Source organism: Pisolithus orientalis, assembly GCF_024613125.1.
Source record: "Pisolithus orientalis strain OTSU chromosome Unknown F5J12scaffold_25, whole genome shotgun sequence".
Taxonomy (NCBI): Eukaryota; Fungi; Basidiomycota; class Agaricomycetes; order Boletales; family Pisolithaceae; genus Pisolithus; species Pisolithus orientalis.
Window position 1 is genome coordinate 218032 of NW_026260806.1, and position 119736 is coordinate 337767.

A 119736-nucleotide genomic window follows, 5' to 3' on the forward strand; every position below is an offset into this window, starting at 1 on the left:
ACCCCCTCCCCACCCACCTGCCTGAGGGCGGCCTTTCCTTTTAAGGAAGTTCCCACGGCATCGCCACCTGCCAATTTTTCGAACTAAGTGTAGCTATAATGTTGCAAATTTCTTGGGCACATGATAAGAACCTTATAATACATGTTAAGGGTGGCTGTTCACACCCATTATAAGCCATGCCAATGCCACCCATGTGTCATTGAAAGATTGCCAAAAATGGGTATGTGTACATAATATTTTACACATTTGCACTATATCTTAGATAAAATATCACATATTTGCTATAATCTAGCCAAACCTGACCATTATAATGGCAAGTGGTCCATTGCATGCTGCTTACAATGGGGGCACGTGACAATGGACCAAATAAATTTGCAACATAATGACATGAGGCTAAACAATAGCTGCCTTTTCTCGTTGAGTCCGGAAAGGGGTCCTGGTACGACGACCACTCGTTTAACTACAAGTGCTGGCTGCTTGCGTCTCCCGCAAACGTTTATGACTGGCCCAGACCGATCCCTAGACTTTCCTGTGGCGCACGTGGCGCAGGACTGATCCTGAAATCTCCATTGATGACACGCTGGCAATCAGGGCTGTAGTCTATCGGAGTTCCGGGGGGAGTCCAGCGGCTGTCTGATTTGGCGGAGCAGGCTGGAAAGACGCGCCTCGTCGGCCAAATAGGCAGGATGCCGGGCCGGGGGATGCCGAGAGAGCGGAGGCTGACGTCGTCCTTAATCGAGCGGACGCCACCCATAAATCAGATTCCAGCTCTTAACTAGTCTAGTTGGTAGATAATCCATCTCCATATAAACCCGACCGTCCTTCCCTTCCTTGCCTAGAAACATCTTGCATGGACACCTTTGCAGAGCCATACACCCGCGCAGGCGACGACATCTCTCTCGACGCAGTCCGCAAGCAGGTTTCTGCACTCGAAGACGCTCATCGCACACAGGGCACGCCTCTCTCCGGCCGAATCGTCCATGTATGCCACTACTTGCCAGTCGTGCCCTCTCTTGTCACTCGCACACCCGCCGGCGTCCTCTCGCCTCCACCCACTCCTCCTGTTCTACCGGGCGAGGTACCACCAAGCCCATCGGACGAGTCAGCAGCAGCCACCGCTGCCAATGGGGCCCATGGTGACTCCAACTCATTAGATCCGAAAAGGTGGAAACTCGCACCGCGCTATGGCCACGCTGCCATGTTCTCAGGTATCCGCTCCCTCTCAGCCACCCACGATCAGCTCATCGTCGGATGGACTGGTGATATCATGTCCGTCCCCAATGGGGCTACCTCCAACCCGGAGGAGAACGTGGCACCCTCGGGTGAACGCGTGCCTAGTGCTCAGGTGACTCAGGCAGACAGGGACGCCCTCGAAGCCGAGCTCGTCGGTTACGACGATGACGGTCAGGGCACCACCGGAGCACATAAGATCGATTACGTTCCCGTCTGGTTAGAGGACAAGGTCGCTCACGGCCACTACGATGGATATTGCAAGATGAGTGAGTCGTGTCGACACCAACTTGCCCTTTTTGTAGTTTCTCCTGTTTTTTGTTGCTGTTGATCGTATCTGCCACCGTGTCCTTCTCTTCCTATTACTCCCGACAAACGTGGCTGTTTCAGGGTTCAACTTGCCTTTTGGGTGTCGGACGCTGTCTTGCTTTGACATCCTTCGCGGATATCGAGAACGATTTGCATGCACGTTGATTACCGGGACATGATCGACCCATACAACGACGATGCTAACCACACATCTTCCAGCTCTCTGGCCTCTCTTCCACTACCTCCTCTGGCAAGATGTCGCTACCGAGTATGCGTCCGCTGACGCAAACTACGAACAATACGAGCAGGTTCGCACTGTCGTCTATACACTACTGAATACTGACTCTCAGCGATCTTTCTTGATGCTTCTCATGAAATAATCCACCTGATCGGATCTCATCAGGCTAATCAAGCCTTTGCATCCCGCCTCGCATCCGTGCTCAAACTTGGCGATGTTGTCTGGGTGCACGACTACCATCTTTTACTCGTTCCTCGTCTGTTGAGGGCAGCCGTGGGCGAGCGAGGTTCAGATGTCATCATCGGGTTGTTTGTCCACACCCCATTCCCGAGCTCTGAGGTATTCAGATGCCTGCCGCGTAAGCACCCTCACTGTCGCTTTTGTGTGGAATGGTCCAATCAGCTGATACCCACCCACAGGCAGAAATGAAATCCTTGAAGGAATGCTTGGCGCCAACCTCGTGTGTTTCCAGGTGTGTATTCTGATCCGGCTTGTCCATCATCTTGTATGTCTTACATTATATCCTCTAAAGACATACTCCTACTCCCGACACTTCCTCTCCACTTGTGTCCGCGTCTGCGGACACGAGACCACATCTCGCACGGTCGTCGCACCCACGATACCCACGAATAATCCGGCCGCATCGAACCTTAACGGCTCATGTTCTTCTCCATGCGCTAATGCTATCACCACCATCGCCACTACCGGGAAGACTGCAGGCCCAGTCGAGCTCGAACGGTCACCCACGAAACGCAACATTGGTGAGAAATATGTAGGCGTCGACGCCCAGGGTCACTTCGTCGCTGTCGGGCATTGTCCCGTCGGGATCGATGCGGAGAGAGTGAAGAGGGATACGTGAGTTTCTTTCTCCTAATTCCGGTCGACGATCGTATTCATTACGTGTGATTCGGATAGCCTGAGACCTGGTGTTCAGCCGAAGCTTGATGCGCTTAGAACCTTGTATAGAGATAAAAAGATCATAGTTGGAAGAGATAAGTTGGACGTCGTCAAAGGGGTCCTTCAGAAGGTGTGCCTCTACACTTTCCCCTGTTTTGGAGATACATCTGACGCGCCTCTATTGACGATCGCAGCTCCGTGCATTTGAGAAGCTCTTACACGATTATCCAGAGTGGAGAGGCGAGGTGGTACTTATTCAGGTGTGTAGTCATCCATGACCGCTTGGTCTTGCGTTTGGCCGACGGAACGACAAAACTGATTTGTATGCCGTGCCTGTACGCTTGTGTGTACGAGTATAGGTGACGTCCCCGGCTTTGACGGATTCGCCCAAGTTGGAAAGGCAAGTCTCCGAGCTCATCGCACACATCAACGGAGAATACGGAAGTCTCCATTTTATACCCGTTCACCACTAGTATGTCTCTTTTCTTTTCTGGCCTAGTCGTCCCACTCATAGCGCGGTGCTCTGCCGCATCTTCCTCTAGCCACCAAACACTTAAGAAAGATGAATTTTATGCGCTATTAGAAGCAGCTGACCTAGGCGTAATCACCCCCCTCCGAGATGGAATGAACACGACGTCCATGGAGTTTGTGATCGCACAGGAGATAACCAAGAAGTCGCCGTTGGTGTTGAGCGAATTTATGGGCATTAGCCAACATATGTCTGAGGCATTACTGGTTAACCCCTGGGATCTTGGTGTGCGTCTCCGTTACCTTTTGATTTTTGCTTTGGTTGATGTGCAGGACAGGACGTTGCCGCTGCCATGAACCGCGGTCTTCTCATGTCCGAAGAATCGAAGGCCTCGAGACATGCAGCACTCCATCGCGTCGTGACGACGCACACCTCTCACACCTGGGCGTCCGTCCTCGTGAAAATGTTACTCTCCCAGATCACTGGGCAGACTACGGCGAGGCGCACGCCGTACTTACCCAAGGATAGGCTGAAGGAGAGCTACGATCGGGCGAAGAAGAGGCTGTTTTTGTTTGATTATGACGTGGGTCCTTTCTCTGGTTGTTCTCTGCATGTACTGACGGACTGGATTTGGCGTGATGTGAACACAGGGGACATTGACCCCGATCGTCAAGACCCCCGCCATGGCCGTTCCCTCCAACGATGCCCTCCTTGCGCTGACAAAACTCACTTCCGACCCAGCTAACATCGTGTATATCGTCTCGGGGCGAGACCAAGCCTTCCTCGAACTCCACCTTGGCCACATCCAACACCTCGGTATGAGTGCCGAACACGGTGGCTTCGTACGCGAACCTCACGACAGCAATCGCAAGTGGATTAATTTCACGGAAAAGTTGGATATGGGATGGATGGAAGAGGTTTTGGAGATATTCAAGTATTACACGGAACGGACGACCGGAAGTCACATTGAGGTTAAGAAGTCTGCAATCGTGTGGCACTATAGAGCCAGCGATCCGGAGTGGGGGTAAGCGCCTTCTTTTGTTTTGTTTTTTCTGGTGTCTCTTTGTAACCGTTGTTGGGATAGGTTGTTCCAGTGCAGGCAGTGCCAAGACTTATTAGAGAATAACGTGGTTTCTAAGCGCCCGATCGAGGTGCTTGTTGGGAAAAAGAACCTCGAGGTCCGGCCGATCGCTGTCAACAAGGTAACGTGCTCCCTTGAATATCCTCTTGACCTGTGTTAATTTGAACGCGAAAACTCATCTACCTTCGATATGCTACCACAGGGCGAAATTGTCAAGCGTCTCTTATACACGAATCCGGATGCAGAGCTCGTCTTTTGTGCGGGTGATGACAAAGTAAGACTCCACTCCCACCCGTTGACGACACCGATGTTCACGCGTTTACATAGACCGACGAAGATATGTTCCGCGCACTCCATGTTTTCCCTTCCTCTCCCTCTGGGAGGACGACCATGGAAGCACCCCTCTCAGTAACACTCGCCAATAAATCCTCGTCGTCTTCCGGCTCGTCTCCCGCAGCACCGGATGTCGAACTTGCGATTCAGCCTGAAGATATTTTCACTACCTCCGTAGGACCCAGTTCGAAGCGGACGCTGGCAGGTTGGCATGTGACGACTCCTGAGGAGGTCGTCGATCATATGTTGTATATCCTCGGGGAGCGGGGTAATGGTGCTACTGGGAACAGCAGCTCGCCCGCGAACGCTGAGACGTCCTCGCTCTAAAGCGGGGGCGTGACGGCTGGCAGCGCCTGCAAGTGCTCGTGGTCGGGCTTTGGACAATACTATTATGTAGACAATGATGGCGATGGTGATCATAGAGCACAGTTGAAAGTGGGAGGCTGTCTAGAGAGGCGGGCGGTAAGTTCGTCTCTCTTAGCTTCGTCAATGGTGGGCTGTTTTCCGGCGGGTTGGTCATCTTTACTTTTCGCATTCTCTAAGTTAGTGAATCCTGCAAGATCAGGAATGACATGTCTATATACACCGTCTGCAATAGAGATTCCCTGTATTTTCTTCGATAGTGGGCGGCACTGAAGGGGTAAAGGTAATCAAATTTTGTTCTCATGCACGCCTACGTATCTCAGTTCCTAGGGATGAAGCCGAAGCACTGAGCTGCATATATACCACGGTAGTTGATCCCCACAAGGAACTTAGGAAACGAGATCATGATTCAAGGCATCCAGAGACAAAACTTGGACTTCAATCACCCACAAGTTAGCTGTATATAGGCGAAGGTGGTGGCGGTGGCTAGGCGCCAACTTTGAGCCACCCTAATCGTTCCCTCTCGACTCCAGAAACAGTGTTGGGATATAAGATTCGAGCAAACCTGCAGTGTTTTTGGAACGAATATGTCGCTTCCCGCTGATCCACCTAGGCGACATGTGCGTATCCTTGTTCAAATCTTTTCAGTGAACAGATCTAAGAAACGCAGGAAGCCGCTCAAGAAGACGTCGATAAGTTGCTGAGACTTGGTTCACGGTATTGCGTTGATTTTGCATGGCTCGTCGAACGAGACAAAACTCCATCTCGTTATGACGGTATTTCCATCACATATCGAGGGATACTGCGCCCCGAGGGCAGGAAGGTAGCGGTCAAGACACTCCCGCCATATGCATTTGGCGAAGAGGACCGCGGTCAAAAGGTTTGTAGTCAACGTATATCAACCGCTTTTCTTGAGTGTTATAGCAGTGGGCAGCGGGTGTTGCGGGAGGTATACGTCTTGTGCCAGCTCCGCCACAAAAATATTCTTCCGTTGTTGGGTATTACTACAACATTCGAGAAGTCTATTTCGATAGTGTCACCTTGGATGGATCGAAATGCACACGAATACGTGCAGGATCCCACCATTGATCCTCGCCCTTTGGTGAGCGCATGGAGCTTGAGTTACGCTTCTTCGATGTCGATCCAAGTCAGATTTTAGGGATAGCTAAAGGATTACGCTACCTCCATGATCATCAACCACCAGTATACCACGGCGACGTGAAGGGAGTGAGTAGCTTAGTCTGCCCTTCCTGTTTTCGGTTCATAATTCCACAGTAGCTGAATGTCCTAATATCTGATGAAGGACAGCCGCTTCTCACGGGTTTTAGTCTCTCCTTTCTTGTCAACTTTGCATTTGATCTACCAGTTGAGGTTCCCATTGGGGGTACCCCGCGATGGATGGCTCCGGAATGCTTTGGTATTGACTCGGATGCCAGCGGGGTGACTCCCAAGGCTGATGCGTGGGCGTTTGGGATGACTGCGCTGGTAAGTCTCTTGGTGCCCCCTTGTTGATACTGCCATCGATCGCCGTCTTCTGTACAGGAGCTTTTCACCAGGAGACTACCTTTTCATAGTCTCAATCAATTTCCTGCCGTGATGACCCGGATCACGAGAGGTCCGCCACCGGACCTCCCCGGAGCAGAGTGCACTTACTCTCGTCTCACAGAAAAATGGTGGCGGATATGTTCCTTGTGTTGGAAATATGATCCGTCTCAACGACCCACGATGTTGCGGATTGTGGAGATGATTGTAGATACCGAGAACGATACCAAGGGCCATACTGAGAGCCGTATGGAGGAGAGTCTCACTGAGAATCATGCTACTCTGCCCTCCCGTTCCCGTTCGTGGCTGTCCATAAGGTCATTGTTCCGAAGAAAGTAGTGAGTTACTTTGGCCGGACTTCTGTAGTTAGCATGTTTTATGTGTTCACGTCGGTGCGGCCCCCTTTTTGTTGGACAAGCAGGCTGTGGTGTCAGTTTCATGCACTAATCAATGAGTGGTAGGGCACCTGTGCAAATAGAGCCCAGCTGGCAATAATTTAGAGAGACAAGTGTGGCACCTACATCCTGTCACAGCACAATGTTACTGATCCATCCTTAGGGGCACCTCACTAGACATCTGGTCATAAATGTAAGTCACACTGAAAACTCTCACAGATGGCAGTTCCCAAATACGGATGCAGAGTTACTAAACACTTGATTTTTAGGCATTGCAGCAGTGCACATCACAATGTAGCAGAATACATGTGATCTTCACAAATGTACTTGGACACTGGAGGGAAAAAGAGTGCAGCATGATAGGCAACACAATACCACAGAAGACTACATATCACACCACCATGGGAGCCAACGACTACTCAACCATGCTGCATACGGGAGATGACCTCAAGGTAGTTGTACCTGTCGGCGTTGGAATGCTGAAGAAGGGAAGCTATATAGCAGGAATGAAAGGGGTGATTTACTCACATTTCCGTACTGCCTGCATGCGTCTACTGACATGATGTTTGAGCGACATCTTTGACGCTGGCCCCTCAAATAAAGCAGACTCTAATCGATCCTTCACTTCGGGATACTCACTCTGGAGGTCTTTTGCGGTCTCCTCATCTGTTCCTCTGCTCTCTGCTTGAGTCACGCCCTCGTACGTTATCCCCTTGCTCCTGCCCATGAACTTCACCAAGTCAGCTTATGTTCCATAATACATGTTTCATGAGCTGCCCACCGAACTTTCCTCAGGGCCTGTCGGTCCCATTGATCTGGCAGTTAAAGAGCGGTTAAAGAGGGTGATTGAGCAGGCGCAACAAAACATGACATCCGACTCACCCAACTATCATGCTCTTTGCATTTGTCTCCGATATATCAGCTCCTCGGGATACGACCTCCGATGTCGAACTTGATTGCGACATCTGACTCTTAAAGTACGGTGGCGACCCTGGTGAGATGTAGGTCTTTTAGAAACATGGCAAGACTCAACCCGTACCTGCTGGTCGAGAGGTCTTCTCGGAACTTATTGGCGAAGATTCGTCCTCGGCATTATTTGGCTCCAAACTAACCAAATTGCTCTCATCGGCTGTGGCCAGGGCAAATGGTGTGCACATGTCAAACTCAGTGCTGAGAGGGGACATATTAGTGTCAGTAGCGCAAGCTGGGGATTCCGAGGTAGTCTTCATCAAGTCGATGCTTTCTGACGCTTGGCCTGTCCAAATATCACTTCTCGCAACCTCGTGGTTCCTGTCAAGACAGCAGTAAAAATTCAGATGAGGGGCAATGGCACACAAAGTAAGCAGATACGCCGAGTTAGTATACCGATACGTTGGTGTACCGGAGAGCTTCTGACTCACTGTGGTTCCTGATGGCTCTCTGCCTCTTTTGAGATTGGACACGCAGAAGCGGAAACTTCAGGGGGTGTTAAGGAGGGACCAGCTTGACACTGCAAAAACGCGGTCAAAACACAGAAGCTTAGTGAGAGGGCCGAGTACAGACAATGGCAGCCTCGACTCCCTCTATGATATCCCTCATTGTGGGACGTGATGAAGGGTCGCTTCTCCAGCATGATGTGCAAATGTCCCACCATGCATCTGTCAGGCGGAATTGCGTTGACTCCTCAGCGGGCCGAGGTGGCAGTTCCCGCCTTACCAGCCTACCGAGTACATTTGTTTCATTATGGCAATCGGGGAAAGGTACTGCTCGAGTGAACAACTCCTGGGCATACAATGAGCGTTACGCGAAGGAACAAATCGGAAGGCGTACCAGAGCCGTCATCCCAAATGCCCACACGTCACTTTCCTTTGATGCGGGGCAGTCACCCAAAAGCTCAGGCGCCATCCAATGGCACGAGCCCCAACGGAAGCCATCGACAGCCATGTTGAAATTAGAGACATCTAGGGTTGAACAACCGAAGTCGCTCAGTAGCGCCCGGCGTTCATCGGACACGAGCACATTGAACTATTGAAGGATGGGTCAAATACAAAAATCATAGACAGAGCACGCTTACACCCTTCAGATCTCCATGAACTACTGAACCCAACTTATGACTGTGAAGATATTGCAATCCTGTTGCGATGTCTTTGAGCTAAACAAGTATGTCAATTAGTGTCAAGGTAAACAGTACACCGTTTTGACTCACAAGCGGCCGCGGATCATGTTCTGTGTTTTGGACATATGCGTGTGAGTTTCCCAATGACATCCATTCAGATATTATCGAAAAAGTGGAGTCAAATTCTGTAGAGATCCCGAGCATGGGAACAACATTCTCGTGACACAGCTTCGACCACAGGTGTACCTCTCGAAAGATACGCTAAACAGGGAATGTTCAGTTGGAGCTGTGAAGACTATCAGAGGAAGCACCTTCAAGTCAGCCTCGCTGCCCAATAGCGTGCAACGAAAGGCTTTGATCGCCACTCTGGTGTCGTAGGGAATCAAAGTACCTTGGTATACGACGGCGGTACCGCCGCGCAGAGGACTCGATCCCAAGTTACGACTGATTCGACCGTCGAGATTAATACTGTATCGGGATGCCTGTTCAGAGAGCCTGCGCAACATGGGGGATAGTTCCATTGTTTGTTGTTGATGTGGGACATCCGGTAGGTAACAATCCTGCTCAACGGAGGGTCGCTGCGACATCAAGATCGCCCCAGCTGGGTACTGCAAAACGGAGTCAAATCATGGAGAACTTGGTGAAAGCGTCGACTACGGACAATAGCAAACCTAACTTTCTCTATGATATCCTGCATTGTGGGGCGCGATGAAGGATCACGTCCCCAGCATGATGTGCAAATGCTCCACCATTCATCTGTCAGGCGGAATTGCGTTGACTCCTCGGAAGGGCGAGGCGGTAGCCTCCCCGCGAATAACATGTCGATCACATGTTTTATACTACCACAACCGTGGAAAGGTATCGCTCGAGTGAACAACTCCTACGTGTACGTTTAACGTTGCGCGAAGAGAAAAACTGGAAAGCGCACCAGAGCCGTCATTCCAAATGCCCACACTTCGGCTTCCATTGACGCAGGACAGTCATTTAGAACCTCCGGGGCCGCCCAACGGAACGAGATTTGTTGGATAGCATCGACGGACATGCTGAAGGTAGATGAGTGTAGCGTAGAAGCGCCAAAGTCGGTCAGTAATGCCCGGCGATCGCTAGATATCAGTACATTTGACTATCGAAGGATGGGTCAACTACAAGAACCTATAAAACATGCACGCTTACACCATTTAGATTTCCATGAACTATTGGACCCAGCTCATGATGATGAAGATAGTAGAGGCCACTTGCGATGTCTTCAAGCTAAACAAGTCTGTCAAGTAGTGTGAAGATGACAACATACGCTTTGACGCACAAGCGGCCGCGGATCATTCTCTGTATTTTGGACATAAGAGTGTGCGTTCCCCAATGGCATCCATTCAGATATTATCGAAAGTGTGGAATCAAATTCTGTAGAGATCCCGAGCATACGAACAATGTTCTCGTGATGCAGCTTGGACCATGTATGCACCTCACGAAATAGACGCTGAATAGGAAAACTCAGCTCGAGCTGTGACGAGCATCGAGAATCCTGCAAGTACCTTCAATTCAGCCTCGCTCTCCGACAGCGTGTAACGAAAGGCTTTGATTGCCACTTGGGTACCGTCTCGAAGCAAAGTACCGTGGTATATAGTGGCACTACCGCCACGCAGGACACCCCCCTCCCAGGTGCGACGTATTTCACCGTCGAGATTAATACTGTATCTGGATGCCCGTTCAGAGAGATACTGTAGTATGCGGGATCTTGGTGACGCGTGGTATCTGCTAAGTGACGATGACTGTTCCATCGGTGACGGCCAGGGTTGCGTACGAAGTCTGGCGGTCGGCAGGGGGAAGAGGAAGCTGGTGTGACATTAGGGTCACTACTCAAAGTTGGTGCCTACGCCGCCACCGCCGCCTACGGCCATAGCTAATTTGTGGTCCATATGTTTCGAACGCTTTGTTTCTTGGAGAGAAACTACGTACAGTGAAGGAAGAAAAACAGAGACACCGCGGGTTCTAGATAATATATACCGGGGCGAGGAGCTTAACGGATGGAACTGTTGGGTGCCGAGCAGGTCAATTCTTCGTAGCTTTGCCAAATGACAATGTCCTGCCTGCAGGCGATTAGACCTGAGAGAGGGCGAGGCGGGTGGGTGCGAAAAACGAGAGGAGATCTGCGCGACAGCTGGAGGCGCAGAATCTGCAATTCGCGAAGTGTGCAGAAGACAAGAGACGTGTCTTACTCACGCATGGACTCAATTCTATGCAACGCTCCGTAACTCCGCTTACATAGAAAACTAGCAGTCTTGCTGTGGGCGAGTAGGTGGCGACGGCAGCGCAGGCGCCAACTTCGAGCCACCCTTTACTAGTAGTCACTTCGTTCCACCAGCGAGGAGTCAGTGAGGCTGGAATGCTGTGCCCATAGACCTATGGAAAAGGTCACTGTTGACAACACTGAAGTTCCCGGGACGCTGTAAGGAGGCATATCGCTTATTCAGATGGACGAAGACCCGGATAAGCACATGTACGGTCACACAGATCAACATACAGCTTCCCCCGAGCTCAGTTCATTGCTCAGAGGGGCTCTCTCTCACCCCTTCAACGCCTCTTCGAAGGACTGCGGTCCCAGGTAGATCAAGAGGAGTTCCATGGCGTCCGGACTACACCACCCTGTCTCCCCCGTGGAGAGGTGATACATACATGATAATACGCCTCTCTCGGCTTCGTCGCCGTGGGCTACTTCCGGCGCGTTGATTACTGTATAGTAGGATTCTAGCACTTTCGCATTCCCTAAGTTAGTGAATCCTGCAAAATCAGGAATGACAAGTCTATATACATGGCTTGCAATTTCGGAGATTCCTCGTACTTTCTTCAACGCGTCATAAGGACTTTGCAACACTCGACAAGTGTAAGATGATCGGGTTAGCCGGTCTCAATTACTTACATGTGTATCTCAGTTTCTGGGGGTGAAAGCGAAGCACTAAGTTGTATATGTACCACGCAGTCAATATCCTCGGGGGACTTGAGAGAGAGAGGGAAGATTGTAATTCAAAGCACCCAGAGACAAACCTAGACTTCAATCATCTGCGGGATAGGGTCAATGAAGATGAGAACAAGGATACCATGTAACATATAGTCAATCTATAGCAGCTGTGGTTGAACTTGTGGTTTAGCTAGTTGAGACGACCACTGCTCCGAGGTAGTCTCCCCTAGGTAAACCAAAGACCCAACAGGAGACACTCATTCCCTCTCGATCGTTCCGAGGGAACTCACGATCACTAGTGAGGACAAGGTCAGTACCGCTCGCCAAATATGCCTTCTTCATAAGCCTTGATTTCTGCCAACCATATCAGCCCGACAAAAAAACTCAGATCAGCCGGAACTACTCGCGCAATGCAACATGTTTGGAGTGGAAACGACACATGGCCAAATTGCCTAACATTGCCCATAGTCCAGCGACTTTCGCAGCCTGGGGACCTCGTCCTCCGATTTCGCGGGCTACGGAGTACAATTCTCCCTCCTCGTCGAGGCCCCAAAGGGGTTGAACGGCATCATGCAAGTGACTTGGTAGCAACTGGAGATACGCAATACGCCCATCCGCGTAGCTATTTGGCATGCAAGATTAGGCGGCTCCAGAATCAAAGACGTTTACCCACCCAGTGGCCAAGATGACTACATCCGCTTCAAGGGTTGAACCGTCCTCAAATAACAATCCGTTCGGTGTGAACCTAGTAATACTCCCGTTGCTTTTTAGCTTGATTTTCCCGTCGATGATCTGTTGCGATGCCCCAACGTCTTTTCTCGTGCTCTCGGTTAGCCCGTCGAGAAGTTTGAACGACTTAAGAAAGAGAAGAAAGAAGAAGAAGAAAACACGAGAGCAAGACGTACCAAAGTGAAAACCCCCACCCTTTTTCCAAATTAGCGGGAAAGGACCAGAGTCGTCATCTCCCACGTTCAACTTGAATCCCACTTTGCGGAGGCCATCCAAGATGTCTCTACATACAGACATTTATATAAAATGAGGGGACCAATTCCGTCGCATGTAATCGCACCTGTCGGCCTCAGCTAAGTCTTTCACCACTCGTTGGTGCACGAGTTTAAGAAGGAAGGTCGGAAATGATGCGCTTATGCGATCGGCAATGTCTGTAGGGGGACCACTCTCGAGGTAAAGCCCTTCGTAGAGACATAATTAAGATTAGGTGTCCTGAGGCACACGATCTGGGCCTTACCACCTGTCAGTCTTGGAATCCCCTCTTTCGCTGACATTACGAAGGTTGAACTTCGCTGGACCATTGTAACGTCTAGTGGTAGACTGTCTGGGTGTTTGTTAAGAGAAGAGGTAGACAAGACTTGCCGATTCCATGGGCAACGTATTCGCCACAGATGTCGTGGGCTATATGCAGGATGTTGGCAGTGACTAACACTGTACGCGTAATGGTGTACCTGATGTGCATGCACCAACGACTACCACCTTTTTCCCTAGGTGATCCGTTGCCCGCTTGTGTTGACTCGAGTGCAGAATCTGGCCCTTAAACTCCGCCTTAGAGCAATCGTAAGCGGTATCTAGGGTTGCTAACCTAGTAGTTACAACTTACTTGACAAGTAATGTTGGGTATGTTGGGCAGACCACTTCCGAAGCCCAAAGCAAAAACGACGTGATTGACATGGAAAATACGTTCCCTTTCCATCATCGCGGACGACCTTGACTGACCACTTCTTTCCTTGCACGCCCGGTTCGACCGAGGTAACCTTGGCAGACGTCCACACATTTAGTTCAAGAGACTGAGCATAGGTCTCGAGCCAGTCCCCGAGTTTAGCTGCAGGTGAGTAAACCGGCCACAAGGAAGGGAATCTGAGACGATCAAAATTTGCTTAACGATAACAGGTACAAGGGGCTTACGGCATGTAGGGGAAATGGTCATACCCTAGGCTAACCTTCAGCAGTGGCACTGGGCGTTGACATATCACTGTCCACTTACATACAGTGTCATGCAAAAGAGCCGCGTATCGGTTCCTCCAATTATCCCCTATGTGTCTGTTTCGTTCGACCACGAGAGCTTTGGTACCAAGCGCTCTCAAACGCGCGGCAACAGTCAATCCGCTCTGCCCGCCCCCTATAATAACGACACGAGGTTCCTCATCGAGGAATTCACGTTCTCTCTCCCTTGATTCAGTCCACTTTTTATGGTATGGTTCGTGGTTTCTCAGGGCTCCAATCTTCTCAGGGAAACCTCTAAGGATCCTCAGGGTTCGTGAACACGGTATGCGCCTTCCACGAACCATCTGCCAAGGGAACAAGTCGGAAAATACCCGACGCATACCCCACCATGGTCTCGAAGTTGAAGAAGGCTTGAATACATACGATGTCATCGTAGGGCACATATAGTCGTATAAGGTCACTGCGAATCCTGAATGCAGAGGGTTGAAACTTCGGCAGCTGATCAGCAATGAACTGTTGGATGGTGTCTCTTCCCTCATACGTATGGAAGTCCCAGGTGAGAGCCAGCATGTCACGCCAGAAGGCATCCTCGAGAAGCAGACTTGCAATTCGTATACAATTACCGGAACCCATAGCATCCGCAAAGCCTAGGAACCATTCTTTAGCAACGGCTTGAGCGTCAAGGTTACGGTCGACCGTGCTTCCAAGTTTCTGGAGGGTGGGAAGCGACCTAACGGGGGCTGCAAGTGCGGGCATACTCCACTGTTGAGTAGTATGGGGCGAAAATGTGGGGTGCGAAGATAGCTTGAAGCGCTTTCTGATGAAGGAAGAATCCGTACTTATAAGAGGTAGTGACACAGCATCGGAAGAAGCTGGTACATCGTGTCTTCTTGGAAAGAATTGATACCCAACCAACCTCCTATCGCCGCCTTGGGCTGCAACCAGCTGAATTGCGATACGACGGTCACAGCTCTGCAACATGAGTGTACTGTTAGTATATAATGGGACGAGAGCCACGCCCCGATGACGCACACACCATCCAACAAGTACTTGAAATGGAGCAGCGGCTCCAACGTCATTGAGTTTAATATAGGTTCATCTCCTGCAAGCAGGTCTTAAGGACCAAGATTCTGATTGCGTAGCCGCAACCGATGGCTATTTGCTCTTAGTGAGTGCCGAGGGATGCGTAAGTCAAGAGCTACCCAGAATTGTCACAAAAAGACTGTGTTCTTGCTTGTTCTGGTTGGCATTCACTGACTTCGGCACGCGTGTACGCTTGGGGGATAGGTATGCTGTTTGATAGACTGGTCACATTCTGTCGAACGCCACAGCCTAGGAGCGCCATATCGCCACTCGGAAACACATCAAAAACCTGCGTACCAAATCACGGGCGGAATGTGATGCTTGTATGATCGAGAATGGCGTCACCCTGCGGAAAATAGCTCTGGAGTCTGACACCTCACTTTCCGTCGACGCATGACCTATGTATAAAGAGGACAGAATACCATTACTTACTAGCTTTAGGATAGTGAGTTGAAGTACCAGTTGCACCCATCAACTTCCTTCTGTTTAGGTTTGGCCCGGCTATACCTCATATCGGACGCCTGGCATGTCCGGAGAAAGGCCGAAACTCGGATGCTCCCTCCCTACTCGACATGTTCAATCGGCATGGAAAAACAGCCAGGCGGCCCAGCACGGGAGTCAGGGCCGTAGAGGTAGTAGTAGGGACGGATGCCTTCTCCGGGCGCACTCGTCTTTGTAAACATATACGAGCGCCGTCGTGGGAATCCGCGCCGACTTCCGCGAAAACTACCAAACCGTCTATCGACAGCCCAAGTCCAGTCATCAGACTCCAGTGAGCTTGGTCAAACCATATTACGATGTCTCTCAGCACAACAAATCGTATTCTCGGCCCAAACGCTGCACTCTTTGTTCGTGCGCACTCGACGTCTCCCTATGGCCGGTCCCACATTCGCAAGAAACATCCGCGATCACTACCTGCACCTGTTGTCCCCCACTTCCCGCAGCAAGTGATACGCGCTGACGGATCAACATTCACACACTGGACCACCTCTCCGCGTTCGCGCATCGTTCTCACACGAGACACTACGAACCACCCTCTTTGGAACGCCACAGAACGCCTGTGTGGAGGCTCTGCTGCGCTTACACAGGACGAGGAGGATGAGGGTACTGGGCGTATGGGCAGATGGAGGAAGAGGTTCGGTGATGACGTCGCCACTGACCAGTGGTCCGTACTGCAAGAAGGTGTCCAGTCAGTGGCGGAACCACCAGTCTCGAAGCAGCCTGCCGCTGCGAAAACGCCGAGGAAGAAATAGTAAGTGGCGTTAAGCCTTCCGGTGAGAGGTCTTCACGTGCTTCTCAGCATGTCATTCTAACCTGTGATTGCTAGAATGTTCTTTTGGACTGCTTAGCGGTGACCTTCGGTGCATCTGAATCCGTACTTGTATGTAAAATACAGTCAATCTAATATGCCAAATAAAATGCAAAGTTCGGTACACCGCATTCACCACACAAATGGCACGGTATACGGCGTCAAGATAAGTACATATTGTAGTCAAAGTCTAAATCCGATGAAAAGTCCTATATATACAAATATTATGAGCGGTACGCAGTCAAATAATACATGCATTACTGTAACCAATGGTCAATTGTTGTAATATGTAAACGAAGTCCTTGACTCGGCACGAGTTTTAGATGAGACTTGGTGTGAAGAGTCTCGTAGTCTCATCCTTGAATCTGGTTCTTTTTGGCGGGTGGCCGCCCGAGTCGCCGAACTGCATGGGCCGCTTCGAGCTTGATGAATTGGGTAGTGTATAGTTTGCTGGAACCACTAACATAACCGCGATCAGCGGAAGTACATAGTATTGTGATTCGATATGAAACGTACCTGTAAGTTCTGGTGGGCGGCGGCAAATACGAAGCCGAGACGCTTCGTCCGAGTGCATAATCGCCTGGTAGAGTGAGTTGATGTCCGCTGTACTCAAGTCACGGATTCCTTTATTGCCGCGCTTGCGAACCCCAGCCGGCCAATTGACGAGTACAAACCCGTGCTCCTCTAGGTCTTTCTCAAGGGTATACCAAGGCAAGTGCTCACATGGTAAATCGAGTTCCCCTGAGCAAATCACAAGTCACGTGTGAGAAACGAACGCTAGTTTCATGGATACTGACTTACGGAGCATCTCAAGGAACTTATCTTTAATTGTTTCAATCATATCTAACTCCGTAAGTCTCGAAGGGTCAGGGAGGGATTCTCTCAGTAAACCGCCTGCTGGAAGCTTTTCCGTTGGGCTCCTGGCCAATCACGTGTGGTTTAGTTGCATGTCGTGACACGAGTTAAAGGGTCATAACTCACCCGAGATATGGCGTGTTATCCCCATCGGGATTACGGAAACAAGTGGAGGTATCTAACCCGAGGAAATCTACGTATTGGAGCTGGAGTGGAGTGCGTTAGGGAGAGAATAGTATCACAGATACGATAAACTGACCAGTATGTGGAACTGCTGAGTCAATCGCGACTGCATTTCATTTTTGGAAAGAGTTTTGTTGTGCGTGATGCTCGTGAATGCCTCCATTCCCGCGGGTTCCGGGAGGGAGGTTTCAGAGCGACATGCGGTAGGGCCAGAGACGGGGAGATTAGACCGATGGATGGATGGAAACTTGTCTGCCGCGTGCATGTCATCATCAACAAGGTGCTTCGTACTCTTATGGTCTAGCGAAGACCGGAGGAGCAGGTCAGGTAAGCGCTGAGCGTCATCAGCACCGTTTGTGGGGAAGGTCGGCTGCGGTTCGCCAGAACCTGTCACATCGACTTTCAAAGTCGGCGAAGCGGTGGTACAGGACCTTTCAAAGAGAACCCGACACCTCGGACAGCCAGGAAGACTGACATCTCTGCTGCGCAGGAACATGGCCACAGCAACGTAAACAATGAGACACCACTGCCGGGGGTCACTTCCAAACTGAGATAGGACAGTTCTGTCGGATTCGCTTATGCGAAGTCGATGGCAGAGCTCGATGCCTGCTGCAGATAATCGTGGAAGGCGTCCAGGCATATAAAGGAACTCGGTGAACTCGCTCGCATAGTCGAGATAGTGGGTGTGCCACCGCTCGTCATGTCGGTCCTGGCGAGTGGACTCTTCAAAACCAGAACGACAACAAGCGGACATCCATGCAATGATGCCTAGCATGATCCAGGGATCGTTTGCATCCTCCAAAACATTATCCGGAAGTTGGACAGGCCACGAAGTGTTTAGCTGCGTATCCGCAGGAAGTATGCAGGACATCTGTGCAGCAGAGAAACGCAAGTCTTTCGGATACTCGTTGATGTGCGGAGCAAACGTGAGGTCTATCTGACCGCGCTTTAACACGGGGTTTAGCGTTCTTTCCACTAGTCGCTTGCCCGTTTGGCTTATACGCTTCGAAGAGATGGCGAGCAGCTCGGCATTATCCCGTCGTGTGGTGCGGATAGCGTGGTAGCACATGATATTCCACAACTGGGAATCCGGGCGCACCACTCCATCAATAGCTAGATCCTCATGGTAGCGTGACTGGACCCTGAGGAGCGGTCAGTGAAACCAAAACTGGGGTTTCAAGGCGAACCTACAAGGTCCGGCAACGCATGCATGACTCATCATCGATTCCTTCCAATGACGGAGGGATACCTTCCAACCAAACCAACATATCAAACCACGTGCGAAGAGCGTCCCGACGCGTTCGGAGGCATATACATCCATCCCTTTCGGAGTTCATCAGTACTTTCTCCCAAGCCCCGGTTTGAGCAGGAAACGCAACCCAGCAGCTGCCGATCATGGAGCTCAAAATAGAGGACATTCTGGAAATCCGGAATGTGGGTGGGGTGTAACCGTGCTCGATGGTCAGCTCTGCCATGCCTTTGGAGCTCGAGAGTAACCAGACAATCGCAGCAAAGCGTTGTTCAAGTGTAGCATTGCGTACTCTTTCGTTCCTGCTACCGGAAGGTCCAGTCGCAGGAGGATACCGCTGCTGAGAGATCCGACGACGCAAGGCCGATTGCGCACGATCCCAATCAAGTTCACGAAGGTTGGCACTCCACCACAACATTGTTCCGGGCTGGCGTTTTCGAAGCCAATCTTCATCACCGTCGGCCCAAAGCCAGAAGTCTTCGTCTGAATCCCCCTCGATTATCCGGCACCACAGGTCTTGTAATCTTGAACACACATAAGTGACTCCGAAACTGAAGGGGTGGGCCCATTTCATAATGACTTCTAAGATGAGAAGCATCCTCCAGTCTTTCTTTTCGAGGAGCTCTTGTCTAGATAACCGGGCAACACGTTCATCGTCTGCTAAGATGCTCCTGCATTGCGGACTGCCGCCATTACATCAACACGAACATTAGTAAATGGCCCACAGCCCTGCAGGTGGAACCGACGACACACCCGGTCGGATCTTCCGATTTATCAATGTCTCCCTCGACAGCACCGAAATCTGCATTGCCGGCTGGACGCGAGTGTTGGGAAGGCGTATGATGCTCTACAGTAGAACTCGGCGCAGTGGGAATATCGATAGCGGACTGAAGCGGTAATGCCGAATACGGAAGCCCAGCGAGACTGCAACCGCCACCACCCAGACCAGGCTGCTGTGGAGACAGAAGGTGGTTGGGAGACATGTGGAGCGAAGATGCCGCTCTGGTGTAACGGCTGGGTGCGAAAGGCAGTTGGTGTGAAGGGAATGTACAGGAAAAAGAGACGAATGATTTTTATGCAGTGGGTAAGCGCTTATCATCGGGCCGCTCGAGCGAATGCGCCAAGTTGGAAATTTAGGGGGGAAGTCGGGCCGATTGATACTATTATGTAACGGATAGTCGGATATCCTGGGACCTGCATGTGATGCTGTTCGAATTATTAGGGAATCACAACATAGCACTCACAGCAACCTAGTATTAAAAGATCCCAGTCATTGGGTGGAAGCGAGAAGACGAAGGGGTGCGGGCGCCGAAGTAGACTGGTACTTCGTCTTGACCGCAACCGGCTTGTAGCACCGGCCACACTAGTATAAACGCTATATCAGTGAGGGTCGAGGTAGGGTCAGAGTGCGAAGGCCCGCACACACCTGTTGACTGTCGAGGGACCAACGCTGACTACGTTGCAACCCCCGTGCCTTGTCGCGTTCAGTAAGTTGACTGGCAGTCTGGCAGCCTACCCTTTCAGCATTCAAGTGACCAGCGAGATGTCGGACCGAAGGCATCATGGTCGCTAAGGAAATACAGCGCGCGAGAGGTATGGAATATCGTCCCGAAGACGGAGATGGAGATGGGGGTATCCACGCACAGGATGAACAAGCAGTTGCCGTAGTGATTAGAATGCAATCCCAATCCCTAAGCTCAAGGTTCGGCGCTCAGATTGAATGTTCACAGGGAAGATGCGAGAGGGTAAATAATTGCCGTAAAAAGACGGATAAGTACTGTGCAGCCGATCGATGCCATGATCACATCCGAGTGCAGTACACGTGTTCTCGGGAGGACCATGGCCAGGGTCATGAGGAGGGTGTAGAAACGTCATCGGCTTGCCTCTTGGACGGTGGCAACGAAAGAGGGTTTGGGGTTGAAACGTTGACAATCGGCGGAGCAAGGCCCGCTCGCTCCTGTCAGCAAAGTACACTCACTTCCAGTGCGACACCATAAACATTTTTATTTGTTTTTATCCGTTGCACCGTTCCCGCTGGCTGTGCCTGGAGCCGCATCAGGAGCACAACGAATGCAACGGTCGCAGTCATTCTTCTCCTGATAGGCCCAGTGCTACCCCCACGAACGTCAGAATGATCGCGAGGGGCTCGAGACGCTGAGACTGTAACTTGGGGGCTGCTTGGATTTCTGGACTTCAGAAGCAGCTGAATGTAATGAATGATCGATCTTGAAGAACTCGGCGCTCGTACCGTGGCTGGCTGTGAAGCTAATAGCAGCCGCCGAGGACGCCATGAGCTTGTATCGTACAAATGAGAGCATCTTGCCTCGTAGTCGTGGATGGAGCACCTGAAGTAGTAATAGTTGAGCGAACTGCATAGACTACGATCAGCCGCTGGACTGCTGAGTGCCATAGGACTTTTGCACCCCACCAACGTCGGTGACCTGCGGTGAGGAATCGGCTAAACACCCGCCTTGCCATGCGAATAACACCGTTGCTCCAAATATCTTTCCTTTGTCTTTTGTCTGCCTCTATTACCTTCGCTCAGGTCCAGCAGTCCCTCTCGCTCAACTCGCTGTCGACTTTCTCAGGTTCCTCGATATCCAACCCAGCCACCTTCGGCTTGCCCGCCTCATCTTCCCTGACGGTTTCAGTCGCGATATGTTCCTCACAAGCCACTTCCGGACGTTTCTTCCTGACGAATGGCTCAGACGTCTTTGAGATACAGTTAAACACAGGTTTTGGCAGCTGGACAGGGCAGGCCTTTAATAATGCGTCTCTGCTTGTCGAAGGATGTTGGTCAGAGTATCCTTCGAGGTTGCCGTCTCTGACAACGGTGCATTTGTTCGCGACCTGCGCCCTTATTATTCGTAACTGACACTATGATAGGTACGGTGCACGAGATTCTCGACGTACTACCCCTCTTCGGTGATTCCACAGCCAATCAAGCAATCCTCTTCTCACCTCCGTTCGCCTTCGAGGCAACCCCGCAGCCGACATATCCCAATTATACTCTACCCCTTGCCAACTCTTCTCTACCTGACGCTCCACCCTCCCCAACGTTTGACCTTGTGATTGCACCCTTATCTGCCCAATTAACCTCGCTGCCGCAAACGGGCTGTAGTTTAGCCAACGCGACTTCAACTGGGACTGTCGAACTGAATAATACCTGGCTAAGGGGATCGGGTGATTGGAGATCACAATGGTTCGTTGATGGCCTTTCACCGGACACCAACTACACTGCGTACGTGATACAGGACGACGTCAAGGTCAGTGGACCTATCTACTTTGTCACCAAGTCTTGTACGTCGCATTTCATCTTGGTGGCGATCCAACGTAACCTCCACATGTAGCTAGCTTCCCGTGTCCTCTCGTCTACTCTCTGCCCTACTGTCCTTCCACAGCATATGCTGTCCCCTTACCTCCGCCACAAAGTCCTGCACTCGCATATGATGCTGCTAGCCTCCCCACTAATATCAGCGATCCCCTCCTCCAATACATGACCAACTTCACCACAATGCTCCTGACCTTCGGCTGTGGGCGTGACCTCTATTCTCCCCTGCAAACATGCTCAGACTGCCGGCGCGAGTACCGATCCTGGTTATGCGATGTGTCCTTCCCACGATGCTCCGAACCATCCCTTACGTCATCTGACTCCTCTGGAAGCAACGCACAAGCGCCGCTCTCAGCATTGCAGCCCCAGCCCAGTGGGGCCACACCGAGAAACCCCTTCTTCCCTGTCGTCAACTATTCTTACACATCTCTTCTACCCTGTCTGGAAGTTTGCCATGCTGTCGATCGGGCTTGCCCTTATTTCCTGGGAATCAGCTGTCCAGTCCCACAGTTTAACGCAGATGCCAGCTATGGTGTTGGGTTCATCGACAGCGGTGAATCTGGAGTGGTTGGCCATGGGACTACTGGCGCGGCTCAGGATAGATGGGGTAATTTATGGTGTAATGGCAATTAGAACCAGCCTTGATATCTCCTGAGGTGAATTGAGTTCCACTTCTGCCCTTGCTATGTCAATGAAGAGATGCAAGTACTGCAATCCGCAAAATCAATGTGGTTCTGTCTGACCCGTGTTTGGCCCAGCGGATGGATACTGCTGTCTAAGCTCCTGTCGACGCTTTTGGCAACCCTCCCAGAAGTCCACCCGGTCATGGGTATATTTTTTTACTTTCATCACTCTTCTAACATACGGATCAGCGTCCTAATAGGGTTGTCATGTAACCACTTGACTAATCAACAGCAGTCATAATGACCAATGACCTTCACAACGACAACGGCGAAGATGACTTCTTCTACCGCTCCCACTATGCATGACGGCGACAACCGCAGCCACCACCACTACAACCGTGCCCACATAAACGACTACAATAACTCCAAGCAACGACGGTAACGCAAACCACCACCTCGATAACCTCCACAAACTCCACACCTCCGCCACAGAACAAGAGGAAACACGACGAGTGCGACATTGGTTGGTTATCTGGCGGCTGACCATCCTCCCTACTCCCTGGCTTGGACGCAGCACGAGCAAACCTCGAGGAATATCGCAAGCTGTCATGATACAATCACTCAAAATTAGAGCCGTATGCTCTAGTCAGCAAGTCCCATTGCAAATTTATTATCTTTATCTTCAACAACACTCACTAATCTCGTCATGTAGACATGCCGTCAATGGTACCTATCTATGTTGTGCTTCAGAAAATGGTACCATGAAGGGGACAGTAGTTTGCACACTAATGAGGATTACAGTAATTCGATAAAGTGCCCGATGGGAGGGAGTAGGTAATTTACTTGCGTTTCCATGATTTTTGGATGCTTTGCCAGAAACGCTGGAACTTCGTCATCCTCAACGCTTGTCCCCGGATCAAAATAGATTCCAGTTGAGCTTGTAATTCGTCACATTCTCTCCGCAGGTCTTCTGCGATTCGCGGGTCTGCTCCCTTGGCCTCTGCTTGAAGTCTTCGAAGCAACTCCTTGCGCCTACGTGTGAGTTCTTCCAAAGAAGAACACAACTCCCGCCCAGCCGCAGTTTCCCGCAACTCCATCTCCAAATCCGAAATTTCCACTTGCAACTGGACTCCCTTTCGTGTTGTCTCCTGTTGCCGAAGTACAACGGATTGAATTAGTTGAATGGCTGATTCTCGAGTGTTCCCGTACTCGAATGTCTTCGACCCTCTCGATATCATCGCCTTCCAGTAAGTGACTTTGAGCTCTTCCAGCCTTGCCTCACCAACATGATATTCCACTTCATCCCACATTGTAGTGACTAGGACAACCTTGGACATGGCACATTTCCCGCACAACTTTTCAAAGACTCGAAGGTTCTTTAGTGGGGATCCAGCCATGCGATTATCTGATATGCGATGAAACCAAAGAAGGGCCGAAAGGATGGTCCCGGTCTGGTACCTTGACAGATTCTTGGAATTCAAACCACACATAACAAGAATACAGGAGTTGCTTACTCCTCGTTCAGCCAGTTGGAAATGATTTCCAGGATTTCCCAATCGGATCTCTCCGTATCATCAAACCCCGGAGTGTCTACCAGAACCACACTGGATCCTTTGAGCGTACATCTGGTGGCTTTGACCTCCCTTGTACAGGAAGTTGAACCATGCCCCACACCCTCTCCCATCCCCTCCGTGACGACTTTGTCTATAAACTACGCCTAGTTAGCTTACGTCAAATATATATGCTATGAGGAACTCACCGAACTTTTCCCAGAACCGGTTGGCCCCATTATTCTGGTAGTTAAAGAGCGAGTGAGAAGGTGTGACAATACGTGACATCTCACTCACACAATTATAATGTCCTTGTGCGTACTTCCTCAACTCCTTGGGACTCATTTTCCAATGTCAGGAGAGAGGGTAACATCTGACTCTTGATGCTCAACGGCCCTGTTGAAGATTCGGTCTCATAGAAACATGGTGAAGACTAACTCGCACCTGTTGGTGGAGCTGGTGGTATACACTTATCATTTGGATCTGGCATGAGAGGCTGGGCAACGAGACATGTGTCAGTGCTTGGAGGGGACATGCTAGTCTCTGTAGCAGAAGCTGGGTAGTCCAGAGCAGTCTTCATCAAGGCAATGCTTTCTAACACTTGGTCTGTCACGATATCACTTCCAACGACTCCCAGGTTCCCGTTAAGAGGGGAAGTGAGAATTTAGATGAACGGCAATGACAGAGGATCATAAAGCAGACAGATACGTAGTGTTAGTCTAGTGAAACGTCGATGTACCAGAGCTTCTGACTCACCATGGGATCGGGTGACTTTTTGCGACTGGAGAGGCAGAGGCGGAAGCAGAAGCAGAAGCAGAAGCTTCAGGTATCATTAAGGGGAGCCCAGCTTGGGACTGCAAAAACGCGCTCAAAATGCGGAGAACTTAGCGAGAGGAAAGAGTACAGACGGTGGTAGCCTTGAGTTTCTCTACGACATCCGTTATAGTGGGACGTGATGAAGGATCAGGTCTCCAACATGCCATGCAAATCTCCCACCATGCATCTGACAGGCGAAATTGTGTGGACTCCTCAGCAGGGCGAGCTGGCAGATTCTTCTCCACTATCCTACGCATGACACTTGCGCAGTTTCGACAATCATGGAAAGGTGTAGATCGGGTGAATAATTCCTAGCGGCACAATAACATCAGAAAGGGGAACAAGCCAGATGCGTACCAGAATAGTCATTCCATATGCCCACATATCACTTTCCTTGGATGCTACACAGTCATTTATAAGCTCTGGAGCCATCCAAGGAAACGAGCCTCCGCGGGTGGCCTCAGTGGTCATGTTGAAGGTGGACACATTTAGGGTGGAAAGACCGAAGTCACTCAGTAGCGCCCGGCGATCACTGGACACCAGCACATTTGGCTATGGAAGGATGAACCAAGTACAACAGTTATAAACCAAGCATGCTTACACCCTTCAGATCTCCATGGATCACTGGACCCAACTCATGACTATGAAGATAGTACAGCCCGTTCGCGATGTCTCGAAGCTACACGAGTATGTCAAGTGGTCTGAAAATAGCAGATACACCCTCACCAGGGGCCGCGGATCATTTTCTGCGTTTTGGATATACGTGCGCGCGTCTCCCATTGGCATCCAATCAGATACTATAGAAAGTGTGGAGTCAAATTCTGTAGAGATCCCAAGCATGGGAACAATGTTCTCGTGACGCAGCTTCGACCATGTATGCACCTCTCGAAATAGGCGCTTGAATGAGAAAGACTCAGCTCGGGTAAGAACGACCAACGGGAATCCTGCCAGTACCTTCAAATCAGCCTCGCTCCCTGACCGTGTGCAATAGAAGATTTTGATTGCCACTTCGGTACCTTCCGGCTTCAATGTACCGTGGTGTACACAAGCAGTACCGCCGCGCAGAGGATTCCTTCCCAAGGTGCGAGTGACTCGGCCGTTGAGATTAACACTGTATCGGGATGCCCGTTCAGAGAGCTCGTGCAGCACGGGGAATAGTTCCATTTCTTGTTGTAAGTAAAGATGCTGCTTGATCGGTAACGCCTGTTGAGCAAGAGTTACGTGCGCTAAGTGCGGCCTACCAAGCCACGGTGAGCTGCACATGGGCAGGGGCATGCAATTCGTGGCACCTCACTGCGCTACACGCGCTCACATGATGCAGACGCCAGTTTTACTTTCATGTCTTCAACCTTGCTACATCGTATACCCGATGAACTCAGGAAAGCTCATAGCTCAAATCTTGTGAGTGATGGTTGTGAACGTAGCATCACGAAGGCGACATGGCAGATGAAAAGTGGGGACTGCAAACATACGTCACAACCCGACTAACACACACCGATCGTGAGACGTATCAGACGTACGTATGTTCTTCTGATACCTACAGTCGATGCATGAACAGACATAGCTGAAGATGACTGTAATGGACGGTCGCTGAAGAACGATTTTCTCCGGACTGAGTCTTACCGAGTCTCAGAATTTTGCACCTGGAGTTTCGCTGTTGAACGTTGAACGTTAACGTCGATGACCGCGGTAAGGAATCGGCCAAACACCCGCCTTGCCATATCGAATAACAACACGTCTTTCCCTCGTTTTTGGTCAGGCCTCTGTTGTCTTTGCTCAGGCTCAGCCATCCCTCTCGCTGAACTCTCTGTTGACCTTTTCAGGTTCCTTGATATCCAACCCGTCCACTATATCCGTGGAATCTTCCCTGACGGTTTCAGTGGCAATATACTTCTCACAAGTTTCCAAAACCACTCTCTAATTGTATCCCATAGACGTTTGAGCCATTCATCGGGAAGAAGCATTTGAAGGAATATAGACGGGATCAGCCTCGACTAAGGCATCTCTATCGGTCGAAGGTATTGGTCAGATTTGTGATCTTCGATAGCGGTGCACTCATTCATAACTACGCTGCTTGTTACCCGTAACTAACTGGCATCGTAGAGGACGGTACATGAGGATTGTATATGCCTGCTCCTCCGTTCGCTTTCGAGATGACGTCGGAGTCAACATATCCCAATTATACTCTTCCTCTTGCCAACTCTTCTCTACCTGACGCTCCACCCTCCCCAATGTTTGACCTTGTCTTTGCACCCTTACCTGTCCAATTAACCTCGCTGCCGCAGACAGGCTGTAGTTTAGCCAATGTGTCCTCAACTGGGACTGTCGAACTGAATAATACCTGGCTAAGGGGATCGGGCGATTGGAGATCACAGTGGTTCGTTGACGGTCTCTCACCGGACACCAACTACACTGCGTGCGTGATACAGGACGAGGTCAAGGTCAGTGGACCTATCTATTTTGTCACAAAGTCTTGTACGTCGCATTTCATCTCGGTGTCGTTCCAACGTAACCTCCACATGTAGCTAGTTTCCCGTGTCCTCTCGTATACTCTCTGCCCTACTGTCCTTCCACAGCGTATGCTGTCCCCTTACCTCCGCCACAAAGTCCCGCGGTCGCATATGATACTACTAGCCTCTCCACTAATATCAGCGACCCCCTTCTCCAATACATGACCAACTTCACCACAATGCTCCTGACCTTCGGCTGTGGGCGTGACCTCTATTCTCCCCTGCAAACATGCTCAGACTGCCGGCGCGAGTACCGATTCCTTGCTATGCGATATATCCTTCTCACGATGTTTCCGAACCATCCCCTTACGTCATCTGACTCCTCTGGAAGCAACGCACAAGCGCCGCTCTCAGCATTAGCAGCCCCAGCCCAGTGAGGCCACGCCAAGAAAGCCCCTCCTTCGCTGTCGTCAACTATACTTACACATCTCTTCTACCCTGTCTGGAAGTTTGCCATGCTGTCGATCGGGCTTGCCCTTATTTCCTAGGGAATCAGCTGTCTAGTCCCGCAGTTTAACGCAGATGCCAGCTACGGTGTTGGGTCCATTGACAGCGATGAGCCTGGAGTGGTAGGCCACGGGACTACTGACATGGCGCAAGATAGATGGGGTAATGTATGGTGTAACGGCAGTTAGAAGTGGTCTCTCATTGTACAGTTTGACGCACACCGGGCGTCATTTCCACGAACGTCACGAACCCAGCAGTTTTCCCCCAATGCCAATACTTTTCTAAGATGCTGCCGGGTACGATTTCCTCGCGGTTTCTTCAGTCTCAAGTTACCCGGGCGCATTCTATCTCCTGGCATACTATTGCTCAGTACACGACTTAGCCCGCTCGGTTCGAGTCCTCGGCGTACTACAAACGAGCTTCCAGTTCAAAAGCTGGGTTTCCGACCTGGGAACGGTAGTGATTGCGAGGTTGTGCTCTCAATCAAGCAATCAACCGTATACACGCTATTTATTCATGATGAGTGACTGAACTTGTGCACAGGACCATGTGGGCAATGTGTAGGACAATGCGCGCCCTCGAATTCAGTGGATGTCTGCTATGGGGACGTTTTACCCTCGAAGGAGTAGTGGTGCTAGCATGTCAGAAGCGAACTAACGTATGTAGGTTATGGCGTACTACTGATAACAAGATTTTTGTACAGAACGCCGCATTCAGGCAACAGCGAACAAGATTGGCATTCTTGCTTCAAGTATCTACTCACGAGTATGAGCCGATGATTCTCCTCACCAGTGGAAGCATCGCCTTGATCAAGTAAATCACCAAGCCTACAGGAGACCCTTGTGGAAGTCTAACAAGTCGAAGTGAGGAAAATCTGCAACAGAGGATCATTTCACCAATGGTTGTTATTGATTCCTGCATCGTGGAATCAGTAACTTCAAGCGATAGGACTGGAAACTGTAGAATTCCACAGGGAATGGCCCATGGATCGGACCCGCCGCCGAGGCACTGGGAAGTCCTTGCTTTGGACCTTGTGGCAGTGGGTAAAATCATATACATAAGTGACGAAGTAGGATATCGTTTCTACAATGACTTGGAATTGGGTTGGGAAACGCATGAATACGCAGAGATAAATACACCAAGGACGTAGACGGGCGTGAACTAGTAAGTGTCCTACTAGAGAGTGGCACTGCTCCTCCTACCAAATTGCTAGACTACGAGCCCCCGTTACATTTTGGTGAAGCCATTGTGGATGGGATTTGATGGGACCAACTCCACCGAAGAGCATATGCTCGAATGACATTTCATCCTTCTTTATATCAATCCATCACCAAGATCTTTCATAGAATGCGACGATTTGAAGTCAGTGGATGGAACGGAGTAACATATAGCACTTGACATACAAGGTCAGAATCACAGGCGAGAAAGCAAAATAAATGTTATGAGTCCACCTATCGCATCACCTATGTCTTTCGACCGTTCGCTCTTATTTCCCCATTCCTGTAAGACACCCAGAAGTCTATACTGCAGGAAGGAGAGGGAAAAATTAACTCACTTCTCCATGCTGCGCGAATGGTTTTGTTTAGGCGTGGCCCAAGCGGCATCCTTAACACTCGCGCGTCAGTCAGAACAGAGTCCAGTTGGGCCTTCAGTTGAGCATATTCTTTCCCGAGGTCTTCCGGCGGTCTTCTGGTCTGCTCCCTTGGTCTCATCTCGGATTCTTCGAAGCACCTCCATCCTCCTCTGTGCGAGGTCATCAAGAGGATGCATTACCCGATAGGCAGCAGTCTCCTGCAACTCCAACTTCCTATACATAATCTCCTCTTGCAGCTGGACTGTTTCTTGCGCCTACCCCCACTGGACAATGGAATTAAGTAACTGCACGGCTGATTCTTGAGTGTTCATATGCCGGAACGTCGTAGACCCTTGGGATATCATCGTCTTCCAATAAATGTCCTTGAGCATCGCCAGCCTCTCCTCGCCAACCTCGTGGTCCACTTCATCCCACATTGTAGTGACCAGGACGATCATTAGGCATGGCGTTCTTCCCGCATAACTTTTGGAAGACTCTCAAGTTCTTGAGCGAGCTTCCAGCCATGTGACTATCTATTATGCGATGAAAGTAAAGGATGGCCGAAAGCATGATCCCATGCTCGTATCTTAGCGGATCCTGGGAATTCATAGCGGACTATAACAGGAGTATAGGGAATGCTTACCCTGCGATCAGCCATTGGGCAATCATATTCAGGGTCATCAAGTCGGATCTCTGTATATCATCGAACCCGGGAAACTCTACCAGAACCACGCTGGAACGTTCAACCGTACATCTGGTGACCTTGATCTCGCTTGTCGAAGAACATAAATGATGTCCGATGCCCTTGTCCATACTCCCCAGGGCTTTTGCTACGAACTACGCCTAGTCGGCTTATGTTAAATACATATTCCATGGGAAGCTCACCGAACTTTTCCCGGAACCAGCTGGTCCCATTAACCTGATGGGTAGAGAGAATGGCTGAGAAGTTGCTATAAAACATGACATCTTACTCACCCGACTATGGTGTCCATCGTACCTATTTCCCGTATATCAACCGACTGAGATCCTTCTCCCAATGTCGAGGCTAACAATGACATCTGACTCTAGAAACGCGGGGGTAATCCTGGTGAGAAAAGGATCTTCCTGGATAAGGGCCAGGACCCTGTTACCTCTACAGCACATGTTAGCTGAGTATCTTCCTTGGTGTTGTTTCGCTTCGGCTTGACAGAATCATTCTTCTTGGCTGTGGGTGGAGCAGGTGGTACATACTTATCACGCAGATCTAAAGTCACTGTAAGCACTTACTCTGCAGGGTGCCAGAGTTACTTGTAAGAGACACGGATGGAGACATGTTGGTGTCAGCAGCTAGGTCTTGCAGTGCAGTCTTCATCAAACCGAGGCTTTCTGATGCCTGGCCGATCACAGAGTCACTTCTCGCGGCCTCGGAGCCCAGCGCCTCCCTATCAGGAAGGGGTGGTGGAAGGGTTTGTCCTCCGATGTTGAACTTAGCGGTGACAGATGATTCTTAAATCGCAACGGAAACCGTGGTGAGATTTAGCTTTGTTGCAATCATGATCAAGACACGACCCGCACCTGCTGGTTGAGGCATCTTCGCAGTAGCTGTCGGCTGAGAATTGTCTTTGACGTTGTTTCCCTTCGGGTTGACGGAATCGTTGTCATCATCTATGGGAGGAGCTGGCAGCGCACATTTATTGTTCAGATCCGACATAGGTAACTGCACTCACTCTGGCGGATAGTGGTAACACATGTGAGAAATCCAGTGCTGGATAGGGGATTGTTGGTGTCAGCAGTAGAAGCTGCGTATTCCGGGGCAGTCTTCATTAAGGCGGAGCTTTCTAACGCTCGGCCTGTCGTGGTATAGCTCACAGCGACACCGGAGGTACTATTAAAAAGAGTAGAGAAAGCATGATTGAACAGCAATAACGCAGGAGGTTGAAGCAACGTACACCGAGTTAGTATATTGACATGCCTCGTTTGAGATTGGATGCGCAGAAGTGGAAGCTTTGTGTGGTAAAGTTAAGGCGGGGCTAGCTTGGGACTGCAAGAGACGGCATCAAAACTCAGAGAACTAAGCGAAGGAGTTGGTACGGACGATGCCAGCCTTGACCTTCTTTGCGATATCCTTCATTGTGGGACGCAATGAAGGATCACTTTGCCAGCATGACATGCAAATCTCCCACCACGTGTCAGTCAGGCGGAATTGTGTTGACTCCTCAGCAGGTCGAGGAGGTAGTTTCCTCTTCATTAACATGCCGAGCACATTTGCTGAACTGCGACAATTTGGAAAAGGTACTGCTCGAGTGAACAGTTCCTAGGCATATAATGAGCATTGTGCAAAGGGGACAAATCAGAAGGCAGTACCAGAGCCGTCATTCCATATGACCACACATCACTTTCCATCGATGCAGGGCACTCATCTAGAAGCTCCGGGGCCATCCAGTGACACGAGCCTCCACGTTTGATGTCGACAGTCATGGTGAAGGTGGATGTGCTCAGGGTTGCAAGACCGAAGTCACTCAGTAGCGCCTGGTGATCGCTGGACACTAGCACGTTTAACTATCGAAGGATGGGTCAACTGCCAGTGTATAATATATGAATCAAGAACGCTTACACCCTTCAGGTCTCCATAGGACTATTGGACCCAACTCGTGATTATGCAGATAGTCCAGTCCGCTTGCGATATCTTCAAGCTAAACAGGTATGACGGGTACATAGTGCGAATATAATTGACACTCTATTGACTCACCAGCGGCCGTGGATCATTTGTTGTGTCCTGGATGTAAGCATGCGCGTCCCCCAATGGCATCCATTCAGATATTATCGAAACTGTGGAGTCAAATTCTGTAGAAATCCCGAGCATGCGAACGACGTTCTCGTGACGCAGCTTCGATCATACATGCACTTCTCGAAATATATGCTAAATGGGAAAGCCTCAGCACGACCTGCGACAACCTGCGAAATCTCGCCAATACCTTCAAGTCAGCCTCGCTCGACCGTGTGCAACGGAAGGTTTTGATTGCCACTTCGGTTCCATCTGGAATCAAAGTACCACGGTATACGAGGGCAGAACCACCGGGAAGAACTCTTCCCGAGTTGCGACTGATTCGATTGGTGAGATCGATACTGTATCTAGATGCTCGATCAGCGAGCTCCTGTAGCTCGGAAGGCCGCTCCATCTCTTGTTGTTGATGCGCGCCGTCTGGTAAGTAACAATGCTGTTCCATCGGTGATGGTCATTGAACAAGAGAGTGGGGTATACACAGTGGCAACGATGCAGCGAACATGGGCAACATGTGTGTAGGCGCTTGCTTATCCCCGTTGCATGATATATGTAAATGCCTTACCCACTACCCAAGAAACTCGAGCAACGGCAAATTCACTTAGTGCTGGTGGCAGCTGGTGGACCGCACTCTTGACTAGTAACTGGCAGTCTGCTCCTGTGAATACATATAAGTGAAAGTCTCGGGCGACAAACATGAGGGTGCATCGAACCTCGCAGCTTGAAACGACGGCACAGGTTCATCGTCAGTAAAACGCATTAGAACTCAATCAAACACCCAATTGAGACGCATTGACGTATCAGATGTATATATTTTTCTCATACGTGCAACCGGGACGTGAACGAATAAAACAAACACTCTTTGAACGTCTGAGACAATTTTGAAAAGAAGCATGGTACCAATTGGATGTCAACGAACGCGATCAATCCTCGGTCACTATGCATGTATCACACGCGCACATCTTACGACGAGTGGACCCTCAGAGAAACAATGTTCCCGAAATTCAACCGATGTTCAGTCGCAGGGCACAAAACGGCGCAAGATTATCCGTGGAAGTACATATGAACTTGCTTGTCGGTTCTTATTGAATCCTCTATCATTCCCGACCACGTCCTTCCACAGATCCTCTCCCTCTCGTGAATACGCGGGTGACGGAACAGAAGCCGGAGACTTCGGCTTTCGGATGGCTGTCTGGGTCACGACACTGTGCGGAACACTCTACGCTTGAAGCAGTCATGTTAGCGTAAGAGCATGGGGAGGCCCATGCATATGGCATACTGCTCACAACAAGACGTTGTACGGAACGTCGCAAACAAGAAACGGCGAACAAAGCTGGCGTTTTTGTTTTGAAGTGTCTACTCTTGGGAATTGGTCACTGTGAGCCGATGACTGTTGTCACTAGCCGGAGTGTCGCCTTGGTCAAATAAATCACCAAGCCTGCGGAACGAAAATCCACATCAGAGGATCATTTTACCAGCGGTCATCGGGATCGGCGCCGAAGAAGCCATCGAGACATTTTACCTATGATAGCGGGAAGCCTTGCTTTGGGCGCTGACACGCTGCAACCGCAACGATTGGCAGGAGTACTGTTAGTGGGTCAATTCATATACATACATATATGACAACTGTGCTAAGTGGGATTTGAACATTCTGAAGTCGTTATAATGACTTGGAACTGGGTTGGAAAATACTTAAAAACTTCCAGGGAAAGTGACAGTTCAGGTGCTTCAGCTCACGAATTACGTATGTAAGTAAGGTTACTACGCGATAGTGCAACGCAAGGACCATCGGCTCCATTACCGTAACAACACAGAATTGAATTTTTGAGACACAATGGCAGCCATGTGTCTTGGTATCATCAGTCGGGCCATAAAGCTCATCTTTTTTTTTTTGGTACCCTAATATCGCGCAGTTCATGAAGTTGAATTTTCAGGAGTTTACTAACATGGCCAGGGCCAAATAACATCCGCAGCGACACTCCTAATGTCGCTGGAACCATGGAAACTTGTCATTTAAAATCTACTCATCCATGCTGCGATACAGGCGACGGTACTAAAGAAGAGCACCTGCAGGGAGTTGGCTTACTGAAAGAAAGCAAGAAAATGTACTCGACATGGGGTAAACTACTCACCTGTCCATGATTACCGGATGCTCTTCCTGAAGCGCCGCTTGAGTTCTATCAAAGTCCATGCTCGCGCCTGGGTCAGAGTAGATTCCAGCTGCGCTTTTACCTCGGCATATTCTTTCCCGAGGTCTTCCGCGGTCTTCTGGTTCGCTCCCTCGGTCTCTGCTTGAATTGCTCGACGCAGTTCCAGCTCCCTCTCTGCGAGTTCTTCCAAATGAAAGCACAACTCCCACCCAGCAGCAGTTTCCGATAACCCCGACTTTATAGAATCTGAAATCTCCAGCTGCAACCGCACCTGGGCCGCTTCCTTTTCCCAACGTACAGTGGATCCAAGTAATTAATTGTATGGCTGATTCTTGGTTGTTCAGGTGCTTGAACGTCGTAGCTCCTCGCAACCTCATCGCCTTCCAATAACCATTTTTGAGTTCTCTCAGCCTCTCCTCACCAACTTCATGTTCTACTTGGTCCCACATTGTAGTAACCAGGATAACCCTGGATAAGTCGTGTCTCCCGCATAGCTCTTGGGAGACTTGTAGGTCCTTCAGTGGGGTCCCAACCAGTATGGTTGTCTGATATGCGGTGAAAGTAAAGAATAGCTGAAAGCATGGGCTTTTCCGCGTATCTTAATGGGTTTGCGAAATTCATCGTAAACATCATAGGAATATAGGAAATACTTACTCTTTCCCCAACCACTCCGAAATCATTGCCAAAATCTCCAAGTCGGATTTCCCCGTATCACCGAACCCAGGAGTGTCTACCAGCACCACACTGGATCCTTCGAACATAAATCTGGTGATCTTGATCTCATCAGTAAGAGCCAAACCCTCGCCCGCCCTCCCATTGACATGTTCTATGAACTACATCAAGTCGGTTTATGTTATGTAAATATACACATTTCATGAGGAGCTCACCGAACTTTTCCCAGAAGCGACCGGTCCTATTAACCTGTCAGGTAAAGATGGTGACTAAGAAGATGCTACGAAACATGACATCTGACTCACGCAATTATAATGTCCTTTGTATTTGCTTCCGATATACCAGCTTCCGGGGACATGTCACCGGTCGTCGAACCTGATGCCTGATGAGATTGAGGAAAATATGGCCAATAACCAACTCGCACTGGCTGGCCGATACACCTCCTACTCTCCTGGTGGAAGCGTCTCCAAAAACCTATTTGCAGAGGATTGTCCTCGACGATCAGGTTGACACAATCGTTCTCCTCAGCTATGGGCGAAGCAGGTTGTGCACACTTATCGTTCTGATCACATATGAACGAAGGCACTTACTCTTTTGGGTGGTGGGAGCTCTGAAAAACTCAATGCTGGAAGGGGACATGTTGGTGTCAGCAGCAGAAGCCGGGTATTCTAGAATGGTCTCCATCAATGCGGTGGTTTTTGATGCGTGGTCTGTCACAAGGATCGCTACTAGCGACCTCTGGGTTCCTATCAAGAGGAATGGCGAAAGTTTAAATGAGCGGCGATGACACAGGGGCATAAGGGGGCAGATACGTAGAGTTAGTTTACCGATGCGTCGCCACGCCAGGGATTCTGGACTCACTGTGGTATCAGGTGACGTTCTGCTTCCTTTGGGGTGGAAGCTTCAAGTAGCAGTAAGGGAGACCTAGCTTGGCACTGCAAAAACGCAGTCAAAACAAAGAGACGTTCGCAAAGGAATTGAGTACAGACGACGGCAGCCTTGACTTTCTCTAACACGTCCTTCATTGTGGGACGTGACGAAGGATCACGTCCCCAGCATGAGGTGCAAATCTCCCACCACGCGTCTGTCAGGCGAAATTGCGTTAGCTCCTCGCCAGGATGGGGTGGTAATTCGTAGTTTATTATCCTGACGAACACAGTTCCTGGATTGCGGCAATCGGAAAAAGGGTACTGCTCGAGTGAACAACTCCTAGGAATAGAATAAATGCTGTTCGAAAGAACAAACCAAGAGGATCACCAGAGTCGTCATCCCGAATGCCCACACGTCGCTTTTTATTGACGCAGGGCAGTCATCTAGAAGCTCTGGGGCCATCCAATGGCACGAGCCTCCGCGGATGGCATCGACAGTCATGTTGAAGGTAGAGACGTTTAGGGTTGCAAGGCCGAAGTCAGTCAGCAGCGCCCGGCGATCACTGGACACCAGTACATTCGGCTAAGGAAGCAGATGTCAACTAGAGGTAAAGGTAACCGTAAACCGAGCACACTTACGCCTTTCAGATCTCCATGGATTACTGGGCCCAAATCATGACTATGAAGATAGTACAGTCCGCTCGCAATGTCTTCGAGCTATAAAAAAAAAGTATGTCAAGCAGCGTGCAAAGTGAATAACACACACTTCGTCTCACAAGCGGCCGTGGATCATTCTCTGTAGCTTGGACATAAGTGTACGCGTTTCCCAGTGACATCCATTCAGATACTATCGAAACTGTGCAATCCAAATTCTGTACAGATCCCGAGCATGCGGACGATGTTTTCGTGGCGCAACTTTGACCATGTATGCACCTCTCGAAAGATATGCTAAATGGGAACGACTCAGCTCGAAGCGTGATGAGGCCATCGGAAATCCTGCACCTTCAATTCATCGTCATTCCCAGACGCTGTGCTATGGAAGGTTTTGATCGCCACTTCGGTTCCATCCGGGAACAGTGTACCGTGGTATACACAAGCAGTACCACCGCGCAGAGGATTCCTCCCCATGGAGCGACTGACTCGACCGCCGAGATTGATACTGAATCTAGATGCCCGATCAGAGAGCTTCTAGTAGCTCCATCATTGCTTTTTGATGCGTGGTATCTGGCAAGGAACAATCCCGCTCCATCGATGACGGTCGCTGAGCAAGAATGAGTTACACGCTAGGTCTGCACAGGAACGTTGAGTTTATGCCGTAAAGATAGCGGTGCCTTGGCTACCGCCGATGGCAGTGGACAAGGTCGCATTCCCTGAGTGCTGTTGGTGGAATGATCTAATTAGACAATGTTGTTTAGTCTCTGGAGTGAATTGTTGGTCCAATGAGCTACACAACCGTAGGTGATAGGGCACTGTGAAGGTCTCGGGTGACGTACTCAGACAACGTCGAGACTCGAAAATGGTCCCAATTTGCAACGACAGCCTGAGATCCGATACTGTCGTACATCGCAGCTGCTAAAAGCCGTAAGCTCGATTTGCTGATGGATGGCTCTCCTCGCATCTTCAGGCGAAGCAGATTCGGTGACGATGCTGGGGAAAAGTTAGCACCAAAGACCAGCGCACAAACGTGGTATATATACCCGCAACCCTTGGAGACCCCAGTTGGAGTGACGAGTACTTCGGCGAAGAGAACCTCTCCAGCTATTAATCCCCGAAAGAAAACACCCATCAATATCCTCTCAAATCATTCCAACCATCCAACCCGAACACCAGCGAAAAAATTGCAAGGGGCCACCGCCGCCACCACCAACTGCCACTCCTGGATCCAATCATCTTCATCAACTCAGACTCGATTCGCAGGCCAACGACTACAGATGCCTTTCTCTCGAAGAAACGAGCAGGCGTGGAGCGGATGCGTGTGCGTAGCATTGCCTCATCTCTCCCCCTCCTTCGCATAACGAAAAAAATGTCTAATCTAGGATTCCCCAACCTACCTCCCCTCATTAATCCCATTGGATCGCGGTACTTGACATCGTAACTGAGATTGCCGACATTAGTGAAGGGCATTCATGAGCAAACGGATCCGATGGTCTGCGGTCATGACTACGAAAGCGGGACCGCGACCTGGAACAACGAGTGTGACCTCGGTATCACGACGACGCAGATCGTCTACGAGGTGACCTCGATCGATTACGACTGCGAGAGTGCTTACGCCACTGCGTCCAACGTCAACACCGACTTCTACGTTGCGACATGCATCAACCATCAGCCTCTCCATTTCGTTGCTCTTCGGGCTCTCAATGGTCAGTGCGACGGCCACGACCTTGTGATAAGGAAGATATCAGAAACATTAGAAAACTGTTCCGGTGCAGCACAGGTACAGTATCTATTTGAATCCCATGCCCAAGGTCACGAGAAGGAGGGTTCGGTGTTGAAATTTTGAAACGTCACGTTGACAATCAGTACTTGGAACAAGTTGATCATTCGTATCAGCAAAGTACACAATTCCAGTCTCGCACCATAATAAACATTTACTTACTGACTTGTTTAGTTGAGCGAACTACGATTGACTACGACTAGTCGCTGGAGTTTGGACTGAGATATCATAGGAACCTTGCACCCCACCAACGTCGGTGGCCGCGATGAGGAATCGGCTAAACACCAGCGTTGAACAACACCACTCCAGAGTCCAAACATCTTTCCTTAGCCTGGTCCAGCAATCCTTCCTCTTAACTCCCTGTCGACCTTCTCAGGTTCCTTGATATCCAAACCAGCCACCTTTGGTTTACGCGCTTCTTCCCGCCTAACGGTTTCAGTCGCAATATGTTTCCCAGCCACCTCCGAACGCTTCTTCCTGACGAATGGCTCAGATGTTCTTGAGAGACAGCTAGAGAGTGGTTTGGGAAGCTAGACGGGGCCAGCTTTTAGTCATGCATCTTTGTTGGTCGAAAGTACTGGTCAGTATCGCCGTCTCCGATGACGGTGCACCCATTCACGACGACGCTGCTTGTTATTCGTAACTGACGCCATCGTAGCTACGATGCCCGAGAGTTTTAACGCTCCACCTCTCTTTGGCGATTCCACAACCAATCAAGCAATCCTCTTCTCACCTCCATTCGCTTTCATGACGAAGTCGGAGCCGACATACCCCAACTATACTCGTCCCCTTGCCGACTTGTCTCTACCTGACGCTCCACCCTCCCCAAGGTCTGACCTCGTGATTACACCCTTATCTGCCTGGCTAACCTCGTTGTCGCAGACGGGCTGTAGTTTAGCCGATGTATCTTCAACTAGAATGTCGGTTTCTAGCACGACTATGGCCTCTGCATGCATCCATGGCCAACGGGTTCAATAATTTTCATACATTACCTCTCCGCATGAGACACCTCACTATCAACGGTCCCAATAACGCATCTTCAAATCTGACATGCCGAGTAGTACAACATACCTAATCAAAATCCAACATACGTGCATCGTCTAAAGTGTAAATAACTCTGACGAGTTCGACGACATCCCCCCTATGCAACCAGGGCCGTTCGCCTGTCACTTGAAAAATTACAGACACCGATCACATCCAACGTTGGCGATTGTGTCTCACAATACAACTGCACTCAAGTACCTACTACATCAATTTCTTCCTGCAAGCAAGGTCGGTGCCGCACCTGGCGGCATGTCCAGAATCCTGCCAGTACCTTCAATTCAGCCTCTCGCGACAGTCTGCTATGAAAGGCTTTAATTGCCACTTCGAGACCGCCTGGGATCAAGATACCATGGTATACACTGGTGGTGCCGCCGCACGGAGGATTGCTTCCTAAGGTGTGACTGATTCTACTGTTGAGAGTGGTACTGTGTGATCAGAGAGCTCGTACAGCAGAGAAGAGAGCTCCATCTGGAGAACTCAGCGACGTGTCCAAGTACAGACGACGGCAGCCTTGACTTTCTCTATGATATCCTTCATTGTGGGACGCGATAAAGAACCATGTCCCCTGCACGATGTGCAATCTCCCACCACACATCTGTCCAGAGGAATTGTTGGTTCGTCAGTAGAGCGGGGTGACAGTTTCCCCTGCAATGATCTCCCGAATTATGTCGACGATCACGGGAGGGCACTGCTCAAGTGAACAGACCCTAGCCATATGATGAATGTTTCGTGCAGTTTGCTGATGCTAGATGAGGGGGTCACTTCGTTGTCCTATATTCCTACCGAAGTTGCCATCTCAATTTCCAAGCCAATCCTGCTCATCATCTGCCTAGTCGTCAGCGCGCCTGTACAAACTTTGATTCCTAAGACGAGGTGATGTCCTTCTCCATATGCTTTAACTGAACACATTAGAATGCACCTCTGACGTCTAATAACGACTCAGAGGTACGTCTCACGACGGCTGCAGTGTGTTGGGTTGTAACGTATGCTTGTCAGATTTAACATGTTGCCTTCATGACACTACTTCACATGTAACATTATTCCAGGATCTGAGCAATAAGTGTGCCCGAGTTGCATCGGGTATACGATGTGGCAAGGTTGACGACATTGCGTGCACGCACTGAGTCGCATGTCCCACACGCGCGGCATGCATGTCGTGCTACCGCAGCTAATACTTAACATGAGTAGGCAGCACCTAGCGTGTGTAACTCTCTTGCTCGATGACTGTCACCGATGGAGCAGCCTATCCTTCCTTACAACAAGCGGTGGAACTATCCCCCGTGTTGCACAAGCTTTCTGAACGGGCATCCCGATACAGCATCAATCTCAACGGTCGGATCAATCGCACCTTGGGAAGGCTCCCTCAGCGCGGTAGTACTGCCATCGTATACCAAGGTACTTTGATTCCCGACGGCACCGAAGTAGCAATCAAAACCTTCCGTTGCACACTGTCGGGGAGTGAGGCTGACTTGAAGGTACCGGCAGAATTCTTGATGTTCGTCACAGCTCGATCTGAGTGTTTCTCATTCAGCGTTTATTTCGGGAGGTGCATATATGGTCGAAGCTGCGTCACGAGAACATTGTTCCCCTGCTCGGGATCTCTACAGAATTCGATTCCACACTTTCGATCATATCTGAATGGATGCCATTGGGGAACGCGAATACTTATGTCCAAAATACGGAGAATGATCCGCGGCCGCTGGTGAGCCAAATGGGTGTGTCGTTTACTTTCGCGTTACCTGACATACTTGTTTAGCTCGAAGACGTCGCAAGCGGACTCGACTATATCCATAGTCATGAGTTGGGTCCAGTAGTCCATGGCGATCTGAAGGGGGTAAGTGTGCTTGATTTACAGTGTTCGTAGTTGACCCATCCTCTGATAGCTCAACGTGCTGGTGTCTAGTGATCACCGGGCGCTACTGAGCGACTTCGGTCTTTCCACCCTAAACATATCCACGTTCAGCATGTCCATCGACGGCGTCTGCGGAGGCTCGTGCCATTGGATGGCCCCAGAGCTTCTGAGTGGTTGCCCCCTGTCAGTGGCGAGCGACGTTTGGGCATTTGGGATGACGATTCTGGTAGGTCGTCTGATATGCCCTTCCCGTGGTACTCATTATATGTCTAGGAGTTGTTCACTAGAGCGGTACCTTTCCGTGATTGTTCATCTCCCGCAAATGTGTTCGGTAAGTTAATGAATGGGAAACTACCGCCTCGCCCTGCTCAGGAGTCAACACAATTTCGCTTGTCGGATGCATGGTGGGAGATTTGCATGGCGTGCTGGAGGTCTGATCCTTCATCACGTCCTACTATGAAGAATATCACAGAGAATGTCAAGGCTGCCATCGTTTGTACTCAACCCTTCGGCTAAATTATCTGTGTTTTGACTGCGCTTTTGCAGTCCCAAGCTGGGCCAGCCTTAATGCCACCTGAAACTCCTGCCTCGAAAGTGGCAAAAAGTCTCCTGATACCACGGTAAGTCAGAAACCCCAGTGGACTGGTACATCAGTATACTAACTCGACGTGTCTGCCTGCTTTATGCTCCTCTGTCATCGTTACTTGTCTGAATTTTCACTACCTCTCTTGACAGGAATCTTGAGGTCATCGAAAGTGATACTGCGACAGACCACGTGTCAGAAAGCACCGTGTTGATGAGGACTGCACTGGAGTACCCAGCTTCTGCTGCCCACACTACCATGTCCGCTCTCAGCACTGAGTTTTTCACATGTCTCGTTTCCCAACCTCCTGTCATGTCAGAAAATGATAAGTGTATACTATCAGCTCCGCCCACAGCTGACAAGAACGATTCTGTCAACATGAATCAAAACAACCTCAAGGATGATTTTCTGTCAACAGCTGCGAGTTAAGTGTTGCCCGTGTTTCTGCAAGACCTAATTCTCACCAGGGTTGCCAGTGAGCTTCAGGAGCCAGATGACACCTTCACCTCTGACATTCAAAAATGAATCCCAAGGAATTGCGGAAGCATGTAGGGAGGACATTGTAATTGCGTGAGCAACGTGTCATGTCTTGTAACATCTCCTCACCCGCCTTTAAATTCCAGGTTGATGGGACCAACCGGTTCAGGGAAAAGTTCGGTGAGCTCCTTGTGGAATATATGTTTAACATAAGCCAACTAGGGGTAGTTCATAGACAAAGTTACAGGGCATAGGGGTGTCGGCGTGGGGCACGATCTAACTTCTCATACAAGTGAAGTCAAAGCCACTAGATGTACACTTGAAGAATCCAGCATGGTTTTGGTAGACACTCCCGGGTCCGATGGTACGACAAAAGCCGACTTGAATGTCCTGGAGATGATATCTGATTGGCTGAACAAGGAGTAAGTGTCTCCTATATTCTTATTTTATGTGCTATGAACCCCAAGGATCCATTAAGATACCGGAAGGGGACCACGCTTGCAGCCATTCTCTACTTTCATCGCATAACGGACAATCACATGCCAGCTAGAACCCCACTGAAGAACCTGCGAGTCTTCCAAAAGTTGTGCGGAAAAAATGCCATGCCCAAAGTCGTCCTGGTCACTACAATGTGGGATGAAGTGGAAGAGGATGTTGGCCAGCAGAGGCTGATGAAGCTCAAGGACGGTTATTGGAAGGTGATGACGTCCGGAGGGTCTACAACATTCGAGTATATGAATACGCAAGCATCAGCCATGCAGTTACTTAAAGCCATTGAATGCCAAGAGAGGAAGCAAGAAGGAATACGGTTGCAAGAAGAGATTTCAGAAATGGGGTTGGAATTGCGGGAGACTGCTGCCGGGCAGGTATTGTGTTGTACTTTGGAAGGCCTCGCAGCGATGCGGATGGAAGCGCTCCGAAAAATCCAAGCTGGGAGCAAGGGGACAGACGAGAAGGCCATCCAAGACCTCTGGAAAGAATATACCCAGATGAACGCTCAACTAACCTCTGCTTTGACCGAGGCGCGATTACTGAAGATGTCGGTCAAGCAACGCTCAAACAAAAGCATTCGCACAGGATGGAGAAGTGAGTCAATTACCCCTCCCCTTCCTGCCTACGTGAACTTCTACATGTCTTGTAGAAACTGGGGGTGAGAAGACAACGAAGGGTCGAAGATCCATGTGATGACACGGGCAGATTCATGATATTTATTTTTCCTTTTTCATCTGTGATTCCTACCTCATGTTCTTAAGTGTTCCTGACATACTAGTGACACCTGTGAATGCACAAATACAAATACACCCAGGATCCTCACGGGAATAAATGCAGTGTCAGTGCAAGTGCTGAGTGGAATACACAACCATAGGGTAAGGCAATAAGGAGCCAGGACCATTTTGTAGTAAAGGCTGATTCGCAAAAGATACCCTGAATTCTTGCAACATCATTCATATAAGCAGAGGAGGAAAAAGACATCAGTATAGGGCAGAAATGAGGAAGACATTTGTGCACTACTCTTCCAACCTCCAGGGCCAACAACTCATATACCTTATTTATGAGGTGCAATAAAGTAAAGTGACCAAAGTGCATACTCCATCGCACATGTTTGTCTGCTTGCATGCACAAGCTGCGGCCAGCACCTGCACTTGGACTGCAGCAGTGGGGATATATTGTGCTAATGGTAATGACAAAGAGGGGTGGACCGGCAGCAGACACAAGGCCGCCAAGGGTCAAAGGGGAAATGGAAGACGATGACTGACCTAGTGCTCTGTCCTTGTCCAAGTGACGGGGTACTGTGAAAACTTGCAAGTATCAAAGTAAAGGGCCAAGAAGGTGGCACTACTCCCCCGGCTGACAAGGACCCATTGCACTCGGGTGATGCTATTGGAATTCGGTGAGCCAGCTCTGCCGAGAGCATGCGCTCCAATCTTATTATTTCATCGCTCCTAACGTCAATCCGGTTCGGAGATCTTGATGGAATGCAACAACTCGAAGTCAGTCAATGGAGTGGAATGGGAAATAGCACTTATGTAAGAACGTGAGGTAGGAATCGAAAGTGACAAAGGAAAATAAATATCATGAATCCACCCATCTCATCACATGGATCTTCGACCCTTCACCATCTTCTCACCCCCAATCACTGCAAAAAAATACATAAGTCCACGCGACAGGAAAAGGAGCAGTAATTAACTCACTTCTCCATACTATGCGGATACCTTTGCTCAGGGTATTTCGGGGCGGCATCCTCAACGCTCGCGCCTCGACCAAAGCAGCGTTGAGTTGAGACTTCACTTGAGCATATTCTTTGCAGAGGTCTAGGAAGGTCTTCTCGTCTGCTCCCTTGCGTGCAACTTCGATTCTTCGAAGCGCCTCCATCTGCCTCCTTGCGAGGTCTTCCAGATGAGAGCACAGTGCCGGCCCAGTGGCAATCTCCCGCAACTCCAACTTCAAATCCGAAATCTCCTGTTGCAGCAGGACTCCTTCTTGCACCCTCTTCCGGTGGACAATGGATACAAGTAACTGCATGGCTGATGCTTGGGTGTTCATATGCTCAAACGACATAGCACCTTGCGATATCATCATCTTCCAATAACTCTCCTTGAGCTCCGCCAGCCGCTGCTGGCCAACGTCGTCTTCCACTTCATCCCACATCGTAGTGACCAGGGTAACATCCTGCATGGAACTTTCTCCGTACAGCTTTCGGAAGATTCGAAGAGTCCCCAATGGGAGCCCAGCCATTCGGTTGTCCGATATGCGATGAAAGTAAAGAAGGGCCGAAAGCGTGGCCCCGGTCTGGTATCTTAGCGGATGCTGAGAATTCACAGCATGTATAATTGGAATATCGGGAATGCTTACTCTGTGTTCAGCCAGTCGGAAATCATATCCAGGACCTTCAAGTTGGATTTCATTGTACCATCGAACCCGGGAGTGTCTACCAGAACTACGTTGGATTGTTCAACCACACATCTTGTGACCTTGATCTCACTTGTGCACGACGTTAAATCATGTCCAACACCCGCACCCGTGCACCCCGTGGCTTTGTCTATGAACTACACCTAGTCAGCTTATGTTAAATACATATTCCGTGAGGAGCTCACCGAACTTTTCCCAGAACCAGTTGGTCCCATTAACCTGACAGTTAAAGACAGTGACCAAGTTGCTACAAACACGACAGACTACTCACGCAACTATAATGTCCCTCGTGTCTGTGTCTCGTATATCGTCCGACAGAGGTTCTTTCTCCAATGTCATATGACCCCTGAAGCGCGGAGGCAATCCTGGTGAGAAATGGGTCATTCGGGATAAGAGCCAAGATCCAACACGCACCTGTTGTCTCAATATCACGCGTTGGCCGAACATCGTCCTCTGTGTTGTCTCGCTTCGACTCGACAGAATCGTTCTCAGCTCTGGGTGGAGCGTGTGTCACATACTTATCACTCAGAGCTGATTTTTGTTGAGTGCTTGGTTTACTTGTAAAAGACACGGAAGGGGACATGCCGGCGTCAGCAGCTAGGTCTTGCAGAGCAGTCTTCATCAAACTGTGGCCTTCCGATAGCTGGCCTCTCGAAACGTCGCTTCCCGTGACCTCAAAATCCAGCGTCTGCCTGTTAAGGAGGGGCAGCGGAAGTTCAGACGAGCGATGATAGCATGGAGTATAAAGCAGATAGATACGTAGTGTCAGTATACTTATCCGTCGGTGCCCAGGGATCCTGACTCACGGTGTCAGGTGACTTTCTGCCACTACCGAGATTGGGTACGCAGAGACAGAAGTTTCAGGTGGCAATGGGGAAGGGTAGGCTTGGTGCTACGACATGCAGTCAAGGCACGCGTAATTCAGTGGAAGGGATAAAAACAGACCATGGCTGTCTTGGCCTTCTCTATAATACCCCTCATTGAAGGGCGGGAAGAAGGATCATATCTCCAGCATGACGCGCAAATTGCCCACCATGCATCCGACAGGCGAAATTGTGTTGACTGCTCGGTGGGGCGAGGAGGCAGTTCCCGCTTCATTAACCTGCCGAACACATTTCCCGCGTGATTACAATCGTGGAAAGGCACTGCTCGAATGAACAACTCCTGGCCATACGATGAATGTTACACGATTGGACAAATCGGAGGGCGCACCAAAGTCGTCATCCCAAATGCCCACACATCACTTTCCATTGATACAGGGCAGTCATCTAGAAGCTCTGGGGCCATCCAATGGCACGAACCTCCGCGGATGGCATCGACGGTCATGTTGAAGGTGGATAGGTTTAGGGTCGTAAGACCGAAGTCGCTCAGTAGCGCCCGGCGATCGCTGGATACTAGCACGTTCAGCTATCGAGGGGTGGGCCAACTGCAAAATTGATAAACCAAGCATGCTTACACCCTTCAGATCTCCATGGACTACTGGACCCAACTCATGACTATGAAGATAGTCCAGCCCTCTTGCGACATCTTCAAGCTAAATGGGGGGTGTCAAGTACTACGAAGGTAAATGACACACCCTATTGACTCACCAGCGGTCGTGGATCATTTTCTATGTTTTGGACATACGTATGTGCATTCCCCAGTGGCATCCATTCAGATATTATCGAAATTGTGTAGTCAAACTGTGTAGAGATCCCGAGCATGCGAACGATGTTCTCGTGACGCAGTTTCGACCACACGTGCACCTCTCGAAACACACGCTGAATAGGAAGGATTCAGGCCGGCCCGTGACAAAACATCGGAAATTCTGTCAGTACCTTGAGTTCGTCCTCAGTCACTGTGCCATGGAAGGTTTTTATGGCGACTTCGGTACCTTCTGGAACCAAAGTACCGTGGTATACACTGGCGGTACTGCCACGCAGAGGATCCCTTCTCAATGAGCGATTTATTTGACCATCGAGATTGATACTGTATCTGGATGCCCGATGAGAGAGCACCTGTAGCACGGAAGGTCGCTCCATCGTTTGTTGTTGATACGCGGCATCTGGTAAGCAGCCATGCTGTTCCATCGGTGACGGTCGTTGAGCGAGAGAGTTGCGCGCTAAATGAGCGCCAACGGTGAACATGGGCCACACGTGTGTAGGGGCTTGCAATGGACTTGTCGCTCTCATTTCATGCGTGTGTAGGCGTAGGGCAAGGACAAATTCACTGAGTGCTGTTGGCAAACTGTGTTCTTGACTAGTAACTGGCAGACTGTCCCTGCGATTCAGCGAACATAAGTGAAAGTCTCGAGGGACATAGGACACATCGAAAACCCTCGCAGCTTGCAATGACAGTCTGAGATCCGATACCGGGGCACGGGTCAGCGATCCCCCCGCCAGGCGGGCCCGCTCGAACGCTCGACTTTCTCGCACGATTCGCGCCAAAGTTCGAGCACGCAAGCTGTCAGATTTCATTATTCAAACTCGCCATTTTATATATAATTACTAGTGCCGAAATATGCCGAGTGGCAATTGTCTCACCGCTGTAGCTGTCACTGACGACTCAACACTTTAACGTTCAACATTTCAACCGCGGAGTTCCAGGCACAGGATTCCGGGACTCACTGAGTAACAGGACTCACTTGTGGAAAGCTGAACATGGGTCAAGTCATTACATGTGTATATTTTTTCGTACCTGCGGTCGGAACGTGAACAGACAAAACAAAATCATTCTGTGTGAATGTCTGAGACACCAACTTGAAATCTGCACAGTTTTGAATAGAAGCATGTCACAAAGATAAAGGCAATCCTTGGTCACTACGTATCACGCGCGCCCTCTCAACCATCCGCTTGCATAGGCATAACTTGACCACCCTTGGCAGCCGATGGCGAGAAGGTATGCCAGCGATCGTTAAAGCGCACGTCCAAAGGACGACCACCATACATATAGTGCTGGAATTTAGCTTTTCAACTGTCATCAGAATGCATCCTTAAAATCAGCTGAGCACAACACCTACCGATGGCAGTCTCGGCTTCTGGGACCTGCGAGAACTGGACGACACCACATCCCTTGGAGCGCGTCCCATCGAATAGAATTTCAGCTAGTTCGACCTGCCCTGTAGTCTCAAACAACTCTACAAGGTCCTCGTTTGCCGTCGACCATGGAAGCTAACATAATTCTCCCCGTTAGCACCGTTACAAGACACGCCAGCGCAACACCTACGTTGCGAACCATGATTTGCTGGCTGGGCTCGGCCTCGTAGCCGCTACTCATGTAGCCAGCACCAGTACCAGCGCTGCCGCCACCTCCACCGCCACCACCACCATACCCTCCGTAGTTGTCCATGCGGAGTCCACCATGACCGGAGTCGGGGCCGGGGTAGTCTGCATACAGGTCCTGACTGGAGAAGTCACGACCAGGACCATGTGCATAACCTCCCCCTCCTCCTCCACGGAAACCACCGCGATAACCACCTCGGAAGCCGCCACGGAAGCCACTGCCTCTGAAGCCGCCTCTAAAGCCACGGAACGGGCCAGAGAGGCCAGCGTAACGGTCCTGGAAGATAAAGGCGTAAAATCACCTTAAACAATATAATATGGACCCTCCTTACCTCACGGACTTCCAAGGTGCGCCCGTACCAGTCGAAACCATTGTACATGCCTGGTGGAGTGGTGCATTAGTCAAACGAAGTATGAAACTTTGAAACAACGCACTGATTGCCTGTTGGGCATCTTTTGAAGTCTCAAAGACAACTGTACCCGACCCCTTCGGGCGACCATCAGCACCAATGTTGATATCGGCGCGGATGATATTTCCTGCAGCTCTAAACAAATCTTTTAAGTCCTGCCATCCCGCTTGGTAAGGCAGCTGAATTTGGCTTTGTCAGTGCAACGAACAGTGAGGGAAAGAATAAATGAACAGACATTCCCCACGTAAAGCTGATTGCCTGGATTCTGATGGGTACCAAAGTAATTGTGGTGTGCAGGGCGAGGAGGGGGCTGCGCGTGAAGACCTTGACCTGCCATTGCCATACCAATTTTTCCCGGGACAGGGGTCGCACCGAAGCGCGATTCATTTTCACGGTCCTGACCAAATAGATGAGGTTTCAGCTGGGAGATGGCCATTCATACACATACCTCACGAATGAATACAGGCCGACCTAGAAGCGGGACCTCAGAGAGCTCGCGAATGGCTCTTTGTGAATCTTCAGGCGAAGCAAATTCGACGATACTGAGGGAAAAATTAGCACCAACCCCGGCGCGCAAACGATGCGTACATACCCGCAGCCCTTGGAGACACCAGTTGGAGTGACGAGTACTTCGGCGAAGAGAACCTCTCCAGCTATTAATCCCCGAAAGAAAACTCCCATCAATATCCTCTCGAATCATCCAACCATCCAACCACAAAACTAGCGAAAAAAAAATTGAAAGGGGCCACCGCCGCCAATGCGAACTGCCACTCTCCTCCAATCATCCTCATCAGCTCAGACTCGATTCGCAGGCCAACAACTACAGCTGCCTTTCTCTCCAAGAAACGAGCGAGCTTCGGTAGAGCGGATGCGTGTGAGTGGCATTGCCTCATCTCTCCCCCTCTTTCGCATAAAGAAAAAATGTCTAATCTGGGATTCCCCAACCCACCTCCCCTCATGAATTCCATTAGGTCGCGATACTTGACATCGTAACTGAGATTGCCGACATAAACCCGGTTTTCTCTTTTGCTGATCTTGCCGAACTCGACGGCTTCTTCGTGAGGGGCATTCATGGGACCACCTAGGGAACGAGCAAACGGATCCGAGGCCCTGCGGTCACGACTGCGAGAGTTCGACGGACTCCGAGAGCGGGATCTCGACCTGGAACGTCGAGTGTGTCTCCGGTCTCGCGGCGACGCAGACCGTTTACGAGGAGACCTCGATCGACTGCGACTGCGAGAGCGCTTACGCCGCTGCGTCCAACATCAACACCGACTTCTACGTTGCGACATGCATCAACCACCAACCTCTCCATTTCGCCGCTCTTCGGGCTCCCAATGGTCAGTGCGACGGCCGCGACCTAGTCATAAGCAAGAAGTTAGAAAAAGGAGTTTGTTGAGGGGCAACGTGTGCATACCCGAGTCCCTCCGCTCACGGTCTCTGTCCCGTTCACGGTCCCTATCACGATCTCTACGATCGCGGTCTCGGTCGCGTTCACGGTCTCTGTCCCTGTCTCTGTCCCGCTCTCTTTCTCTGTCTCTGTCCTTGTCACGGTCAAATTCACGGTCCCTATCTCTGTCTCGATCTCTGTCACGATCTCTCCCGCTTACCACACCACTTTTGTCGTCGAAGTCTTCCTTGTTGCGCATGTCCACGTCCATGGTGAGCTAGAAGTGAGGTCAGAGGGGAGTGCACAGGAAGAAAGGGAGGGCTGACAAACTCCACAGGAAAATCTCACCCAACGAATTGTCGCGATTGAATCGGAGATTGAATATCAGCTAAACACCGCCACACTGGTGATTTGCTTACTGTAAACCAGAGAATAAATTATAGTCGAGGGAGAAGATGGGCCGTTCCTTCTTCAAAGGGATCGTCAACCCCACGGGGCCAGAGATCGGGTTGCCAAAGTGCGGTTGATGCTAGATACGTTCCTCAGTACGTATGTACAATACCATCCTATCTTATACTCTTCAGGGTATCTCTAAGGATCTACAAGCATAAACAGTTAAGAACGAGCCATATATCCAAGCCCATCTCTATTTTTCCTAGTGTCTATTAAAAATGTCCTCTGTGACCAAGTAAACTCGCACTGCATATTCGTAGTGGAGTTCACTTCGGGCAGAGTCAAACGTGTAGTAGCGGTATGTAGGCGGAAGTTGGACTGATAGTACTGGCCGAGAAGGGACGCTGACTGTCGTACGCCGCGTCCCTTGAGTAGGCCGCAACAAGGATAAAATGGCGATAGGATATTAACCCTATGCAGGTCGAAGATTTTGCTCTGATAGTACCACATCCTCCGTTCGCCCAACAAGGAAAAATGCAGTCATGAGCGCCGAAGAAGAAAGCATCAGCGAGCTCGCGGAAAGGACTGCATGTCGAGCGGAGGATACACCGGTCAGGAGCGATACCACGACAAATACATTCAGAGGCACGCGGAATAGAGCGGAGAGCTGGGATTTACATTTTGGTCAGTATAGTGCACAATTGAAAAGAAAGGGGAAGGTGGGACATACCGTTGCACGGTGCTCGTTGGCGATGAGGGTTCCGCGAAGCATACCCTGCACAGGGTAATACGCACCCACACACGCCTCAAAAGCACAGAACGCCCAGAATCGCGTAGACTCTTCTGGGGAGTGCACGCTTATAGCGAGGGCGAGTCCACTCACTGCACAGACGATACTACTTAGTTTTGCGTGGATAGTCAACGATGAGTCGTTCGGCGAGCCCGGAGCCCATGCGCAGACGACGGTATAGAGAAGGGACCCGAGCATCATAGAGATCATGAACGAGGAAAATATGTATCCCAGGGGAAGAGGTATGGCTGGGAATGTAGGAGACGCCTCCTGCAAGAAAGGTACCCAGAGGAATACGAAGAGGTACATGGAGCCCTCGAAACAGGTTTGTGTGAGTCCTATCGCCAGCAGCATGGGATCTGCATAATGGTCACTATTCAGTCATTGAATGAGATACTAAGGGAGAAAACTCGCCAGCGCGAAGCGATCCGCCAGGCCTGGCCGAGGCGCTTGAGTTGCAAAGGGTCGCTGCTAGCCACGGTTGTCGTACCCCCTCCTCCTCCAAAGTTTTCTGTCCAGCTAGCCTTGATGACGATATAAGCCAGAACGAGCAATGTTGCACTTGCCACGAAAGGCGAGACAAAGGAATTGGTTAGCGAGACGAGTTGATTGCTGACAACACCTGCAGCAGTAGCCACAAATCCATTTACGAGAGTCGCGCGTCCAAAGATGATCGAGAGGTCGGAGGAAGGGATCGTTAAGGAACTTGCAGCAGAAACCAACCACGATTCAAATACTGAGAACAGTATCGAAGTGGAGATGCCTCCAGTAACGCGTCCGAGTAACAAGACAGGGAGGTACGGTATTGTTACGCAGAAGCACGAGAAGATATATGTGAAGCAGAACACTAGGCAGAGTTTCTTGCGTCCACTTCAGTGGATATAGTTGGTTAATATGACAGTCAGAGTATCACGGAAAAGGACGCACTGTTGATCTGCCCATACGCCGACTAGGGGAGCGGTGAGACCAGCACTCATAAAGCCTGTAACGAACAAAACCGCGACCATTCGCTCCGGCAGCTCATATTGCTCATGATAGAGCGAATACACGTAAGGCCCTTGCAGCCAGTCGGCGCCTAGACATTGACACGATCACAGGTCCAGAACCACAGCGATGGGATGGGAAGGACGGGAGATTGCAGGTCCTTGAGCGACGAAGGGACACGGCGGGAAGAACTCACCCATCACGATTGCGTAGACCACCAAATAGCGCCTGGTGAGGGTCGCAAGAGCGTTGACGGGTGTAGTGGTCCCTCCATTTTCGAGGTTGTCTGGGTCGTGGCCCTTGAAAGCAGCCGTTCGTTTTCGTGTGGATACATGGCGCTCGACGAGAAGAAAGAGGAGGCAGGCGGATATGAGTATTATCAGCTGGAGCTCATAGAAGCCTAGCATTATTTTCGTTCGCGGTTGCGGCAATTCTTAGTGTGGTCCTGCTACGGTGGAGGTTTTGACATACAGTGAGAGAATTTGGAGTTGTATGTAACAGACTATACTAGCATAAATCTGGTCCTCTCCGAGATTCCAACAACTCCGGAGTCCTGGACGTCGTCGCACGAGCCGTAGAGAGCTGGGTAATCAATACTGTCTGCAAAGTCTACAGGTATGTATACTCCGTCGTCCTGCGTAGAAAATATGTATGATACAAGCATCAATGTAAAGGCGAAGCTCGGTTGCTTTTCGGGACTTTGGGTAAACAGTACCCGCAATCAGAACGTCCAATAAGTACCGACTTCCACGCTTCCTGCCAACCACTGTCGCGTTTGCGGGGAGCGTATAGCAGTCGGCCATCTTCAACTGTACCTCTGATCTGCTTAGGGAGGCCGTGGAATGTCTCGAGTTGTTGGGACATTGATATTTCATAACGCTGGAAAGGTTTTCGAGGCATTTAAATTGCGCTCTACCGCTCGTCTATCGTGTTCAACATCGAGCCCGGATTCCACGTCGTCTCGTCCTGGTCGAATTTCGGAGGAAATTCAATACAAGCAGGAAATCGGATCGGAGGGTTTCACTGTTCAGAGCTTGCGAGCCGGGTGCTTTACTGTAAACGAGGGTAGACCTGATCCACAAGGGTTCCGCTCGAATCGAAGCCGAGCACGATGCATGTACGCTGGCATCGTTCGCAACAGAAACCACTGATTACTGTTCACACTTACTGTCTGGATAAACTCGACAACCTCTTGTGATCGACAGTGTCCTGATAGATCGAGTCGTTGGCCCAAGTAGGTGTTTTCACGACATTCTATAAGACCTACCTAGACGAAGGGGCCATATTTGAACCATGTCCAACCATTCTCATGAGTTATGTTTCAGGAAATTGTTTCTGCGTCCTCAAGGATGGAAGCCTTCGTTGTTATATGACGGTCAGTCGTTCTTGATGGAAAAGGAATCGGGTTTTCCCATCAGCTTCACCTCACTCCAGAACGCATGCCTCCAGAAGAGCGCTTGTTGGCAGTGGCATGACCAACCCCATCTCCACGTGTTCCAGGAGAGCACGGGGTCATGCGAATTTTAGATTCTTAACGTGTAGCCATCTCACCGGGCGGCTATCACTGATTTGAAAGTAGCGCCGCTATAACACACCCCGCATCAACAATAAGCAATGAACCAATCCTCTCTCTTACGCGAGTACTGTGCTCGGGCATCGGCATCCGAATATAGTATCGATCTCAGCGGTCAAATTATCCGCGACTGGAGAAGCGGGCCCCTGCGTGGCAGTACTGCCATCGTGTACCGAGGTACTTTGATTTCAAACGGTACCGAAGTGGCAATCAAAACCTTCCACACTGCAATGTCGGGGACTGAGGCTGAGTTGAAGGTACGTACTTGCAAGGTTCCGATTCCAGATGTTCGTCACATGGCTTGGTCTGAGTCTTTCCCCATTCAGCGTCTGTTTCGAGAGGTACATACATGGTCGAAACTGCATCACGAGAACATCGTTCCCTTGTTCGGGATCTCCACAGAATTTGACTCCACAATTTCGATAATATCTGAGTGGATGCCGATGGGGGACGCACACACATATGTCCAAGACACAGCAAATGATCCACGGCCGCTGGTGAGTCGAACTGAGGGTATTCCGTTTACTTTCGCACCACTTGACGTACTCGTTTAGCTTCAAGACATCGCAAACGGACTGTACTATCTTCATAGTCATGAGTTAGGTCCAGTAGTCCACGGAGATCTGAAGGGTGTAAGCGTGCTCGGTTTATCACTTTTCTATTTGACTCATCCTTCGATAGCCAAATGTGCTGGTGTCCAGTGATCGCCGGGCACTATTGGGCGACTTCGGTCTTTCCACCTTAAGTATATCCAGCTTCAACATGACCACTGAGGACATCCGCGGAGGCTCGTTTCCTTGGATGGCCCCAGAGCTCCTAAATGATGGATGTACGTCAAGTGCAGCTGATGTATGGGCATTTGGAATGACGGCTCTGGTATGCCTTCTGGCCTCTCCTTTGTGGTGATGTTCATTGTATCTATAGGAATTGTTTACACGATCACGACCTTTTCATGATTGTTTCAACATGGCCAGTGTGGTGTATAGGATATCATGGGGGCCATTGCCACATCGCCCCCCTGCGGGCTTGACAGAATTTCGCATGACGGATCCATGGTGGGATATATGCACTTCATGCTGGAGAATGGATCCTTCATTGCGCCCTACGATAGAGGCCATCGTGGAGAAGGTTCGGAGAGCTGTGGTCTGTATTTGACCCTTCAGATTTTCTGTGTCCTCGCTGAGTTTTGCAGCACGCGTTTGGCCCTGCCACATCTAGACCTTCTGTCCATGCGTATCCCCTCACCGTAAATACTGTGGTCTGTCCTGTGACATTTGGTGTGATTTCTAACTTTCTGATCGAGTACGCTTCAGTCGCGTTTGTCCTCTGCTGGTGGCGGTCCACGAACAACTCCAATCACGGTCGATGATTGTTTGCTTCCATGTACAGTGGGTCCAATTATTATTTCAATCTAGGGGCACTTAACTCACTACGTGCTTGGTACACATTCAGACACTTAAGGGGCATGCTGACAAGATTTTGTCAATGGCCTTCTCACCTGATGGCAGGCGTATTATATCAGGCTCTGCTAACCGTTTGGTTTGCCAGTGGGATGTGCACAGTCGAACACAAGTTGGTTCTCTCTTTACAGGCCACCTGGACTGGGTTCGATCAGTTGCATTCTCGCCGAATGGAGAGTTGATTGCGTCAGGTTCTTATGACAGCACTATTCGCCTGTGGAACGCGCGGACGGGTGTGCAGAGCGGCCCACCTCTGCAAGGGCACGCTGGGAGGGTGTTCTCGGTCGTGTTTTCTCCGAACGGCAGTGGAGTAGTCTCGGGTTCTGCTGACCAAACCATCTGTCTGTGGGATGTCCAAACCAGAGCTAAAGTCCGCGCACTCATAGGGCATACTGACAAAATACAGTCGGTTGCAGTTTCTCGTGATTGCACAATTGCATCTGGTTCCTATGACAAGACCCTTCGTTTATGGGATTTGCGCGCCGGAGTACAGGTGGGGCGCCCTTTCGAAGGGCACACTGGTATGGTTTGGTCAGTTGCCTTTTCCCCGGATGGGAGGAAAGTCGCGTCGAGTTCTGAGGATAAGAGTCTCTGTATATGGGATGTGCGCAACAGCTCTCAAGTTGACCATCATCTCGAAGGGCACGGTGATGAAGTCACCTCGGTCGCGTTCTCTCCGTGTGGAGCGCAGTTAGTATCGGGTTCTATGGACGCCAACGCCTTTCTCTGGGATGCGCACAACGGTGACCGTCTTGGCGCACCTCTAAAAGGAAATGCTGGCTGGGTTCGTTGTGTTACATTTTCACCTGATGGCAGGCAGATTGTATCAGGAACTGAAGGTGGATGTATCTGCCTATGGAATGCAAGGATACACTAGGTGGTTCTAGTGCCATTAGGAACTCAGCCCAATTTAGTTTCGAAAGTCGGTCAGCGTGATGAGAGCATCTTTTTCCGGATGTCAAGATTCAAATAACCACCTGTTTGATCCCAGTTTGACTTCTATTCGCAGGTTTATGTCCTTCCAGCACGTCAACCTACGAAAAGTATCATGGTATGAGATCGTATCAAGGATGGCGACAAGCTGTAGTACCCCTATGTAAGGACATGCAATTGGCCGGCGGCGCAGTCCGCTCGCCCGCCCCGGCGGAAAGAAACTTGGGCTACTTCAACATCCTGGTATGCCAATCGTCAAACGGGACACGAAAACTCTGGTTTGGTTGAAATAGTACTGCAGCGTGTGCCATTCTTGCCGAAGGTGAGTTTGTAATCCCATGCTGTGGCGGTCATGCAGTATACCGGTTCTGTCAATTTTTTGCGTGATGTCAGTCCTGGCTTCTTTTCCCTCCTATGGCAAGTTTTTATCATTATCATCATCCTCATCCTCATAATGCATCCTTTTTTCTAGATCAACGCCAGTGCATGTCACTCCAACACGTGGCTGCATGCTAAAACCACAAGGGCGGCGGACCGGAAAGGTTCCTGGTCTCACAAAAAATTTACATATTCGGGTTTATTTCTATGTGGGGACATCATCCTCATACCTGGGTCGCGACTCTGCGTTCAATCGACTATGGACCCTTCATTTAATATGAATTCTGCGAGGAACTCGAATGTTTCCTTTTTACGGTAATTTTTCAACATCCTCCTCCTCTCTACGCGTGGTGTCCGTGAGTGTCTGAGACAACTGAGGGTCCGTAATTGCGCCACCAACTCCAGTGGGGGACCAGCTTGCACCGCACTTGTAGCCTCATCAAGAAAATTACCAGATGTGAACATCCTCCTCCTTGCTTATGAGCAAATGTACGGACGAGCTGCAGGTTTCCGTCAACCCTTCCCATCGCTAGCGCGTCCATCCACTGTTCACAATTTAAAAGGAGGCGAAGGAAACCGTCCCATCTGTCCCCTCACCGCTACCCAGCTATGGATCTTGCTATCCAATTCATCTTGCAACTCGCTCCCATACGCGCAACCGATGACTACGCTCACGCCCTGGCATATTTGATTGAGTATTGGGAATGGGATATTGACGCGGTATGTCACTCCCTCTTCCCGTATCTATGGTGTCCTCTCATTTGCGGATAGTATCGAAGCTACCTGAAGTATGCCAGTGTCACTACATGCACTACTGTTACTCTAACATCGTCCACGCAGCCCAAACATCCGCGCCGACAATACCTATATCGTCCTGTGTGCACTTATGCTTCTGGCCATGGTCGAGTTGATGCATTTGCGCTACAGTGGGTTGACCTCTGAGGAGTTACAAGTAAGGCACCCTTCTCTCTGCCACGTATTCATGTTGGTTGAGCTATGCAGGGACGTATCCGTGCCATTGGTCCTCGTACTTTTGCCATCCTGGCTGCTATCCCTCGCCTGGGTGTGATCATCATCCGCATCGTCGAAATCGTCGTGATAGCAGACTCCCCGGCCGTTGCATGTAGCCTCATAGTGGCGAGCATGTTCCCAGTGATATTCCCATTGATACTATCAGGTGCTCATGAAATACGAGGGTGCATTGTCAATAGAAGAACACCACAACGTGCACTTGAACGAAATGGGTTTGACGTTGAGGCATAACCTCGGCTGTGACGGGTCGCTCGAAGATTAAGAGGGTACGAACGAGGCTTGTGCACCTTAATCCTTATTGACGTGACACCTAGACCGGCTCGCCACAGCCTATCAATGATGATGGTATCGAGTCCTCGGTGGATCACAATGGGCATCTCCATTCGTCTGAGGGGCGGAGTGCATTCGATCCAGCGCCTGAGTACCATGCTTGACGTTTCCGCCTTGGCGTCTGTGTTAGCCATCATCTGCTGCATGCCACGTCTTTGGGGGCAGAGAAGGAATGACGTTCATCTGTAGTGTCACCATCTGCTGCGTTCCATAAATTTGTACCTCGGATTCTCTGTTTGTTTTCTCAGTATACCTACTTGCACAATATAGGCCATACATTCTGAAGAATCGTATGATGCGGTTCTTTGTGAGCCAGTTTTAGGTCCAGGTAAAACCTGTAGACATGCCATATGCTCAGGCAGCGCAGCCCATGAGATTCCCTTGTAACAAGTCTTCTTCACCTTTCTATCATTGGTTCAACATCCATGATCATAACCAGGGATTTCACAAGTAATCGTGGGATTCGTTTTCGGTAGTTGCCGCCACTGTTTTCTGCTATTCGCTCTAACACCAGCAGCCCGTAGCCACGTATCCTCAAGGACCTCATACTACACGCAATGCAGAGGAAGTTAATTACAGCCTCAGGATTGTCTCCTGAATTACTAGAGTATGTGAGGCAATAACTTTCCCTCACGCAGTGATCTTTGAAGTTCTTGAGTTTTAGACCAGTCGGGCCTCCCCCAGATCCTCACGGAAATGGCTGGCAATCATAGACACACACGTATGACGAGTAGCCGCTGCATCACAAGCGCTAGCCTCATTGTTTGATTCTCACACGTCCTACATTCTTTTCCACCGGCATCTACTCCGTGGTGGTAAAGAGGCAGGGCCACTTGATCGCTAATTAGAAGACCCGTCTAGTCAATCCGCCAAGGCGAGGTTCCAAGCCCCTCCAAGTCCGGTAAGGTTCCGAATGCGAACATCCTCCTCATCCTCAGGAGCCTCATATTGTACTAAACAACAAGGCACATGTCGACAACCGACATTTACATCGTGCCACTGCAGTGTGATGCCGTCGGTTTTATTCGTGTGGGTTCTATCGGTTTCATCTTACTCTCAAATGCCCGAACGCCGGGGTACTCTTCCCCTGATGATTCCTAACCCTGTAATACATACTTATCAGGTGAGTATTAAGCACTGTTCTATTCGTGGACATCATCAGGAATGTAAATTCCACGTATTCATCAGGGACACGGATGACTATCTACTTCCTTCTATCAGTGATAAGTATTCAAAATCCTACTCCCCCCCTGGCCTATCAATTCCTGATGACTCGAGTAGTGGCATGGCGAGCTCCTAAGCTTCGTCTAAAAAAGTACATTAATCGTGTGTTCTTGTCACTTTTTTTGCCTTCCTTGGCCATGCTCCTCATAAACTCATGGACGCTGCTTGCAATCTACCTGTGGAATCACTCTGAAGGGTGAGTTGACCATGGACCTCACTACCAGTTTGCCCTTTACCAAGCATTGGGCATGGGATATCCGTGTGACATATCAATCTCATATTTCGTACTTACAATCTCTTCTCACTCGTGGATAGTATCAAGGCTACCTGAAGTACGTTGGCTTTGTTACATGGTGTTATTTTTTTACCTTAACACCGTCCATACGGCTGAGGAGTTCGCTCCATTGTCCTTGTGTGGTCGTGTTTCTCGCCATAGCAGAGTGGATAGATTGGGTTAACGTGGGTTGACCTCAGGAATTTACGGTGGAACGGCGTTCAGTCAACATTCCGGTTGACATTTCCAGGCCTCTACGAAATAGTCTCAAATCGTGATCATGTAAAGTGGCCCTTTTTCTTACTTTTCTCAAGCTGTCCCCATCCTAAGGCGAGCTCGGGAAATGGCCCTTACCGTTTACATGTTTGTTACCCTTACGTTGTGGAAGAGTCCATTAGCAAAAGATTTGGAGATGATGGGCCAGCAGGACGGATGTCATGTATAGAAGCTCACCTATATTTTGACTGATATAGTATGATTGTGATAACCCAAGGTCGGTCTGACGGGGAAGGACACCGATGTATGGATTATTTAGCCTGGGGAATCATTAAAGTCATACTTAAACGACATTTAGCGAAGGGGGGCTCACCGTAATTGCCGTGGGCAGGCACATAGTGACGGCGGGCCCACTGCGGCCCTGGTGCACTATCAGCCCACTGTGACTTGGTCAGCTCTCAATCGAAGTTGATTGAGTAGTACCTGGCAGGGCTGGAAGCGAAAACGATAAGGCTTTTCTTCGATGGGACTGGGCAACCTTATGTAAATTCCCTCCTGTCCTCATATTGGCAGGTCACTGCAGTCGCCGAAGGGAAAGGTTACTGGCACCACGGCTCGCCCATCCATGACGGATGCTGGCTTCCTTTTTACAGTAACGTCTCAAACATTCTCCTCCGCTCCTTGCCTAATTCCCATGGTTCCGTATATTGCAATGGATACCCCAAACTTACGGAGGCCCTTATGAGGGAAATTCCTGTGTGCAGACATCCTCCTCCTTGCTCGTAAGCAAATGGGATGGGACAACAGTGCGTCGGAACCATGTGTCGTGCACCCAGTAAGTTTCCGTCAACCTCTTCCATCACTGGCGCGTCGTACATCCCTCACAATTTAAAAGGCGATGGAAATCGCCATTTCCCCCCCACTGCTAGTCAGCTATGGATCTTGCTATCCAGTTCATGTCACAGTTCACCCCCTTTGCCAACATACACGCAACCGACGACTATGCTCAAGTCCTAGCACAGTTGGTCGATTGGATTCGTCATTTTGGCAGTATGATCAGGTACCTGTCTTATGATTCGTTGTCAGAGCAGGAATAACACTCCCGAGTTATGTCGAACTTGTTGTCAGCGTCGGGTGGGGAATTAATTTGTGATTCCGCAGTGCGCGGTGGACCATGTGTCCAGGATTACCTGTTTCGTTGGTTATGAATACACCTCAAACGCATATGACAGACCTACATACCTCCATCGATCAATCAGATGGCGCAGTTTGCTGTGAACCTCACATGTAGATCCTGAAACCACCTTGAACACTGCATTCCGATAAAGCTAGACTAGAAATGAAGTACTGACAGAGCCCTGTCGTTCCTTAAAACGGTCTCATGTGTGATGTGCGCCCACCAACCAGTGCTTACTTTCGGCATAAAAGCCATTCTATTGCACGATCGTGCTAATTGCCCCTCACCCAGCTATCGCAACGAAACGATCCCTTCGTTTATCATGTCCTTCAGTTACCCTCCGTCGTGTTCAGAGAATGCATACCCGAGCATGCTCACCAACTCTTCTAATGGTGACCGGCGCGTTGCCCAGCGTGGGTGGCGTCCGTCGTCGTTCGTGTCCAACTTGGGTACTTCACTCATGTCCAAGGACGCCGCATATACCAGCTTCCAACGTTCACATTCTGGTGGCAGTTTGGAAGGACTTGACAGTAGCACCAGCACGGTCGTCCGGATGTCCCAGGATGTTATGTGAGTGGGCTGTATGACGCGGACACGCGGTTTTCATCGACGATGAGGGTGACCTTTTTTAGCAGCAGGTCCCAGCAGGGTAGTGCCTTGGCAGATGACGAGAGCTTTATCCGACGGCGGTCTGAAGGGGAACCGCCAAAAGAATGGAGGATGTTGTTTATCTTCGATGTCATTCAGGACTTGATGGGCAGGATGCGCCACTACCACTGCCGGATGCGACAAGCGCTTTGGCTCAGACTGATTGAGGGGGATGTGGACGACGACGTGTGGCTCCGATCCGAGAAACCATATTGGCATTCGTGGTATGATTGGGAGCTTACGCAAAGGGATGGGGTCAGCGCTGAGTCAGCGCTGCGCCGTCGCGTCGATCAGAAGCGATTTCCACCCCACATCTGGGAAACAGCTACGCGACGCGGCTGTTAACAGCTCTTTCGCACTTGAGTGAGCCCTCTCATTGGCCAACAAGTGTCTTAGCGAGCCTTATGACAAGTCACTTCCAAACGGAGGCAGGTATAACCTGCTCATTCCCTTGGGTAGTTTTGCAGATGTACTGTCATTTTGTGGAGGTTGGGACTGAAGAAGAAAAGGAACACCTTTGATCCTCCCAGGCCAGACCCCACACAGGCCACAGCTTGGAAAAACTCACTTGTCATGCAGCTGTTATCCAAGCAATGGTGAAAAGGTGACTTGGAACCATAGAGGATGGACACTGTAAACATGCATGCACTCATGAAAATGTGAGTTCATTATTTTCCATTCTGTAGAATACTGATTTGGAGACTGATCATAGGAATTGTTATGCTTGACCAAAGTCAAGATGTAGGGAGAGTTCAAATGCAGACAATGGGTTTCTACTGAGCAACAGCTGCAGTAACCTTTGTAAATGACAAAGGATTTGGTCAATGCTGGTAAGAGTGGTCTGGGTTAGGGACACTGAGGGTGAAGTTCTGAGAGAATGCTGCATATGATTGAGTAGCTCAAGTCTGGGTTTCCAGGACTTGAGCTGACAGCCTAAATACTACACAAGAGACAGACCATGAGGCATCTGCATGTAACAAGGTGACTACACTATTGGTTGAACAATAGTGACACATGTCCTAAGCATGTAAAGAGCAAGTAATGCTAGTGGTGGAGATAGCAAGCCATCAGATCAGAGAGGAGATGGCTTGAAAAGGAAAGATAGTCCAACAGGTCAAACATGAGGTAAACACTAAGTGAAAAGAAGAAATAGGGGTGAAACATAACATTACCCCCTTTCTAAGTGTTGAAGTCCCTGACTTCAACTACTCTCCATAAGGCTCTCTGGTCATGTTGCTAATGGTGGAGACATCAAAATCAAAATTGTTGTCATATAAGTTGTCATCCTCACTCCCAATGAGGGTATGATCATCTACCACTCCAGGGGTGGCAATTCTGTCTTGTAGCAGGCAGCAAGGGCATAAGGACAGGCATTGAGTCTGGGTATGCCCAGGATGAGTCTCATGACAGAGTGGACACTCATAAAGTCCACAATTAATGTGAACGTGTCCAAGACAGCAGCAGACATAACATGTTTGATGATAGCATGGATCGGAAGGGGTAAGAGGACAATCAGCCTCAGCGAGTGCATTCAACACAGGAGATGGGGGCAACTGTGTGAGAGTCTCAATGATGTTTAGGGTATAGTCAAGTTCGGCTCTGGAGACACCAAAGGCAGTCTTGGGATCAACTTCAGATGGGGAGTCATGAGACTTGCAAGGTTGTGGGTTAGGGCCTGACAAGCAGCAGGCACAAGGTCTATCAGCTCTTCTGAGAGAGTGAGACAAGTGGGAGGATTGGGAGGATAATGGTGATGACACCAGAGGGGGGACATGGAGGAGACTGGAGGGGAGGTTGCAGTCAAAGGTCTTCTAGACCCAGGAGGGGGAGGAGCAATCAAAGTGGGGTACTGATGAATGTTGTAGATGAGGTCAGCTCCACTGAGCATATCAAAGAGTCAGAGGAGAAGAGGAACTTGTTCATATGCTATTTCATTTAGAATGGTGCATGCAGGGGACAGAAGAGGATTCTGTTGATTGATGTATCAGGACAACTACTCAAGCCAAAGGGCTTGGATGGTGGCATGATAAACTAGATTGAGAGGGGAGTTTTCATCAACCTCATGATAGACAGTGCTGATGATGGTGGGGTTGGTGATGAAAAGGTGATATAAAGTGATCATCTGATCACTAGCAGGCTGTCATTGGCAATGAGTGAAGGGGGTGTGGTGGTGAGAAGGTTCATGGGGGTAAGTGTAATGATGAGGGGGCATTTCTATGAGGATTCTTCTGATGGTGTGAGTAGAGTGTTGAGTGGGTTGTTTCTGAGGGGGGAAAATCCTTAGGGAAGTGTGTGTTTCTTTCTGCCATGAGTTTTCAGATGAAGGATAACCCTTCCATTTGATTAAAAAGGCATGTCCATGGCCTGACCTTTTATGGCCAACTATTGCCTCAACCTTGTATTCTTCTTCCTCATTGATCAGGTCAGGTGGTGGAGCTGGGAAGTTTGGCCTGTGAATGTCATTTTCATGGTAGGATGATAAAAGGGAGGCATGGAAGACGTTATGGATCTTCCATCATGTGGGAATTGTGAGGCAGTAGGTAATCAGAGATAGAACCTTGGAGATGACAAAGGGTCCTTCTTGTTTTGGGGTGATCTTTCTATTTTCATAGGAGCATTTCAAATTTTGTGCCTCAAGCCAGACCTTATCTCCTTTCTGGAAAGGGGAGAAGGGTTGTGATAAGTGGTCCTTCATTGTTTTTCTAGCTAGATCATGTGCTGTGATGGCTTCTTCTCTAGCATTTTGGAGTTCCTTGAGTCCAGACTTGGTGGCAGGAAGGTGGGTTTCTGTGATAAGGGATGGGAGGGGTTTTGGTTCATACCCATACATGAGGTAGAAGGGTGATTGATGGGTGACAGAGTGAGGGCAGTGATTATGCATGAATTCTGCCATGGGGAGGTTGTCCACCCATGAGGTGGGGTCATTCTGGCAGAAGATTCAGAGGTATGTTTCAACTTCCTGATTTATGCATTCCATTTCTCCATCCATCTGAGGGTGATATGCCATTGAGAGGGCAAGGGAGTATCCTAGGAGGGAAGTGAGCTCTTTTGCAAATGTGGAGGCAAACTGAGGGCCTCTGTTGGATATGATTTTGTTGTACAACCTGAAATGGGAGTAGACTTTCTTGAAAAAGAATGCCACAATGTCAGCAGCAGAGGCAGTTTTCTTTGTGGGTGTTAAAATTACCCCCTTTGTAAGCCCATGGTTGACCATGACCAAGAGAGAGTCATATCCCTTAGAAAGGGGAAGGTCAGTAACCAGATTGCAAGAGATCTGCTGGAAGGGGTGGGTTGAGGTTGAGGGGATGGGTGTAAGGGGTGGTGTCATTGGGTGGATGTTTACTTTATTTTGCTGGCATATAGCACAGCTGTCAACATAGTTCCAGACAAATGAAGCAAGTCCAGGCCACCAGAACTCAGAGGAGACAAGCTGTTGGGTTTTTAAGACACTGGGGTGTCCAGCAGAGGGGTGGTCATGGTGGTTGGATATGACAATTTGGTGGAGGGCAGGGTTGTCTGGGATGTAAATCTGGGCTTTATAAAGTAATACCCCATTATCAAATCTCCAATTGGAGAGGTGGGATTTGAATGGAAGTGGCATATCAATGTTTTCAATGGCATGAAGTGCTGTCTGGACCACAGGGTCTTTCATGGAGGAGGACATGACCTTTTGAGTGAGAGCTGTGTCAATGAGATTAACAAACAGTGTCTGTGGGAGAAGGGTAACTCCTTTGTTATCTTCATCATCATTGGGAATGCAGTCAGGTCGTCAGGAGAGTGCATCAGGAGCAGCCAGGTCTTTGCCTGGGACATGTTTGAGTTGCAGATCAAAGTCTGCAAGGTCTAGTAGCCAGCATGCCTGGCAACAGTTTAGATTCTGGGGTGCCTTAAATTAGGTCAAATTCTTGTGATCAGTGAACACCTTGACCAGGAATGGCAATCCATGGAGGTAATGTCTCCAAGACTTTAACCCATGAATAACCCCTAGTACATCAGTAAATCACTTTTGCTGGCCAGATTCCCTAGGACTACCAGCTCACAAAGTGGTCTACTGATGTAATTCCCTATCATAGATGTCATGGTTCCACTCTGCAGGGTTAAAGGACTGGGAAATGAAGGCACAGGGTTGCCACTGGCCATTGGAGTCTTCTTGGAGGAGAATGCCTCCAGTTGCATATTTGGACATGTCAGTTGTTATTGCAAATGGCCAAGAAGTGTTGGGCATTCGAAGGATCAGTTGTGCCATGAAGATCCTTTTTAGGAGATCAAAGGCAGTTTGGCATTTCTTCAACCACTCCCAAGCAGTTGTCTTCTTGGTGAGGTTGATTAGAGGTCAGGCAATGTCCGGGTAATAGGGGATGAATCTTCTGTAAAAGTTTGCAAATCCTAAGAAGGATTGCACATCCTTGACCTTCTTTGGGACAGGCCAATCTGCAATACCTTGGACCTTTACGGGATCCATGGTGATGGTATTCTCCTTGATGGTCATTCCAAGGTATTCAACCTCAGAGAGATTGAAGTGGCATTTTTCCAACTTGAGGGGGAGTGACAGCTCCCTCATTCATTCAAGAACATGACAAGTTCTTTGCTTATGTTCTTCTGGGTTGGTGGAGAAGATAAGGAGGTCATCCATGTAGGTGACCAGCCATCCTTTAGCGATCATGTCTCTAAATGAGTCATTCATGAATTGTTGGAAGGTGGCAGGGGAGTTGCACAACCTGAAGAACATGACAGTTGGTTCAAAGAGTCCTTTATGCATGATAAATGTGGCTTTCCATTGGTCTCCTTCTTTGATGTGGACATTATTGTAGCCTGATCTTACATCCATCTTTGTGAAGATAGATGCTCCCTTAAGTTTATCAATGAGGTCTGAAATGAGGGGAAGGGGATATGCATCCTTCACCATGTTTTTGTCCAGATAACAATAATCTTGGCAGGGGTGGAGGGAGCCATCCTTCTTTTGTACAAAAAAGAAGGGTGTGGCTTGAGGAGACTTCAAGGGGCAGATCTTTCCTTCTCAAAGATTTTCTTTGATGAATTTCTTGGCAGACTCTCTTTTGGAGGGAGAGAGTGGGTATGCTTTAGCCACCTTGGGGATGAAGTTCTCAACAAGGTTGATGGCATGATCATAAGGTTGCAATGGAGGTAGGACCCCATTGGAGGGTTTTTCAAAAACTGAGGCAAAATCCTTGTATTCTTCTGGGAGGACAGCTTTCAGTTTCTTTTTGTGTTCTTCTTGGGCCAACTCAGTGGCCATAGTGATCTTTCAAAGAAGACTATTGTTTGGATTAATTTTCTTAGCTTCTTCTAGTTTCCCCACTGACATCACAAAGTGTGCTTGGATGGTTTTGTCTTCTGGTTCTTTGTAATCCATAAACTTGTTTATCCCTTTCTTTTCAATGGGGCACACAAGGTTTATGGTGGGTTCTTCAACTGCAACAGAAGAGATGTTGCATTTCAGTTCTTTAGACCTGTTGGTCTTTTCATTGATGGAGAGAGTACCCATTCTCCAATTGACAATGGGATTGTTTTCTTGAAGCCAAGGGAGGCCTAGGATAATGTTTTCTGTTCCACAGTTGATGATGTGGAAGAAAGACTGATGGACAAGTCCTTCGATCCTGAAGTAAAGAGTGGCAGAGAACAGGATTTTTCCCTTGGAATTTTGAGTTCCATCTGTGTTTTTGGCATGGATGGGTTCTGTGAGTCGTTGAGTAGGAATTTGATGCTTCTGCATGAATCCCCAGTTGATGCAAGATATTTCAGCACCAGAGTCAACCAGTGCAGTGGTGTTGACAGCTCTCTTAGTTCCTTCTGATGTGTAGAGTGTAATGGGGATTTGCATAGTACAATCTGGGGTGGAAGATACTAGTACAGGTGCAACAGAAATGGGACTGTCCTTAGTGTGGGGAACATCTGGCATCAATGCAGAGTACCCTTCTAAAAACCCTTTCCAAGTGCCCTAGTAATATCCACCAAGGCAATGGAGGGGCCAGCAACTTTTTCTTCATCGTCACTTTCTTTGACCTCCACAATTTTGCAGATTTTCTTTATCTTCTTCTGGGGAGTTTTCCCTTTGTCTGGACATTCTTGAGAGAGGTGTCCTTTGTTTCCACAACCAAAACATCTTCCCTCCTTGATGTGACAGTCTCTTTCTTCTTTGGAGAGTCTCACTCCATCCACATCCATGGCATTTGGATCTTTTTCTTCAGTGAGATTGTTCTTGGGATAGAACATTCTCTTTTCCTTTCTTCCAGAGAACTCATTTACCTTCCTCCACTTTGCATCGAACTTTTGTGCCTGTGTATACCACTCAGTGACCTTTGTGGGAGTGGTTTCCATCATATGGATGTGGTTCATGATGAAGGGTCTGAGTCCTTGTGAAAAGAACTCAGTCAAGATGATGTCTTCCATGATGGTAGAGTCAGTGGCAGCAGTTCAAAAGTTGGTGATGTATTGTTCCACAAAATCTTTCTGTTTCATGGTATGCAACTTGGCAATTGCAGTACCAGCAGTGTCAGAGGATGTGAAAGAGTTCTTGAAATCTTTTGTAAAATTAGCAAAGGAGCTGAAACTCAGGGGGTTCTTTTCCAGAGACATTTTCTGGAAGGTTGCTGCCCAGGAATGAGCAACACCTTTCTTCATATATGACAGGGTGTAGACAACCTTTTTGGTGTCACTGTCATAAATTTCTTCATTTACTAAGAGGTAGGTCTGTATGGAGTACAGCCAACTCATAGCATTCTTCTGGTTGTTGTCAAAATCAGACAGGGCACCAATCTTCAATTCAGTGGCCTTGGTGGTGATAGTGCCAACCATTGCCTTTGATGATGAACTGGACATTGTGTTCAGAGGTGGGGGTGGGGGTGTAGGAAGTGTGGTGGCAGGTACTGGTGGGATGGGAGTACCAAGCATGGCAAGGGACTGAGTAAAGAGGTTCAAGAGGATACCAGCAGTGAATCCTCTATCTGGTTGTTTGGGTTCATTGGAGGAGGTGTTGGTGACAGTGATCTCCTGTTCTTCATCAGAGGACAATTCTTCATGAGTGGGTTGCAACAGTGCCCAATGTCAGTTATTTCAGGGGTTCATGGTGGTGCACTAAACAGTGACCAATTCAGCCAAAGGCTGGTAGACTTGAGCTTTTGTTATGCTCGACTGAAGTCAAGATGTAGGGAGAGCTCAAATGCAGACAATGGGTTTCTACTGAGCAATGGCTGCAGTAACCTTTGTAAATGACAAAGGATTTGGTCAACACCAGTAAGAGTGGTCTGGGTTAGGGACACTGAGGGTGAAGTTCTGAGAGAATGCTGCATATGATTGAGCAGCTCAAGTCTGGGTTTCCAGGACTTGAGCCAACAGCCTAAATACTACACAAGAGACAGACCATGAGGCATCTGCATGTAATGAGGTGACTATGCTATTGGTTGAACAATAGTGACACATGTCCTAAGCATGTAAAGAGCAAGTAATGCTAGTGGTGGAGATAGTGAGCCATCAGATCAGAGAGGAGATGGCTCGAAAAGGAAAGATAGTCCAACAGGTCAAACATGAGGTAAACACTAAGTGAAAAGAAGAAATAGGGGTGAAACATAACAGGAATCACCAGCTCCTGAGTTAGGTGGACCCATGGCATCCACTGATCCCTCTGTAGATGAGGTAAGTGGCTGTGGACAACCAATTTAACATATTCTAACCACATAATGTACCTACATTGTACCATATGACAGGGCCAGCAGAGGCTGACAATTTGCTGTGTCCCATGGGCCAGTGGAGGTCAAGCCCTACACTGAGTCATCCCCCTTCTGTATGGACCAGCCCAGCTTCTATTATCAAATAACACATGAGTAGGCCACAATCAAATTGTCCCTGTAGTACCTGGAGTAGCCTAGTGTGAGATGTCACCTATCCAGTGGCATGCTGTGGCATGTGCAGATCAGCACTGGAAGTTGGCACAAGACCTTGACATGCTTTGGGATAGCTCAGCAGTGTAATGTTGTAAGATTTTGGAGCACTCCAGGGCATACCATGGCCCTCTGGGGTGAGCTGTGGCATATGTTCCTAAGTGAGCTGTGGCAAGCCAGCCACTCTGGAGCAAATGGTGGAGCATGCCATTGTCCTCTGGGGTAAGCTGTGGCATGCCAACCAATCCAGAGCAAATTCCAGAGCACACTGCAGCACATGTGCCAGAGTATACCATAGCATGTGCCACAGCATGCCAGCCACTCCAGAGCAAATTCTGGGACACACTATGGCACATGTGCCAGAGCATACCATAGCATTCCAGAGCAAATTCTGGAGTAAACTGTGGGACATGTGCCAGAGCATGCCATGGCCCTCCAGGATAAGCTGCAGCATTCCAGCCACTCCACAGCAAATTCTGGAGTAAACTGTGGGACATGTGACAGAGCATACTATAGCATTCCAGAGAACTCCAGAGCAGTCAATGGCCCTCTGGAATAAGCTGCAGCATATGTTCCAAACCAAGGTGTGGCATGGCAGACACTCTAGAGCAAATTGCAAAGCAAACTGTGGCACATGTGCCAGAGCATACCATAGCATTTCAGAGCACTCAGGAGCATGCAATGGCCCTCCAGGGTAAGCTTTTGGCATATGTTCTGAAGCAAACTGTGGTGTGCCAGCCACTCCAGAGCAAATATTACCAGCATACCCTGCACACCTACCCCTTGCAGATACTACCAGAATTGGCATAGCTTAAAAGGTTGGCATTCAGTACCACAAACTGGGATGCAGCACCATGTATTCAGAAGCAGTAGCAGCTGGAAGATATGGCATTCTGCATTATGGCACATTGCAGCATGCAGCATAATTCATGGGGAAGTTGTGGCAACATGTACTGCAGCACCTGGTGGCACCTGCTCCATAAGTCCCTGGAGGGTCACAGCAGCCAGTGGATATTGCTCAGCACATGCCAGCAATGTGGCCAAGTCAGCTAGACTTGACAGGGATGCCTGGCAGCTGGTGGCATGGGCATGGCATACAGTGGCAAACACCTGACTGGCTTAGGATCCACATCAAGGCTTGATGTGTGGCATGGATGGTTCTGCATACAGCAGCACACAGTTAGATGCAGAGGAATAAACCAGCAGTTCTCAGCAGCCAATGGCATTGACCCAACATACTGTGGCACACATCAGGATTGAGTAGGATTCATGTCAGCATGTGGCATCCAGCACAGATAGTTCTGTATACAGCAGCACATAGCTAGGGTACTATAGATATGGACATGAAGCATAGCATGAATTGTCAGTATACTGCATATCTTACCACCAGTATAAGATCATAACCTATACTTCATATGATCACAGAAGGGTGGCTAGTAATATTGCATTGATTTCATAGATTTCATTCAAACTGGGATTGTGCCAATCAAATACTGGATGCCTGGGGCATTAAATAAGGACCAATACAATACAATACAGGGTGCCATGGGTGATTTACATGCCTGTGAGAGCCTGCCACACCAATGGAACACACATCCAATTGCTTTGAGGGACTCCAAGCCAGTTGTGAATATTGTCCTGCATGTAGAATGCTAGTGAGCAACAGTTGCCACTCACATCATTCACACCATGCTGCAAAAGCTGGCCAGAAAAGGCTACAACAGTGCCAGGCCAGCAATTGAATTGAAGACCAAGAGAGTGAATGTCAAGAACACATTCAGAATAATTGCCAACACTAATGAGCATGTCATACCAGTCAGCATGGGATTGTGGGTCATGATGGAGGGGAGCCAACCAGTTAGCAATCATGGAGATGTTGGTGTAAACTGTTGGCCAGTGTTGGAGTGCTGCTGACATTTTGGGATCATTCATGGTAGACCACTCAGTCAGCTGCCACATGGCTTGGTGACTGGCATTGTACAAAGGAGGGTGCATAATTGAAAGTGTAGCAGAGAGAATTGCTAATGGCATTTGGATGGCATGGATCCATTGCTGAGCAGCTGGAGCTGCAAGGTCAGCAGATATGGAAGGCTGGTGTGCCAGTGTCTACAACATTAGCAATAAGTATTTTGAGATAAAGCATGAGGATGACCCTCATGGCATGACCAAGTTGATGCTGGGCTGGCAAAAGCTCTAAGCAGCCTGCCAGAAAATGGTGATCCACTGGAAAGTAATTGGGTGATGTTCACCAGGAACCATCAGATATGCTTCAAGTCAACATATTGGAGAGTGGGGGAATAGCTCCCACCATCTGGTCCTTGGTAGGGTTGTGAACTGAGGACAGCAGGATACATCACAATGCCTACCTGCATTGATTGGGACATTGCACTGGGTAGATACCACAAAGCAATTGCATCCCCTTCACCCAGAATGATTGCAGGAATGTCCAAATACCCACTCAGATATGGTGGATGAGTGGAAAGGATGTGGGCCTCCCAGTTCAAATTGAAACCTGTTTCTCGAGGTGATAGGCTTTCTGACAGCCTGATTAATTCAATGCCAGAGGGAACTGCAATAAATGTTAGCAGGACACGTGGCAGCACTCTTAAAATGGCATATGGGGATTATGATAGGCCTGGGCCAGTGTTGCTGCCATTTGATTGAGCACAATACATGTCTGGACCTCGAGTTCAAGAGGTTATGGTGGGACAGTGGCAGTGCAAGGATGTGTCTCATGGAGAACTCAGCAGCACATGTACTCTGCAAGCTGGTCAGAAAGTAGATAGTTGGATGGGAATGTGCTGGTACCAGACATTTCTAATGCAATCAGGTTGGGGAAGTTAAGGGAATCCACCAGCAACAAGTGGGATACTGTCCAGAGACACAAGGAACACACATGGCACAGATCCCTCCAGCTGTGGCAATTGTGTGGCCAATGTTGTCAGCAATTGTAGTGACTAATGTGGCAACATTGAACTAAATGCAGCATAGAAGCTCTCTGCAGCAATGAGACCACAGCCTCATCAGCATTTTGGAATGTGGCCTGGCCAGAACACAACCTTGAACAGCTGTGAATGCTGCTGAAATATACATTACAGAAGATATCAGCTCCTTCCACATGTTCCAATTGGGGGTTGCACATTTCTGATACTGCTGGCAACATGAATCAAGGTCCAGATTACCAGCCTGTTTCACTAGTGGCATTGTTGAATGGGCAGTTTTGGAGCACTGTGCCAGAGATGGTTCAATGGCACTGGCACATCATGGATATCTGACTGTGAACCTGGTGGATGGCTTTATAGACTGCTGGCCCAAGAATGACATTGACATGATTGGGGCCATGGGGAGAAGAGTACACAAAAGACACAGTGATCATGGGAATGCCTCTATACATTTACCAGCATTGATTCTAATAATGTAAAGCTACCAGCCCCAAAGGAAACTCATTATAGATGGTTGATAATATGTACAGCAGCTGTATATTCATTCCCACACCTTTGACACTGACTCCACCCACACAACCTGTAAAGCAAGTTTAGATTGGGTAACAGCTTCCAGTGATGACATCTGCTCCTGTGAATGTAAGATTAACTTGGAAAGATATGATAACTCCTGATTGATATCCTTCAAGCCTTCTGTGCACATCATGTGTAGTGCAGCATGTTTGGCAGTGGGTGATGGGTGTGAATTAATAAGCAGGGGTGGCAAAATGCTGCCATTCTGATACCATGGGTGAGTTGGAAGTGAGCAAAGGTGTGCTGCCACTTACCAATACTCCTGCAAAAAATTCTGCAGCTTCTGCATTATGTCCTGCAGTGGTCTCCTCTCATATCCCAATTCCACTTTGCCACTGTCATTCTGCCACCATGCATGGGCCATGATAGTGGCCAGTTTGACATGGCACTCCTTAATCCTTGTCAGGCAGGGATTCAAGCTTTTGATGAAAGCTAAAATGTTGTGGGGACTTCAATTGCCATTGTTCAGGTATGTTAACAGCCTGTTGGCTGTGAGTGGCATGATTAGGGTAATGGGATGGTGAGATGCCACACTCATCAGATGCTCCATTGTACCCTGTACCACTATCAACCATTGCACCACCACAGGAACAGTGGCTTACCACTTCTGCCAGGAAATGTTGATACCAACTTGTGTGCCAGTATTCAGACCAATCCAGCTTCTTCATGGCAGTGACAAGGCAACAAAACCTCATTCCCAAGTACTGTACAGCCATGGAGAGTTCAGCCATGGTGAACGTTGATGACATGACTTACCAGCATGAAAGATGAGATGTCATACTATATAAGCATTGGCCAACTTTCCCATGGCTTTGCATGGTGGCATGCATCTGCCATTAAGGCAGTACTCATTAGCAAATGCTTAGCTTGCATTCAACTACACCAACCAATATACAATTGATAACCCCAGCATCATTTGGGAGATCTCAAGAATGATGTTGTTGCAGATAGCTAGTGGTCTCTAGATGGAAATGGTTCACAGAAGACATGCTAATCTGCCATACATCTGGTATTGCCATGTGGCATAGCATGCTGGCCTGGCCTGTCCCTTTGCCAATGTGGCAGCCTTTCTGCCAGTCCAAAATCTTACCTTGTTTTCAAAGAAGTTTCTAGTCCACTCCTACTTGCATTCCAACAGCTGAACCTCCTCCTTCCATCTGTCCCACAGTGCTCTCATCTGGAGCCAATTGACCCTGTAAACTAGAGAAAATGATAAGTAAATCTCAGATGCTGCTGCCATGTGATTGCTCCTCTCACATTCTGACATCCAATCATTAGTGGCCATGTCCCTTGGTACATCCATTGTCCAGATCCAAGGTAGGGTATCATCCCTGTGACCTCTGGCATTTGGGTCAGATACTGCCATACTGATAGTTAGGTTGGAGTCATTCAACTCTTTGTATTGCTCCAGGATGTCTGGCCCAGCCCCTAACCTGCCCATTTGAATGTGGCACTGGCAGTACACAGTGGCATGACATTGCACAGCTGCTTCAGCATTGGCCACCCTTCCCCAGGCACACATGGCCATGTGGTAATTACTTCCATGGCAAATGTCAGTTTGAAAGATGACTGCCTTCTCTGCAAGCACAAGCCACAGTTCATGAAGACAATCATTGGCCTGTCCTTGCCACAGTTGCAGCTCCATTAGTGTCACATACCCTAGGCCAGATCATTCAAAATGATCTTTGCCAACATTGAATGGAAGTGGCAATGCAATGGTTTCTGGATCATGCAGGTTAGATGGCCAGCACAGCTTGGCATCCTTGGATCTGTCCCCAATAGCTTTTCAGCAGTGTTGAAAATGCCATGTATATGGGACTGGAGATGATCATGGTGACATGCAATGGTGAGATTTTGAGCTTCTGTTGCTCTTGAGGTGATGTGCCAGCATGCCACTGCAAGCTGGATTTGTGCTTCCTCTATCTTCAATGCCTTCACAATCCAGGTCACCATACCCTGTGAATGCCCTGGCTGAGGGATGGCCAGTAAATCTATCTTGATTGCCTTTGCAGAGGGAGCTTCAATACCACTCAGCCCAAATCCTGTCCAGGATAACCTTCAATACCTACCTTTCTGCAGCCTGACTTCATATATATCCATGGCCTGTGGCCTTGACAGCTGGTTGTCCAATGCCACTGCCACTTCTTCCCCCCATGATTGGCTGATTGCCAGTGGGACATTACCATTCAAATCAGCAAACCTGCCTTCAACCACTAAATAAGATTCCTCAGCAACCTTGAGTTTCCACTTGAGTCTCATTGCTGTAGCCTGTTAGCCATGCAACCATGTCTGATACAAGCACTAGACTTATGCATTCTGACCATTTTCAGGAAATTGCTATCATTCATTTGGAAATCAAGTACCTCCTGCTGATGGGGAGTAGCCATGCCTCTAGCAGATGGGGAAATGATATTCAGGGAGGACCACAAGGTTTCCATGATCTCCCCATCCACCTGGCCAGTGCCCACAATGAAATTGGGAGCATATCATGCAAAGCATTCTGTGTGGTGGCCATGAACATGCCACAACCCAATGCCAGGGCAGATCCACATGCCATCTGGCATGGATATATAGGCATTGGCATGTAGCTGTCATTCTAAACCTTTGCTATACTGGCAGTTAATATCATAGAAATGTATCACTTGCTGGCCAGGGACTGTGCCATGGCTGATGGCATGCACAAGTGCATAATCCATGTTAACCTGCCTGTGATGTTGATGTCAATATTGTCATACATTGTTACAAGGTTATTCATACTGTTTGCCCTTCTGGAAGTTGACCATTGCATGCAGCACAAAACAGCCATGCCATGCACAGGCACATCCACCTATTCCTGTAGATGTGAGCTGCTGCTGGTTGGCATTTGCTTGATTAACTGCCCAATGATTGCTGCAATCTGAGATCTTGTAGTGTGATCAGTCCATCAGGTAATACATTCCTACACATCACCCACCTCAACCACATTTTTAGTGCTGCTCAAATATTCCTTGTATGGCTGTGATGCAACCATGTACCCCTTTCCATCCATCAACCAGGCTTTGCTGCCAGTGTCCTTTGGATGCATATGCTCTGCCTTGAAATTCCCATCCATGACCAAGCTTCTTGCCAGTGTCCAACTGGATTACACAGTGTATAAATGGCTGGTGGTGTTCATGGTATTACTCACTGGGAATAATCTGTTGCATCTTCAGGAATGTTGATGTTGGGTTGGGGACATGCTGGACAGAATAACACTAATTCCCTGGGGCTGGCATCTTCTGCACTCATGTGGGATCCCTGCCATTTCAGTAGTTTCAGGAGCCACCACATCCTAGCAACTCTCAGAAGTTCCCTGTGCCTATCCTATCATCCAGCTAAGAGTTGTGTTGCAGTGATACAATTCAACAAATAGGACACATTGGCACCAGATGAGGAAAGGCATTGGAGGTTATGCAGCAAAGTTTGCTGTAGAAATTCATTGCTGAGGTACCACATTCCACATTGTCCTGAACAGAGTCATCAAGTACTTGGAAGGTAAATGCAGTCCTTGTGGCCTTTGTGGTAGCAGGCAACATCCCAGCCTGCATCAGCTGTATGTGTGAATCCTCTGCCCCAGGGCATCTACAATACCACACATTGCAGTAGTGTATTCCATTGGTGTGCACAACAATTAGACAGCTTCAGTTCCTCAGGGCTTGCAAATTTGGTGGACAACCATCTTGATCCACATCCTCCCAATCATCTTCCTCCTCAGTTGTGACTTCATCATTTGAACAACCACTGGCTGGGCAGTGCTTCCCACCATGCCCAACATGCAGTACCAAACTGGCCTGAATGGTAAATACAGGAACAACCATCATGATTCAGCTGCTTACCAGCTGCAGTGATGATTCCTCAAAGAATGTTCCATTCCATTGTTCCACCCTGTGGAATGGCTGGTGCTTGTGTTCTGCCTGGCAACACATGGTGCAGAAGACTGGCTGATGGGCACCCTCAGTGCACTGGAAAATTCCATCTGCTCCACACAGGACACAATCCCTTGGCTCAGGTGGGGCCTCCATGTTCAACAGGATGGCTAGATAATGCTGTTGGTGTGGAAACCACTGCTGCAGATAACTATTCTACAATTGTGTGACACTGTCATTGCAGGTTTGTTGGGCAATGCAGCATTCCACACACCTGACTTTTCTGAGGTTTAGAAGGTGTTGCAGGTAATACATCATTATTGGAAGGCAGTTGTTCACCCACATCATCCAACAGGCAGTCCAGGTGATCCAGGATAACAGAGCCAGGCTGCACAGGAGGCTGAGTTGCATGGCCTGGCACCCACTTTCTGGGTGCTACTTTTACCATCTTATCCCTATATCCTCAGGTGGTTTTCACTCTTTGCCAGGTCACCTGGGTCACTCTTGTAGCAGGTCCTGCTGGTGTGATCTTTGACTTCCCCATGATGAATGTTGCAATGCAGAAGGGTTTTGATCACAACAAATACATGCAGCTGACATGTGCTAGCAAGGTCTGACCACCAACTATGGTAATGCTGTTTTAGGATCTGGCACATGATTTCAGTGCTGGCACCTGCACATTGCCTAGAGATCAATGAAATGAATGAGCACTTGCAAAAAGCCTTGTCCTACATCATGCCCATAGTGCCTATACTATCCACAGTGTCTCAATGCACATTGCCTGATCCCAGATCCATGAAGTCTGAGAGGCACTGCCTTTGCATGTGGCTTAGGGATGGAAATCTCATGATTGACTAACAACCTTAGCCATCTTGGGAAACTGTCTGATCAACTGGCATGCAAGAATGGACTAGACACTGAAATGTAACCTTAATTGACATGGGAGAATGCCGGAGAAGTCTATTCTCTTCAACAGACATCATACTAGCTGTCCCCTGAAAATTTGCACACAAGCACCTCCATCCTCAATGGCATCCAGTGACTATGAAAGTGACTCTTTCTCCAACAACACCAAACCCTCCCTGCCACAAAAGGGGTCCAGTCTTCAGCCAGCCAAAATTGAGATTCTTGAGGCCAAGCTAGAGTCATGGAAAAATGCCAACCAAAACAAGATAAAGAACCTTGATGTGAATGTGACACTGAAAATGGATGAATGGGTTCAGAAGAAGGTGTGCCACACCTGCCATTGATTACCTGGCATGTCCTTACCATTTCCAGGCAATTCAGACTTGGTTGTACAACCATGGCTGGAGCCATAGTCGACAGGCTCTGATCAAATATGGTGGCAGTTGGACACTGAGGAAGGTGGTCATGCACCATCAAAAGAAATCAATCAAAAAAGTGTTGGAAGAAGCAGGGATCAAGCAAGGATCCACAGAAATGATCAAGTCTTATCAGAAGGCCATCAGCACCATCATGAAGTCCCTTACTGCTGAGGAGATACAAGAGACTGAGGCATTGGCCAAAGAATGGAATGAGCAGCAGCCACCTTGGGATGTTCAGTCAGAGTATGTACCATTTGGCAATGCTGCCCATCACTCACAAGAAACAGAACTGCAGAGAAGAAAGGCCATAAATATGTCAAGGAATTTGCTAAGGAAATGTGGAAGTGGTGTGGTGCCAGGGTAGTAGTGATGGCAGCATAGGAAGATGCCAATGGAGCAAAGATGCTGCTCCATGGTCAAGGCAGAGAAAGAGCAATGGGAAACCTAAAACCATCCTGCCAGTCAGCAAAAATGGCACACCATACATCCTGAACATATTGGACATGTGGGCACCAAAGTTTAAGGATATCATGCAGATGTTTGTGACATTTCACTATCATATGTATAACAATAGGAGAAATACTGTTCATTGACATGTGTTACAGGGAAGGCCTGCAGGAATTCACAGGTGACTGTTCCATGGAGCACAATAACAACCAACACTGCACTTTATATTGCACCACAGTTTCTGCCACCTGAGGTTCCCTTCAAAGAGCCAAGTCAACTTACCCAGGACAAGTTGACAGTAATCTTGGAATGGTGGCAAGAGCAAAAAGAGCAGCATCCCAACAATATATTCAGCTTCAAGAAGTGGAGAGATGCTGGAGGGTCCCTCTGAATGCCAGTGGCAGAGGCTGACAGCAGTGGAGCGAGGATGGGTGCAAAGCAGGATTTGGATGGGAGCCCAGACCACTCAGCAGGTGAAAGGATGATGGATAGAATGATGTGGGGTAGGAGGAAGCAGCGATGGAAAACAGGTATGAAGGAATGCATCTGGAACTTAAATGTGTGGCAATATTATCTAATGGGGGACAAAGTTGTAGGGTCTGATTCTGACAATGAATCCAATCTCTGTCAAATACCACCAACATTGCTGTCAAACAGAAATGATGGTACAGGCACAAGAATGGTGGATGAAGATGCCACAGAGGCAGTACCATTGCCAGATTCCCAGCAGCAGATTGCCAGATGCCAAGTGGCTGAGGGTGACACCTGCCAGCCAATTGGTAAGCCAGCAGGACCATAACAGCTGAATATTGTTAACATTAATGGCTGACATGTTTCAGCCATTGGCAAGCAACCACCAAATGCCTGGCAGCAGGTTGTGGGTGGCAATACAAGCCCTGTGCAACCTATGCCAGAAGGCCACCACATTGATTTGCCTGATTCTCTCTGCCCAGCAGATCCTTTGGCAGTGCCAACAACTATCAAGAGAGGCCATAAACAGGAAGATTCAAAGTGCAAGTTGCCCATTCCATCAATAAGTCAGTACTTGTGCCAGTCACTGAATTGTTAATTCAATTTATCTCAATCCTAGTACCCATGCACCAGACTGGCATAGACAATGTGAGGGGTATGCAGCAATCAAAATGGGTGCAGAAGGCACCAAAGTGGCCCAATGATGATGTTCCTACTCCTAGTCCCTCCAAGAAATGTAGGTGATGTTAGCATTTGTATTTTACATGGCCATGGAATGTGATACTACATTTTGACAACCAACAGCTACAATTACAATAAATCCTCATCCAGTTCCAATTCATCCTTGCCATCCCAATCACTGGTCATCAAATCTTGTATATATTACTGAGTCCTTGCCAGCTGCACTCTCCTTGCAAGCAACAGGCAAAACCAGATGCTTGATTCCACCAATATATTGCTGTAGTGGTTGTAGGCTGCAACGATTGGCCCATTGGTGGTGGTGTTAAGATGGGGTGGGTGTTCATCAGTCAGTCCTGTGAGAAGAACTGCAAGCTGCCATGCTTTTTCCACTGCTGGATGATTGATATATATGTGAGGGATATCATAAAACAACTTACATGTTGTAATTGGCCCTTCTTCATGAATTCCTTGTATACCCAAGTCACTGGCAAAACATTGCAGTGCCAAAAAGCAAGCTAATACACTTAATACTGGTGGCAACAAGAGATGACATGGCACTCACCGGCAGTGGCATTGGTGGCTGTAGGCCATGGAGATGGTTGCCATGATGTAGCTGGGATGGGCTGTGGCTCAGAGGCTGCTGCACCATCTAACCACTCATCCATATATGCATGATCCAGGGGAAATGGCACAGTTTGTGGAATTTGTGCAGATGCTGGCAACAATCTAGGTGGGGGTGAGACTGCCAGGGAAGATGTTGGCAAATCCCAGCTAGGCACAATGGTGGCCAAGGATGGCATGGAATGACTTGCTTGCCATGCCTCCTATTGTTGATCAGCAGCAGATGGCTGCACCTCCAGTGAAAGTGGTGGGGAGTCCCAAGATGGTGCAAGCATGCTGAGTGATGGCTGGGAAGGGCTGGCATTCAGTGGCATGGAGGATGATGGTGATCCTAGCTGATGGCCCCAAGCTGCAGCATTCATGGCCACTCTGAATGGTAGAAATTCTGGTTCATCTACAACCATATCTGTATTGTCAGTGCCTGGCAATACCTGAGGTTTATTATGCAGGGAGATGACTGGTGAAGGTTATTGACAGTTGTATGTTATAATGACTACTTACATTGAGTGTCCCGACTGCCTGGCCTCCACCTTACTGACTTTTGCTCCATGATATTCAGTGATCTGTAGAATGTTGATAAGTTGATTGAAATATTGTTCAACTGTGTCGCAATGTCGGATTTGGCTATTTGGGCTTGTTTGTCTACCAGCCAGTGTTGATGCCAGCACAATGGTTCATGAAAATATAAAATGCAGCTGCACTGCTGACACAATTGTCAACTATCACTTGACTGCACTGCTCTTGCACCAGTACCCCACTTCCACAAAAATGTCCCAACACACTGAAGCATCCCAAACTGCCACCACCACTCCCTCTGTCACTCTCCCATGTGAAATAGTCACTAATACTGCAGACATAGTCATGGTGGAGCTTTTGACACTCCATGACCACAGGAACAAGCAATACTGGAAAAGAGCTATGCACATCATTTGGGAACAGTTGGTTCATGGCATGCCCATCTATTTATCCTCTGATATTTACAACATTCCAGACCCATGTGCACCCTTTGGTTGAGGAACTGCCCTCAAAATTCACCATCCCCACCCACATCATTGCTGCCAAAATGATTATGAGAGATCCAGTGGTGCTTATGGCATTGAAGGAGTGGCTGAATGTTGACAAGATCAGAGATGCAATGGATGCCAATGTTGCAGACCATCTGTGGTACCAGATTGGAAGGCCTGTTGGTAAGGGTAAAGGGCATGCAGTTCCATTAGACCCACTTCAGATAAGTGACAATGCTGCTGACACTTTGGAAGAACCCCACAGCTGATCAACCAGTTGCACTGCTCCTACTGGCACTTGGCCCAGAAGTTGAAGGCCACAGAAGCATACAAGGTCAATGGCAGCAAGTGATGCTGATGTTTCGATGGCAACTGCTGGAGCATCTGCCAGTCATGGCCACTTGGTTGCAGCTCTTGCAACCCCTGCCACTGGCTATATGCCTGTTGCCAAAGAAGACTGATGTGATAGGTGCATGGAGAAAAATCTGCCATGCACAGTCAAGCCAGGTTCTGTGTGTTGGCAGTGTAGCTGCCAGAAGTACAGGTGCAGTATCTTCACTGGAGTGAAGGCTGCATGGTCACAGTCAAGGTGACCCTGCAGTTGTGCTGTAACTGAGGCACCTGATGGAGCAGTGGACTGTCCCCAAACTGCCACAGCCACCCATCCCCCCAGCTGATGCCATCCTCAAAGCCCTTCACCAGGGCCATCAGCCACAATATCCTCAGAACCCACCACTCCTGCATGGCAGACCCAGAAGTGGCAGGCAGCCACTAGAAGTATGACACCTGCCACTGGCAAGACAACCACCTTGGCTGCTCCAAGCTCCCACAGGCAAAGTAAGTTCTCCATTTCTTTCATTCCACTATTCTTATTTGAGCCTAACATAGTTTTCAATGCAGTGGTCATTGTCACTCCATCCTGGTGGCAGTCAGGTTGGCAGACATCAAGCCCAGCATCCCAGGGGGTGGCAACATCCCAAAGCTGTCTCACTACCCCATCCCACCCAGTGACCCCCAATGCCACCCCCATGGAGCATATGGAAGAGGAGATCACAGCATTGCAGCAGCAGCATATGGAGATGGCACAAGATCTCCTAGATACCCACTGCAAGCTTGCCAATACCCAGTGGGCCCTTGCAGATACCCAGACTGAGTTGCAGACACTTTGTGATCTTGTTGAGGCCTTATGCCAGTGCCTGTACCCATTGCCACACTCCTCACCTGATGCACCTGGATCCTCCTGCCCCTCCCCCATTGGCTTTGCGATTACAAGTCATCAAGCAGTTGTTCCCACTGATAGTGCAAGGATACTTGACCTTGTGCCCACTATGATGGTCCAGGAGGTTGCAATTGATACCAGCATCCTCCAGAGCCTCCTGGGTGATATGCTTTTAGCCCCTTCTACTTTCCTGTTGCCCCCCCCCCCACCATTTTCATACTCATCTACCCCTGGTGTAGGAGAAGCCTGGCCCCCTATATATGTCTCTTTTGGGGCAGTTGCTGACCATGCTGGTGGGGACAATGCTGATGATGAGGATGCCACTAATTGGATGGATGTAGATTAACATGTCCATAGAATGTACTATTACTATTTCATTGTCACTATTCCTGAGAATCATCATCCCTGCCCACTTTTGCTTTACATGGTGCAGATATGGTCTCTCTGGTGTGTGCTATCCCATTTGAGTCTGGCCAGGCAACTGGCCTTGCAATTTATAAATCCACTGGTACAGCTAAGCTAGTGCACACTGGCAGCACCCTCAAATCATGCATGGTACTTGCCACATATCTCCTGCACAATCACAAGGGTTTAACCTTCTGACCCAGGTTGTGGCCATGCAATCATGGCCTATGCTGCTTAATGCTGATGCTGCCAGTGAATAGCGCTTGACATTGCCCATTCCTGTCTATGCCACTCAATGCGTCCCAGTGTCCTACCCTCTCAACAACAGCCATTTATGCAATATTTGCCCCAGACTTCAATCAATCAAGTTAATGTAAGTACAATGAGTTACAACTAGGTGCTTACCATGTTTTAGAGTGCAAATATGCAGCAGGAGTCATGCATTGCCTTTCTGCAAGATCATTGCAATGTGCTGGAATGGCATTTGGTCAAGGTAACCATGGAACATGACACAATCAAGTAAGATATTAGTTTACAGGCTGTCTATTGCTAATCATTACACAGGAGCTTCTTTGACAAACTCACAAACATAGTCAACTCAGGAACATGTGATCTGAGTTTACTCAGGAGTAACTCGCCTCTACAGCTTCTGATGACCACAGGTGAGAAGCCCCCAATGCATGAGACACACCCAAAGGTGCAATTCTGGACAAGAAAGGACTATGAAGACTGGTTGGACTCCCCAGAGGCTGGGGGGAGCAATCATGGTCTATATGCATACCTTGAAGACAAAAACAGCAACATTCTGACCTCAGAAATGCTAACCAAGATTCAAAGAGCTCTACATGCAGGGTGGATTGAACTTCCACAGCACAAAATAGCACTGGATACTTGGGGTAGGGCGAGCATGACTGCCCTCCAATTCATACAGGTGCATATGGAGAAAGACTTCCCTCTGTTCAAGCTCATGGAAAGTGGCTGGAAACTCAAGCATCTGTGTACAAAGACATACTCAGCCTGTAGAACAAAACATCTTGACAATAATGGCAACTTGAAGAGGACTACACACAACACAATCAAAGGAGAGGCTCTTGATGATGATGATGACCTTGAAGGCCTCAATCCCAGCAGTAAGAAGTGCAAGGGACCTGTGGACACTTCATTAACACTGTCCAACAAGAAACAAAAATGTGAGTAATCCTATCTGATACCTTGTACTGATATGCAAAGCCATGGCAGCCTTGCAGTCCTGGGACCCATCAGAATCACTGAAGCTTGCAGCACCAGACTCATCATCCACATTGACATCCCTCAGTTCAGGAGCTTGTGTAGAGTTGCCAATACAAGGTTTGCATCATATTCCTATGCAGCACTGACTTACACCCATATAGAACCACCTGAATATCCTGTCGAGACTGCTTCAGCACAATCGACCCCCCAGGATGTGGGTGCAGACTTGGCCAACAAGGAAAACAATCCAAGCATTGATAATGCCAATATCCTGACCACTGCTGAGAGTCTTATTGTATATAATCCTATGTAACTTCATGCATTCTTCAGGATCACATTTACTGATTTTGGCATCAACTTTGCAGGAGTTTACTTGCAATGGCTGCAGGGAAGGTCAACATAATGCCTGTCCCTCCCATTGTGGAGAGTCCATGACTCAATGAACAAGGCCCTTCCGACAGTGTGTTCACTGATGCATCCCATGATTGCAAAACTGGTGCAAGTGACTCAACAACCAAGGTGAAGAAGACTCTACAGCCATTGGGCACAAAGAACAGATGGTAATGAATGCACTATGGCATACTTCATATATGTTAACATACTCAACAGGAATTTGTGTATGCTACAGTGGTTGAAGAAAATCAATGCCAATGGACAGAAGGAGGATTTTTGCCTGTACTGGGATAAGACTCTAATGCTGGCCACACATGAAGTAAATGATTTCACTTTCCATGTCAACTATTTTTACTGACAATCTGTAGAATTACAACAATGAAGCCAAAGAGCTTGTAAGTGATAAACATGCCAGAAAAGCACTCTAACACATTATTAGGTTGTGAATAATACCTGGACCAAGTCCATCATCAAGCAAGGTATTCTGCATACCTAGGTGCTGTTTTCTGCTTCACATGAAATTGCATCACATCACATTGAACCACACTGCATCACATTGTTATTGCCATCTGCTGGAATCATTGGCATGGGTTATTATTTGACTTATCTTGATTGTGTCACATTGGCATTGCACCAACACCATCTACTATTGGACTTTGCATGTGCATATTAGGGGAATTCACAGCATGTTTTCATGTGCCATTTTCATGCCATTTTAATTTTCATTTTGGACATGCCCACTCAAAAACAATGTGAAAATGGCACTTTGACATTTTCACAGATGCCAGTGCTGACTCAGCATGTCAGTCATCATTTCCCTGTCATGCATGTTATACCACATACACATCATATCCTTTTAGTAGATTTCTTCCATATCTATGCCCTGTAGTATTAAGCTGAGGTTATCTCTGGTGACTCCACCCCAGAAAAAAGAGCTGAAGAAGCCTGCTAGTCATGGCAGAACAGTAACCCCAAGCACACCTCTTGATGGAGTTGAAGACAAGTCCAAAAAAGAGAACAGAGTGACTGGCAGGTGGAAAAAGCATGGTATTCTTGTACCATAAGTCCATTCAGGTCCTGTTAGACAAGCTATTGATTGGTGGCAGATGGAAAAAGCAGCCCAAGCTCACAGATGAGCTGCTCACTCTTGTTGAGAGTAATATGAAGTGGATGGTAGCTTTTGGCTTTGACAAGTCATCTGCTAGCAGCAGGCTCACTATCATTGAGTGCTGTGCCCAGATTGCCCAAGCCCTGTTCATTACAGACAAACCTGGCACACCATTTGGACCATCAGATCTAAAGAAGCTGACAGAAGCTGTGAAAAATTGTATTTCAAGGTGAGTCACATAACTTGGTTTGTTTGATGATGTTCTGAGTGTTCATTAGCCTCTGCACAACTTACAATGACTACCACAAGCAGCTTGGTGAGACTGGGCATGGTCTCATTGTTTCAGACCATGAACATGAAATTACACCTGGGTCTGAGATCGCAAATGTTTATGGTAAGTGTTGGTAAGTGTTGTGGATGTGTACTCAACAAAAATTATGTGGCATCTTCAGATCTCATTAAAGCAAAGTTTCCATGGTATCAACAGATGCATGAGCTTTCAGGCACTAGCCCCATAGCTAGTCATGTAGCCATATCCAACAGTACTTCATCTCTTGACCTCTCTGTTCTTGACAGACTCAAGAATGACACTGATGTCTTTGACAAAGGTGGAGACATCACTGAGGTATTGTGTTACTATGTACATGTGTGATCCATAACTGATTTGATGTGATCAAATGTTCTAGAGTGCTCCCCATGACTTGTCACCATTGAACAACTCCCATCTTGGGTCTCCTGGGTTTGATATTGAATGACCACCTAGTGAAGGGGAAGTGACTGCCCCACTGTCCATTCCTGAGCCCAAGGTGAAGCTCAGTCCTGCATCACCCTGCACAGGCCACTCTTCAGTCAAGAGGAAAAAGACCCCACAGGAGCTTGCATGTGAGATTGTGGAAGGTGAGCATGCAGCTTGACTGCAGATGAGTCTCAATAGTGCAAAGGAGAAGACCAGATGGGAGCATATCAAGAGGGAGGCTGCATGAGAGATGGACACTTGAGATTGAGCAGCTCCATCTCAAGCATCAGCAAGAGGAGGGGGATCATCAGCAAGCACATGAGCTCATGATGATGGACAGGCAGATTAGGCTTGAGGAACTCCAAGCTGGGTTGGGTTCTACTAGTATGCACCCTTCTGTTATTGATCCCCAACTTTCTAAATAGCTTCTTTGTCACTGACTATACAAAAATTCAAATAGGCTTTTCTTTAATTCTTCCCTTTTAATTTTCCCCTCCAATAGTGCAATATCCCTTGACTCTTCATGTTTGTCCTCCATGCTCCCTGCATTTTCTTCACTTTCACCATACCATCCAGCATACTGTTAGGGCCTCCTCTCCTTCTCCATAATTTGAATCCCATTACAATAGAATGAGTCAGTTGAAGTGTTAATGCCCATTTCATGCCCTGTTGCAAATGCATGCAGATGGATACAAGAGATGATCCACAGCACTGCATACTTGATATGATCCTCATTGTTGAGTGGACTCAGAGTCCATGAAGAGATGACCAGCAACCTTTAAGGAACCCAACACAATGCTCAGAACAGATATGTATCCTTGAGACATAATAGTTGTGAGTCTTGTTCTCAGGGATATCCTTTTCTGGCCTAGAAAAATAAGATGTGCCACAGTATTGCTCAATGCTGGCAGCTTACTTTTTGTAGGGTGCTTGGCACCAGGTGTGCAGGGGATATGCAGAATCACCCCATATGAATTCTCCATCATCCAACAAGATGTTGTGGTCCTTTGCAATGCAAGTATCAGAGAAAGCTGTTGCATCATGCTGACTACCTGGTAAGCCAACAACATAGTCAATGATCTGAAGATCAGGGGTTGATACAATCTTGAAAATATTAAGAGAAGGAGTCAAGGATCAGTTGAAAAGATGACATACCTGAACATTGAGTGAGTAATTTGACTTCCAATCAAACCAAGTATTTCCATAAAGACCAGGTCAGGCATGCAAAGGCACCAAGGCCCCATCAACCATGCACCAACCATCCCACCATGCAGGGCAGGAGTGCTCCTCCACCCAGGCCTTGGCTTTCTCCTTCATGTCATCATCAGGCCAGTCAAGTGCAGATCTCCAAAACCTTTCTGAACACACTGCTGTCATAACACAATTAGTCACCAGGCATACTGTACCATAACCAATGCCATCCCAAAGGGCAACTTTCACTGTTGTTGCACCATTCCCATAGTGCCAAAAGCAATACAGTGCAATGGCAACCTGGTCTTGAACTGCCATCTGCTCTGAAGTTGACTGGTTGTGAAAAACTGGATCCTCTTGAAGAGCCTTGACTAGAAGGTCAAAGCATGCTGGAGTGACACCAGGATGGGATCTGAAAATCTCAGGATGATTGAATTTCCAATTGCCAAGAAGCAACTCCAAGTTGGCACTTGTCTTTTTGATGGGTTGACAATTGGCCAGGTAATGCTGCAAGTACAACCCTGGAAGGGCATTCAACACAGCACTACTGGCTGAGGGGGCACTGTGCAGGTGTTCATCAGATGATTCAGAGCTTGCACTCTCAGAACCACTGGAATTGGTGTCAGAAGAGGTTGGGGGATCAAGGTATGAGTGAGATTCAGCAAGTAGAGTAGCCAGATAGACATCAAGAAGGGCTTCTGCAGCTTTCTGCCTTTCTGTGGTGCAAGGCATATGGTTTCTGATGACTTGTTCAAGATAATTAACATGTTTTATCTACATATATTCAAACCTCAAAAACTGCCAAAACAAAGCCAAAACAGGGGATATCAAAGCAAACTGCCATTTTTGGCCTTACCCAGTCAATGAAAACAAAATGAAAATGGCATCAAAAATGACACATGAAAACATGCTGTGAATTCCCCTATTGTACTCTCAGGCTAGCATCCCCTGCATCCAAACTGGGTCATGTGTATTAGTCCCCCACCCAGTAGAATGTAATATGTCATCACACAATATCATATCATGTCATTTTCAAGCAGGTGGCACAGTGCCCATGTGAATATGGCCTGATACATCAGGAAATTAACACTTTACTATTTTTGACCTTTTTGTGACTTTTTTTGACTTTTTTGTGACTATTGTGACTATTTGTGACTTTTTGGGAAGGAACCTACTATCTGTACTTTTTTTTTGACCATATACAGCATTTTGAAGAATGAAAAGAGAACAGAATCTATTGAGACAACTAAGTGATGATATATCTAAGCCAAGAAGACTAGAAAATGTCTGAAAATTCAGAGATATTGAGCCATTGGTGTGATGCACACTGTCTGAGAGAAAAATCACAATATCTCTTTGGAACCTCCATCAATTTGAATGTATGTGGTATCTACTGAAAGCTATGAATTAGGTGGTTTGAACAAGACCAAAATAAGCAAAAACAGTGCAGCCATGCCTGCAGGACATGGGTAATGATAGTAGATTCCTTCCCAAAAAGTCACATTAGTCACAAAAAGTCAAAAATAGTAAAGTGTTGTTTTCCTGATGTATCACTAAGGGCCCATTTGGTAATGCAATTAAGAATGATTTTTCCTGCAAAAAAACTCAAATGAAATCATGAAAATTTGATTAAGTGAAATATTGCCTGATGAGTGTTCAACAGGCCTTATTGTGGTCTGTCAAATGTCACAACATGAGGGAAAATTTTGATTGCTGTGTGGTAGCCCTTATTTTACCAGAGCATAGTTGTTCTGTTTGTCTTCCTGTCACCTTCTGTCCCAAGTCCTTATGGCCAAAAAGTCTGTGAAGGAGTTTCAAGTTTCTGCAGCTGAACTGGGCACAACAGGTGGCACAGCCACACCACAAACAAAGGCAGATGCCATGTCATGGTCCAGCACTGATGAGTCAGTTCTTGTCAGCAAGCTCCTCGAAGCCAAGGACAACATACTCATACTCACAACAGATAGTGGATTCAAGCATGAGGCCTGGGTTGAGGTTGAGAAGGCCCTTCAGGGCAGTGAAACCAAGTCAGGTGGAGCTCCGAAAATTGTTGAACAGTGCAAAACACATTGGGCCAAGGTGAGTTTGGTTGTCGAGGAGTCTATCATGCTGACTGAATTCCCCAGCTCAAGAAGGACTATGGTGTTGTCAAGGAGCTTTGAAAGGCATCTGGGTTTGGGTGGAATGAGGAGACCAAGATGGTGCATGCCACAAAGGAGGTCTGGGATGCCTACATTGAAGTGAGTCTGCATTACCTGGCTGTTTCTATACTGACAACTATCAATAGGTTCATAAGAGTGCAAAGCATTGGCAGACCACTCCATTCCCTCTGTACGATGCCATTGCAGAGCTCCTTGATGGTGTAGTTGCCACTGGTAGTCTATCCTTTCATCCTGTCAGTTGTATCTCAGCTGTAGATGCTCTTGATGGCCTGGATGTAGGTGATGCCACCCTTACTGACTTGGACACAGAGTCTGAGAATAATACAATTGAGGTAAGTGTGAATACCTCTTGCCCATTAAACATGTTGTCTGACCCAGAATAAGCCAACACCCATGTCTTGCAAGCGCTCTGCAATGCAGCTCTCCCCCCTCCCAAAAACCCCAGCCAAGAGGACAGCAACTACCTCACACCATGGCCATATATCTGGCCCCCAGGCAATTACCTCTGTCAGTGATGCACTTTTGTCCCTTGCTGATGCTGTGGCTGCAATGCCATCATCATCAATGACTGAGGCACCAGCTGGAGGCACTTTGTTCATAACTTCTCTGGTGACATCCCCACAGCAATGCATGGCTGCAATTCACCTTGCTTCAGAGGAGGAAGGTCTGTCTGATAATGAGATGGCTGATGTTGCTGACTTGTTTGGCACAAGTCAGGCTGCTGTGGAGGGGTATCTCAGCTTGAGGAAGGGTGCCCAGTTGGTTTATTTACAGAAACAGCTTGAATGTTTCTATTCCTCTGATTCTTGAGTACCTAGATCAACTGTACCTACTGTTCAGCTAGATACCTCTGATACTCTGTCCACATTGCATCTGCAATGTTGTCTCATCATCTGTCAGCCCTAGTCTTTTCTGCAGGGGATATTTCTCCTCCAAGGTCATCAATGGTGTATCCCTGATTCTCTGAGCTCCCCACATCCTCCAACCCTTCTACATCATCACTGTCCCTGAGGTCATCAGGATCATGAGTGTGAATAAAGTTGAAAAGGAAGCAGATGGCATGAATTAGCTTGGCTTGCACTTTGATGGAAAATTCAAGAGGTGTTTTCAGGGAGGGGAAATGATGCTTGGCAACACCAAATATGTGCTCAACTACATTGCGAGCTGATGCATGTCAAAGGTTAAATAGCTCTTTTGGATTCTGAGGTCTGATACCCATTCAATGCTGGTACATGAATAAAGAACCATGTGATGACATACCTATTTGCTGATCTTTCCCATTCCTTGAGATGGTAGCAGACCCCATGATATGGGACAAGCAGAGCATCACAAGAGGGGAAACCTGCATCAGCAAGATAGTACTTGCCAGGGGGAATGTGAAAATCCCTCTCATGAGCATCATGATAGATGTGACTGTCTGCAGCACTGCCCTCCCAGCCACTGAGGATATATTGAAAGCACATGTCAAAACTGCAGGATGCAAGCACATTCTGTGAGATAAATCCCTTGCAATTTCAATAGGGGGCTTGCATATGGGTGGGCACAAGAGCAGCAATATGAGTCCCATCAATGGCACCAAGTGCATCCTTGAAAAAAGGGTAGAACTTTGGCTGGCCATGAATCTCTGGTGGGATAGGAGCATTATGGCCTGGGAGTTTGACATAAGATCCATAGACAGGTGGTGAGATACAAGCTTCAAGCACCTGATGAAACACTCTGATGGTTACAACTCAATTCAGATCTTATCTAGTACAGATCATACTATGGACTCACCTTGATATTGTGTCACCACTGCGCTGGAACCATTCTTGTGTTTCATGGTTGGAGTGGCCCTTTAGAATGTAGAGAAAGATTGCAAGATGTTCCTCCACTGTAAGGTTACAGGTGGGTCACAATTTGCCCACTGTCCATAGGGTATATGCCAAATGATAGAATGTGGGCTGGGCCATACCAATATTCTCCTGGAATCGCAGGGGATGGCCAGTGCAAATCTCATCTACCCATTTCTGACCAGTCAGAACAGAAGTGTGCTTGGGAGTTTTCTCAAGTGAAGCTGCATAAAGAGTTGTGACAGCAGTAGCAGCTCCTGCAGCTAGGGCAACTACTCGTCTATCTCTGATTCAACTACACCACCTCTTGTAGCTAGGATGGTTACACACTGATGCTTCTGCATAATGCTGCCTTTTTCTTTTGTAGTTTGCCACTGTCGTGCAATTGAAGTTGAGGGAGACATTGGGGGCTAATCTGATCAGCATGATCAGTGAAATCCAATCTCATTCAATTTTGTTCCCATGATTGGAGTCATGCCACACTTGTGACCACGAGATTTCATTCAAGTTCTCACGATTAGGTAGGGTTCAGATTCACTTCAATCAGACTTAATTGTGTTACCGAACAGGCCCTTAATATCATGTCACACCAGGTCACATGCACTCATATTGAGCAAAGTCGACGAGGGCATGACTTAATGTGGCGAGATATGAGTCAGTATATTTTCACCGAAAAGATTATACGGTATCATACAGAGGTAGTACCTGGTCATACTATGTCAGTCTCATGTTGCTAGCAGGCTCTGACTCTGTGTGACCACGTATCACTTGCCCGGTTTGGTCACATATGGTCACCTCATGTCACACCCAGCCATAGCCAGTTTTCACTGGGTTTCCACCTGCAACTGCCAGGAACGACAGGATTCGCAATGCCACACCGGAACAGCGCGTTTCTGCCATTGCCTGGTTAATCGCCAGCTCCAAAGAGGTGGAAGATCTGTTCGCTTCTCGTGGCCTTACTCCCCCCACGCTCAGTTCTCCACACATAGCATCTACTCTCGATCGTATCGTTGGCAAGTACTGGGATGGGTTTCCCTCCCAAACCGGTGCTTGGGAGGATGCCATCGCGAAGGCCAAGGAGGACGGGTGCATATGCTCTCCAGCTGATTGTTTTGGTATGAAACGGTGGTTCGATGTGATGGTTTGGTTGGAGGAAAAACCTCCCATCTTGGAGGTGGGTTACGATTCCTGCGAGCGTTGTCGGTCCTTGTAAGTCTGCCTTCAATTACATCTCTGCTTTGGTGTGACTGACCACTCGCAAGGGTTAGGTCTCGATACAAGGACATAACTACCCAACACACGGCGATTTTGCATATCTCGTTGTTGGAAGCCTTTTCCTCCTACTGTTACGATTTCCATCGACTGGATCTCCCCCCGTGGCGTCTAAGTCCAACAGCCAAGCGAATGATAGACGAAAACTGGAACCTTTGATGAAGGAACATAGTTTGGACAAGCGATTTCTTCCATGTGTCAATAAATACCCGCAGTCTTTGCGGCAGTCTTGCGCACCAGACGATGACTCGGGGTCGGAACTGGACGAACTTCAAGTTCTTGATAACGTCTTTGATGGCGTACATGACCCCTGGGAGGTGCTAGGCGTAACTGCGTTGGTGGCTTGCAGGCGGTCCTGACGTCATGGAGACAGATCTGCATGACCAGGGACTGCACCGCGACTTTTCGTCCTTCGCTCGCGGTTTCCTTGCATGCTTTGATATGCCAGTGCCCTCTCGGCTGTCTTCTACGAGCGTCAGGCTTTGTCCATGAACTTGATCGGGACTATTCTGAAGAACGTCTTTTTAGAACGTCCAACGAAGACGCTGACCTTGACTGGGTCCCTTCTGACCAAGATGGCCGGCAGCTGCGATCTCAGTACTGTCGTCCTCCGTTGTTGTAGCAATGTTCCTTCGGAGCAACGACATCGGTGTCTCTCCCTGTCGGAAGTGCCGAACTATCTGTATGAAGTCCTTGGCTGATCAATCGTTGTCCGCGGGCGTCAATGTAATAGGATCTGGTGGTAATGACACAGGGAGGGAAGCAGTGTCTCTGTCACTCCAGGCGTCCTTAGAAGTCAACATCCAGGAACCTGCAGGGATGGAGACGTTCACGACCATGCTGCGAAACCCAAGTCTTTCGAAAGACGAGGTGGAGTTGCGAGTGGTTGCGGAACTCCTCAGACTGGTTAGTCTACTGAGTGCCTCGCATGGTGCTTTCTCTTAACAAGTTCGGTACCAGAAAAAGTACCTTGACTCCTGTGGTTTGGATGCGTCCGACTGTTTCCACCGTTTGGGTGGTGACAATGGGCCATGTCTTGAGTATGTCACGCTCACTCGATCCCGAAGTACCCCACGACTAATTAGGAACGCAAGGGAAAGCACCTTACCAAGACGTGTACCCGGAAACAGTGGTTCGTTGAAGCTATCAAAGTCGGACAAGGTCGAGGCGATAAAGGATAAACTGCCTTGACATGCTCAGTAAGTCAACGGTAATAGTCTTAGACCGCCCATACGATCTGATGTACCAAGGGGAACTGAGTTTACCCTACGAGCGGTTGCCTTGGTATACTCTCGAGAAAGACCTAGAGAAGCACGGGTTTGCACTTGGTCAATTGGCCAGCTGGAGTTCTCCGCAAGTGCGGCAACAGAGGGATTCATGATCTGAGTGCTGTGGAAGTCAATAAACTCTACGAAGCTGTTACGTGTCCAGATGAAACTCGACGTCTACATATTCATCGCCGCCCATCCTCATTGACAGGTATTTATGGGAAATCCCACCGCTATGTTTGCTCATTTCAATCATCTTAGTCGTATCGGTACAGCCGGTAGACTGCACCCCGGTCGTCGCATCAGGCTCAAAGCGCCATATGGAAGAACGTGATTTGCATCCTTCGAAAAGAATTAGGTTCAGGTCTATGAATAGTAAAATCATGCAACAGAATCGAGATGAAGCATCTGATTCATGAGCATTCGCGATCGTCGCCACCATTATCCTTCGTAATCACCTGTAGCCATAATGTAGCCCCAGCCTTGTCGTGTGTACTATAGTGCTGATGCTGACTTAGATTGTGATTTATCGTAGGGTCTTCTATCGAGTAAGAGAGACGACATACAGCCTCTTGTTTCCGCTCGTCTCACTCAGCAAAGCCCCCTCCACCCTTTTTCGCAAGCTCTCTCTCTTCTTCCCTACTGGCGCCCCTTGTTTGCATAGTCCACGAGTACCTCCGTCTCCCCCAACATCAACAGGCCCAACCCGCGTGACATAGCTCAACCAGATTTCGCTTCAGACAAACACGCCGATGCCCGCAGAGTTCTCACTCAGTGGTCTGCTGGAAGCCCGAGCGATCGCCATCCCAGACCGCGCTTGGACGCTTAGCAAGACAACGCCAAATAGGACAGATCAGTCGCCGAAGAAGCCACTCGCGAGGCCAAAGAGGCCGGTCACTTCGCTGCAAGTGACCGCAGAGCATCAGTGGGGACAAGGGCAGGGCAGCCTCGAGAACGCCCGTTCTGAAGGAGCGCAAGAAACATGAATTGAAGTTCGTACTTGTACCCAGAACCCATCTACTATCAAAATGACAATGACGGTTCACATATCAGTCTCCCCGCTTCCGTACAGTGCATGTAGACTGGACGAGAGTGCGTGTCCGCCATGGACGGGTACGACATTCCCAGGACAAAAGACTGGTACTATACCATAACGCTTTTTATCGAGTTCGAATATGTACGACTTCTGCTTTGCTTTATCCGGGTACTGGTTAACACTATATCACCCTTCAGTAACCACAACCCAATTCGATGGCCCCATCAGTCGCCCCCCATCGAGGCTTACAACCAGAGCCGTGGACGCGCAGAATGGAAACAAGTACGTGTCATACACACCTTCATAATCTGTCTCAGCCATCCCGCTTTGCTCTGCTTACTTTCGTGTATTGGCACGCAAGGCAAAGACGATGAGGAAAGGAGGCCACCTGCCATCTCTGCTGCTACGACGCATCGTCTACTTGCGAATCTGGTGGTGAGACTCTGCGCAAACGACGGAAGCAATTGCCAGAGTATTGCCAGAGTCGACATTAATGACAGAGGATACCGTAATGGACCTGAAGCCCACGCTACGCGTTCACATCTACGCAATAACCCATTAACCAACGGCGCTGCGTATCCAAATTTACGAAACTACAGCCTAGACCTCTGGTTGAGCCTCCCACATGTTGGTCTTTGGTCGAACCATCGTGCGATAATTGGTGTCAGGCAATTATTCCCTTCAGCGGTTCCTTTGACTCGTGTCCCTCCAAATCCCCCTCGTGCCCAATCAGACCCCGCTTCCTCGCTACCCGCAGGGACAGGTCCATTTCTTTAAGTGTTCCTAACCCATCACCTCTCGCTGATGTTCCAATCTCTCCTACGCACCCTCGGCCACCTTTTTTCTCTCTTCCCCGAGCTTGGGTAGACTTAGTCGGGATTGATGTCGGAGGATTGCCCAATGTCAATCGTGCTTTTGGACGAGACGAATGACGCGAACAGTGACGACCTGCGGGTAGTCCATTTCTTTCTGAATCTGACCATGTACGTTTTCCTCTTTTTTTTTTTTTGCTATCGTTATTTCATTTCTTTCCTCGTCCCCCAACACCTAACGAAGCGACTGCCTCCCCCGTTTCGGCAATGCTTATGCGTATGTGCATGACAGGACATGGAAGTGCACTCGGAGACCAGATTAGTGATTAGAATAGCCTCCCCAACAACTAGAAGCGCTTGCTGTGTACATAGTCGCAAGTCATCCACTTCCTTTGCACAATCGGTCTCCCCTCACCCAGTTATCGTGGCGGGACAACCTCTTTTCTCCTCATATCCTCCAGTCGCCTTCGGCTGACTTTAGAATGCAGCGGAATCACCAATTCCCATGACGGTGATCCCCCTGCCTGCGGGGTTCTTGATATGTTCAGTAAATCAAGGGCCATGGACTGCTCTTAGATTGCTCATATGATTGGATGTGCCTGTTTATGGTGAGTCACACCGTTATGTTTTCTCATTCCGATCATGGTAGTCACGCCAGTACAACCAATAAACCACACTCAAGCTGCCACGTCGGGTTCAAAATACCCCGTGCCGGAAGGGGATCCTAACAGTCAACCATGAAAGAGAGTCAGGTTCGAGGACGTGACTAGTAAGGTTTCGGTACAGAGCCCATTCAGCTGCAGTGGCATGGACGGATCGAGTGGTTGGTTCAAATCTTTGATTGTACGTTTCCCGGCGTGGACAACATTATAGTAAACGAAGTCTTGCAACCAAGTCTCAGTAGACGAAGCTCGACCATTTTGCGCGTCTTTGTGTACCAGTTTATTACCTTGCATGCAGGCAAAAGTCCCTTGGCTCCAATGTTATGAGTGTATCGCATCATCATGCACCGTGTACACCAGCTGATCGGCCCTCTCTCTCTTATTCACTACTGTATGTCACCATGATTGGTTGATGCGTCCGCCCACAATTTCTAGTCGTGTACGACCACCCTGGTCAACATAGTATCGAATCACCAGATACTCCCAGGTTTCGAGTATACCTTGATATGGCCATTTCTGTATATGAGGACATCCGAGTCATCTTCCGCCAGTCAATGGATATGCAATCACCAGTACTGCAAGGAGCACATTTAATTAGCCACATGTTGTTCCAGTCCTATGGTACGTATATAATCTCCTGTAGATTCACTGTGTCGGTCCGACCTTATTTTTCCCCCCTATGGTAAATCAATACTATCACCATCATCATCATCCTCTCATCGGCAGATCACTTTGGTAGATTTAACCCCTTCATGCGGCCGCGGAATGGAGAAGATTGCTAATTTCATAGAGCACAAGTGCGGTCAGTCCACTGCCCTTCCACGATGTATTCTACGACGACCCAAAATGATGGCACAGGCTGTGTCACTTACAATGATACCATCTGTCAATGATGTTGTTGGCTTGTTTTTTATAGTAATTTTCTCTACATCCTCCTCCCCGCGTGCAGTTCCCATGGCCATGGGATGTCGAGGACAGCTAAGGGTCCGTGTTGACGAACCGACTCCACCCAGACATTCTGGGAATTAGAATTGATGGAAATTCCCATATGCAGACATCCTCCTCTTCGCTGGCATGGGCGAAAATTATGTCCAACTGGTGATCATGCACTTTTCAGGTTTCTGTCAGCCTCTTCCATCGCTAGCCGTCATACACCCCTCGAGATTTAAAGGGCGATGGAAACCGTTATCTGGTCCCCACTACTAGTTCGCCATGGATCCTGCTATCCAATTCATCTTGAAACTCACTCCCTTTACCAATATACGCGCAATCGATGACCATGCTCACATCCTGGCTCACTTGGTCGAGTACTGGGAATGGGATATTGATGCGGTATGTCATTCCTTCTTCCCGTATCTACGATGTTCTCTCATTTGTGTACAGTATCGAAGCTACCTCAAGTATGCCAGCATCACTACATGCATTGCTTTTACCCTGATACCATCCATACAGCCCAAACATTCGCACAGACAATACCTACATAGTCCTATGTGCCCTTGTGTTTCTCACCATGGCGGAATGGATGCACTTGCTTTACGGTGGGCTGACGCCCGAGGAGTTACAGGTAAGGCACCATTCTCTCGCTTACGCATTCATGTTGGTTGAGCCATGTAGGAACGTATAAATGCCATGGGACACCGTACCTTTGCCATCTTCGCTGCCATTCCTCGCCTGGGCGTGGTCATCATCCGTAACATGGAGATTATCGTGATAGCAGACTCCCCCGCTCTTGCTTGTGGCTTCATAGTGGCGAGCATGTTCCCAGCGCTGTTATTCCCACTGATAGTGGCAGGTGCTCAAAAAATACAAGGGTGGATTGCAAATAGGAGACAGCGTGCACCCGAGCACAATGGAGCTGAGGACACATCTACACGAGTGACGAGTGACTCTGAGAATCAGCAGGTGCGAGTGAAGCCTATGCACCTTGATCTTTGTTGACATGGCGGCCAGAGCGTTCATGTCCCTGATGACGTCGAGTCATCGGTTCGTCACAATCGGCATCTCCGTTTGTTCGAAGGACAAAGTGGATTCAATCCAGCAGCTGAGGAACACGATTAACGTCGTCGCCTTAGCATTGCGTCTTTCCCCATCATCTGCTTCACACCGCCTTGTTTCAGGCAGAGAAGATATGAATTCAAGGTACACCATTCTTCCGTTATATGCTGCGTTCGATAGACAGAACTACTTTGTATTTCGGGTTTCCTATTTGTTTCGTTTTAATGTATACCTACATGCACAATACCCATATTCAGCGGTTTCTTCAATGAGCCAACCTTTATTACGAGTTCTCGGCAAGTAAAATTTGTAGGTTTGCCATGTGTCCAGCCTGGCAAAGCGGAAACGTTGCTTGCTATTTGACTATTTGAATGTAAGCAAAGCCCAGCGCTCACAGGTACTGATCCAGTCGTTCTGGTCCATGTGCTCAAAACAACCCTTGCAGTACCAACGCACGCCGGAAATAAACTCTATCCATCAATGTTGGCCCTCACTGGATCAAATCAAGCTGAAGGCCAGTAGACGTGGATGGACGAAGAACACCCTGCCCTCCTGCTGCCTTCAGACCCCCAGTTCTGTCCGCTGACTCATCGAATGCCCTGTGGCCCTGAGAGATATTCTGGGATGGGATGCATGGGAACTCGACTGAGTTTCTGCACGCGGATAGGTTGAACCTCGAACGCATTGAGTTGGATACACAAGTGCCGGCGGGACATAGAATTTTGAGTGGTGAGTATGACACATTACATGCCAGTTCGTAGAGCTTTAAAAACCAGTATAACTTATGCACGAACAGACTAGCAATGGGTCACCACAGAACCCTAACTCCACCCTTCAGTGACCTTGCAAAAAAGGTAATCGGGCATGCGGACTGCGTCATGACCACACGTGCGAATGGCACGGCGAGGATGATAAACACTTGCCACTAAGAATCCGGAAATGACGCTGGGAAGCTGATGACACTAGTGGACCACAGTACTGCCATACATCCACCTGCAAGCGGTCTTTGGCCAGGACCGCCCCAGGGATTCCGAACACCACAGCGACGTTCTGTTCTAGCAATTTTCTATATGCAGACATCTTCGTCATACCTTGGACGTGATTGCAGTCAATACTTCCTCGCCGATCACAGTTCTCCAATCCCCAAGGCAACAGCCAGGACAATTTCCTATGTTTATTAACTTTACTTATGCGCGGTTCACAACTGACAGTTTGAGGGTGAGACAACGGGTCCGGATTTAACTGTTAGTCGGTTATAGTCCTGCTACCCTGTTGCTGAAGTCACTCTTGCGACCATCAATGCAACTGGACTTCCATCTCCACTTTCTCCGTTTCACTAACTATTGGTGCAATGTGTCGATATCGTTTTCGATCTCAACATACATTCTCGATCGTGTCTATGCGTATTACCAATTATACCACTCAAACATTGTACAGAAACCAAATCTCCGCAGCGAGAATGCCTCCACTGAATGACATGGACAGTTAGCCAGGTGACAGTCGGTAGCCAGTCAATTAAGGATCAGCGGGTGCGCATTAGACTTATGTACCCGGTGGCGTGCTGGCATGGTCGCCAGCCATCGACAGTACAAGGCATGGTTGATGATGTCGAGACCTCCCTCCGTGCGAACACCGGCGAAAGTTTCATTCCAGCGACCAAAAGCGCGATTGAGGTCGTTACTTCGATGGTATGAATATCTGTCTTATGTTTCGTTGTCAAAGCAGGGGTGACAATCCTGAGTTGTGTCGTACTTGTTGTTCGGGTGGGTGAGGGCGCTACTTGGTAATTCCGCCGTGCTTGAGATTAAGTGGGTTGGACGGTGTATCCAGGATGTCCTGTTTCGTTGTTTATGAACATACCTCAAACGCATGTGACAGGCCTGCATACCGCCATTGATCGATCAGATGGCACAGTTTCCTGCATGCCTCATGTGTAGATTCTGAAACCACCTTGAGAATGGCATTCCAATAAGACTAGACTGGATACGAGGTCCCCACTGATCCTACTGTCCCTTAGAGCAGCCGCATGTATGGTGCGTGCCCACCAACCAGTGTTTACCTTCGGCATAAAAGCCATTCTATTGCACGATCGTGCTAATTGCCCCTCACCCAGCTATCGTAACGAAACGATCCCTTCGCTTATCATGTCCTTCAGTTACCCTCCATCGTGTTCAGAGAATGCATACCTGAGCATACTCACCAACTCTTCTGATGGTGACCGGCGCGTTGCGCAGTGTGGGTGGGGTCCGTCATCGGTCGTGCCCAACTTCGATACTCCCTCCATGTCCAAGGATGCCGCATATACAAGTTTCCAATATTCGCATTCTGGTAGCAGTTTGGAAGGACTTGACAGTAGCACCAGCACGGTCGTCCGAATGTCCCAGGATGTTAACAATGTGTGAGTGGGCTGTATGACGCGGACACATGGTCTTCATCGACGATGAGGGTGACCTTTTAGCAGCAGGTCCCAGCAGGGTAGTGCCGTGGCAGATGACGAATGCTTCATCCGACGGCGGTCTGAAGGGAAACCGCTAAAAGAATGGAGGATGGTGTTTATCTTCCGTGCCATTAACTGTTTAGTGGGCCGGATGTGCTGCGAATGCCGGTTACGAAAAGCGCTTTGGCTCAAACTGATTGAGGGGGACGTGGACGACGACGTGTGGCTTTGGGTCGACGACGATGAAGAGTGGCTTGCATCCGAGAGACCAGCTTGGCATTCGTGGTATGATCGGCTGCTTACGGAAGATGATTGGGTCAGCGCTGAGTCAGCGCTGCGTCGTCGCGTCGATCAGCAGCGAGATCCACCCGCAACTGCCAGAAATGACAGGATTCGCAATGCTACAACCAAACAGCGCGTTTCTGCCATTGCCTGGTTAATTGCCAGCTCCAAAGAGGTGGCAGAGCTGTTTGCCTCTCATGGCCGTACTCCCCCCACGCTCAGGACTCCACGCATAGCATCTACTCTCGATCGTATCGTTGGCAAGTACTGGGATGGGTTTTCTTCTGAAACAAGTGCCTGGGAGAACGCCATCGCAAAGGCCAAGGAGGATGGGTGCATATGCTCCGCAACGAAGTGTCGTGTTATGCAGCAATGGTTCAATATGATCATTTGGTTGGAGGGAAAACCTCCCATCTTGGAGGTGGATTACGAATCCTGCGAGCGTTGTCGGTCCTTGTAGGTCTAGTTTCATATCATATCATTGCCTTGGTATGATGACCAGTCGCAAGGGTCAGGTCACGATACGAGGACATAACTACTGAATGCACGGCGATTTTGCATGTCTCGTTGCTGGATGCCTTCTGCGACTACTGTTCCTATCTCGATGTATCAAAACTCTTCGCACGGCGTCTAAGTCCAACAGCAAAGCGAATGGCGGACGGAATACTGGAACCTTCGATGAAGGAACATGGCTTGGACATGCGATACCTTCCATGTGTCAACAAATACCCGCAACTCTTGCGGGAGCGTGTTGCGGAGCTGACTTGCTCACCAGATAATAACTCGGAGTCGGAGTTGGCCGAACTTCGAGTTCCTGATAACATCTTTGACGGCGCACATGACCCTTGGGTGGTGATAGGTATAATTGCGTTGGTGGCTTGTGGTGACAGCTATTGCAAGAACACAAAACGGCATGACCAGGAATGGCACAAGACCTTTTCGTTTATTCTTCGCCACTCCCGTAAATGCTTTGATATGCCCGTGCTCCCCCAGTTGTCTTCTACGAGCGTCAAGCTTTGTCGTGAACTTGACCAGGACTATTCTGAGGAACTTTTCTTTAGTAACCAGTCCAACAAGGACGATGACTCTGACTGGGTCCCCTCTGACCACGATGACCGACCGCTGCGTCTCAGTACTGTCGTTTTCGTTGCTGTATCAATGTTCCTTCGGAGCAACGACATCGGTTTCCCTTCTTGTCAGAAGTGCCGAGCGATCTGTATGAAGTCCTTGGCTGATACATCATCATCCGTGGGCTTCGAGGTGATAGATTCTGGTAATGACACGCAGGGAGGAGGCATGTCTTTATCAATTCAGCGCCCCTTGGAGGTCAACATTCCGGAACCTGCGGGGATGGACGAATTCACGACCATGCTACGTAATCGATCTCTCTCGAAAGATGAGGTGAAGTTGTGGGTGGTTGCGGAACTCCTCAAACTGGTCAGTCTACTGAGTGTCCCACATTGCGCTTTCTTCTAACAAGTTCGATACCAGAGGAAGTACCTTGACTCCTATGGTTTGGACGCGTCCGACTGTTTCCACCATTTGGGTGGTGACAATAGCCCATGTCTTGAGTCCGTCATGCTCACTCAATTCTGAAGTGCCTCGCGACTAACTAGGAATGCAAGGGAGAGCACCTTACCAAGATGTCTATCGGCAAACAGTAGCTCCTTGGGGCTACCCAAGTCAGACAAAGTGGAGGAAATAAAGAAAAAACTTCTCGATATGCTCGGTAAGTCAACGGCCATGGACCGCTCTTGTTCATGCGATCTGACATAACTAGGAGAGCTTAGTTTACCTTGCAAACGCTTGCCTTGGTCTACCCTCGAGCAAGAGCTAGAGAAAAATGGGTATGCATTGGTCAATTGGCCTACTGGAGTTCATAAACGCGGGAACAAAGGAATCCATGACCTGAGTGCAGTGGATGTCAACAAACTCTACGATGCTATTACGTGTCCAGACGAAACTCGCCGTCTGCACATTCGTCGCCGCCCATCAGCATTGACAGGTATTTGTGGCGGATCTCATCGCTACGTTTGCTCATTCCGATCATACTAGTCGTGCCAGTACAGCCAATAGAATGCACTCCGCCTGTTGCATCGCGTTCAAAGCGCCCCGCAGAGGCACAAGATTTGCACGGTCACTCATCGAAAAGAATTAAGTTCAAGGACATGACTAGTAAAGTCATGCAACAGAACCTAAGTGAACTTCGGGGGGATGGGATGACTGGTGCATAAGTCTCGCGATTGGATTGTTTTTGCGCTGCTATCCTTGATAACTATGTGTAAGTTACGTGTCGTCATAAAATGTTCCAGAGACCTAGTGTGTACTATAAAGAATCGAGTGGATCTATCGTGAAGAAAGAGAACTTTGATGTCCGAGCCCAGCAAAATGGGCCACCCAAGTTACAACATGATCAGTATCACGTTGGCGGATGCAACCTTGTAATCCACCTACTTATCGCAGCTCGTTTCAACACCCCAATGACAGCTCACAGTTCCCCCCTGCTAAGTGAAGCATACCTTGTCCTCCGCCCACATAGGGACATCCGTTACGATTATTATTACAAGTCGGGCTGCGCGTTTTGTATTCTTAGAGAACCCACGCGACTTGAGTGATTTTGGTTTGCGCAGGAAAGGATGTCTCGATCCTGACAAGTGGAGAGGCACGAAATGAGGGGAAAGCCTAGATAGTCGATGTTGTATCGATTCCACGAATCGCAAGCCGCCGAATTCAGCCTCGGTACGCAGGCAGACTGACGGCTTAAGATGGCGAGCGCGTGCAACAGCTTACGGGTGTCATATCGAAGCACCACTCCCAGGCTTCGAGTATACCTTTCTATGGCCATTTCTCTGTCGTGGAGATCCCCCTCATCTTCGGCCAGGTTGCGGAAGAATCCATTAGCAAAAGGTTGAAGATGGCGGGCCGCAGAATGGATGTTATGTGAGGAAGCTCACCTATATTTGACTGATATGATATGATCGTGGTAACCCAAGGTCGGTCTGACGAGGGAAGGAGACCGATGTGGCAGGCAAGTGTGGAGTAACATGGGGAATCACAAAAGCTATTCTTGAACGACGTGTAACGAGCATCTCAGGCCCCACCAGTGGTGCCCGGGTCCTTGGAGGGGAAGGGACTCACCTTAATTGCCGTGGGCACACACATAGCGACGGCGGTCCCGCTGCGGCCCTGGTGCACTATCAGCCCACTGTGACTAGTTGTTAGTGTTCCATCGAGGATGGTTGAGTAGTACCTGGCAGGGCCGGAAGCGAAAACGATAAGACTTTTCTTCGTTGGACAGCCTTATTTTGTAAATTCCCTCCTATGGCAAGTCTTTACTTTGCATCCTCATCCTCATCCTCGCATATTGGCAGGTCACTGCGGCCGCGGAATGGAGAACCTTACTAGTAGCATCATCATGGCTCGCCCGTCTATGGTGGTGCTAGCTTCCTTCGTACAGTAATTTCTCAACATCATCCGGAGTCCTCTCCATGCCTAACCCCCATGGGTCCATATATTGTGACGGATACTCCAAACTTATGGAGGCCCTTATCAAGGAAATGTTGGAAATATCTTAATAGTTCCGACATATAGATTGATCCAGACTTACACGTGTATCAACACATTGTCCATCACATGACTTGCCTTAGCAATCAGCTCCACAATGACATCACTTACGACATCATTTCATACATCATATTCCATGACATTCTCCACTATTCCTTACTATACATAGTAGTAGTTTCCTTTTATGCTACTGGTCCATGCATACCTACTCATGTATATAAACTCAGGGTATCTCTCCCAGTGTCCTCATCACAATTACAATCCACATTGCCTTCTGTCTTATGACAACTACTCGAGCCCCAACAAGCTTTTACTCTCGAGTCTACAACTGTTCTAACTAAAGGCAAGTGCTCTTGTCTTTTGCTCTTCATTCTTCCTGTCCTCTGTGCAATAGGTTATGAGCCCTGCCTTCTAGGTGTGTGCTATTTACACATTTGCAAAGAGTGATCACTGCCAACAGGCATATCACTATGGATGCTGTAGGCCTAGATGTGCTAGGAATGGCTGTAGCTATCTTCACTTTGTCACTTGTGGCTGGATTAAACCAGTCTGTACTTTTACTTCATTATGGTGGCCTGGATGCATTGACCCTGCAGGAGCTTTTTATATGCTCTACTGCCTTTTGGTTTACTCTATTAGGTCTTTCCGCCTGGTGGTGATGACAATAACTTTTGCTCAAAGACACAGTTGTTTGTTGGGCTTTAATCCAAGCCCTCATACATTGTCCACCTACTCCTCCTCATTATTTACATTTCCACCTTCCCAACGTCGATTTTGAAGCTGACCTAGATCCTGTACCTCCATACACCAAGGTTAAGGCTGCTGACACACCTGCTCCTTGTTGTGTGCTGACTCCTCTTCCTGAGGAAGTCATCACCCTGAACAAGTTGCTCAACCCAGAGCCTGTTCTTGCTATCGTTGGCAACCCCAACAATAATGCTGAGTTCGACTTACTTTAACTCGTTCATGGCTTTCTACTGTCATTACAGGAACTAATCTATGGTCCTTACAAGATGTCTCTTGTCATTGCTAAGAAAACCGAACTTCAAATTGCTGAACACTGGGATGGAATGTATGAGGGAGCCAAATGGAGGAAGTATGTGGTGAAGGAGATAATAGAGTATACTGAGATGTTATACGTACATGACTGTAAGTCCTGGAGAGAGGCAGTCCCCTTGTCTATGGCTTTCTTCAAGAAGCCAAACCCAGCAACCTATCTTGTTCCACTAGCCACATTGGAAACAGCATGGCAGAATATGCCCCACTTTCCTGGCTTCAAATCACCTTTCTTCTATCCTGGCCTTCATCTTGCATTTCATGGCTATTTTACCGACTTCTTTCCCAAATTAACCCATACTTCAACTCCACATGCCATTGCTAACTTTGACAGTTGTGATCTTCCCAGTGCTTACTATGAAGATCCTGCCCTCGACACTGTTCCCATGTTCACCATATCACATGACACCTTCATCTATATTTACTACAATGCCCATCCACTCTATGACCCATGCTTCAACAGCATCATCCCTCCTCTCCACCTTTGGCACCAACATCTTGAATACCATTTCAGAGGAGTTTGGGCTGATGGAAGCACCAACATCCAGTGCATCCCAAGATGGTTCTGGGAACAGTGATGTGGCAGAGACTGCTTTGATAGTGGTCTCTATGGGTTTATTCAATGACTTGCTCATGAAATCGATTTGGGAAATAGCCTGCAATATATGCCTTCTAACCAGCATCTTTCATGGTCTGGAGGCCCCACTCACACTGAGTTTGCTTACTGGCCCAGCACAGCAGAGATTCTTCATGATCTCAAGCATGCCATGGAGAAGAGTGATTTCGACTATCTCATGGAACCAAGATGCCGAGGAATATGGACCACAGCTCTTAGCCAAGCTCATGCAGCTTGAGCCGTACACCAAAGTTTATCCTCTTCCCAGTATGATGGATGTACTGTACATATCTGGCAGGTGATACCACATGGGAATTAATAGTTGTATTGTGGACAAGTTGTATAATGTACTTGAAGTTTTTTGTAAAGATTTACATTTTCACCACTCTGCTTGTTTCAATGTACCATATTCTTGCATGGATCCACATCTTGGATTTACTTCTGGAGGAGAACCTTTGCACAACTGTAATTGGTCATTCTTAGGCTATCATTATTTTCCTCCACTAGACTTTGATTGTCTAGAGCACAATAACTCTTGCATCCCTAATAGGTGATTTGCTGAGAGAGGTACACCTATTTTGAAACAATGGTGAAATCCTCATCCACACATCCCTAAATATCGCAAGCACTGCCCATCTCAATCTGCTAGAGCATCTGCTTGCAGACCAAAGGTTAACACAATCCACACATTAAATCCTCCATCCATTATAATCCATCTGACTCACTCATTCTTATACAAACACCTGCTTATGGACTTTTGACACCTAGATGTCCAAAGGTCTTTCCAAGCAGATCCCAAAACTCAATGGCATTAATTATGCTTCTTGGTTGGTTCTTATGAAGGCTTACATGCAAACTCTTGGAATTATGGGAATTGTTGATGGCACAGTAGCTTTACCAGCTGCTGGACAAGCTGCTATTGATGTGTGGAATACTTCTGATACCCGTGCACAAGGCATCATTACTCTATATTGTGATCCAATGATCACTATGTCCATTGATGGTTTGGCAATGTCTAATGCCAAATGGATGGCTCTCCATGATCGTTATGGCACTCCTTCTGCCATGACCACATTTATGGAATTTCAAAGGCTTATTCACATTCAAATTAAACCAAAGGATGATATCATGGTTAAGATCTCCAAGATCACCATGCTTATCACAGCAATTGCCACTCAAGGCATTGCTCTTAATGATAAAATCAAAGCCTTAATTCTCATCCATGCTATGTCCCAAGTGTGGGAACAAGCACCTGTCAATATCTTGTCCTCTATTCCTGCTGATCAACTTGGACCAGATACGGTCATTCCGAGAATGAAAGAAGTCTGGGCCCATAAATTGGGCAAATCTATGCTTCCACAACAGGAGAAATCTGGGTCTTCTTCAACCCAGATTAAACAAGAATCTAATTCCCTTCTGGCATGCATGAACAAGCCTCCTCCTTGCCAAATTTGCAGAGGTGGCCATAATATTCATGACCATCAAGGTGGATTTGGATCTGGATCTTTCCATGGAAACCATGGAGGTCATGGAAGAGGTCATGGAGGTCACAGTTGTGGACATGGAGGTTACACTCCTTACCCACAACAGCAGCAGCAACAGGGTTCTGGCTCTTGTGGTTGAGGCCAAAAGTGTTGTTGTGGCAAGGGCAAGGCCCGAGCCAATAATCTCGAAGTAGAGGGAGCAGAAGCTATTAATTCCACTTACATTGAAGAAATCCCTGAGGGGATGTATGACCCAAACACTCGCTCTTATGCTGGAGAGTTTGGTGATCACTTCGATGAACCCTCCTACAAAAATTTTGAAAATGCTGCTGAGGAATTTGACATCACTGCGATGGATATTCCTAACTGTGAACCATCCCCAGAATATTCTCTCCCAGATCCTACTCCGGTTGAATGAGTTTATTCTTCCAACCTTAATACCTATCTCGGCCAACACATTATCACTGAGGCCGAATCATATGATCCTGATCTCTCGCACCAGGATATTGAAATGGCTATGCAATCTGTTGCACATATGCCAAACAATCCTGTTGATGCTACCACCAGTCAACTTGCACCCTGGTACATTGATGAAATTTCCAATTACCAACCGGACCGAGTTGAGTCAGTCAAGATTCATGTAAACATTCCAAAATCTAATTCACCATGTATATGTTCTATTTGTTGCTGAGCAGCCCTTGCTTGCCAGCAAGTGGACTCATCCCTTTGGGAACACTGGGAATGGCAGAACTTGGACTCTTATCAGAGGACAATTTCCTTTCCCCCTGCTGAGCAGGACCGGGTATATCCTGGTAGTCCCCTCAAACCCTCAGTACAAGTGGGAACTCCCATTTTGGCTCATGAGAACATGGTGGAGAATAGGAATGTTGAGGACAATGGCAGTTTGGCTTCACCAACAGTACAGTTTAATGATCAGTCTGCCCCTCAACTTTGAGGACATGATTGTGACAATGGAGGATCTCTCTGAAAATCCGTACTTGTAAAGAATCAGAAAAAGAAAAACTGTCCTATGTCTTTATCACAATTTCATGAATCTGTGCCAGAATCTCCTGTATGTAAACCTTTCTGTATTAAGCATAATCCAGACATCAAGTATGATCCAAACAAATCTGCATCTGGGTACTTACCCTCTGCATTTGATGGACATGCCTTCGATTCTTATGACTGCTACCCCTTGGGTGTGCATATGTCATTTAAGAACCTTCCAAAGGGTGAGTCTATTTGGATGTTGGATTCTGGAGCATCACATCATGTGATTCCATTTAAAACTGATTTCCTCACTTTTCAAGAATTTAAAACTCCTTCCCTTGCATCTACTGCTGGGTTAAGTAGAGTTCAATTACTTGGTGAAGGAACAGTGGTTATTCACCTGGAAAATGGCAATAACTTGCCACTACATAATGTTGTTTACAGTCCTCTCTTTTTGAAGAGATCATGCTCAAGAAATGCACTCCTTAAAAATGGGTATAGGAGCACAGCGACTCTAACAAGCAAGATAATCAGAGCACCAGACAGCCAGATTGTCCTTGAAGCAAAAGTAGCTTCTCTGACTTCACCTCTACACTGGTTTGTGGGCATACCACTTCCACCTACCACTGCCTTTGGGGTCCTTTGCCCTCTGGTTAAGGAATCACAAGAGTCTCTTTGGCATAATTGCATGTGTCACCCTGCTCAAGCAGTTCTCAGACATATTCACAGATTAGGCCTTAAACAAGATTTACAAATACAGGGGGAGCAATCCTCATGTAGAGGTTGCACACAGGGCAAATTATCTTCTGAAGCTTTTAAACCTTCTTGGAAATGTGCTACAAAACCTCTCGAGTTGGTCCATGCTGACCTTCTTGAACTACCTGTCAAATCCTATTTTTGGTCTAAATATATCTTAACCCTCTTGGATGATTACTCATCCTACGGTTTTTGTCTCTACCTTTGCAACAAATCCAACACCTATACTGCTTTTGCCAACTGGATGGTCTCTATGCAAAATACTACTGGGCACCATCTACTTGTGCTCCATTTAGATCAAGGGGGAGAGTTTATGGGTTCTACCTTCAAAGCGCTCCTTTCTTTGTGCAGTATTACTCATCAATTGTCAATCACCAATCAACCACAACAAAATGGTCATGCTGAAAGGTTCAACTGAACCATTTCCGAAAAAGCAGGAACTATTTGACACCATGCTTGCATTCCAAAATGCTTCTGGAACTGTGCTTTTGATTGTGCACTACATGTGTACAACAGAACTCCTCTCAAGAGGATTCTTTTCAAGACACTGATTGAACTATTCTTAGGAAAAGTTCCCAATATTACTTATTTCCACACCTTTGGCTGCAAAGCCTTTGTATGGGTTCCCAAAGAACAAAGAAAAGACAAATTGGAACCTCATGTGATCGAGATGGTTTTCCTAGGCTATGAGCCTAACACAAAAGGATACCATTTTTTACATGGTCAAAAGATCATTCTTTCTTGTACTGCAAAATTTGTAGAAGACTCTTTTCCTTTCTGCTCTGATCCTTCTTCAAAATCCAAAACCTTTGACCCCAGTTCTGATGACGACCATGAATCATCATCTTCTGACTCTGAAAGCCTACATTCACTTCCAGATCCTGATCAGATCCAACCACTGACTCATCACTGGCAACCACCTCATCCAAATACTCCACCACAACAATACCCACAGCAGAGAGCTGCAGACCAGCCTAGAGCTCAACAACAACCAAGAAGAGCACCTGCTGCTGTACCACCAGTCAACCCTTGTCATCTAAGGCACCCTCATGAGCCTCAACCAGTTCCTGGTGACTCACAAAATGTTTGCAGAGCTCAACCACCTGCCAATGACAGAGAACCTCATCCCAAGCATCATTTTATCCCTGTTTCCCATCCTGGAAACATTTATGGAGATAGACCTCCTGTTCAAATTGAACAAGATATTCAAAGAAATTGGGATCAAGCACAAGAGTGGATTCGTAATGCTGAGCAACATGCACAGCAATCCAGAGAAGATTATCAGAGATATGTGGAAGAGCAAAGACCTCCTTCTCCAAGGTTACCACCTGCTCTAGTTCCTCCTCAGGTTCCTCATCATTTGACAGAACACCCACAAGGAACTACTCCACCTTCTCCTGGATCTCCACTTACTCCTATTCTGGATACTCCTAATTCTTCTAAAGGCATGCCCAGCCAAGAAGCCAAAATGCATCCTTTCGAGTTTGCATTGGCTGCTCAAATCAAAGAATCTCCGGAACACTATAAAGACATGCTAAAATTATCTCCCAATTTGCAAAAGAAATGGTTTGACACTATGAAAGATGAGTTAAAGTCTATCAAGGAAAGACAAGTATGGACTTTGGTGGATCCCCCAAGAGATCAGAAACCTGTAAAGTGTCAATGGGTATTCACTATCAAAAGTGATGGTCATTACAAAGCTCGTCTTCTGGCAAAAGGCTTCACACAAGAATTCAGCACTGACTTTGAAGATACCTTCTCTCCAGTGGCTAGATCCGAAACAGTGTGAATCTTACTTGCATTCACTGCCCAAAGAAATTGGGAAATGGAAGCCCTGGATGTCAAAACTGCCTTTTTATATGGCAACCTCGATGAAGAAATTTATATGGAGCAACCAGAAGGTTTCAAAGTTCTGGGTCAAGAGCACGAGGTTTATCGGTTGCTTAGAGCCCTTTATGGCTTAAAGCAAGCGGCACTTGCATGGAATAAAGCCCTTCATCAATCACTACTTTGAATGGGCTATATACATTCAAAAGTGGATGCTGGAATCTATATTCACACATCAAAAGCTGGCATTGTCATCTTTCTCATCTATGTCAATGATGGACTCTTTCTAGCATCAGACAAACATCTTCTGAAAGCCAAAAAAGAAGAATTTATGAAGAAATGGGAATCCTGAGACCTTGGTGAAGTCAAGGAATACCTTGGCATTCAAATTCACTGTGATCGATCAAAGAAGGAACTCTACCTTGATCAGATCCCTTACATCTAAAAGGTCATCAAAAGGTTTAATATGGAGACTGCTCGAAATGTTTGCACTCCATTACCTTCAGGATATCAACCAGAGAAAGCACCATCAGATTATCAAGCCACATCATCACTCAGATCCCAGTACCAATCTATAATTGGGTCTCTACTCTACATGGCCCTTGGTACTTGTCCAGACATTGCATATGTGGTCATTCACATGTCTCAATATATGGTGAATCCTACAGAAGATCATCGCAATAAGGCCTTGCATATAGTTTGCTATATTGCATCTACTCCAAAAATGGCCTTATACTATTCTGGACTTGAATCACGGATCTTTGGCTTTGCTGATTCTGATTGGGCTTCAAATAAAGACACTTGTCACTCCACTACCAGTTATGCTATGTTCCTCAGAACATCCCTCATTTCTTGGCAGTCTAGAAAACAAAAGACTATTGCACTCTCCTCTACAGAAGCTGAATATATGGCTCTCTGTGATGCTGCATGTCAAATCAAATGGCTCCACATGCTATTTGATGAACTCAAACTTAAAACCAAAAAGACCATACTCTATTGCAATAATATGGGAGCTCACTTCATTGCTGAGAATCCTGTATCGGATGGTCATTCTAAACATATCAACATCCAATGGCACTTCATTCGTGAATGTGTACAAGATGGTTTGTTCAGTATTGAATACATTCAAACTGACAAACAAAAAGTAGATGGTCTTACTAAAAGTTTGATGTGGCAAAAATTTGAAACAAATCACTTGTCAATGGGACTTGTTAATCTCCCATTCTAGAGCGAGGGGGAGTGTTGGAAATATCTTAATAGTTCCGACATCTAGATTGATCCAGACTTACATGTGTATCAACATGTTGTCCATCACATGACTTGCCTTAGCAATCAGCTCCACAATGACATCACTTATGACATCATTTCATACATCATATTCCATGACATTCTCTGCTATTCCTTACTATACATAGTAGTAGTTTCCTTTTACACTACTGGTCCATGCATACCTACTCATGTATATAAACTTGGGGTATCTCTCCCAGTGTCCCCACTGCAATTACAATCCACATTGCCTTCTGTCTTATGACAACTACTTGAGCCCCAACTGTTATGCTTCCGTCAGGGGTCTTACCTTTTTCGACTTCTCGCGGTCACGTGCGTCACGTGCCTTGTCGCGTTGCTAATACTTGTCATCATGTTAGGAGTGAGCATGCTGCGCAGAGAGTTCGGATCACCCGCTGTCCAGGTATTTCCAATACCTGTCGAGACTCATCCCTTATGATCCGTGACGTTCACCGCTCTTCTGATTGAAGAGATGTTCACTTCTTGCTCCGATGACTCCTTTCTGACTCACTTTTATTGCCTTTATGTTGTACTATAGTTCTGGTGTCTGGCTCCTCGCTGCGCTTTGATCGCATAGCCGGTATAGCCTTCACTTCCACTTTTACCCCGTGTTTGACACCAAATGACTCTTATTTATTTCAAAGATTAGTTCGTTGATTACTGTGGATACGCGTCGCGACTGGTACGGTACTCGTACTTAGGGGTATATAAACCCATGTACTATACCTTGTATCCTCAGTTTTTCAATAGCCTGCAACTGAGCTAATTACTTTGCTTCAATCCTCGTCTTCTCTCCATGCGAACAACCTTAGGGACTCGCCAGTAGACAAGACCTCTGTCGGATTATCACAATAACTCAGCCATAGGGGTTACGACAAGTTCGGCCCGTGGACTCCCACCTTGCGCGCTTTGTGCCTATTCCATTTGAAGAAGTCACTGCGCTCGGGCATAACAAAATCAAAAAACTCAACGCAGCTTTCGGGACTCGTCGACCTCTTTGCGAAAGTCTACTCGTCCCTGGTTACTGAACTTCAACAAACCAAACCCTCTTGACAAATAAAGGCTCGTTGGTCTCCCTACATGTAAAGACTGACCCGCCTTGTTCTTTGTTTCTCAACTCGACCTTAACAAAGTCGATAACAAAATTGAGAAGCACCCCACCACTTTAAATCAAATCCACTGCTCTACAGGCAGCCACTAGGCTTTAATAGATCGCCTCCCTAGAGTTAGTGCCCATGGTTCCCTACACGTAAAATCACTCGCACACCCCTTTACTACCCCTCTACGCTGACAGGTTTCTTTCGAGAAATAAATCCTCCCTCAGCCTTCGTTGTCACTATCCGTCAAAGTGTCAAACCCGTCAAAGTCGAGACCTCCTGTCCCTCCATGAACTACCCCGTTAGGACTAGGAAGGAACCCGCCCTTACCACCGATACCAGGAAGACTTGGGCCGTCAGCCACAGCAAGCAATCCTAGGTTATCTTATCTATCCCGCTTTAGGGAGTTGGAAGTCGCGCTTAGTTCAGAAGAAGAAGACAATCAGAAGTCCGAGACTTCTTTCGGATCAGTCCTCAAAGAAGAACAGGAAGCACGCCAATCCCCAGAAATGTCCATGACAATCGGTCACGGAGATTCAGCTCCGGAGATGCCATCTAAGGTATATATGGAAGAGGAGCCGAAGAAGAGGTTGGATGAACAGATGCACTCTTTGGCCATGGACTGGCGCAAGATAGCTGGTACGGGACAGTTGAGTGATCCGTTCCCAACAGGAATGCCTACGGACTCGGCTCTACGAGAATGGTATGCCAGAAACTTCGGAAAGGTAGTTCCCCCAGAGGTCCCCGCTAGTGGGTCCAGTAAGGGAAAAATGCCTGACGATCCTGGCGACTCGTATGATGTCCGCCCACCCAACAGAGGTCGGGAGTTTAATGTCAGGCATCCCGGAGAATACAATGGAAGCCATAACGGGCTTCAAACCTGGGTCACGCAAGTCAAAGGTTACCTCAACCTCAACAAGCATGTCTACAATACGGAGTCGCTGAAGATCTCTTTCGCCCTTACGTATATGACTAAGGGAGCTGCCATAACGTTCGCCGAGAACTATCAAAACAAGAATAAACTTTTAGACAGGACCATCTGGTACACCGACACCTTCCAGAGGTTCATCGAACGTCTTAAAGCCACCTTCGAATCCGGCGATCAAACTGCTCTCGCTATATTGCGGCTCTCTGATATCTCGCAAGGAAAAAGAGAACTCGAGGCTTACATTGTGGAGTTTACCAGACTTGTCAACAAGGCCCAGTTAAAGGAAGAGTCACGAGAAGCAGGGATCTTCTTTGGGAAGGGACTCAACAAGGAATATCGCAAATGGGTTCTTAATTCAGGGCACACACCTTCTACTGTTGTAGAGTGGATCCAGTGCGCGGGAGAAGCCAGAACCACGATCGCAACCAAACATATCCTTGAAGGGAAGGAGTCCTGGTACGAGCGAAAGTTTATCCACTACTGCGGGAATTCCTGAGATCCTGATGCGATGGACGTTGACAAAAGAAGGCGAAATGTACGCCAATCAAATAACGACGTCACTTGCTTCGAATGCGGAGCAAAGGGTCACTTCAAATGTGACTGCAAATCTCAGAAACCCAAAGCCTCTCCTGGAGTTCGGGTCGTTCTTTCCACCAACGGAACGAAGACCGCTTACGTAGGAGATCGTCTGGCCACAGACGAGGAAATGAAGGCACATGGGGTAAATTTTTAAATGGGACCGTGGAAGCTCCTCACGTGGGTCCTGTTTCAATGTTATCTGCTGTCTGTACTACCACCATAGATGACGAATCAAAAATGAGAGTTGGTTCTCCATTGGGAAGAGTATGGCTGCCAGATTACAAAGCAGGAGTAATGGTCTGCATCGACTCGGGTGCAGAGGTTTCGCTCATTTCAGAGCAAATTGTTCAAAAATTGAAGATACCGACATACCGCGTCAAGAATCGTTTCAAGACTACTTCGTTCATGGGAAAAGATGTCGAGTGGATAACCCGGAAAGTGTCAATACGAGTCATCATCAAGAATCGCGTAATACGAGTCAAGTGTTATGTGGGTCCATTGGTCGGGAAGGAACATATCCTTCTGGGAATGCCGTTTCTCCGAACCTTCAAACCAAGAATGGACTGGGAAAATAACAAGATTTCGTGTTGGGATGATGGGTTCGTACCGACTCGGGAGACTGACGTCTATATTTATAGCCAGGTCCCTTACTACAAAGGATACGCGGTAAAATTCAACAAAGATGGTTCCATAAAAGAACCACCAGCAAGTACTGTCAACAAAACAACCTTGTCGACAGAACTCGAGGCTGCCTTGTCCTCGACCAAGGAGGAAGTATTACTTCTGAAGGCATACGAAGAATTCGCCAAAGTATTCTCAGAAGAAGATATTCCGCTGCCGGCCCATAGACCTGGATTGGACCATGAAATCCATCTTCAGGATGATTTCAAACCCAAAAAGGCAGCTGTCTATCCCATGTCCCCCGATGAACTCAAGGTACTGGACGAATTCTTAGAAGAAAACCTTGCCTGTAAAAAGATTCGACCCTCTACGTCACCTCAGGCTGCTCCGGTGTTTTTCGTAGCAAAGAAGGATGGCAAAAAGCGGTTAATTCAAGACTACCGCTATCTTAATTCCTTTACTGTTCCGGATGCTCATCCCCTACCGAATGCACAGGCCTTGTTCGATGAATTGGTCGAATCCAGATACTACGCGAAGTTTGATATTCGCTGGGGATTCACTAACCTTCGGGTTAAAGAAGGAGATGAATGGAAGGGAGTGTTTATCACTCCAAGAGGACTGTTTGAACCAACGGTAATGTTCTTCGGGCAGTGCAACTCACTGCCATCCTTCCAGAGATATATGGATTGGACTTTCGAGTCCCAACGAGGAAAACAAGTCGGGTACATGGACGATGTGGCTGTTCACGCCAAAACAAGGGAAGAACTCTGAACCCAAGTTCGGGAGTTCCTGAAGATCTGTCAAAAAGAAGGCCTTCGCTTGAAGATCAGTAAATGCATCTTTGAAGCCGAAGAAATTGAATTCCTCGGAATGGTTATAGGAAAAGGGTGTCTGGAAACTTCGCCGACGAAGACTGATGCAATTAGTACTTGGGAAGCCCCGGACAACTTGACTGGGCTTTGCCAGTTCCTTGGATTCTGCAACTTCTATCGGAAATTCATCCCTTCGTTTTCAAGCATCGCTTGTCCCCTGCATGACCTTACCAAGAAAGGGGTGTCCTATACCTGGACACCGGAACGAGACCAAGCCTTTGAGCGTCTTAAATCTTTGTTATGCTCGGCACCAGTCCTCACCATTCCAGATTTCTCCAAACCCTTCGGCCTTTTCACTGATGCTTCCAAGCTCAGAACTGGAGCTGTGCTTGCGCAGAAAGGGGCCGATGGTGAATGGCATCCCTGTTCTTACCTCTCCCAATCCCTGGTGGGTGCGGAACAACGTTATCAGGTCTATGACTTGGAAATGTTGGCCGTGATCCGTGCGCTCAAGGCCTTCCGCCCCTATCTCCTTTCCCCCATTGAACCAACGGTGGTCTTTACTGACCACAAAAATCTTGAATATTATCGTGAGCCCCAACAGCTCACTCCCTGCCAAGCAAGATGGGCCGCTACGGTCCAGTCCTACCCGATCCGCTTCTCTTGGCAAGCTGGCCACTTGCAGGTCCCCGCGGATACGTTATCACACAAAAGTGAGGTGGCCGAACCTGCCCCGGTTGCCACGGTCCTTCCGCCGGACCTTTGGCTTTTGAAGGGGGTGGACGAACCTCAAATTCGCCTCGTTTCACCGATATTTTCCCTCACAAAAATACAAAAACAACAAAAAATCAATCGCTTAGCATGAATTGGTCGAGTTCCTCTGACAAAGACACGGTCTCGCTCTCGCACCTGGCCCTATTCTCGCCCAGTTGAGGAGAAACCAAAGGAGAATAGCCCACCTGATGCTCGCCCGCTTGAGGAAACAATCAAAGGAGCCAGGGGTGTTTACGCTGTGTTGGCTGAACTCTACAACAAAATCAAAGAAGACACTTCTCGGATCAAGGAAGGACCGGAAGCAAAAAGTAATTTGACAACCGAACCTGATGGAACGAAACAGTACGGGTCAACCCGGCTATATATTCCTCCTGATCATCGCCGGCACTGCCTGAAAACTTATCACGATCACAAGTCCTCCGGACACCCAGGGCAGAAGGCTATATTTGCCAAAATGAGGAAAGAGGTCTGGTGGGAAGGAATGGGTAAGGACATCAAGAAATATGTTGCCGGATGTCTGGTTTGCCAGGGTAGCAAGGTCATCACGCATCCCCCGGCTCCCCCCATTACCCCCCATGACACTCCCGTAACGGCCTTTCCATTCCAACAGATTTCCATGGACTTTATCACGGACCTCCCGGTCTCAGGAGATGACAAATACGACGCAATACTCACGGTTGTCGATCAGGGGCTGTCAAAGGCCGCCCTGTTCGTTCCCTGTCACAAGACTATTGACTCCATGGGACTCACTAAATTATTTCATCAATTCATTTACGCCCGATTTGGGTTGCCGGAATTGGTAATCTCAGATCGCGGACCCCAATTCGCATCGGCCTTCACGAAGGAGTTGTACAAAGCAATAGGGGTTAAACCCAAACTCTCCACCGGATACCACCCTCAAACCAATGGAGAAAGCGAGTGGGTTAATCAAGAACTGGAAGGGTACTTGCGCCTGTACTGCTCGGAGTTTCCCAATTCTTGGGCAGCAAAGTTACCCTCCGCCGAGTTCGCCCATAATTCCCGTGTCCACTCGGTGCATCAAATGACCCCTTTTTCCTTGCTCCTTGGCTATGACCCATCTCTGTATCCAGAGGTACAGACTACCCCGGTACCATCGGTCGAAGAAAGATTGGAACGATTGGTGGCAGGTAGAGATGTTGCAATATTGGCACACAAAAAGGCGCAGGAAGCAATGAGATCCCGCTCAAAAGGGACATACGTTGCGCCTAAGGTCGGAGATCGTGTCCTCCTGGATACCACTCATCTCCACATCAAAAACCAGTGCGACAAAATTGCACCCCGATGTCTCGGGCCTTTCGTGGTGACTCAGGTTGTGTCACCTGTCGCGTTCCGATTGGATCTTCCCGGTACTTGGAAAGTCCATCCCATGTTTCATGGTTCTCGGATCTTCCCGTTCGTCGAAAACGAGGTATATGGAGCTGCGCCCGCAGCACCGTTGCCAGAGTTAGTAGATGATGAAATTGAGTGGGAGGTCGAGTCAATCCTAAATCACAAAACCGATGGCTGCCGAGGAAAGAGAAAATACCTGGTAAAGTGGAAAGGGTTCCCTCATTCGTCAAATATGTGGGAACCCGAGGAACACTTAAAAGAGCATGCAGAAGAAGTGCTCGACCAGTACAAACTCGCCTGCCATCTAAGAAATTAAATGGACTCCCCTCACTCTGTCAACACTGAGAACGACTATGCAGACCTCCTCAAATCCGTTTATCACTCCGACGACGACGGGCTCGTACCCCCCGTCGCTGTCTATGCCCCAACCTCACCTCCAACGTCCCCTGCCGGTTTTTATGTCTCCGGGTTCTCCTCGCCCATATCCCAGCCCTGTAT

General features: G+C 48.3%; 36 protein-coding genes across 36 annotated transcripts; 18 read left to right on the forward strand and 18 right to left on the reverse strand.

The window, feature by feature from the left end:
- The first annotated feature begins 724 nt into the window (after positions 1–724).
- Positions 725–5299, forward strand: F5J12DRAFT_255671 (glycosyltransferase family 20 protein). The gene is made up of 14 exons (XM_051738605.1): positions 725–1499; positions 1759–1847; positions 1943–2135; positions 2197–2249; positions 2310–2632; positions 2693–2804; positions 2869–2934; positions 3034–3146; positions 3217–3430; positions 3481–3726; positions 3794–4167; positions 4228–4345; positions 4427–4498; positions 4552–5299. The coding sequence occupies exons 1-14, from the start codon at positions 851–853 to the stop codon at positions 4882–4884; spliced, it is 2955 nt and encodes a 984-aa protein (XP_051597928.1). The 5' UTR covers positions 725–850; the 3' UTR covers positions 4885–5299.
- Position 5300: 1 nt separating this feature from the next.
- Positions 5301–6969, forward strand: F5J12DRAFT_255753 (kinase-like domain-containing protein). Its single transcript, XM_051738606.1, has 6 exons — positions 5301–5540; positions 5591–5800; positions 5848–6022; positions 6073–6147; positions 6199–6405; positions 6463–6969. Exons 2-6 carry the CDS (start codon positions 5769–5771, stop codon positions 6799–6801), a joined length of 828 nt encoding a protein of 275 aa, XP_051597929.1. The 5' UTR covers positions 5301–5540; positions 5591–5768; the 3' UTR covers positions 6802–6969.
- A 157-nt stretch (positions 6970–7126) lies between these two features.
- On the reverse strand, positions 7127–10874 carry F5J12DRAFT_255797 (kinase-like domain-containing protein). Its single transcript, XM_051738607.1, has 16 exons — positions 10482–10874; positions 10256–10426; positions 10126–10203; positions 9881–10075; positions 9614–9832; positions 9264–9560; positions 9043–9213; positions 8911–8988; positions 8667–8861; positions 8400–8618; positions 8258–8346; positions 7897–8147; positions 7740–7848; positions 7639–7672; positions 7386–7587; positions 7127–7336 (listed from the first exon to the last, which is right to left on the reverse strand). Exons 1-16 carry the CDS (start codon positions 10725–10727, stop codon positions 7305–7307), a joined length of 2586 nt encoding a protein of 861 aa, XP_051597930.1. The 5' UTR covers positions 10728–10874; the 3' UTR covers positions 7127–7304.
- Positions 10875–12215: 1341 nt separating this feature from the next.
- F5J12DRAFT_906628 (FAD/NAD(P)-binding domain-containing protein) lies at positions 12216–14617 on the reverse strand (the record flags this gene model as incomplete). Its single annotated transcript, XM_051748803.1, has 13 exons — positions 12216–12259; positions 12313–12527; positions 12579–12717; positions 12811–12917; positions 12975–13095; positions 13152–13223; positions 13277–13315; positions 13366–13462; positions 13518–13602; positions 13634–13774; positions 13823–13871; positions 13902–14155; positions 14181–14617. The coding sequence occupies 13 exons, from the start codon at positions 14615–14617 to the stop codon at positions 12216–12218; spliced, it is 1800 nt and encodes a 599-aa protein (XP_051597931.1).
- A 755-nt stretch (positions 14618–15372) lies between these two features.
- F5J12DRAFT_255934 (uncharacterized protein) lies at positions 15373–16388 on the forward strand. Its single transcript, XM_051738608.1, has 2 exons — positions 15373–16218; positions 16272–16388. The coding sequence occupies exon 1, from the start codon at positions 15742–15744 to the stop codon at positions 16195–16197; it is 456 nt and encodes a 151-aa protein (XP_051597932.1). The 5' UTR covers positions 15373–15741; the 3' UTR covers positions 16198–16218; positions 16272–16388.
- F5J12DRAFT_256114 (uncharacterized protein) lies at positions 16272–18990 on the reverse strand. The gene is made up of 6 exons (XM_051738609.1): positions 18479–18990; positions 17368–18433; positions 17235–17314; positions 17055–17173; positions 16770–16994; positions 16272–16712 (listed from the first exon to the last, which is right to left on the reverse strand). The coding sequence occupies exons 1-6, from the start codon at positions 18610–18612 to the stop codon at positions 16573–16575; spliced, it is 1764 nt and encodes a 587-aa protein (XP_051597933.1). The 5' UTR covers positions 18613–18990; the 3' UTR covers positions 16272–16572.
- Positions 18991–19684: 694 nt separating this feature from the next.
- Positions 19685–21184, reverse strand: F5J12DRAFT_256399 (uncharacterized protein). Its single transcript, XM_051738611.1, has 4 exons — positions 20519–21184; positions 19967–20236; positions 19785–19915; positions 19685–19727 (listed from the first exon to the last, which is right to left on the reverse strand). Exons 1-3 carry the CDS (start codon positions 20948–20950, stop codon positions 19904–19906), a joined length of 714 nt encoding a protein of 237 aa, XP_051597934.1. The 5' UTR covers positions 20951–21184; the 3' UTR covers positions 19685–19727; positions 19785–19903.
- Positions 21017–22504, forward strand: F5J12DRAFT_906630 (stretch-activated Ca2+-permeable channel component-domain-containing protein; the record flags this gene model as incomplete). The annotated part of the gene is made up of 4 exons (XM_051748804.1): positions 21017–21322; positions 21355–21373; positions 21427–21840; positions 21891–22504. 4 exons carry the CDS (start codon positions 21017–21019, stop codon positions 22502–22504), a joined length of 1353 nt encoding a protein of 450 aa, XP_051597935.1.
- A 928-nt stretch (positions 22505–23432) lies between these two features.
- On the reverse strand, positions 23433–24283 carry F5J12DRAFT_696104 (P-loop containing nucleoside triphosphate hydrolase protein; the record flags this gene model as incomplete). Its single annotated transcript, XM_051740440.1, has 3 exons — positions 23433–23952; positions 24009–24205; positions 24254–24283. Coding segments are annotated over 3 exons (747 nt in total), but the record flags the coding sequence as incomplete, so codon positions are not given.
- Positions 24284–24928: 645 nt separating this feature from the next.
- Positions 24929–26024, reverse strand: F5J12DRAFT_724123 (kinase-like domain-containing protein; the record flags this gene model as incomplete). Its single annotated transcript, XM_051741504.1, has 4 exons — positions 24929–25171; positions 25218–25412; positions 25462–25539; positions 25587–26024. The coding sequence occupies 4 exons, from the start codon at positions 26022–26024 to the stop codon at positions 24929–24931; spliced, it is 954 nt and encodes a 317-aa protein (XP_051597937.1).
- Positions 26025–26704: 680 nt separating this feature from the next.
- Positions 26705–28131, forward strand: F5J12DRAFT_256431 (stretch-activated Ca2+-permeable channel component-domain-containing protein). The gene is made up of 3 exons (XM_051738612.1): positions 26705–26909; positions 26964–27335; positions 27386–28131. The coding sequence occupies exons 2-3, from the start codon at positions 26987–26989 to the stop codon at positions 27745–27747; spliced, it is 711 nt and encodes a 236-aa protein (XP_051597938.1). The 5' UTR covers positions 26705–26909; positions 26964–26986; the 3' UTR covers positions 27748–28131.
- Positions 28132–29695: 1564 nt separating this feature from the next.
- Positions 29696–30543, reverse strand: F5J12DRAFT_256328 (uncharacterized protein). The gene is made up of 4 exons (XM_051738610.1): positions 30366–30543; positions 30276–30309; positions 30034–30227; positions 29696–29976 (listed from the first exon to the last, which is right to left on the reverse strand). Exons 1-4 carry the CDS (start codon positions 30446–30448, stop codon positions 29817–29819), a joined length of 471 nt encoding a protein of 156 aa, XP_051597939.1. The 5' UTR covers positions 30449–30543; the 3' UTR covers positions 29696–29816.
- F5J12DRAFT_950739 (kinase-like domain-containing protein) lies at positions 30455–32548 on the reverse strand (the record flags this gene model as incomplete). The annotated part of the gene is made up of 10 exons (XM_051749798.1): positions 30455–30594; positions 30657–30875; positions 30945–31046; positions 31097–31254; positions 31319–31410; positions 31465–31683; positions 31734–31915; positions 31984–32062; positions 32119–32256; positions 32345–32548. The coding sequence occupies 10 exons, from the start codon at positions 32546–32548 to the stop codon at positions 30455–30457; spliced, it is 1533 nt and encodes a 510-aa protein (XP_051597940.1).
- Positions 32549–34104: 1556 nt separating this feature from the next.
- Positions 34105–35418, reverse strand: F5J12DRAFT_845460 (uncharacterized protein). Its single transcript, XM_051746313.1, is given in 7 exon segments — positions 34105–34218; positions 34284–34580; positions 34600–34886; positions 34956–35052; positions 35255–35264; positions 35279–35348; positions 35398–35418. 4 exon segments carry the CDS (start codon positions 35262–35264, stop codon positions 34294–34296), a joined length of 681 nt encoding a protein of 226 aa, XP_051597941.1. The 5' UTR covers positions 35279–35348; positions 35398–35418; the 3' UTR covers positions 34105–34218; positions 34284–34293.
- Positions 35141–35867, reverse strand: F5J12DRAFT_256574 (uncharacterized protein). Its single transcript, XM_051738613.1, has 4 exons — positions 35564–35867; positions 35398–35447; positions 35279–35348; positions 35141–35222 (listed from the first exon to the last, which is right to left on the reverse strand). The coding sequence occupies exons 1-3, from the start codon at positions 35769–35771 to the stop codon at positions 35283–35285; spliced, it is 324 nt and encodes a 107-aa protein (XP_051597942.1). The 5' UTR covers positions 35772–35867; the 3' UTR covers positions 35141–35222; positions 35279–35282.
- Positions 35868–36003: 136 nt separating this feature from the next.
- On the reverse strand, positions 36004–37088 carry F5J12DRAFT_256719 (kinase-like domain-containing protein). Its single transcript, XM_051738614.1, has 4 exons — positions 36845–37088; positions 36619–36790; positions 36482–36559; positions 36004–36425 (listed from the first exon to the last, which is right to left on the reverse strand). The coding sequence occupies exons 2-4, from the start codon at positions 36676–36678 to the stop codon at positions 36183–36185; spliced, it is 381 nt and encodes a 126-aa protein (XP_051597943.1). The 5' UTR covers positions 36679–36790; positions 36845–37088; the 3' UTR covers positions 36004–36182.
- An 897-nt stretch (positions 37089–37985) lies between these two features.
- On the forward strand, positions 37986–39372 carry F5J12DRAFT_914305 (uncharacterized protein; the record flags this gene model as incomplete). The annotated part of the gene is made up of 3 exons (XM_051749114.1): positions 37986–38202; positions 38935–39106; positions 39159–39372. 3 exons carry the CDS (start codon positions 37986–37988, stop codon positions 39172–39174), a joined length of 405 nt encoding a protein of 134 aa, XP_051597944.1. The 3' UTR covers positions 39175–39372.
- Positions 39373–40446: 1074 nt separating this feature from the next.
- On the forward strand, positions 40447–43708 carry F5J12DRAFT_928539 (kinase-like domain-containing protein). Its single transcript, XM_051749443.1, has 13 exons — positions 40447–40795; positions 40852–41022; positions 41077–41154; positions 41204–41398; positions 41446–41664; positions 41719–41792; positions 41908–42179; positions 42223–42317; positions 42379–42412; positions 42468–42654; positions 42711–43318; positions 43374–43599; positions 43653–43708. Exons 1-12 carry the CDS (start codon positions 40541–40543, stop codon positions 43415–43417), a joined length of 2232 nt encoding a protein of 743 aa, XP_051597945.1. The 5' UTR covers positions 40447–40540; the 3' UTR covers positions 43418–43599; positions 43653–43708.
- Positions 43709–44189: 481 nt separating this feature from the next.
- On the reverse strand, positions 44190–45448 carry F5J12DRAFT_845489 (uncharacterized protein). Its single transcript, XM_051746314.1, has 5 exons — positions 45414–45448; positions 45328–45361; positions 45086–45279; positions 44425–45029; positions 44190–44369 (listed from the first exon to the last, which is right to left on the reverse strand). Exons 2-5 carry the CDS (start codon positions 45355–45357, stop codon positions 44326–44328), a joined length of 873 nt encoding a protein of 290 aa, XP_051597946.1. The 5' UTR covers positions 45358–45361; positions 45414–45448; the 3' UTR covers positions 44190–44325.
- Positions 45449–46063: 615 nt separating this feature from the next.
- Positions 46064–46893, reverse strand: F5J12DRAFT_724130 (kinase-like domain-containing protein; the record flags this gene model as incomplete). The annotated part of the gene is made up of 4 exons (XM_051741505.1): positions 46064–46306; positions 46355–46549; positions 46599–46676; positions 46732–46893. Coding segments are annotated over 4 exons (678 nt in total), but the record flags the coding sequence as incomplete, so codon positions are not given.
- An 872-nt stretch (positions 46894–47765) lies between these two features.
- F5J12DRAFT_845503 (RNA-binding domain-containing protein) lies at positions 47766–50523 on the reverse strand. The gene is made up of 11 exons (XM_051746315.1): positions 50230–50523; positions 50120–50172; positions 49762–50065; positions 49405–49465; positions 49261–49354; positions 49048–49209; positions 48838–48991; positions 48735–48784; positions 48347–48679; positions 48141–48291; positions 47766–48086 (listed from the first exon to the last, which is right to left on the reverse strand). The coding sequence occupies exons 1-11, from the start codon at positions 50471–50473 to the stop codon at positions 47962–47964; spliced, it is 1731 nt and encodes a 576-aa protein (XP_051597948.1). The 5' UTR covers positions 50474–50523; the 3' UTR covers positions 47766–47961.
- A 53-nt stretch (positions 50524–50576) lies between these two features.
- F5J12DRAFT_950752 (uncharacterized protein) lies at positions 50577–52776 on the reverse strand (the record flags this gene model as incomplete). The annotated part of the gene is made up of 5 exons (XM_051749799.1): positions 50577–51262; positions 51326–51744; positions 51783–52255; positions 52313–52460; positions 52566–52776. 5 exons carry the CDS (start codon positions 52774–52776, stop codon positions 51068–51070), a joined length of 1446 nt encoding a protein of 481 aa, XP_051597949.1. The 3' UTR covers positions 50577–51067.
- Positions 52777–53807: 1031 nt separating this feature from the next.
- F5J12DRAFT_256898 (WD40-repeat-containing domain protein) lies at positions 53808–56283 on the forward strand. Its single transcript, XM_051738616.1, has 8 exons — positions 53808–54199; positions 54269–54439; positions 54497–54574; positions 54624–54818; positions 54867–55085; positions 55135–55200; positions 55256–55330; positions 55395–56283. Exons 1-8 carry the CDS (start codon positions 53984–53986, stop codon positions 56277–56279), a joined length of 1905 nt encoding a protein of 634 aa, XP_051597950.1. The 5' UTR covers positions 53808–53983; the 3' UTR covers positions 56280–56283.
- Positions 56284–57322: 1039 nt separating this feature from the next.
- F5J12DRAFT_928542 (uncharacterized protein) lies at positions 57323–58007 on the forward strand (the record flags this gene model as incomplete). The annotated part of the gene is made up of 5 exons (XM_051749444.1): positions 57323–57433; positions 57485–57501; positions 57554–57665; positions 57716–57865; positions 57891–58007. The coding sequence occupies 5 exons, from the start codon at positions 57323–57325 to the stop codon at positions 58005–58007; spliced, it is 507 nt and encodes a 168-aa protein (XP_051597951.1).
- A 3083-nt stretch (positions 58008–61090) lies between these two features.
- Positions 61091–62113, forward strand: F5J12DRAFT_928543 (uncharacterized protein; the record flags this gene model as incomplete). Its single annotated transcript, XM_051749445.1, has 3 exons — positions 61091–61536; positions 61605–61869; positions 62003–62113. Exons 1-3 carry the CDS (start codon positions 61178–61180, stop codon positions 62111–62113), a joined length of 735 nt encoding a protein of 244 aa, XP_051597952.1. The 5' UTR covers positions 61091–61177.
- Positions 62114–73277: 11164 nt separating this feature from the next.
- On the reverse strand, positions 73278–77322 carry F5J12DRAFT_784372 (uncharacterized protein; the record flags this gene model as incomplete). The annotated part of the gene is made up of 17 exons (XM_051743009.1): positions 73278–73425; positions 73583–73731; positions 73784–73807; positions 74172–74227; positions 74285–74686; positions 74866–75069; positions 75097–75295; positions 75391–75480; positions 75670–75733; positions 75785–75930; positions 75981–76143; positions 76194–76369; positions 76424–76512; positions 76534–76627; positions 76735–76836; positions 76882–77122; positions 77186–77322. 17 exons carry the CDS (start codon positions 77320–77322, stop codon positions 73278–73280), a joined length of 2484 nt encoding a protein of 827 aa, XP_051597953.1.
- A 617-nt stretch (positions 77323–77939) lies between these two features.
- On the forward strand, positions 77940–78617 carry F5J12DRAFT_894806 (uncharacterized protein; the record flags this gene model as incomplete). Its single annotated transcript, XM_051747773.1, has 3 exons — positions 77940–78140; positions 78190–78479; positions 78524–78617. 3 exons carry the CDS (start codon positions 77940–77942, stop codon positions 78615–78617), a joined length of 585 nt encoding a protein of 194 aa, XP_051597954.1.
- A 1565-nt stretch (positions 78618–80182) lies between these two features.
- F5J12DRAFT_784374 (uncharacterized protein) lies at positions 80183–80860 on the reverse strand (the record flags this gene model as incomplete). Its single annotated transcript, XM_051743010.1, has 4 exons — positions 80183–80227; positions 80273–80319; positions 80398–80659; positions 80690–80860. The coding sequence occupies 4 exons, from the start codon at positions 80858–80860 to the stop codon at positions 80183–80185; spliced, it is 525 nt and encodes a 174-aa protein (XP_051597955.1).
- Positions 80861–83760: 2900 nt separating this feature from the next.
- F5J12DRAFT_894808 (uncharacterized protein) lies at positions 83761–85203 on the forward strand (the record flags this gene model as incomplete). Its single annotated transcript, XM_051747774.1, has 8 exons — positions 83761–84274; positions 84324–84431; positions 84476–84609; positions 84680–84707; positions 84763–84874; positions 84924–85026; positions 85076–85102; positions 85147–85203. 8 exons carry the CDS (start codon positions 83761–83763, stop codon positions 85201–85203), a joined length of 1083 nt encoding a protein of 360 aa, XP_051597956.1.
- Positions 85204–85751: 548 nt separating this feature from the next.
- Positions 85752–86570, forward strand: F5J12DRAFT_894809 (uncharacterized protein; the record flags this gene model as incomplete). The annotated part of the gene is made up of 4 exons (XM_051747775.1): positions 85752–86044; positions 86094–86209; positions 86268–86440; positions 86502–86570. 4 exons carry the CDS (start codon positions 85752–85754, stop codon positions 86568–86570), a joined length of 651 nt encoding a protein of 216 aa, XP_051597957.1.
- A 1196-nt stretch (positions 86571–87766) lies between these two features.
- On the reverse strand, positions 87767–88474 carry F5J12DRAFT_894810 (uncharacterized protein; the record flags this gene model as incomplete). Its single annotated transcript, XM_051747776.1, has 1 exon — positions 87767–88474. One exon carries the CDS (start codon positions 88472–88474, stop codon positions 87767–87769), a length of 708 nt encoding a protein of 235 aa, XP_051597958.1.
- A 4887-nt stretch (positions 88475–93361) lies between these two features.
- Positions 93362–94336, forward strand: F5J12DRAFT_257152 (uncharacterized protein). Its single transcript, XM_051738618.1, has 4 exons — positions 93362–93911; positions 93966–94045; positions 94100–94204; positions 94256–94336. The coding sequence occupies exons 1-3, from the start codon at positions 93630–93632 to the stop codon at positions 94194–94196; spliced, it is 459 nt and encodes a 152-aa protein (XP_051597959.1). The 5' UTR covers positions 93362–93629; the 3' UTR covers positions 94197–94204; positions 94256–94336.
- A 689-nt stretch (positions 94337–95025) lies between these two features.
- On the forward strand, positions 95026–96086 carry F5J12DRAFT_784377 (uncharacterized protein; the record flags this gene model as incomplete). The annotated part of the gene is made up of 4 exons (XM_051743011.1): positions 95026–95233; positions 95327–95365; positions 95507–95591; positions 95627–96086. The coding sequence occupies 4 exons, from the start codon at positions 95026–95028 to the stop codon at positions 96084–96086; spliced, it is 792 nt and encodes a 263-aa protein (XP_051597960.1).
- Positions 96087–98167: 2081 nt separating this feature from the next.
- On the forward strand, positions 98168–99039 carry F5J12DRAFT_257260 (uncharacterized protein). Its single transcript, XM_051738620.1, has 3 exons — positions 98168–98347; positions 98398–98685; positions 98734–99039. Exons 1-3 carry the CDS (start codon positions 98294–98296, stop codon positions 98839–98841), a joined length of 450 nt encoding a protein of 149 aa, XP_051597961.1. The 5' UTR covers positions 98168–98293; the 3' UTR covers positions 98842–99039.
- A 2586-nt stretch (positions 99040–101625) lies between these two features.
- Positions 101626–102514, forward strand: F5J12DRAFT_845586 (uncharacterized protein). Its single transcript, XM_051746316.1, has 2 exons — positions 101626–101953; positions 102007–102514. Exon 2 carries the CDS (start codon positions 102040–102042, stop codon positions 102274–102276), a length of 237 nt encoding a protein of 78 aa, XP_051597962.1. The 5' UTR covers positions 101626–101953; positions 102007–102039; the 3' UTR covers positions 102277–102514.
- A 107-nt stretch (positions 102515–102621) lies between these two features.
- F5J12DRAFT_845587 (uncharacterized protein) lies at positions 102622–103502 on the forward strand (the record flags this gene model as incomplete). Its single annotated transcript, XM_051746317.1, has 4 exons — positions 102622–102934; positions 102989–103068; positions 103123–103226; positions 103278–103502. Coding segments are annotated over exons 1-4 (688 nt in total), but the record flags the coding sequence as incomplete, so codon positions are not given.
- Between the last annotated feature and the right edge of the window lie 16234 nt (positions 103503–119736).

What these genes read in the sequence shown, in the direction of transcription:
- F5J12DRAFT_255671 (XM_051738605.1), top strand. Translation starts at nt 851, where the DNA reads ATGGACACCTTTGCAGAGCCATACACCCGCGCAGGCGACGACATCTCT. An exon ending in GAGAGAGTGAAGAGGGATAC is followed by an intron (nt 2,633 to 2,692) that starts GTGAGTTTCTTT and finishes TGATTCGGATAG; the next exon opens with CCTGAGACCTGGTGTTCAGC. An exon ending in TTAACCCCTGGGATCTTGGT is followed by an intron (nt 3,431 to 3,480) that starts GTGCGTCTCCGT and finishes TGTGCAGGACAG; the next exon opens with GACGTTGCCGCTGCCATGAA.
- F5J12DRAFT_255753 (XM_051738606.1), top strand. Translation starts at nt 5,769, where the DNA reads ATGCATTTGGCGAAGAGGACCGCGGTCAAAAG. An exon ending in AAGAGGACCGCGGTCAAAAG is followed by an intron (nt 5,801 to 5,847) that starts GTTTGTAGTCAA and finishes GTGTTATAGCAG; the next exon opens with TGGGCAGCGGGTGTTGCGGG. An exon ending in CGTTTGGGATGACTGCGCTG is followed by an intron (nt 6,406 to 6,462) that starts GTAAGTCTCTTG and finishes TCTTCTGTACAG; the next exon opens with GAGCTTTTCACCAGGAGACT.
- F5J12DRAFT_255797 (XM_051738607.1), bottom strand. Translation starts at nt 10,727, where the DNA reads ATGGAACAGTCATCGTCACTTAGCAGATACCACGCGTCACCAAGATCC. An exon ending in TTCATGGAAATCTAAATGGT is followed by an intron (nt 10,076 to 10,125) that starts GTAAGCGTGCAT and finishes ATCCTTCGATAG; the next exon opens with TCAAATGTACTGATATCTAG. An exon ending in AGGGAGTCGAGGCTGCCATT is followed by an intron (nt 8,347 to 8,399) that starts GTCTGTACTCGG and finishes GCGTTTTTGCAG; the next exon opens with TGTCAAGCTGGTCCCTCCTT.
- F5J12DRAFT_255934 (XM_051738608.1), top strand. Translation starts at nt 15,742, where the DNA reads ATGTCTCTCAGCACAACAAATCGTATTCTCGGCCCAAACGCTGCACTC.
- F5J12DRAFT_256114 (XM_051738609.1), bottom strand. Translation starts at nt 18,612, where the DNA reads ATGGATGTATATGCCTCCGAACGCGTCGGGACGCTCTTCGCACGTGGT. An exon ending in TAAGTTCCTTGAGATGCTCC is followed by an intron (nt 16,995 to 17,054) that starts GTAAGTCAGTAT and finishes TGATTTGCTCAG; the next exon opens with GGGAACTCGATTTACCATGT. An exon ending in CCGCCCACCAGAACTTACAG is followed by an intron (nt 16,713 to 16,769) that starts GTACGTTTCATA and finishes CGGTTATGTTAG; the next exon opens with TGGTTCCAGCAAACTATACA.
- F5J12DRAFT_256399 (XM_051738611.1), bottom strand. Translation starts at nt 20,950, where the DNA reads ATGGCACTCAGCAGTCCAGCGGCTGATCGTAGTCTATGCAGTTCGCTC. An exon ending in TTTATGGTGTCGCACTGGAA is followed by an intron (nt 20,237 to 20,518) that starts GTGAGTGTACTT and finishes CCGAACCTTGAG; the next exon opens with CTTAGGGATTGGGATTGCAT.
- F5J12DRAFT_256431 (XM_051738612.1), top strand. Translation starts at nt 26,987, where the DNA reads ATGCCTGCTCCTCCGTTCGCTTTCGAGATGACGTCGGAGTCAACATAT. An exon ending in CTATTTTGTCACAAAGTCTT is followed by an intron (nt 27,336 to 27,385) that starts GTACGTCGCATT and finishes CTCCACATGTAG; the next exon opens with CTAGTTTCCCGTGTCCTCTC.
- F5J12DRAFT_256328 (XM_051738610.1), bottom strand. Translation starts at nt 30,448, where the DNA reads ATGTCATTGTTAGCCTCGACATTGGGAGAAGGATCTCAGTCGGTTGAT. An exon ending in ACGATGGACACCATAGTCGG is followed by an intron (nt 30,310 to 30,365) that starts GTGAGTAAGATG and finishes TCTACCCATCAG; the next exon opens with GTTAATGGGACCAGCTGGTT. An exon ending in CTGGTTCCGGGAAAAGTTCG is followed by an intron (nt 30,228 to 30,275) that starts GTGAGCTTCCCA and finishes GACTAGGCGTAG; the next exon opens with TTCGTAGCAAAAGCCCTGGG.
- F5J12DRAFT_845460 (XM_051746313.1), bottom strand. An exon ending in TCGGAGTGGTTGGGGAAAGA is followed by an intron (nt 34,887 to 34,955) that starts GTAAGTATTTCC and finishes TACGCGGAAAAG; the next exon opens with CCCATGCTTTCAGCTATTCT.
- F5J12DRAFT_256574 (XM_051738613.1), bottom strand. Translation starts at nt 35,771, where the DNA reads ATGCCCCTGTGTCATCGCCGCTCATTTAAACTTTCGCCATTCCTCTTG. An exon ending in AGCTCCCACCACCCAAAAGA is followed by an intron (nt 35,448 to 35,563) that starts GTAAGTGCCTTC and finishes CTCTGCAAATAG; the next exon opens with GTTTTTGGAGACGCTTCCAC. An exon ending in GGAGGTGTATCGGCCAGCCA is followed by an intron (nt 35,349 to 35,397) that starts GTGCGAGTTGGT and finishes ATCAGGCATCAG; the next exon opens with GTTCGACGACCGGTGACATG.
- F5J12DRAFT_256719 (XM_051738614.1), bottom strand. Translation starts at nt 36,678, where the DNA reads ATGTCACTGGGAAACGCGTACACTTATGTCCAAGCTACAGAGAATGAT. An exon ending in AGAATGATCCACGGCCGCTT is followed by an intron (nt 36,560 to 36,618) that starts GTGAGACGAAGT and finishes TTTTTTTTATAG; the next exon opens with CTCGAAGACATTGCGAGCGG. An exon ending in TCCATGGAGATCTGAAAGGC is followed by an intron (nt 36,426 to 36,481) that starts GTAAGTGTGCTC and finishes CTGCTTCCTTAG; the next exon opens with CCGAATGTACTGGTGTCCAG.
- F5J12DRAFT_928539 (XM_051749443.1), top strand. Translation starts at nt 40,541, where the DNA reads ATGACTGTCACCGATGGAGCAGCCTATCCTTCCTTACAACAAGCGGTG. An exon ending in CATTTGGGATGACGATTCTG is followed by an intron (nt 41,399 to 41,445) that starts GTAGGTCGTCTG and finishes TTATATGTCTAG; the next exon opens with GAGTTGTTCACTAGAGCGGT. An exon ending in AAAAGTCTCCTGATACCACG is followed by an intron (nt 41,793 to 41,907) that starts GTAAGTCAGAAA and finishes CTCTCTTGACAG; the next exon opens with GAATCTTGAGGTCATCGAAA.
- F5J12DRAFT_845489 (XM_051746314.1), bottom strand. Translation starts at nt 45,357, where the DNA reads ATGGGACCAACTGGTTCTGGGAAAAGTTCG. An exon ending in TCCGACTGGCTGAACACAGA is followed by an intron (nt 45,030 to 45,085) that starts GTAAGCATTCCC and finishes GCATCCGCTAAG; the next exon opens with ATACCAGACCGGGGCCACGC. An exon ending in TATCCGCATAGTATGGAGAA is followed by an intron (nt 44,370 to 44,424) that starts GTGAGTTAATTA and finishes ATTTTTTTGCAG; the next exon opens with TGATTGGGGGTGAGAAGATG.
- F5J12DRAFT_845503 (XM_051746315.1), bottom strand. Translation starts at nt 50,473, where the DNA reads ATGGACGTGGACATGCGCAACAAGGAAGACTTCGACGACAAAAGTGGT. An exon ending in AAGAGCGGCGAAATGGAGAG is followed by an intron (nt 50,066 to 50,119) that starts GTTGGTGGTTGA and finishes TGTTGGACGCAG; the next exon opens with CGGCGTAAGCGCTCTCGCAG. An exon ending in GGCCTGTATTCATTCGTGAG is followed by an intron (nt 49,210 to 49,260) that starts GTATGTGTATGA and finishes CTATTTGGTCAG; the next exon opens with GACCGTGAAAATGAATCGCG.
- F5J12DRAFT_256898 (XM_051738616.1), top strand. Translation starts at nt 53,984, where the DNA reads ATGAACCAATCCTCTCTCTTACGCGAGTACTGTGCTCGGGCATCGGCA. An exon ending in CATTTGGAATGACGGCTCTG is followed by an intron (nt 54,819 to 54,866) that starts GTATGCCTTCTG and finishes TTGTATCTATAG; the next exon opens with GAATTGTTTACACGATCACG. An exon ending in AGAAGGTTCGGAGAGCTGTG is followed by an intron (nt 55,086 to 55,134) that starts GTCTGTATTTGA and finishes TGAGTTTTGCAG; the next exon opens with CACGCGTTTGGCCCTGCCAC.
- F5J12DRAFT_257152 (XM_051738618.1), top strand. Translation starts at nt 93,630, where the DNA reads ATGTTCCTTCGGAGCAACGACATCGGTGTCTCTCCCTGTCGGAAGTGC. An exon ending in TTGCGGAACTCCTCAGACTG is followed by an intron (nt 93,912 to 93,965) that starts GTTAGTCTACTG and finishes GTTCGGTACCAG; the next exon opens with AAAAAGTACCTTGACTCCTG. An exon ending in GACAATGGGCCATGTCTTGA is followed by an intron (nt 94,046 to 94,099) that starts GTATGTCACGCT and finishes TAGGAACGCAAG; the next exon opens with GGAAAGCACCTTACCAAGAC.
- F5J12DRAFT_257260 (XM_051738620.1), top strand. Translation starts at nt 98,294, where the DNA reads ATGGCGGAATGGATGCACTTGCTTTACGGTGGGCTGACGCCCGAGGAG. An exon ending in TGACGCCCGAGGAGTTACAG is followed by an intron (nt 98,348 to 98,397) that starts GTAAGGCACCAT and finishes TGAGCCATGTAG; the next exon opens with GAACGTATAAATGCCATGGG. An exon ending in GTGACTCTGAGAATCAGCAG is followed by an intron (nt 98,686 to 98,733) that starts GTGCGAGTGAAG and finishes CATGGCGGCCAG; the next exon opens with AGCGTTCATGTCCCTGATGA.
- F5J12DRAFT_845586 (XM_051746316.1), top strand. Translation starts at nt 102,040, where the DNA reads ATGCACGGCGATTTTGCATGTCTCGTTGCTGGATGCCTTCTGCGACTA.